We start from the raw sequence: 144179 nt of genomic DNA, 5'->3' as shown, positions 1-144179 counted from the left end.
AAACAGTGTTCTACTCTTTGACTATTTCAGATATTTCGTGTAAATGGAATCGTGTAGTATTTGTCTTCCCGTGATTAATTTATTTCACTTAGCATAATGTCCCCACAATTCACCCATGTTTTCAAGTATTATAGATTTCTCCTTTTTAAAGGCTGAATAATATTTCCTTGTATATATACACTACATTTTAAATCCAAGTACCTGTTGGTAGATTCTGAGGTCACTTCCGTATCTTGACTGTCATGAACAAGGCCGCAGTAAATGTGACAATGCTCCTTTCTTCAAGACCCTGGAGTGGGGTGTCTGGATCACATGTTGGTTCTATTTTTAGCATTTCAAGGAACCTCCACCTTATTTCCCACAGGGGCTGTACCATTTTGCATTCTCAGTAGTTGTGTAAGAGGTCCAATTTCTCCACATCCTCATTAACATTTATTATCTTTTGCTTTCTTTATAATGGCCACACAAACAGGTGCAAGGTTATAGTCACACTGTGGAGGGGTGTTTGTCCAAGTCACCAGGAATAAATTTTCTTAAGGAAAAAATAATTTATGCCTATGAAGCTATGTTATTAACACATTATATACTTGTAAACGTGAGGAAAATACCTGAGAATATCTAAAGAGCCTCTGGAGTCAGATCATCAAAATTCAGACCCTTGCTTTGCTCTTCAACAGCTGTGTGGCCTTGAGGAAGTCATGCGGCCTCCGCTAACTCAGTTTCCCTGTCTGTAACACAGGGCCACAGTTATCATTTTCCTCAGAGAGAGATCTTGATAAGGCACGTATTTATTCTGAAAATCAGTAAGTAGTGGGAAAGAATCAAGCACTTCGGTTGTTTTTTTCCTTTGGAGAATTTCAGAGTAAGCAAAGAGCTGGTGCTGGAAAGTTATTTTTTCTAGTATAGCTAATCAGTGCAGAAGGAATGTCAGAATGAATGAATCGCCATTTGTTACCCCTGGTAAAATCATGGTTCCAGGTAATGACCCTCAGTGGCCATGAATACCATTAGGTAAAATGTTGATGGAAATTTAATAATTAGTAGGTCAGACGACACATCCTAAACCCAGTGGCCAATCCCAAGACTCCCCAAAGTGGGACAAGGACCCATTATGCTCATCATGATGGCCTGCAATACAAAATACAGAGAACCACCCAGCCTGTATGGAGCCCATACCGACCTGGTTAAGTTATTATGGAAGATAGAGGAACGTGTTAAAGGACACCAGGAAGGTACAATTATCTAAAACACAATAAAAAGATATCCTATAGGAAAGATTACCCAGCTTCTTCCCCAAATAAATGGCATTTTTAAAAAATGAGAGAAAAACTTTCTTAGAGGATATGTAAACCACATGTATATATAGATACTTTAGAAGCCCAATTCAAAGAATTCACCCATAAAAAGAAATTTTTTGAAACAACTAGGGAAAAACTGATGACTGGCCAGGAATAAGAAGATGGTAAAGACTTACTACAATCTTGTTAGAGTCAAAAAGTTATTTCATCGATACTGAGATGTAGTTAAAAAATAAAGAGTATTCAGCTACTAGCAAATTTTGAGTTGAAATCACATATTGTCTGGGAATTTCTTTAAAATACTACAGCAAGAGCCAGGCATGGTGGTACACCCCTGTAATCCCAGTACTGGGGAGGCTGAGACAGGAGGAGCACAGGTGTGCAGCCAGCCTTGCCTACTGAGTGAGGCCCTCTGCAACTTAGTGAGATCCTGTTTCAAAGTAAAAAATAAAAAATAGGGCTGAGGGTGTAGCTCAGAGGTAGAATGCCCCTGGGTTCTATCCTCAGTACTGCAAAAAAAAAAAAAAACAAAAAAAAAAACTACAGCAAAACTTAAGTGTGTATGTGTGTCTGGCTCTGTGTCTCTGGCAGTGTTGAAAGAGAATGCTAGAATGTTAATAATTTTGGGAGCTATGTGTTAAATAAAAAAAGGATTCATTACACTATCCTATTTGTGTATGCTATAAATTTTCCACAATTAAAATAAATTCTTATGCCAAAGTAAGTGGATAGCAAAAGCCAAATTTGTATGCAAAATATGTATAAAATTTCAAAATGAAGCTGGGCATGGTGGTGCACGCTTGTAAACCCAGTACTTGGGAGGCTGAGACAGGAGGATCTGGCTTCACAGCCAGCTTCAGCTATTTAGTGAGGCCCTCTGCAACTTAGTGAGACCCTGTTTCAAAAATAAATAATAAAAATCGGGCTGGGAGTGTAGCTCAGACATAAAATGTTCCTGGGTTCAATCTCCAGCACCATAATTTTTTTTTCATAATGAAACAAACATTTGAAACAAATTCTCAGACTTTTAGTAGCAGTGTTTTATGTCTAAGGCACTTGTTGTGGTGGGGGGCCTGGGTTATTGTTTTCTGCCACTAGATTTGCAAAGGGAGGTCACTGTATGCAAATGCCTTGAATACTGTCAGCAATCAATAACTACCTGTAAAATAGAACTGAAAAATATGGGCAAACAGGTCAAATCTAAACGCGGGGCGTGGTGGCGCTCGCTTGTAATCCCCGCACTTGGGAGTCGGAGACAGGAAGATCACGCAGGTTCAAAGCCAGCCTCGCTGGCTTAGGAGACCCTGTTTCCAAATAAAAAAATAGGTCTGGGATGTAGCCCGGAGGTAGAAGGGCTTTCAGGAACCCCAGTACTACACACACACACACACACACACACACACACACACACACACACACAACCAAGTCAGATCTATTTCAGATTTGAATGCAAGAAAGAGAGAAAGATCGAGATCCAAAATTAATGCTCTATTAAAACAGCAAACAAATTTCAAGGGTGACTAATTACTAGCACCTGCGAATGTTTTGAAGGCCTGATGCGGAGTGGGAAGGGACGGCCCTGCATCACCCCATCTCAAGCGTGAGCACAGAGCGGAGGTCTGGCCATGGTCTGGCCTTGGCTGTGAATGGTCTGGGCTTTCTCTTGTCATAAAGTTGCCCCCCCCGAACTTCCCTTCTGTGTAATCTCCCCCTTTAATTTCATGCCTGGTGTCTCTACTAGTACTATATTCATACTAATAATCTAGCATGCTCCTTTAAGCCCACTTCTCTGGGCAAGCATGCCTTTTTATAGACACTTTTAGAAATTGAAAACTAGAGGTATGAAGTTACTTCTTCACTCAGTCTCAACACTGATTACCTTTTATCCTGATACAGATAAAGAATCCCACCAGTCAAAGCATTTCCCAAACCACTTGCTCGGGTGGCGAGGGAGTAATCTCGTCAGTGGAATGTGAATTCTTATTAATTAGAGACAGACCGAGGTATACTGTCTTTATCATGACCTTTCGCCCTAGACTTTGGGCCCGTCTCAGTTCAGAGTTCAGAGTCCAGAGTTCAGCTTCTGCCTTTGCCTCAGCATGGAGTCCCTTCCTTGAAGGCCAGCCTCTCTGAGCCTGCTGCCTTTGAGTGACACCTGCCATTTCCCCGTGAGTCAGAGTCTTCTCACCCTTCCCTCTACTCTCGTTCTCAACTGAGCACCCCCCTTGAAGTGAGGTCAGTGTTTGTCCTGATGGAGGGGCTGGGGGAGAGTTCTCAGAAGACCTAGCAACAGCAGCGAGAGATAAATGGAGTCGCAGTCCGCGCTGTCATTCAGCAGAGCCGCTCCCAGGCACAGCTACCCTGAAGCCATTAGGAGATCCATCCATCTCCAGCTTGCCATCTGCCTGCTGCTTCTGGACTCGGCGTTGGCGTTCGCAGAGAGATGAGTCCCCCTGGCTCTCCCGTGACACCGGGGCAGACTCTTATGGGAAGAAAGCAATTTGTTTTCGCAGAAGGACCGCATGGCTCACTGTACAGGCGATTATACAAAGCAAATGTATCAACTCCTGCCTCAGAGGCAGGAGTTCCCTTTCTGGTCATTAATAATGAACACTCTTCAGTAAGCAGGCAAACACTTACCAAATAAAATGGCCTGTTACAAAGATCCCCAGGCGGCTGAGACACAGCGTGGCCACCGCGGACAGAACACCTGCAGGCCCGCGCTGGCCGGCTCGGGACGCACCAGCCGCGGCCCACCGGCTCTGGGTGCAGACATGTGCCATCCGCCCGCGAGGAACGGGCCCGGAGTCTCGATTGAAATTCCACTGCTTCCTTTCCTGGCAGCTGCATAATTGGGAATGCCGCGAAACGAAAAGGAGGAGGAAGAGAATTAGAGCCGGGAAGTGTCGAGTTGATCTACGGCTGCGTTGGGGGTGCCGGGCACATCAGATTCTGCCGGAGCCCCCTCGCCACGTCACCCCCATTTAAAACCCTCATCCCTGCATCCAGAGGCTCCTGGATCTAGTTATTTATTCATAGTACTAGTTTGCAGCTGTTTTAATGAGCAAAAGCTCCTGAAAAGGGGCTGACATTTTAATGCCTCCTCTTGCTGCTTCTATTTAGAGACAACAGGCCTGGCACTGCGTTTAAAGCCCCCGCAAAACCCCGGGTCTTGGCCACCTTGCTGGCACAGGGGTGTAATCAGCACAGACGCGGCTCATGATCGCTGTGCGTTCTCTTGAAGACCCCTGACCTCCCCAATGAACGCGCGGCCCCGTGGGCTGGGGTGTACGTCCCAAGCTTCTCAGCTGGGTGACTTCAGGCACTGATGAAGCCCAAGGCTCCGAGGCCGAGATGGCGCCTTTGATGAATTCTGCAAAGGGTGGAATGGTGAAATAGGAATGGGAAAGTAAAGCCATTAATTATGGTGTGATGAAACCTGTGGCTTCTCAGCGGGCTCAGGATGGAGCCCCGCTCTGGGGTTTCACCAAACTCCGTCACAGGCTGGGTCTGCTCCAGCATACTCCTGTGGCTGAAACGTGCACGTGCAGCCCCGCAATGAGCCACAGCGAACCCCTCCTACTATACACTGGTTTTGAGCTTTAGAGCACTTTAAAAATATTTGGAATGTTAAAGTTTTTTTTTAAGTAGTTATAAAACAAATATTCACTGGGGGTCAGGGATGTGCAAAGCACTGAGCAGGGTGCTTAGTCCCTTGTCTCCTGTACTTAGTGTCCAGTGGGAACTAAAAAGACACAGGAGACGACCCTGCAGGGCGATCAGCGCGAACAGAGGCAAACTCAGTATGTTCCGGAAGAAGACTCTCGCGGGGTCAGCTAATCCAGTCTTGGGTAGGAAGAAGGCTTCCCAGAGAAATTCTATCAAATAATATCTAGACTGATAACTAGTAGAAATCAGTCAAGGCAAGGAGCTGGATTTGGTAAGGACTTATTGGACACAGGGGCCGCCATTGTAAAACTGCAGTGGAGAAAATGAACAGGGGCATTGCTGAGTGCAAGCGCCTCAGTGGGTTTGAGCCAACTATACCTTCCTGAAATCACCTGTCGTCTGTCTACACCTTTAGAAGTGAGATCTCCTTGCAGAGTTCCCTTGGAAAAAGGAAGAAGAAAGGAAGGAAAGAAGGAAGGAAGGAATGAACAACCCAGTTCAAATGCACTGTGAATAGTCCACTAGGTAAGAGAGTTTGAAGGGAAACTTTCTGAAAGAAACAAATGGAAGTTGACCCAGCATGGAATTCCATGCTTGCTCATCTTCCTCTATTTAAACACTTTTCACTAGACCAGAGTTCACTGAGTGCATTTGGTAGTCATTCAACAAAGGTAAGCATACCTTCTCCTAGTTACAGACGAGCGACGTCAAGCAGACACGACGTGACTGCAACTGCTCCCTCTTCTTGAACTGCCCTAGTCCATTTCTGCTGCTATAATAAGAGACCCGAGCCTGGGTCATCTGTAAGCAGCATGCATTTATTACTCACAGTTCTGGAAGCCAGGAAGCCCAAGATAACGGACGGGCAGGTTCAGTGTCCAATGGGGGCCTGCGCTCTGCTTCCAAGATGGCATGCTGATGCTGTGTCCACTCATGGATGGAGGCAGAGGGGCCGAAGTGACAAGGGCTGGGTCCTCACCACGCAGAGAGACGGAGGACTGAACAGGTCCCTTAAGCCCTCATATAAGAGACGAGTCCATGAAGCCAAAACCCCGTGGCCTAATTACCTCCCAGAGGCCCTTCCTCCTACACTGCTGCAGTGGGGATTTCAAACTGGAATTTGGGAGGAAACACAAATATTCAAAGTACACTTGAATCGGATTAAATGGAATGAATAATAAATACATAAAGATAACAAAGCAACAGTGCTCTAACTATGGGAAATATCTAGAAATAGAACACTCTAGAAACTGATACCCGCCCAGTATTAAATTTCCATGGAGGTAGCGCAGAGGCGCAATCAGAAGAATCTCCTTAATCTTGTGTTTCTCTCCCTCTTGTTTTTCTCGAAATAATTTCTTCATCCTCTCTTCAATGCTGTGTTAATTCCTTCCTTTTCTTGCTGTCTGATCATCACATAACTGGTGTCATTTCTCCTTTCTTAATCTTCTTGGGTGGGAACGTCTCTATACTGACCTCTTACTTCTTCAAAATTATAGAGCTAGATTTCCCCAACTTCACCAGTCCTTTCCTCTGTCAATTCCTTCCTTCCTTCCTTCCTTCCTTCCTTCCTTCCTTCCTTCCTTCTTTCCTTCCTTCCTCCCTTCCTTCCTTCTTTCTTTATTTTCTTCCTTCATTCTTTTTTTGTACTATTGAGGATTAAATCAGGGGCATTCTACCTCTGAGATATATCCCCAGCCCATTTTATATTTTTTGTTTTGAAATAGAATCTCACTAGGTTGCTAAGAGTGTCACAACACTGCTGAGGCTGGCCTCAGACCTGCAATCCTCCAGTCTCAGTCTCCCATGTACTGAGATTACTGTTACTGTGCCTGGCTTAAGGGAGAGTGTAGCCTGTGGGAGTATATCCCGGAGGTAGAAGGGCTTCCAGGAACCCCAGTACCACCAAAAAACAAAACAAAACAAAACATGATACCATTCAGTTTTGGCAAAATTCTAGAGAAGAATAAAGACAGTCATCTTGGTGGAAAGTTGGTGTCTACTGAAAGTAAACATAGCCACAGCTTTCTGAGAGATTCTAGGTGTTCTATCAAAGAATTTTCCAAATGCACAGCAGAGAGACACACGAGGGTGTTCGCTGCACTGTGGCTGACGGCACTGTACTTCCTCATCATGAAAAAAATCAGGAGAGACTAAAAGTACACCCAAAGTGGAGTTATTAAGTAATTCATGTTCTATTAATATAAAATTATGGCAATTAGAAAAATATATAATATAGAATTAGATCCATTTGTTACCGTATAATGAGATTTCAAAACCATGGTGTCTCATGAAAAAAGTGAGTTATAGAATAACACACATGAGATAATACTATTTTAAAGCAAAAGCATTAGACAATGTTATATATTCTCTTTATATAATAGATGATTGTTAGATAGAGTTATCTAAATCAAAGGAATAAATGCATCCCACAAAATCCTAACCATGTTCATATCTGGATTTATCCGGGCCAGGTGCCGTCCAAGCTCACGCTTCTGCTCTAATGGAGCCTAGCAATTTTCATCCTGCGCGGAGCATTTGACAAACTTCACAGCTGGCACACTTCCAAAAGCCAACTGCGGAAATTCCCATGATTCCCAGCCAACGAGATGGACTGACCATGGAGGCCAGCAGGAGCCCGCCTTTCCTCAGAGGCCGAGGAGCGCCTCGGCCAACATCCCCTCCCATGACAAAGCTTGATAGACGGTCTTCTAAGTGGCCCTCCGCACTGCTTTCCTTAGACAGAGCTGAAGGCAGTGGCGGGTACCTCCTGACGAGAGCCAGCGTGCAGGAGAGGATGTGGGCAGCCGCCCGCCGTCCACAGGGCCCTGTCAGGGCTGTTGGTGAATGAATAGTCTCGCGTTACCGCTCAAGTCCTCGGCCCAGCCACCACCACCAGCAGAGCAGCAGCACCAAACCACAACTACTTCCACCGGGTACGTGCCAAGCGGTTATGTAAACTGACTGAATTCTCCACGGTGCCGACTCAGAGATAGTGCTGGGGCCGACAAAGTGAAATGGTAATATCATATGCATGCGGTGCTGTCAGAGGCAAGAATTTGATCTCTAAACTAATTTTAAAAATTGGCCAAGACCTCTTATTAGCATAAGGACTCTGCTCAAAGCGCCACACAGCTGACAGGCATCGCAGCCCCGTGGGCGGGAGAGGTGACGACATCAGGTTTCTGCTGTGTGGCTGCGATGTCACCCTCTGTCGGAGGGGACTGTGCTAAATCCTCATCTGTGCAGGCTGACAAGCAGCGGCAATATTAATATTTATTGCCCCATTTAACCTTTGCAGCCTGGATGGCAATTCTGAATGCTCTTTCACTGGGATACAGATAAATGGCTGATCTGAGGCAGGAGGCGGGAGGCAGGAGGCAGGGCCCAGGCCCCGGGTACGTTGGTTCCTACTAACTGAGCGAGGCTGTAGGTCTTATCTATGCATTTATGATTCAGCTCTACACAGGTGCTGACTATTACCAATGTGCCCCTTGCCCCAAAGAAATAATTATGCAAAAAGAGAGAGGAAGAACATGCATGAACCAGTGCTTCCGCATGGAGCACTGGTTTAGTCTTACCTCTCTTCCTAGAGGAGATAGGAAGGTATTTTCTATCCCCTGGGTGCAGGGGCTGATCCTCTAAGGAACAAAACCTACTTCCTCGTAGTCGACCCATAATCAGTCTCATCTTTGGGGATGTTAAGCGTTATGTGTTTTCTCCACTTAACAAATGAGAGGCTAAGTTAGAGCCTTGGCCTCCCTTATACAATAGGAAGCCGGCTCTACGAGGCCTTTGACCCCAAGGCCAGACCCATGCCGCTAAGTTACATGGAAGCCGGGCAATCATCTAGTTTAATTAGGTAGCACGCAGATAAACAGCCAGCACAGGTCATCGGGACCAGCGTCCCGTGAGAACCACGATTCCAGAGGACTCGCGTTCCTTAGGTGTCTCTCCTCATGCCCCGAGAAGGGCAACTCACATTCCAGAAGGTTCCCTTCTGGGAAGCTAGGCATACCGCTGAAATCTCAGGGAAGGGGGAAAAGTAAGTAAAAAACCGGGCGTGGTGGTGCACGCTTGCAAACGCAGTACTTGAGAGGCTGAGACAGGATTGCAGGTTCGCGGCCAACCTCAGCTACTTAGCGAGGCCCTCCATGACTTAGCGAGATCTGGTTTCAAAATAAAGAGTAAAAAATAGGGCTACAGCTCAGAGGTAAAATGCTGCAGGGTCAACCCCCAGTACTGAAAAAAAAAAAAAAAAGAAGAAGAAAAGAAAGAAAGAAAACATAAGTCAATAGCCTGATGTATTTTTGTATATAAAAAAGGAAAGAAAATGCCCGTTGCTTTTACACATGAATTAATCAAAATAAAAATTTCTTTGAGGATAGTATGACCTTTTTTTTATCAAAAAGGGAGGATGGTTGTTTGAAAACATTGCTCTATAGTTTAAACTTTCAAGTCCAGATTGAACATGTGGCGTGTAGGAAGCTCCGAGACCAGGAGCGCAGGCTCCGGAGCCGGGCTGTCTGGGTTCAGATTCTGGCTCTGTGTGACATTGGCAAGCTGCCTTAAACTTTCTCAATCTCCATTTCCTCCCTTGTAAAGTGAAAACCTAGTAATAAGACCTCATTATAAAGTGTCTTGGGATTAAATGATACAATTTATGTTAAGTACAAAAGTGTTAAGACACTTTTTTCAATGACTATAGCTATTATTATTTTTTTTGTGTGTGGCATTGGGAATTGAACCCAGGGACATTCTACCTCTGAGTTACACCCCTGACTCTCTTTTTCCTTTTTCTTTCAAAACAGGGTCTCACTAGTTTTCTAAGAGTGTCGCTAAGTTGCCGAGGCTGAATTTGAACCTGGGATCCCTTTGTCTCAGCCTCTCAAGTACTGATCTTACAGGCATGAGCTACCATGCCCTGTTTAGATATTATTATTAAACACCATTCTTTGGTTTACTGCTTTTTTTCCTCCTTGTTCAACTTAATCTTTCTAGGAACTTCAGGTTCTTGGACTTTCAAATTCTTGAGAAATGGTCAGTGTAACTAAAAATGTGTTTTCCTGTAGTTCTAATGAATATAAAGATAATAAAGTGCCTCAGACATACTCCCCTCTACTTACAACAAACAAACTTTTTAACAAACAAATAAAAAATATGTTCAGTTCACCCGCCACAAAATACATCCTGGTGGTTTTTCATCTAACATTAGTCCTCCAACCCTGACTCCTTTGATGGACCCTGGCGTCCCCCTGTTGCTGTGCGGTCCAGGGGACACCACGCCTCGTCCTCTGCTGGGGGAGGCGCCTGGGCAGTCTAAACTGACCACGGCAATCTCGTTTCCTGTGCTGACTGCTGATTTGAAAACATGTGCTGAGAAGTTGCTGGGAGCGGCCACTTCTTCCCTCCTGGGGAAGACGCCTGGGAAGGGAGGCCATACCTCCCCTTTGCCGTTGTTTTGCTGCTCCGTGGCATCTTGAGCTGATCTACCACTGGACTTATTCTATGTCGAGAACTAATTTCCCACCGGCCAAGCAATTGGAAATTGGGTTGAGGTTTTCTGTTATTTATAGCCCAAATATACTAACACCTGGAGTATAAAATCCACATTAAAATGTCTTAAAATAAACTAGATGTCAGAAGTCTTTTTTAGGGTCCTAACAACACCCTAGTTTCCCCCAGTTACCCCACCACCACCACATCAACTCTGAAGTGATCCCATCAGCTCTGCTTCCAAAACATCTCAATCAAATTCTTCTCTCCACCGCCGCACTCCAATCAAAGTCACCGCCATTTTGGGCTATACTGCAGAAACAGCCTCATAAATAAATTACCTACCTAACACCACCCTCGCTCCTACTATCTCGTCTTTTTGTTGAGACAAAATTCACATAATATAAAATTATTGTAGGCTGCAAGTCAATGATTTTCAGAATATTGCCAATGTCGTGCAACCATCTCCAGTCACTCTAGAATATACTAAGTACATACTCTAGAATATTATCATCACCCCTAAAGAAACTCCAGACTCACTGAACAGCCAGTCCTCATGTCCCCCTACCCCCAGCCCCTGGCAATTACTAAATGATCTATTTATTCTTAGAACAGCAGCTGAAATGACTTTTTGTTCTTCTCTCTTTTTTTCTCTTTTGGTTCTGAAAATTGAACCCAGGAATATTCTATCTCTGAACTACATGCCCAGCTCTTCTTATTTTCCATTTTGAAAGATTGTCTTGCTAGCTTGCTGAGAGTCTGTCTTGCTCAAGATGCCCCCTGTCCTGCGATCTTCCTGCCTCCCTGGTACTGAGATTACAGGCATCCACCACCATGCCAGGCTTAACATCATCTTCCAAGGAGTCTTCAGGTCATGCTACATCTCTGTTTAAAACCTTCTGATGACTTGAATAACATGTGGATTCCTACTGTACCTGGAAAACTAGTCGTGACTTGGTCCCTGCCAACCCTTCCAGGTTCATCATGGGCCCCTCTTCACTTGCCTGCTAGGTCTGGCCACGCACGGCTTCCATGTGTTTCTTAGCCAGCTTTCTCCTCCGGGCCTTTTTTCTTACTTGCTCTGGATTCTGATACGTTCTTTCTTACAGCTGATCCTCCTCCCTGGAGTTGCGTCCCTGCCGCGGGGAGGCTGGCTCGACTGGGGAGCCCGCCTGCCTCTCCTGCCCCTCAGCATCCTCCTGTTAGCCACTACCTGAGATGATGATGCTCGCATCTACTTTTTGTCAACTAAGTTCCACAGTTTATTCGCCCCTCTCTGGCTTTGCTGAATCTTCTGTTCCCCGGGATCCCACTTGGAGACATCGCATTGAGGTGCCTGCTTCCCCGGGCTCTGCTCCGCCGTGACGGCAGTCTGGATAAGCTTTGCTTTTGATGAACTTGAGAGTTTTGAGGGTACTGGACAGGTGTGTAGTAGGATGGCCTTCTGTTGGATTTCATCTGATACTTTCCTCCTGATAACACTGAAACTATGGGCTTTGGGGAGTCACAGCACAGGCAGAATTCCTTCTCATCAGCTCAGATCCAGGGTCCTACCCATTTTCTATTTGTAGTTGCTCCTCTGTCTCTCCCACTGTTAGAATGTTTAGCTACATAAAAGTAGGAACATTGTTCTCACATCTTTCTTCCTAGAATAGCATCGTGTACCCAGGAAGCCTCGTTATTAGCTGACTGAAATAATGCTTGAGCTAGAAAAAGAAGTGACCAACCACTGCTGACTGTTTTTGCATGTGACATGAAATATAGGTCAAGAAGATTTGTTGAGCATAGTTCAAAGGCACTAAAACCCTTTCAAATAATCTGGCATATCCGTGAGATAAATCTAAACCCTCATGCAAATAAATAATTAACCCAAGGCCAATGGCACATTCAAAATCATTAATGAAAATTGATTTTCCTTCTCTGCCGGGCTGTGTCTTTCTGCGGCACCACAGACAGTACCATCTGCAGAGTCGGCCAAGATTCATGGTGTTTTAATTCATGTACACTCGGGGTCTTCCTTTTCCTGAATGATGCTAGCCTCTGTGCGTGGCTTTCTTCTGTTTAGGTATCTGGCTTGGTTGACTGGACAGGAAGGGTGTGGGATGACTTGGTGTAGGTAAGCGTCAGAAGGCAGCGAGTCCTCTCAGAACAAGATGCCCAGCTCTGATGAGCAGGGGGCCTTCCTAGGAGGGAATCGGGGAGAAGGCTATGGAGCCCCAGAGGCTGAGGGAGGGCTCCGCCATCTGACTTCATGGGCGTAGGGGGGCAAGAGGAGGAGTTTGTTGGCAGCCAGCTAAATGCCTTTCCAGGAACATGGTGGAAACTGATTAAATATATATGCAATCACATGAATTGATAGAGGGAGCCTGGGGGACATCTCCAGCCATTAGAACACCCCACACAGTGGGGGCTCCCTGGCGGTCACGTAGGAAGTTCATTTTCTGGCATAGGCTCTCAGAGAAGGAAGCCTCTGCAAGGAAGAACTATTTGTATTCCATTCAGATTTCATTTAACCTTCTCTTTTGGAAGCCCCAGTAAGCAAGGCACATTTGTCAAGGCTGCAGGATGAAGGGGGAAAGCTTTTGTGCATTAAGCTTGCAGATGCTTAGAAGGGCTTACTGGAAAAGCAGCCGCGCTGGGAGGAGGAGGACGTCCACTCTGGCTGGCCGGGCAGTGGGGGTCCTGGCTATTATCACCTGCAAGGAGCAGTTTCCTGATGGCGTGTAACCTCGCAGTCAATTCATCTGAGCGTGGATTTCCCTAGGTCCTGAGCTGTGTGGCGGACGGCTGCCCCGCACACCTTTCCTAGGGTTCCGCAAGCCAAGCGCCACCCTGCTCCCTCTGCAGATTACCCAGCACCGTGCACCTCTCTAGAGGATACTAGCACAAAGTGTTTCAGTGTTCCCTAGAGCCCAGGATGCCCCTGAGGGTAACACCACCCATTTCATTTGCAGCACTTTTGGGGGAAAGAAAACAATCACAGGACACATTTCTACTGCAGGGAACAAGAGGTGGGAAATTTTACGTGATGGAGCTGAGGAAATCTGAGACATGGAGAGCCCTCAGGTTCTGGAGATGCTGAGGACTCCTCGGCGACCCGCCTGCAGAGCTCGATCATCTCGCCGGTGAAGGCCAGGCCTCGGAGGCACTGGGCTCACGGTCGGAGGTTCCAGCTTTCCCAGAATGCAGCGGGAGACCAGCATGGCTCTGTCTCTGCTCCAGCCCGTCTGCCTGCTCAGGCCAGACTGTGGCAGTGACCTGCGAGCCCCTCTGCTCCAGAACCTTCCTCCACAGGCTCGCTGGAAGGCACGAGTACTTAATCCTGCTGCCGGTGCTGGCGGCCTTCCCCTTTCCACCTGAGCTCCCTAAGATCCCCCTCCAGCTCTCACCTCCTGATCCATGGTTACGGTGCCTCCTACACTCTTCTCCCAATATACTCAAGTGTGTGTGTGTGTGTGTGTGTGTGTGTGTGTGTGTGTGTGTGTAGGGGAGATGGGGTTTGAACCCAGGCATGTCCTACCTTTGAGCTACAAAGCTATACCTCCATCCTTATTTTATTTTATTTTATTTTATTTTATTTTTGAAACAAGCCCTCAACAAGTTGCCGAGGCTGGCCTCAAACCTGTGATTCTTCTGTCTCAGCCTCCCAAGTAATGAGATTACAGGTGTGTGCCACCATGCCCGGCTATACTCGCTATACTCAAGTTTTACCCTAGATTTGGGGCGAAAGAATGAGAGGAAAATCTATTTGTGTGGTGTTGGGGATTGAACCCAGGGACATTCTGAGCTATACCTCCAGCCCTATTTTTAATCCTTTACTTTGAAACAGGGTCTCACTAAGTTGCAGAGGGCCGCACTAAGTAGCTGAGACTGGCCGCCAACCTGTGCTCTTCCTGTCTCAGCCTCCCAAGTACTGGGATTACAAGTGTGCACCTCCATGCCTGGCAAAATATTCTATTTTGAGACAGTGTCTTGCTAGTTTTCCCCAATTGGCCTCAAAGCTGTGATCCTCCTGCCTCGGTTTCCTGGGATTACAGGCCTGTTTCAGCCTGTCTTGTTTTGTGCATTCTTTAGTGTGGTTCTTCCCACAGTGTTTGAAAATGCCTATGGCCTGAGTAATTTTATGTATCCGGGGCAACTGGACTGTTACATGTGGCTTTCTTTTCTTTTATTTATTTATTTGGTGCTGGGGATGGAGCCCAGGACTGTGGGCTGTTAAGCATAGCTTTTAAGCGTGAGCTCTACCCTTAAGCATGTACCCTACTCCTGGGCCACATCCCACACTTACATGGTAACTCTTTTTTTCTTTTTGCGGGTCTAGGGATAGAACCCAGGCGCATTTGACCTCCGAGCTATAGCCCCTGCCCTTTTTAAAAATTATTTATTTTGAAACCGGGCTCACTGAGTTGCAGAGGGCCTCACTAGGTAGCTGAGGCTGTCCGCAAACCGCGATCCTCAGGTCTCAGACTCCCACATGTTGGGATTACAAGCGTGCGCAACCACGCCCGGCACATGGTAACTCTTTATACAATATTTGATGGCCTCCAAAAACTTTGTTTTATTCATTTCAAGACGTTATAGCTTTATAACCACACAAATGCTATTCTTCTTTTCAAGATCTTCAAAAGCTCTCAGTCAGGCCTCTGTTTTCAGGAAGTCCATGATTGTCTCACCTTAGAAAACTCTAACTAGAGCCGGGCGTGGTGGCGCATGCTTATAATCCCGCGCTTGGGAGGCTGAGACAGGAGGATCGCACAGGTTCGAAGCCAGCCTCAGCTACTTAGTGAGACCCTGTTTCCAAATGAAATATAAAATAGGTATGAAAGTATAGCCGGAGGTAAAAAAGCCCCTGGGTTCCACCCTCAGTACCACAAAAAAAAAAGAAAGAAAGAAAGAAAGAAAGAAAGAAAGAAAGAAAGAAAGAAAGGAAGAAAGAAAGGAAGCTCTAACTAGTATTACAAATTGATTGTATACTCTCTGGCCAAATTATGCAACAATGAGAGGGTTTTTTTGTACTAAAGACAGAACCCATGGATATTGTACTTCTGATCCATACCCCCAGCCCTATTTTTTATTCTTTATTTTGAAACAGGGTCTCACTGAGTTGCAAAGAGCCTCACTAAGTAGCTGAGGCTGTCCGCGAACCGCAATCCTCAGTTCTCAGCCTCCCGAATGCTGGGATTACAAGCCTGCGCCACCACGCCCAGTTTACAAAGAGGTTTTCATCCCACTCCTGAGAAACATCTTAGTTGGGAGGAAAGGGATGTCGACGCTGTTTCACTTGGCCTTTTCACAAGCCCCCTGGTACAGTTTACTGATAGAAGCCTAGATAGGTTGGGAAACCCCATTTGAAAGGCTCCAGGATCGTGAATCTCCTGACATGCTCCCACCGAGGCCCTGGATGGAGAACTCTCCCCACATATTTCTGCCTTAAAAGAACTGTGAGGAGCTGCTGGGATGACTCATTGATCTCTGCCTCTGGCCCATGTGGGATGTGCTCCCGGCTTCCAAGTCTTTGGCAAAGGCCGCAGGGCGCCGTGCAGGAAATGAGGGCCTGGTGGCTTTGGCAGTGTGGGCGGCGCCTGTCCCCCGGTTGTGGCTGCAGTTTATCAGTAGGGTTAGCCTTTGCTCTTTGAGAAGCCAACTATTATCTCACCCACAATTTGGAATAATAAAAAAGCCCATGGCAGAAGAAACGTGAAGTAAGTCTGATAAAGACCAGCGGAGGGAGGTTGGAGACAGACCGAGGCCAGTCCAGCTCTGCAGTCCACGGGAAGGCACCTGCAGTTTCTTGTTTTCTTTCTGTTATTAGGTTCAAATCCAGAGATTCTTGGAGTTAGGCTGGAAGTAGAGAGAAAAATGTTACATCTTTAGTTAATGATGCAAGTTTCATGTTTCATTGCCTTCCGCTAGGACCTGTTTTTCATAGTGGGGCTACTTAGGCTTAGGGACACGTTCCTCATTTTAAAGACTCGTGACTCCCCAGGAGCTGTCATTAGAGCAGTTAGAAGATCCTCTGAGAGTCCACAGGTCATTGTTAGAAGTGATGGGAAGAGATCTACAGTTGGCTTCTAAGCCCAAAGACCAGATTTCCCATTTGGTTCTGAGATGCTATCAGCCAATGAGCTATAATTACTTGGGGAAGCAGGATTTTCTTGAAGCACTTTGCCCATGAAGGGCAAAGACTAAAAGTATATAACTGCAAAACCCCAAACCCCAAACAGTGAAAACCTGACTTTGCAAATTGCACTGCAAATATTCAAGCAAGGTGAAAGTAGTCACGTCGCACCACTGAATTGAAGACTGGAAACGCAGCTGAGCGGCTATATGCCCATCAACTGGAAAGAGGAGACGTGGGGGCAGAGATGGGGAATAAGCGCATAACGTGCAATCATCCATCGAGCAAGTGGGAGGCTTTTCATGGAGAGAAAAGTCAGGTTTGACTTGTTCAAGTTTTTTGATATCATGGGACTCAGTATGTTCCACATATGGTTATAAATGGAGCATGCATTTACATACACACACATTTACTGTTTAAGGATCTAAAATTACAATTAAAATAATTAAGTAAAATAGGGCTGAAGAATTAAAAAAAAAAAGAGGTTGATATAAGATGTGGACCTTCTGCCGCCTCCTGTTACTTGATGTTCTGTATACGTGCTCTGAGCGATAGGCTCACGGCCCACTGCGGGATCAGGAGAGCCCACAGGCTCGCCCGTCTCTTGGGTAGGCTCTGTCCTGCTCCAGAATTGGGGCTCGGCCCTGCTGCTACAAGAGCAGCTGTTTGGAGTCGGTCCTTTAACCAAAGCAGAATGAAAGTCATTCATGGTGTCTGTGGACGGAGCATAGCGGTGGCGAATGTGCTAGATTCGGAGTTAGACAAAGCACATTTAAATGAATCTGTTTCTTGTGGGCTGCGTGGCTTTAGCTGGTTAATCTCTTTAATCCCCGGTTACTTTGTGGGATTATTGCAAGGACTGAATGTGTCTATGGAGGGGTAACCCCCTTCCCTTCTCTGGCTTGATTTGTGCCATGTGATTTCGCCAGAACTCTCAAATCTCTTCCTTCTCTCTGTCTCTTGGAAAACCCTGGCGCTAGCATGGACTCATCAAACACTATTCAGCTTCACCCTGATTCTCCCACCTCACCACCTGAGAAACCACGCAGGCAGAACCGCAACCCTCTTGCTTCTGCGTTCTTATTTCCTTGTGCTGGAAATACCATCTGACCTGTTGACCGCTCCCCTTGTCTGGGCTTCTTAACCCCACTCTAAGACCCACCCTCAAGTTCTTTGCTTCACTGTATAGGATTTTGTTTTTCCTGTTTGAATGACTATGATAATATGATAATATTTTTCATAGGATTAAGACACAATGATTTTACTGGAGTAGATCATTCACAAAATAGAAGTGCCTTGAAATTTTGGGCAGGAGCCCCTCTGGCCTGTCCCTAAGCAGAAGACCTATAAAATGTCACTGCAAATCCAAAGCCCAGCCCTGTGATCCCTGAGGAGAGGAACTCAGAGGGCCCAGGCGCTGCTCTTCACTGGGCTCAGGTCAGCGCAGGCAGGTTCCTCTTTATTACTGTCCCAGGGTTGCCGGTAGAGACGCGGAATTCCACTCTCAAGTTACAGGATTTCAAGCAGAGATTGGTAATATCTATTTGGCTTTCTTTGGGTTTCCTCCACGTGTGAGTGGGAGCGGAGGGTCCAGGGGCTGCCCAACCTCCTGATGCGCAGCCGGATTCCTGGGCCTGGCCTCTGGGCTCTGGAGCTGAGGGATGGGCCGCAGCCATCGCGCTGCCAACACAGGCCCCTCCAGCGCACCTTCCGCCTGCCGGGGTCTGCATTCACCTGCAGGGCTTTGTTGTGTTTCAGCCTTTCACAGCGATTGTGACTTCCAGCTCTAGGAGAGGGGATGAGGGCCGTCTCCCAGGCAGGTCCTGGGAGGAAGCGAAGCAGTCCTCAGAGATGAGCCAGTGGATGTGAAGTCACTGCCGGGGAAGGGTGCAGGGTAATGGGAAGCGTTACTCATGTCCCGTCCCCGGCGCGCTGCCATCGCTGTCTGGCCTCCTTTTCATAGCCACATCACTCCCTGCTCTAATGAGGTTAATGGGAATTAATACATATGTATTAGGGAGAGGAGAGGTCCTCGGGGACATGCGCTAAATATCAGGACGCTCGTCCTCTCTAGGTAGACCACAGGGTACGTGCAGAGGCACTGCGTCATGGCTGAAAGATAAATTACATACAGGCCAGTCAATGTCTTGCCAATTAAGCTCAGTCTGTTCCTGAAGAGAACATTTCTGAGAAAATCCGAGCACTTTCCACAGTCGCATCTTATTGTGTCATTCCACGGGGGGCAATTTCTTTCTACGTTGACATTCATACAAATAGACAACGGGAACTTTCTTTTAAAAAATAAACACATACAAGCCGGGCGTGGTGGCGCACGCTTGTAATCCCTGCGCTTGGGAGGCAGAGACAGGAGGATCGCGCAGGTTCGAAGCCAGCCGCGCGGGCTGGCTTAGGAGACCCTGTTTCCAAATAAAAATGTAAAAATAGGTCTGGGAGTGTAGCCCGGAGGTAGAAGGGCTTCCAGGAACCCCAGTACCACCAAAAAACAAAACAAAACAACAACAACAACAACAACAAAATAAACACATACAGCCGGGCATGGTGGCGCACGCTTGTAATCCCCGCGCTTGGGAGGCGGAGACAAGAGGATCGTGCAGGTTCGAAGCCAGCCTTGCTCGCTTAAGATACCCCAGATAAAAATATAAAATAGGTCTGGGAGTGTAGCCCAGAGAAGGGTTTCCAGGAACCCCAGTACCACAAAAATAAATAAATAAATAAATAAATAAATAAATAAATAAACACATGCACACAACATGTCTGCAGGAACACAGTCATCGAGGGGAAACCCCCGCCACGCCGCCAGGCAGAGCTCGGGGGAGAGAATGTCCCAGGTTGAGAGGCGCCCTCGCCCCGAGCTGAATCTATCCCACCTCTCGGGAGCAGAGCCCTTGAGCAGGCGTCCCTGAATCCTCTCTCTTCATTCCTACCGGCGCTCTCTCTAGCCCACGCTCTTAATTATTTATACAGTGCCCGCGTTGTGAAGTATATATCATGCATTATGAGCCCGAGTGTGCGTCCCCGTGGCTTACATCGGGGAACTCTGTCAACCCGCTGTCTAAACAACCTCCCTCATTCGTAGGCCCGCGTGATTGTCCTGATGAATTGATCTTGTTCAGACCCTGCGTACATAATAGAGCAAGGCTCTATCACTGAATGGATATATACACACACTCAATAGTCACTGGTGTTAAAATAAATATTGTGACTTTGTGGAGAGAATGGCCTCACTGAATAGCAGGCGGCATCAGATGGTCCTTATCAGTCATGCAGATAGGAGAGCCTGCTGTAGATGCCTGCCCTGTTTGGGCTGCTTCCCCTTCTCATCCAGCCCAGGAAAGGCTTCTGTTCTTCATCAGATAAAGATCCTGCACAGCGCTCCAAATCTGTGTGTGCAGGCCAAGTCTTGTATTTGATTTTATGGGTGCACTGTGATTATACACCATACTGAGGTTTGCCGTGTTAGGAACAGCCATGCGCACAGCCCTTGGGAATACACACGTGTATTTCCCTCCACACCCAGCCCTGCTCGGCCCTCTTCCCTCCCCACAGGTGTTAGTGAGGTTGGAAATAACACTTTCATGTATTGCCTTAGTATTACGTGTACTGAAATCTTAAAGAATCCTATCAATTTAGTCTTTTAGTCTTGTTTAAAGGTTTTACTTAGCTGATTAGCATTTATTAACCACTTAGCAGTGTATTCCTGAGGACTAAATGAAATAAAAAAAGAGTAATAATACTTTAAAGAATGTAACAAGAAGGGCTCAAGATCAAAATGATTCTCCTTAAAATTCTCTTTATTGGTGCAATGCAGTCATACATCTCGATGGAGTGCAAGATGGTGGAGGCACAAATGCACCCGGCACTCATCAGCCCTTCCCCATTCCCACCCCTTGCCCTCCCCCTCCCTCCTTCCCACGCTTGACTCAGTGACTGACTTCCATATGTTTGTGAAGGTACATCATGTACATTGGGGAATTTCCCTCTTCCCCCCATCAGAAACTATTCTCTTCGACAGTGTTACTGAGTTATAATTCACATATCATACAGTGTATCCATTTAAATAGTGTGATACAATGTTTTTAATGTATTCAGCATTGCATGATCATCGCCACAATTAATTTTAGAATGTATTTTTGCCACCTATAAGAGAAACCTTGAACCAAGTAGCAGCCACCCCCACCTCCTCCTCCTCAAATCTCCCAGCCCCAGGCAGCCACTGCCCCTTTGTCTCTATGGACTTGTTAATCTGGACATTTCACATGAATGAGATTGTACAGTGCGGTCTTTGTGACTGGATTCTTTCACCGGGCATAAAGTTTTCAAGGTCCACCCGTGGTGCGGCACATTTCACTACTTCACTCTTCCATCTCGAGTAATACTCCATTGGAGGGACATACACATTTTACTTACCCATTCATCAGTTGATGGACATTTGGTTTGTGTTCTTTTTTTTTGGTGGTACTGGGGTTCCTGGAAGCCCTTCTACCTCCGGGCTACACTCCCAGACCTATTTTTACATTTTTATTTGGAAACAGGGTCTCCTAAGCCAGCGCGCATGGCTGGCTTCCAACCTGCGCGATCCTCCTGTCTCCGCCTCCCAAGTACAGGGATTACAAGCGTGCGCCACCACGCCCGGCCCATATTTTGACTATTCTGAAAAACGTTTCTATGAGCATTTGTATACAAGTATGTTTTCATTTCTCTTAGGAGTGGAAGTGCTGGGTCATGTAGTAATTCTACATTTAAACTTTTGAGAAACTTCAAGATTGTTTTCCAAAGTGGCTGCACTATTTTTCTTTATCATTATCCTTGTATAAGGATTGTAATTTTTTCACATCCTTGTCGATATTTATTATTATAATCAAATTATTATTATAATTTGCCGGGCGTGGTGGCGCACGCTTGTAATCCCCGTGCTTGGGAGGCAGAGACAGGAGGATCGCTCAGGGTCGAAGCCAGCCGCGCATGCTAGCTTAGGAGACTCTGTTTCCAAAAATAAAAAATAGGTCTGGGAGTGTAGCCCAGAGGTAGAAGGGCTTCCAGGAACCCCAGTACCACAAAAAAATTATTATTATAATTTGCATTTTGTATTATATCATTCTAGTAGATATGAAGTGTTGATTCATCGTGGTTTTGATTTGTGTTTCATTTATAACTAATAATATTAAACATATTTTCATTTGGTACTTATTAACCATTGTATTTTTTTAAAGAAATGTCTACTCAGATCTATTGCTTACCTTTATACTGGGTCATTTTCTTTTTATTGTTAAGTTATAAGTTATCTGTATATTTCATATACAAGGCTTTTTATCAGATCTATTATTTGCAAGTTTTTATTCCATGCTATGGGTTGTTATTTAATTATTTGATGGCCTCCAATGAAACACAAAACTTTTATTTTGATTAAGTATTATTTATTGATTTTTAATTACTATGTTTTAATTTGCTGTTTTTTAATTTCTAAGTTACTGTTTGAATTTGTTTGTTTGATTTTGTCATCTGGGCTTTCAGAGTCGTGCACAAGAAAGCTCTGCTTAGCCTCAGACTGTAAAAATTTATTCACTTTTTTTTTTTTTTTTGGTGGTACTGGGGTTCCTGGAAGCCTTTCTAACTCCAGCCTACACTCCCAGACCTATTTTATACTTTTTTATTTGGAAACAGGGTCTCTTAAGCCAGCGCTGCTGGCTTCGAACCTGCGCGATCCTCCTGTCTACGCCTCCCAAGCCGGGGATTACAAGTGTGCGCCACCACACCCGGCATCATTCACTTTTTAGAGTCTTTTATTCCTTGTTGATTTTCTTTCTAGTTTTCTTTTATTGAAAGACTGGTATATAAGTGTCCAGCAATTACTTTAGGGCTGTCTATTTTCCTTTCAATCTGTCAATTTTTGCTTTGTGAATTTGGGGCTATGTTATTGGGTAGATATGTGTTTGTAATTGTTATTTCTTCTTGAAGAGCTGACCTTTTATAATCATAAAACATTTTTGTCTCTGATAATAATTTTTGTCTTAAGTCTATTTTATATGATATTAGAATAGCCACTACAACTCTCTTATGATTGATATTTGCGTTATATATCTTTCCATCCTAAGTATATAAAGGACCTTACAAAACAATAAAAAATGGCAAACATACTATATTGTTTCCTATAACCAAACAATTCTACTCCTATGATGTAGCAGAGACATGTGCTATATATATAAAAATAACAGTCACTAGAATTTTCATTAGAAGTAGTGTTGGTAATAGTCTCAAATCAAAAAGAACCCAAATGCCCATCAATAATAGAATGGGTGAGTAAGTTGGGGTTAATTTGTACAGTGGTATAGTATATTTCAATGAGAATAAATTATTAATAACTACATATAATAATAAATATCTAAATCTCACAAATATAATACTGAGTTTAAAAAGATGAGCACAAAAGGGTAGATAGGTGCGAGCCCATTTCCATAAAGTCTGAAAACACTCTGTTGAAAGTCAGATAATGATTACCCTCAGGTGGAGAGTATGTGGAAGGGAGAATGAGGGCTATGTTGTGGTATTTCTTTATCTGGATGTTGGTTACTCATATGTACTTTGCAAAAATTCATTGATATGTGTGCTTGTAATATATTTATTAAATGTAGATTTAAAATTTGTATAGGTTATAACCAGATAAAATATGGTCTGCTTTTTCTTTTGAAAAGCTAGTATGTACTGAAACCTGACAAAGACAGAATAAAACCATTTTGACCAAGCTCACTAGGACTATAGATACAAAACACTTAAATAAGACACCAGCAAATCGAATCTAGATTGTATTAAAAGAATGAAGTCCTAGGAAACTATGAATGATTCAATATTAGGAAATACAAAAATATAATTGATTGCATCAATAGGTCAAAAGAAACAAACTTCATGCTCATCTTAATAAATGTCAAAAGACATTTAACAAAATTCAATATCCATTTCTGATAAAAGTTAAACAAATTACATATGGAATACTCCCCCAACATGGTTAAAAAATGATCTCAAACAAGTAGCTTACATCATTCTTAAGAGCCAAACAATAGGGCAATGTTTTCCCGATGTATTTTGTCAAGGAGCATGATTTAAATTATAATGTATTGAAGAATTACCGGTAGGGGCTCATGCATATCACTGTGTTAAGATGGGACTTTTCCGATGTAGGACAGGCTAAGAACTTGTGGAATCCTCGGCCAGGGTTAGTCCATTCCTCTAAACTGTAAAAAGAGAAGGCAAAAAAATCACTGTGATAGAAGTTTGTGCTGGCTGTTGTTTTAGATTAGATTGTCTAGTGGGCCGCGCATCTCCTCTGAGAGGAAGAGGGTCTTCAGAGTATCATTTGAAGAGCTTGACCCTGCTCCTCTGACTGGAAAGAGACAGGTATGTCATTGGCCCTGAGAAACGTAAAGGCTGTGACTGGTTAGGAGCTCCCCGAGGGCAGAAGTCGACTGGAAAAGGCCTGACCTACTGAGCTGGGCAGGGCTAAGAATGTGTGAGTCCCCGGGACACACTGGGGCTTGTGGAAGGAGCTGGACTGCATCGCCTCGAGAGGGGTTCCAGCCAAGGCCACTCCAGGGAGAAGCCGACCTTTGAAGTCATGGTCCCAGCCAGAGAGAGAGTATTGCCTGTGTGCGGGGAGTTGTAGGTGCGAGACCCTGGCAGCTGTCTTGGGGGACTGCAGAGGCGGAAGCCCTGAAGTACTCACAGGAGCACCCCAAGAAAGAAGGCATACCCATAAGGGGTCTACCATATACTCCAGGTTATGGTTATACCCGTCAAGTAAGACTCTTCCGCCCCACAGCTGTCCTCTTCTCCTATCTTGTCCCAAACTCCCAGCCCAAGCCCGACCCTGGAGAAGTTTGGAACAAAGGCTTGTAAGTTGATGATGAGATAGAGCCTGATATGGGAAAAGAAGCCGGCCAAAGACCCTCGCCTCACACTAGCTTTCAGGCCATCCGGGAAAGGGACATGTTCTTAATTAGATGATAAGCCAGAGATACGCTAGTATTATTCTGGATTGAATTTCTATTATGTGCAAATGACCAGATAAACAAGGTGCCTACTTACAGTTTAAGCCGGAGTGGGAGGCAAGTCAGAAAAAAGTCAAAAGAACAGGTCTGAGGGCCTGAGGTGGAGTTAGGAGGCCTATTCTTCAAATATATCCACAGCCTATACGTGTGCCTATGTATGCTTATACAAATGCACAACATTTTCAAGAAATTATCAAAAAGGTAATTTACATGTATGCTGAAAACATTCCAACAGCCAGTCATGGTGGTTCATGCCTTAGGAGGCAGAGACAGAAGGATTGTGGGTTCGAGGCCGGCCTCAGCGACTTGCCAAGTCCCTCAGCATAGTGAGATGCTGTTTCAAAATAATAATGCTCATAATAATAAAATAGGGCTGAGGGTGTAGCTCAGAGGGAGCATGCTCCTAGTTTCAATCCTTAGCACTACACACAACAAAGGTAAAACAAAGCCGGCATCATCATTCAATTAGGGAAACCAAGTTTAATTGCTACTAAGTACAAAATGCATAAAAATAAATTAAGACATCTGTATCTTTCATGTTTCTGCTACCCAGTGCGAAGACCGTGTTTGCTGCATTGCATCCTCACAGCCAATGCAGGGATACCCTTACTCCAAGTTTTGTTTTCAACGCAGTGTATCATGAAAATACCATTTCCCACAGTTATCATTAAGAAAACAAAAAATATTACTCATAGAAAGATTATTTTCAAAAGTCCCGTCGAGTTTAGTGGGGTCTGATGGGGTATTAGAGACGGTCCCTTCACACAGCATGCACCGGCGCAGCCAGTGTGTCTGTCTACAGTGGAAGGAAATCCAAAGGACAAATAACTTCCATTGTATTTTTTTTTTACTACCTAATGTTTATTTGTTCAAGTCAAGTATTATTTCTGCTTAGACAGTTTTCATCTGTGCTTGTAGAAAGTGAAGGGTGAGTAGATAACCTTGTCTTTGAAGTACTGTGCCTGGGTCTGTTTGGCAAAGATGGCTTGAGATCCATAGACTGCTTTTCACTGGTAACTGGCTTTCTTCTTTGATTCCTCTTGAACGCCATTGTACACAAAGAATAATAGATACTATTTATTTCTCATTAAGAGCCAGGCACTGCAATAGATGTTTTATAAACATAATTCAGTTTAATGCAGACAGTTCTTCATGGTGGATGCCATTGTTAATCATGAATGAGGAAGTGAAAAGTAATTTGTCAGCCAAAGCACCGCCTCTGCGTATGGTCTCCAGGGAAAGCAACAGCCAACAACGATAGAAGCATAGCGCTTAATAAATAGTATCAGTTTGATAATAATATACTTAAGTGTATATAAGTACATCAGTGATTGTTAAATAGGCAGCAAGATGATGGTAAATGAGGCTTGTGTGTAAAATGTAAAGATCAAAGCTTGTTTATTTTCATCTACTTATTTTATGCACTCACATGCACCTTTCCAGCATTCTCAGACATCCACAGAATTTACTGAAGGCAGATCATAGTATAACTATATACTGTATTTATATACGATATGGGTTAACATAATTAATAAAATTTTTTTGCGGTACTGGGGATTGAACCCAGAATCATTCTACTTCTGGGCTACACCCCCAGCCCTATTTTGTATTTATTTGAAGACAGGTTCTCACTAAGTTGTGGAGGGCCTCACTAAGTAGCTGAGGCTGCCATCAAACCTGTGATCCTACTATTTCAGCCTCCCAAGTACTGGGATTACAAGCATGTGCCACCACACTTGGCATATACCAATGTATTAATATGTTGATATATTTTTATTTTGGGTCATATTCATGAAAGCTCAAACTGTCTACTTGAAGTTTCCTTTTGGGTAACTCAAAGGTATTCTATTTATTTATTAGTCAATATTAATTTATAGAATTGTGAGTTTCATTGTGGCTTACTCATGTATGCATATAATGTTTTATTTCCATTCCTGTTACCCTCCCCCTCCCCTCGGTCTCCTTCCTTTTCACTAGTTAAGTATCCTCAAAGGTACTTTACATTTAAAATATCCAAGTCAAATTGGGTGACCTCCCCAGAGAGCCGCGCTTTCCGTCCCTCACACCCGAGGCTCAACCCATCATCACACAGCTCTCTCTTTCCTCCCAGCATCACACTGATGCCCAAGGTGCCAGCACCTCTGTCCTGGACCATCAACAGAGCCTCATCAGTATCTCATCACATCTACTAATGCCGCATCTGATTTTCCTCCACTTGCCACCAGAGCAAACTCTTCTTAAAAGCAAATTCTCTTGCTGTAAGCCTTATTTAAAATGCTTTGATGACGTTCTGTCATTCCTAAGTAACTTCACGTACTTAAGTGTACTGCCAGACCCTACATGGTTAGGTCTCCCTTATCAAAAGCCAGGTTGCAGGACACTTCTCATTCTTTTTTTGTGTATGGTACTAGGGATGGAACCCAGGGGCATTCTACCTCCAAGCTACACCTCCAGCCCTATTTTGTATTTTTCATTTTGAAACAGGGTCTTATTAAGTTGCAGAGGGCCTCACTAAGTACCTGAGGCCACCAACCTGCGATCCCCCTATCTTAGTCTCCCAAGTTCTGGGATTACAAACGTAGACCACCACATCCGGCTACACTCTTCATTCTCTCTTCCATTTACAGATTTTTTTATTTTAATTTTTTGTCAGAATGTACTATTTCCAGGCTCACCTTTGCACTAAATTTTCCCTCTTTCCTTTGCAGCCAGACACGCTCCAGTTGTCAACTGTCACTTCCTCCGAGAAACCACTCTTGATTTTTCCATGTCAAATTATCAAATTATTTTGCAGTACTGTGTAACTCTTTTCTGTGGCTTCTGTCACAGTTAAACTGTAGACTTGGTAATATTTGTTAGTGCATGTACTGTCCTTCGCAATCATCCTGACAATAATTGCCATAAAGACAGATACCAAGTCTGTTCTTGTTTCCCATAGCACGGTATCATCAACATCTAGCAGAGGGCCTGCTGCCAACCAAGTATACTATTAATATTTTCAAAGTGAATGTATGACAATCAAGATGTATAATATACCTAAAAATAACCTTAAAGATATATGTTTGTGTGAGGAAAAACTGCAAAACTTTATTGACAAAAATAAAAGAAACACATAGCTATAAATATAATACAATATATACAAGATTTATATGAGAAAAGTGATAAAATTCTGATGAAAGAAACCAAAGCAAACCAGGTGGAAGAGGCTGTAATCTCAGTACTTGAGAAGCTGAGACAGAAGCTCACAGTTCAAGATCAGCCTCAGCAAAATAGTGAGACTTTCAACTACCTAGTGAGACCTTGTTTCAAGACAAAAATAGAAAAAGGGCTGGGAATGTAGCTCAGAGGTAGAATGCCTCCGGGTTCAATCCCCTGTACCAAACAACAACAACAACAACAACAACAACAACAACAACAACAACAGCAACAACAGAGCATAATTAACTAAAGAGATGTTCCATGTTCATAGATAAGAAAACTCAGTATTGTCCATATTGGTTCTTCCCAATTTGACTTACAGATTGAACACAATCTCAATCAAACTCTCAGCAAATTGTTGTTATTATTATTATTGTTGTTGTTTGTTGTTGTTGTTATTTTTTTGTGGAACTGGAAGTTGAACCTAGGGGCATTCTATCTCCAAGCTACACTCCCAACTCTATTTTTTTTCTTAATTTTTTGAAACAAGGTCTCACTAAGTTGTGGAGGGCCTCATTAAGTAGCCAAAGCTCGCTACAAACATGAGCCCTTCCTGGCTCAGCCTCCCAAGTACTGAGATTACAAGCATGAGACCCTCCTGGCATTCTCAGCATATTATTTTGTGGATATCAAAGAACAAATTATAAAGCTATAATAGAAAGGCAAAAAGCTCAGAATAGAAAATATAATGAAGAAGAGCAATGTAAGAAGGACTGACACTACCAGACTTCAAAACTTACTATGGAGCCATGGTAATCAAGGCAGTGAAGAGTATTGGTGAAAGAATAGACACATAGATAAATTAATGTAATAAAGAACCTAGAAATAGATGCACAAAAATATAGTCAAGGGTTCTTTGGCAAAGGCAATACAATGGAGAAAAGATAAGTCTTTTCAACAAATGGCCCTGGAACAAGTTGACAGCCTCATGCGAAAAAGAGGAAGAAGAAGGAGAAGAAGAGGAGAAAGCATGACACAGACCTCACATATTTCACCAAATGTAACTTGAAATGAGTCATTGGCCTAAACGTGAAGTGCAAAACTACAAAACTCCTGGGAGGTAACAAGAGAAAATCTAGATGGCCTTGAGTTTAGAGATGATTTTTAGGTATAATACCAAAGGCATAATCAATGAAATTATTGATTAGCTGAAATTTATTAAAATTAAAACTCCTGCTCTATTAGGGACACCGCAAAGAGGGTACGAAGAAAAGCCATGGACTGGGAGAAAATATTTTCAAGAGACAGGTCTGAGATGGGACTATTAACTAAAATAAACAAAAAAACCTTTTCAAAGTCAACAATAAGAAAAAACACACCTGACTAAAAAATGGGTAATAAATCTGAACAAGCGTCTCAACAAAGGCAGAAAGGTGACAAATATAAATATTAAAGGAGCCTCGACATCATAGGTCGGCGGGAGAATGCAATTAAAACAAGAAGATGCCACAACGAGCCTACGGTGAAAATACAGAACACCGAAAACGTCAAATGTTAGCAAGAGCCGTGATTCATTTCTGGTGGAAAGGCAAAATGGTGCAGCTACGTGGAAGGTATTTTGGCAGTTTCTTACAGAAGCAAACACACTCATAAAATCCATCAATCATGCTCTCTGGTATTTACCCAAATAAGTTCACACAATAACCTGCACACAAATATTTACAGCAGCTTTCTTAACAATTGCCAAAAACCTGGAAGAGACCAACATGTTTTTAAATAAGTGAATGGATAAGCAAACTGTGGCATAGCAATAAAATGGAGTGTTAGTGCTAAAAAGCTGTCAAGCCATGAGGATACAAGATGGGACCTTAAATGCATAGCACGCGTGAAAGAAGCCAGCCTGAGAAGGACGCATACGTGTGATTTCAACTGTATGAGAGTCTGGAAAAACAAAGTGTGGGGGGAGGGGAGGATGAGTGAGTGGACACAGAGGATTTTTCGGGCAGAGGTGATTAATTACTTCCAAAATGTAATAAATAGTCTTGCTAAGAGGAAGCTGATATCAAGTTTTGTACACTGGTCTACTGACTCTAAATCAAGGAGAATATTTCATTAAGAATCTGGCTTCTACTGGCCACAGGGAGGACTGAGAAAAGAAAATATACTTTTAAATTCAGATTGTTTTTAAAAAGTCTCTCTGCTTATTCTTTGAGAGCAACTTCATTGAGCAGGAAGTACAAGTTCCCATATACCTTCTGCCACCATATACACACAGCCCTCCCCGATCAACACCCCCTACCAACGTGCACTCGTTACAACCCAGGACACACCACTACTGCTCAAAGTCCACAGTGCACCTTGGGCTCAGTCTTGATGTTGTACATTCTATAGATTTTAGCATATGTGTAAGAGTGTGTATCTAGCATTATAGTATCATATAGTTTCACTGCCTCCAAAAATACTGGCTGTGTGATCTTAGGCAAGAAGTCATTTCGGCTTCCTGGGAATCATTCAATTCATCTATAAATCAATAATAAAAGTCTTCACTGGCTGACTGGATTGGTCAGCTTTTTACTGCTGTGACCAAAATGCCTGACACAAACAACTGAGGAGAGGTCTGTTCCCTCTCGAGGTCAGGGTTCCATCTTAAGGTCAGGGATCCTTCTCAAGGTCAGGGCTCCATCTTGAGGTCAGGGCTTCTTCTAGAGGTCAGGGCTCCATCTTGAAGTCAGGGCTCCAGACTTTGGCTGCCAGGCTCTGGGGCTTTGGGTCTGACATGGCCGGGGCATCGGAGGAGAGTGTGGTGGAATAAAGCGTCTCAGGCAAGCATGGAAGCCAAGAAGGGGAGTGGGGAAGAGGGGCAGAGAGAGAGGAGGAGAGGAGAGGAGAAGAAAAAGATGAAGACATAGATGAAGACAAAGGAAGAAGAAGAAGAGGAGGAGGAGAAGTAGGAGAGAGGGGAGGAAGAAGATGAAGATGAAGATGAAGAAGAAGAGGAGGAGAAAGGGGAGATGAGGAGAGGAGAAAAAGAGAAGGAAGGCAGAAAAGGGAAGGGAAGGGAAGGCAGGCAAAGTGAGAGAGCCCAGGTGCAAGTCCAGGTCAGGAACACGTCCCCAAGGGCTCCTCCTTAGAGATCCATCTCCTCTACCCATTCTCCCATTCTCCTGCCTCCAGCTTCTACCACCTCCCCGTAGTTTATTCCACCATCATCGGATTACTCCGCTGATGAGGTCAGAGCCCTCAGGACCCAGTCACGTCCCTGAACCCTCACCTCTGAGCGTTGCTGCGCTGGGAACCACGTCTTCAACGCAGGAGCTTGTGAGCCATTCCAGATCCACAGGGAACACTGTGAAGAGTAAATGTGAGATATCGTGCACGAAGAAAGGCCCCAATAGACAGGTAGACAGTTAAATAGACAGATGATAGGTAAAAATAGATGGAGCAATACATACACTAGTACCAATAAACGCAGGCTGAAACTTCATGAAAATCGGGGAGGACTTGAAAAAGTAATTTTAAAGTTAATCTTGAAGAATGAGTATGCAATAATGCTGAACATTAAAAAGAGTTATAAAGTATAATAAAATAATATTACAGAACGGAGTCTAAAATATACACACACTCATGTATATTTAGTGTATAATAAAGTTGGCATCATAAATCACAGAGGAAAGAAGAGTTTATTCAATAAATTTTGTTGGGACATTTGGCTAACTATTTGGCAAGAAAGAACTTTAATCTCCTCCTTAAGTCATAGACCAAAATAAACTCCAGATGAGTTTATGTTTAAACGTAAAGAAGTGAATGATAAGAATTCTAGAAGAAAATATAAATGAGTGAGATGGCCATCAAAAGGCAGATCATACACTTAAAACAACGATAACACAACAGTGAGGAACCCTCCAGAGGACTGCAGCCTTGGGTAGGGACAGGGTCCGTATCTCAAATCCTATACATGTAACGGTACTCTATAAATATTACAGGACGAGTGACATTTGCATATGTAAGTGTGACATTTTGAGTCTCACTATGTTGTATCATTGCAATATACCAATAAAATTATTAAAATATTTTGGCATTAACTTGTGTAAAGGATATGAGCAAACATATCACGGAAGGAAGATTACAAATGAAAACGAAAATGTCTGATTCCACCAGTAGTTATAAAAATGCAAATCCAAGCAACATCAACAGATAAATTCTTCTCAATTGCGGGGAGGAGGAAATGGCTGTCAGCCAGGACCTGGGGAGTAGGAATGTTGGTGGGTTGGAGGTAAGGTGGGAACTGTCTTGCAGGCAGAGGGAACCACACGAGAAAGGCAAACAGACTTGACTTGCTGGGACGTAATGAGTAATACGGAGAGGCTGGATATTTGGCTGGAAAGAGCAATAAGAAAGATGTCTTTGTCCTTTTGCTGCTGCTATAACAAAATACCTGAGGCTGGGAGGTATCCAGAAGAGAGGTTTGTTTAAAGTTCAAGAACAGGTTGCTACCTCTGGTGAGGGTCTCGTGCTGCATCTTAACACGGTGGATGGCTCGTGTGGCAGGAGCAAGTGCAAGAGTGATGGGCACGCGTGTGTGGAAGAGCACGCGTGCAGGAGCGCCCCTGGGGAGGCGCCAGGTTGACATTATTTATTTATTTGTTTATTTAGGCACTGGGATTGAACCCAGGGGCATTCTACTCCCAAGATACACCCCCAGACCTTTTTTTTTTTAATTTTGAAACAGGGCCTTATTAAGCTGCTGAGGTTGTCCTCGAACCTGTGCTCCTCCCGTGTCGGCCTCCCAAGTACTGGGATCACAGGTGTGCGCCACCACGCCCGGCCCAGGTTCACTTTTACAACAACCCACTCTCCAGGTAAGCAATCTAATCCTATGAGAGTAAGAACACCCACAGAAAAGCAGAGATCCCCTTTGAAGGACCCAATATCTCTCAATGCTGCTCCACAGGGGTGGGTCCTGGGCATGAATGCTGGTGAGAACAAGCCACTTCCAGATGCCAGGGCATGGACGGGACATTCGTCGGAGCATTATACTACTTTCTTGAGGTAGATTATTGGTTTTCAGGGCTTGGCCAAGAAAAACAAAAAAACAACACATGATAATAAGGTAGAAAAAAACCCCACAGCAATAAAAAAATACATCAATCAAAATATGCAGTTTTCTAGGAAATCCCCAACATAAGAGAAGCTTTTGGTTTTGCTTTCGTAGCATTGTTATTAAAATATAAAAAAATCTCCTGGCTTGAAGGAATAGTTTTGAGCCCAAAGGCTGTGGGTAAACTAGAAAGCCCCAGAGCTATTTTGGTTCTAACCATGGAGCACTGGATGCCAGGACCATCAACTATTACTTCTCTATAGTGGAGAGCTCTCCGCTTACACTGCTTGATGGATCTTTTTATTTCAAGATAGTGTTTAAAAACTATGAGATAACTCCAAGAATGAAGGCCATTCATGAAAGAAACACACACAGATTCTTTAAAGGTTTATTTCTGTAGACCGTGGTGCTGCATACCTGTAATCCCAGTATTTGGGAGGCTGAGACAGGAGGAGCACAGGTTTGAGGCCAGCCTCAGCAACTTAGCAAGACCCTGTTTCGAAATAAAAAACGAAACAGGGTTAGGGGTATAGCTCAGAGGTAGAATGCTCCTGGTTCAATCGCCAGTACCACAAACACACAAAAAGGCTTCCTTTTAGATGCCGTATTTCAGAGCACAGCTTCATATATGCAGTCCACAATAAGAAAACTGGCAATTTCTAAAATCTTTTCTGAGAATAAGAAGTAGGAGGAAGAAAGAGAGAAACTGAGGATGGAGGAGACAAATGCGACTAGCTCGGGAAGCCCCCTGCCAGACTGCCACCATGGGACCCTGCGGGGCATTTCGGGGTGGAGGCGGCTTTATGCTAGGTCGCCCGGGACCTGACCTGCAGACAGTTCTCTACTGGCGGTTCTGAGTAGGTATGGCTCCGCTGACTTCCTTCCCAGTAGCAAAGTTGTGCTGGTCTTCTCCAAAATGGTTTATAATAACTTAATTAACCTCCTGGGCTTTCCTGTCACTACCAGGAGAATCTCGTCCAGCTCTCCTCACAGGGTCGTTTCAAAGTCCTCAACAGTGGGATTCGCCTCATTCCTCGGTAGCCCCACCTTGGAAATTAAGTCCAACCTTGAAAAGAGGGTCTGTCTTATATGGACATCAACCTGTTTATATATTGATAGCTTAAAGAAACATTGGTCTTAGCCGGGCGTGGTGGCGCACGCTTGTAATCCCCGCTCTTGGGAGGAGGAGACAGGAGGATCGCGCAGGTTCGAAGCCAGCCGCGCTGGCGTAAGAGACCCTGTTTCAAAAATATAAAATAGGTCTGGGAGTGTAGCCCGGAGGAAGAAGGGCTTCCAGGAACCCCAGTACCACCAAAAAAAAAAAAAAAAAAAAGAAACATTGGTCTTACACTTAGAAATTATTCTGGCTCTAACAGTGTATTAAGAATGTGTTAGGCCCGGCGTGATGGTGCATGCTTGTAATCCCAGCGTTTGGGAGGCTGAGACAGGAGGATCGCAGGTTCACTGTCAGCCTCAGTTACTTAGTGAGGCCCTTCGCAACTCCATAAGACCTTGTTTCAAAATGGAGAATAAAAAACAGGGTTGGGGGTGTAGCACAGAGATAGAATGTTCCATCTCCAGTACCACACACACACACAAAAATCATTAAAGTCAGGAAGCTACTCGCTCTGACCTTCATTCTCAAGTTCCGTACTGAAAACCTCACAAGGCTCTGCCTCTCCAGGTCCAGCCTGGTGCCAAGGAGCAGAATTTCAAAAAAGCAGAACCTCACAGCGGCGCTCTCCACGGCCGTTCCTGGCCACGACGCCAGTGTCTCGCTCCCACGGGGCTTCCGTGGCCTGACATACTGGGCGCTCCCGGATCTCCCAAAGTCCAGGGCTGCTCCTTCCCCTGCAGCTCTCAAGCCCTAAAATGCTATCTGATGAATTGGTGGAACATTTTTGCAACTTTTCCCATCTGGTATTGATTTACTCTCTTCATTTCAAACCCTTCCGAATTATTATTTTATTGGTGAGGAAGCAGGGATACCACGGAGTGGCACGGATTCCCGAGAAGGCCCGGCAGGCGGCCCTTTCCAACCAGAGAGCCCGGCGGCTCCCAGTGAACTGGGTCTTGGGGGGTTCCTGCCAGCTATTCTGTGATCGTGAATGAACCGGGGGCTGCAGATCCGGTCCCTGGTGGCCACAGGGCAAGGATGATCACCGGCTCTGAGGAGAAGACCCCAGAGGACAGGGAAGCGGGGAGGGATTTCACTGCAATAGGTTTAATCACATTGAGATTACTGTGGCCCAAATGAACGGTGGCCTTGAAATCCTGGTTAGGAGGAAGAACCGAGAATGGCAATTATGCAAGAAATTCCCCGTCCCAGGCAGAGGAAAACACACTGCAGCAAGTGGGGCAGAGGGGAAGGCGCACTTTTGCTTGGCAAACATCAAAAAGGCTCTGGTCCTGGAAGACTTCAGAAGAAAAGTCTGTGCTAAGAGAGGGACAAAGGAGCAGCTGGGGGGTGGGGGGGTCTGAACTTAGGGCCAAGGGGCCTTGCTGGGGACACCCACTGTGCCTCGGACAGGCCGTGTGCATCGCAGCCCGAGGGAGCTGCTGACCTCAGGTCTCCTTGCAGAGCGGTAGAGCTGCTGTCAGGGCACTAACTGGAAGGTCTTAGGCAAGGGCGTGGCTTCGATGGAGCCTGACCAAGCTGGTTGCTTAGGGCACGCAGAGGTATCATCACCTCCAGCTGTAGGGATACGTTTTCCTGTGCCTATCAAGCCAGCCGTCTCTCAGCATCTAACAGGTGCTGAACCCTTTCCTCACCGCGGGGCCTTTGCTAGTGCCCCCACCCAGTCCCAAAGGCGACTTCCCCAAGTCCGAGCCTAGTGAACTGATCCTGCGGGTTTTTGTTCAAATGTCACTTCCTCGGGTTGGACGTGGACTTGGTGGCCAAGCATTCCCGGACCACCCAGCCCTCTGCTTTGAAGCATTTATCACAATTATAAGTCCACCTTATTAAAATCTTACAACTGCCTCTTTTCTACTAGGCCGGGGATCCATGAGGACAGGAGATATTTTCTGTCTTAATCAATGAAATTTATTTCAATCACCAGCCCTGTGACAAGCATATATGAATCATGCAATAAACCTTTGTTATAGATTGAGCCAGAGGGAGTAATAATCACTTTTCTTGAATACCTGCGTATTTCGGGCCAGTTGAGGTCTTGGGTTTATCCGCTCTCTTCCAAAAGAAACAGCCGCCGTGGTAGGATATTTGGAGTCATAACAGCGCTCGATGTTTTCGTTTGCCTAGCACTTCCACGACAAGGGCTCCTCAGAATGCTTTCCAGAAGGCCACACAAGCTCAGGCGGAGGATTAAGTCTGATGGATGGGGAGCTGCTCCCGAAGTTGGTTAGAACTTCATGGGGCTTCGCTCTTGGCCACGCTGGATTCGTCCTCCACCGGTTTGGAAGCGTGTCCTCCTCTGCGCGGCCGGCCACAGATGGCTCATTAGGCTTGGAGTCATCGGTGGCCTGAGAAGTGAGGATCAAAAAACAACTCAGCTGGCAGAAAACGCTTATTTGATGAACTCTGGGTTTCAGTAGCTTCAAAATGTTGCCTGTATACAGATTTGGCACAGAGTGTGGGGTTTTGTTCCCAATGTAAAAAGCTATGGGAGCAGAGGACATCTCTTCTCATTAATAAAGCAACACAGCTCACAAGTACTGGAGGCTTATGGTGACCAACTGCCCTGTTTGCCCGTGACTGTCAAACAGGAAGAGAGGCGCGTGGGCTCCTGGAAAACCGGGAGGGCTGGTTACGTCAGCACAGAGTGCCAGCTGGGAACCCCATGCTTGGGTCCAATCCCAGCCCTGCCTGGAGGCCAGTCCTGCTCTGGGCACATTTATGGAACCCTCTTTCTTAATCTGTAAGAGGGCATTCGGAGGAAGATGGATGTGCCTGTGGGGTCATACAAATGGCATTTGGTAGCCTGAAATGAAGACGCCGGCCCAGCAACCTTAGCGGTGCAGGCGACGCCCACACCAGCACCTGGGAGCCTCGTGGCACTGGGACCTCGCACTGCGGCACCTGCGGGCCGGCACTGGCTCACAGCTACCAGGGCCGGTGGTGCTCTTGTGACTCCGCCTCATAGCTGAGGGCAGGAAAGAGGAGAGAGTAGGGAAGATCGTGCTCGGGGGAGCCCGCTGTCAGCCCAGGTGCACCCACTTTTGGCAGGCTTCTCGTGATGGCTGAAATGAAAACAAGCACAAAAACTGGGCTTCTGCAGAGAGGGCTCGGAGAGAAGCCCAGTGAGTGTACCACAGGTCCCTTTGTGTCAACCGAAGCTGCTTAGTGGCACACAGTCCTGCACTGGATCTCCAATAAGAAGGGCCCTGACCGCGAGGGGTGAGCATCGCAGGCTGCTCCCTGCGCAGGACCAAACTCAGAAGAAACTTTAAGATGATCAACTCCTTCACACAGAGCTTGAATAGTTTCCATCCGGAGCGTGACTGCCCTACAGCCGTGGCCAGGAACACAGCAGCTTAGCAGGCTGGGCGTCCAGCACGCAGGATCCTCGGGGTGGAAGGCTCCCCCGTGAGAATGCGGGAGGAAAGGCGCAAAGGTTAGTCTCCTGGCAGGGAGGAGATAAGGCTGGGGTGGAGAAGGAGAAAGGTGGAGCCGGCCAAAGGAAATGAACAGGCCTTCCACTGGGCCGCAGAGCAGCACTGGGGAGGAGAAAGAAATGAGTCCGTTGAGGAGCGAGAAGGGAAGGAAATGACTGCCACAGGAAAGTCTGAGGCCCAAAACAATTTTATAAATACCTTCAGCGAACGAACTAGGCCCCGGGGACAGAGCAGGGCATCTGCGCCCACCTGACGGCCCCCAGAGGCAACACTAAGAGAGGACAAGTCACCTGCCTGGCGGGTGAAGGACAGCCGCCTGTCGCCCTTAAGGACCATTCCTGCAGCTTCTTCTCTGCAGGGATCAGGCGGCAAGAGCACAGGCCCTGGCTGGTGGGCTCCATCAGAGCCAAACCCACCTCCCACTAGCTGGGCTGCCATTCAGAGGCTCTCCATGGGAGCGTCCTCACAGTAACACAGGATCAATGGTGTCCTCCTGCGGGCTCCTGCTGGGAGAGCGCAGCACACTCCAGAAACAGCACCTTTGCCTTTATAGGATCACACAATTTCTTCTTCACAAAATCCCAGATTTGAAGAATAGAAAACCAAAATGGGGTCGGAAACTCATTGGACAACCGAGACTGTTCTGATCTAAACTGATGTGATCATCAAAGCTGACCTGAGCTGACGCTGGGCTATTTATATTATACGCGTACCCCACTTCACGTGAATATTCACATAGTGAGATGCAGGAATACGAATGTGGGATTAGCAGAAGACACTCCAGCTCTCCCAGAGAAGGTTATGTAGTACACGGAAGGTATATGCATATTCTTTCTGTGGAATCTAGAAACGTCTGACTCGCAGTTAACAGGGCTTCAGAAAATATGTCATGAACCTGTACCATGCCGAATTGCAGACAACCCCAACCCCGATTAGGAGCAGCCCAGCGTTTGAGCGCTTAGAGCTTAGAGCTCACAGAGACTCAGCCTCAGAAGTTTCCCCCCAATTCTACAAGGCCAGGGCTCCGCCGGCACCCCTCAGGAAAGCGGCAAGGAGGAGACTAATTTATTAGCTGTTAATGTTGTTACGCAACAACCCTGATCTCTGAGTTGCAAAAACCCATTTGGAAGAGAGAGAAATGTAAAGCGGTCATAATGACAAAAGCATCCAGTTCAGAAAATATATGAGTTTTACGAGAAGTTTCCAAAAGTCAGGTCAACAGTAAAGTTCATGGACTTCTAACAAAAAATGATGCTGCTTTTGTTCAGTGATAACATTTTTGCTTCTATTGTGGTTTAATTTCAGTCCCATCTGAAGAAAAGATATTTTCTATGGGTTTGAAGCCAGGATTTTGAGCACAAGGGACTATGTGAACAGCAAGGCCCTGTGTCGGGGGAAATTAAGATCCAGACCCAGCTGGGAATCTGGGTGTAGAGGCGGAATCGGCCCAGCTGGCACTTGGGAGCCAGGGAGGTGAGGCAGGGCCAGGGCGATGGGAGGGCTGGACCAACAGCGGTGGGCTTGGTTAGAAGTAAGAGGCGCACAGGAGGAAAGGCATGAACCCCAACCCTGTACAACCCTGGGCAGGTTACTAAGTATCTCCAAGTTCAGTTTCCCCTTCTGTACAATGGAGTGACAGCCACAGCACCTCATCCTTGGGCTCGTGCAGATCAAGTGAGACGCTTCCTGTGGGGCTGACGGGGACCTGATGTGAGCTCCTGTCTGTGGGCTCAGCGCCCCCCGCTTGCACAGCCCCAGGGCTCCCGGCCACGCTGAGCAGCCCGGAATGTGCAGAAATCCCCAATCTCAGCTCAGGCAATTGTGCCTTGGGTAAAAACATCATTTTGTTTTGTGGTCTCCCTGGCCAACAGCTGTTAATTTGGATATGTCATTCTTTCCTTAGTCTTCTAAGCCCTCAGTCCCCACATCTCTCAGCTAAAAAGCTCTGCTACTTTCTACTGTCCCACTCACTCAGAGTGAGCTCACGGCTCACTCTGTTCTCGATTCTTGGCTGAAACCATGGCAGCCTTGGCTTTGTGGGGATCAGCAGGTAGGGATAGGACCACATTCAAAAGCAACATGGCGGCTCCCTGTCTGCCTGCTGGCCCTTTCTAGCTCTTTCTTTTCTTTTCTTTCTTTTTCCTTTTTTTGGGGGGAGGAGTGTCTGGGGATGGAACCCAGGCACATTCGACCTCCAAACTATACCCCCTGCCCTATTTTTTATTCTTCATTTTGAAACAGGGTCTCACTGAGTTGCAGAGGGCCTCACTAAGGAGCTGAGGCTGTCCGCGAACCGCGATCCTCCAGGTCTCAGCCTCCCGAATGCTGGGATCACAAGCGTGCGCCACCACCCCTGGTGCCTCTTTCAACACTTCTAAGTTTTGTTGACCAAAAGGATTCTAAGAATATTCTTTTTTTTTTTTTTAAACTACAAATAAGAAAGTCTCAGAGAGGCCATTGAAATGATAACTTTTAAATTTTGAAAAATGTTTATTTGCCTTTCCCCTACTTTTTACTTATAGACACCTTCTTGTGAGGTGCTCTTGTCATCGGGACGCTCCTCTTCGTTTTGTGCTTGTAGGGCAATTGCATCATCATAGAGAAGGGAGGGTAGGGGTTAAACCAGTGATGTGTACATGTATGTACACACAAGTTTTTTACCCCAATATGATGTATGAATATAATGCACCAAAAAGAAATTTAAAAAATAAAAAATAAATAAAATAAAAAAAGGAGGGAGGGCAATGATTTAAGAGAACTCGGAGAGTGGCTGGGGACAGCACCATCCGGGTCCTTAAAGCTTCTCTCCAAAGTCTGGTCAACACACAGCGAAAGGCTGACAATACCAACTCTGTTGTCTCTGGGGAATACGGAATGCTGAATCTGAATTCTGAAAAGAGTTCATTTTACTGATATTAAGGGTTCAAAAACAGGAGATAAAGATTGGAAGATGCGAGCGGGATGATCCATGTAGCACACGTCACACAGCTGGCACAAATGAGAAATTTCATTTTAACAATGGCCCAAATGCCATCCAGAGATAACAAGGGCTTAGCAGGAGCGCCTTGTGCCAGGCAAGCAGTGGGCACCACGTGGCGTTATTACAAAGTAGTGAGCTCCATGTGCCATGATTCTGTCGGGAATCACACCAGGTGGGTATTACGGCTTTTAGGACCTTCCCCACACAGAAGAGAAGACAGCGAGGCTCTGGGAGGCTGAAGAGGCCGGTGCAGGGCAGAGCCAGGATTCCCGTCTAGGCCTGTCTCCAGCCAGCAACTTGCTGTGTGCCCTTCTAGGGAATCACACTTTTTTAGGACTGATTATTTTCATCAAAATACAACATTCGTAGTGAGTATCGTAATGTAATCAGGCTTTTCTTCCTTTTAGACTTAGTTATACTAGTCCTATTAGCTGGAGCTTTAATTTGCTCTTGTCTGGTCACTTCTATGATTTGTATCATTTATTCATTTCCTCCTTTCTCACCCCCTCTCTTTCACACAGAGGAGTAATGCCTGTTATCGCTGTTCTGAAGGATTCAAGTGGAATCTGCTTACCATTCGCTGTAGTGACGTTTGTTACCAAGTGTAGATTCATTCATTTTACCAGAAGATAAGAGCAAAAAGAAACAGACAAGGGGGAACGTAAGCATCAAGACAGACGGAGGAGAAGCCATCTCACAAGCATAGAGCAGGCTCAGTACAACACGAGTCCATGGTGGCCAGACGATGGTGCCCATCTCTTTTGTACGGGCACTGTGACTTCCCGGTAGGAACAGGAGAAACATCTCTATGTGAAGCTTACAGACGGATTTACTTTCTATTTCTGATAACAAAGAAGTCCAAGTCTGTTCAGTGTCGCCAAAGATCTTTTGCAACAGCATTAATACGCGTTCTGAGCTTTTTCTGAGACAGGGCAGAATTGGGTTATCGTGCTGTTTGACTAGGGCTATGATAACTGTCTACAAATATTTAAAGGGTGTAAATGAAGACTTGATTGCTTTAAAACATCTTGATACTAACATAGTTTAGTAAAGATGCAATAGAGCCTGGTGAGGTATCTCAAAACTCCAAATCCCCAGAAAGTTTTAAATCATTTTTTTATGAACCCAGCTCATAAACGGGACTTGATTCCTGATGGAGACAGCCTTTGGGGCCTGTCGGTGAGGAGAACACAGGTCTTGGAAGAGGCATGTCTAATTATGGCCTCCACAAAGCCCTCCTGAGGGAGGACGGTCACCTCTGGCAACACTCCAGAGCGGGGAAAGCATTCATTAGCACTCAGGTGAGGAGAGAAACAGAACAGAAGCTCCTCCACTTTTAGGTGTACAGAGGAAGAGGCGGCCCGGGAAGCAGAGGATTAGCCAGCTTTCAGAGGACCCCGGCACCCACCCTCTCTTGACTCGACTGCCCACATTCCCTGCGTGTCCCTGTTCTCGAGGACAGCCCCGCATGAGGGATGAGTGAGGACCGGGGGTACCCCTCAGAGTGGCATTTCTTCTTGGCAACTCTAGTGAAAGGATCTCTAGATTAATTTAGAGTTATTAATTATGATGAAGTTATTAACACTGAAGCTTCTTGGAACACTTATGGAAGTCGCTTATCCAGAGAGCAGGCCCCAGTTAATGTGGATAATTGGATTTTGGAGACACATACACGAATTCGAGGGCCGGATATACTGTTGCAGAAAAAAAAGGAAATACATGGAGAAGAACGGTATCAAGCTTGTCATCCTAGATAAAGGCTGACTCTACAGAGACCTTGTTAATGACCCTGAAATGCCCTCAGAAACACGAGAGTCAAAGCAAAAACAAAGCAATCGAAATCCTCTGAAGCACAGGGTGCAGAGATGAGAACTTCCTCTGCCGCACCTAAAGGGGCCGAAGGAATTCTTTGCACATTCTGAATGGCCAAATCCTAAACCAGAGGCAGAATGTCTTAGTGTCATCCAAATGTCAGAAATGACAAACATGCAGTTATTTAACGTTTCCATAGGACTCTACATTTGCCAAAAGATTTCTAATCACTCACTCCTTAACATTCATAACATCCTTCTAAAGCAGAGTTCCCATACAGGGACTGAGAGGCCTCAGTATGGTGGAGCGATTCCAAGAGGCATAGGAGTTGGAGCCGTAGCATTCCAAGCAGCTGTCTGGTAACCATAGAAAACAGTGGACCCAAGGAGGGAGGAGGAACCGGCTTCCAGCACACAAGGTTCCCTGGGCAGGACTCTACGGAGCCCTGGTCCCCTCCACAGCCTCGTGGTAATGCTCTAGTGTCTGCGGAATGTGGTGTAGTAGAGACTTTGGGGACCTGAGCTTGGACCCGTGCTTCGCTGGGTGCCTCTGGCGAGGTTCTTACCCTCTGAGCCATCAGTGCCCTATCTGCAAACTGTTGTACAATCATTCATGCCGTGCAGAGCTATTAAGAGTGAATAGGATATCACTCACTTAGCACGTTGTAGCACCAACAGTGACTAGGTGAATGTTCCCACTGTCTCTCTAGGAACTTCTTTGATGTGTCAGAAGACAAGTACAGGCAGCTCTTCATCTGAAGAGCTGTTCCCTGGATCTCTCTAATGAAAACAAATAGAAAATGCCTATGTATGTAACTATAAAAATACATCTCTAACATTACAAATGCTTCAACACACAGCCCAGAGGCATCACACAGCTCACTAAGCCTTGCACAGTTCCTTAGTCACACTCTGCTTGCTTCTGACTGCCTTGCTGAGATAGGTCGCTGGAAACTACCCGGTTCGTGTCCCTGTTTTTATTCCCAAGAACTCCAGCTTTAGTAGAAACAGGGGACTTTTATGTTTCAGAATGGTCTATCGTCTTTCCATAATTGAAATATGTTAAGATTATTTTCTTCCTCAGAAAGGAACGTTAGGGGACTCCTTGTCTCAAGTAGAAAATTTAAACCTTCAAGCGAGTGATGGGCACTGCAAGACCGGCCCTTCTCGGAAGTTGTGCGGTCCTGGAGCTTCCTCTGCATTTTATTTTCCAAGTCCTAATGGAAACCTGGATTGGAAGAGGAGGTCGAAGCTACAGACCGCATGGCAGGGGTGGCAGAAGCGACACTTTCTGATCAACCGCGGCCTTGTGTCATGGAGCTCCTCTGAAGGGAAACATGCTTGGCCGTGGTCCTCAAACACTGAGTGAGTTGAGGAGTCCCTCCTCGGTGTGCTGGCCAGCTTTTGGTTTCTCAAAAACAAGAAGCAAAAACAAAAACAAGAAGTCCTATCAAGGGCTTCTTAACATACGTATTGAGAAAAGGTTTACTTTGGCTCCTAGTTTGGGAGATCGCTCTCTGCGGCCATTGGCCCGTGGTGAAGCAGCACAGGGTGGAGGAGAACCATGAACCTCAGGGCCAGGCTGTGAAAGAATAAAAGGAAGAGACCAGGGTCCCGCTGCCCCTTGTGCCTTTGGGAGGGTATAAAGACAGGTGCCCGATGGCCTAAATCCTCTCCGTAGGCTTAAAGATTCTACCACCTCCCAATGCCGCTAAACGGGACACCAAGCCTTCAACATGTAGGCCCTTGAAGAACATTCTGGATCCAAACTAGAGGACAGGAACAGAAAACTCTTCAGGCCTTGTGTTAGTAAGGCAGAGGGAGGGATTCCCTTGTTTGAAGCACTGCAGCTGCCTGTCTTGCGGGAGGAGAAGCAAAACTAAAATTGTTGCTTATTCATACAACCTTATGTTTAAGGAGAACTCCTGCAGCCTTACAATAAAGCCCTGGCTCCACCATCCCTCCTGTTTCTTGCAGATAGCTGACCCAGAAAGACCCTACCGCACTTAAAGGGTAGGGGTGATAAAAAAAAAAAAAGGAACAACAGTATCTGTACATAAAAACGGACGAATGAGCTGGTCACGGTGGCACCGGCTTGTCATCCCAGTACATGAGAGGCTGAGATGGGAAGATCACAGTTTCAAGGGCAGCCTTAGCGCCTAACACGGCCCTGTTTCAAAAAACAAAAACCAGGAAGGATTGGAGTGTATCTGGGAGGTAGAATGCCCTTGTTTCAATCCCCAGTACTATAAGGAAAAAAGAAAATAAAAAGAAAAAAGAAAACAAAAAGAAAGAAAAGGAAACAAATGAGAGTTTAAAAAGATCCACTAGAAAAATATTGCTGCAAAACCAGATAAAATTTTTGAGCCTATAAACGATCATGAATTAAAAAAGAATAAAAAGCACTTTAATACATTGATCACTTAAATTAAAAACAACAACAACAACAACAACAACAACAACAACAACAACAACAGGAGCAAACCTCTCCCTGCCCTCGATATACAATAGTTTAGGAAACACTTAGCGAGACAACAGGAGGTGAGAGAGAAATCGGCAGCACTTAACGAAGATGGCAGTCTGGAAATAAAGACCACAGTGGGGCAGCAGGAAGAGATTCGCCTGAGATCAGGTCAAGAACCCACAAGACTGAAATAAAGAGAAATCTCTGAAATTAAGTGGAAATGAATGAAAGTTCATAAAGATTATCAGAAATAAAGTAAATGTAAAGGGTAGATAGTAGGTAAAATACACCTGAAGAAAACTGGAAATCTGAAATAGGAATACTGGTGTTTGGGTTTTTTTGGTGGTACTGGGGATGGAACCTAGGGGGCTTCTATCTCCGGGCTACACTCCCAGACCTATTTTGTATTTTATTTGAAAACAGCGTCTCTTAAGCCAGCACGGCTGGCTTCGAACCTGCGCGATCCTCCTGTCTCCACCTCCCAAGCACGGGGATTACAAGCCTGCGCCACCACTCCCAGCAGAATACTGGTTTAATAAATAAAAATTTTAAACTTTTCCTTATATTAAAGATTGTATCATTCAGATTAAAAGGAGTTATTCTGTTGCAGAAAAACTTACACAGAAGGATCAACATCGAGAGATAGCCTACAAAAGTTATTGGACTTTAAGATATTTAAAAAATCCTTTTGAGTCTCTGGGGGAAAGATGAAATCACCTTGAGAAAAAAATCAAGTTGGGCTTAGGTTCTGTCATAGTAATATTCACAGGAGGTAGAACAGATTAGAATAATGTATGACTGAAGAATTTGATACCTAGCCAAACAATTGCTAAGTCAAAAAGCAGAAGATAAATATTTTAAATAAACAGAAGCAGAAAATTTCAAGTCTCATGTATAAGACTTTGGTTCTCTTAATTTAAATGTATGTTTTAATGCAAATAGACAAAATATAATTAGTAAAATAAATTTAATTGATAAATTATATACCTTGAAATCAGAGAATATATTTGCCAAATACCCTTGGAATAGTCACAAAAATTGACCACATACAAAGCCACAAAGAAACTTTCACTAAATTCTAAAAATTAGGATGCTTCTCTAGTCACAAAGCAATTCACTTAGAAATTGATAATAAAACTAGAAGAAAAATTTCTGCCAACGCAAAGCTAAAATACATTTTCTTCTGCAATTCTATCATTATAAATAGATTTGAAGCCGGGTGTGGTGGCGCACGCTTGTAATCCTAGCATTTGGGGGGCTGAGACAGGAGGATTGCAGTTCTGGGACAGCCTCAGCTACTTAGGCCCTTTGCAACTCAATGAGACCTTGTTTCAAAATAAAGAATAAAAAATAGGGCTAGAGGTGTAGCTCGGAGGTAGAATGACTCTGAGTTCCATTCCCAGTGCTGCAAAATAAAAAAAGAAAAGAAAGAAGAAAGAAAGAAAGAAAAAAAGAAAGAAAGAAAGAAAGAAAGAAAGAAAGAAAGAAAGAAAGAAAGGAGGAAATGAAGTAAGGAAGGAAGGACGGAAGGAAGAAAAAGAGATTTGAATAATACCTTAAAAATGAAAAGTTAAAAAAAAAACCTAGGCTACTACATATCAGAACCTATGAGATAAAGTTAAAGCAGAACTCTGGGGAAAATTTAGAAGTTTACTATTTATATTAAGATAACAATTTTTACAGCAGAAATTTAACAACAAATATGAATTATATAGAAGACAACTTTAAAATGCTATTCGGAAAAATAATTTGGCAAAATGAAGAGGCATATCTCATCTTCTTAAGCTGAGTTTTTAGAGCAAAAACTTAGCTCTTCCTAAAGCAATCTATGTGAAACTAATAAAAAATATGGCTTTAAAACCCCAGAGGAGATGTTTTTAAAATTTATAAGCAAAACTAGCAAACATTGTTTCATTTCTGGTAATAGTGGGCTCTGTTATTGAGATTAACCCTTCTGATGAAAACAATGAAAATTTAGAAAAAATATTAAATGACACTCTTCTTAATGGGACTGAAAAACTGACAAGGTAGCCAGGAGTTAACAAGACTCGTGTCCGCCCTGCCTGCACTGTTGATCAGGTGGCCTTTGCTACCATTTTTTACAGACTCATGTGATGAGGAAGGGGTCAAAGGCCAGGACTTACACTAGGGGAATGGGGACTCATAGAGCCTCAGCCTCATGTACCTGAATGTTCTCTAAGGACCTCCCCGCCGGACTAAGGTGAACCCGAGGCAAGCCTGTCCCTGCCCTATTCAGGAGACCACGGGAGAGTTACCCTGACACTAATAAAAGCAAGGAAAGAAAAAACACACTTGCCACGGCAGAACATCCCCACAGAACCACTGACCAGCTTCATTTGCACCTATCTGCAGCCCAAATGCACATGGCTGGGATGGCTCAAAACGTCAAGCTATAGATTTAGCAAAAAATGGTACCAAATGCTGTTCCTTGAATCGTAACTGGAGACAAATGCTCTCTTCTTAGGCCTCAGGGATTTCTACAAACCACTGAAGGGCGGTAAGCAGTGCAGGTGAAGTGTTCAGCACTGGAGGTGAGGCACGAGTATTTGGTGCCAACAAGTATAAACAGCAGAGAAAAGTCATGCAGTTGCAGCTATTTGAATGACCAGACACAGAACATAGACAACTATGACAGTCTTAAATACATATATATATTTAAAACATGCATATATATATACATATATACATATATATGCATGTTTTAAAATGTCTGCATGTCTGCAGGAGCCAGATGTGGTGGTACGTGTGTGTAAATCCCAATACTTGGGAGTCTGAGACAGGAGGATCTGGGTTCAAGGCCAGCCTCAGCTATTTAGTGAGGCCCTCTGCAACTTAGTGAGACCCTGTTTCAAAATAAAGAATAAGCCGGGCGTGGTGGCGCACGCTTATAATCCCCGTGCTTGGGAAGCAGAGACAGGAGGATCGCGCTGGTTCGAAGCCAGCCTCGCTGGCTTAAGAGACTCTGTTTCCAAATAAAAATATAAAATAGGTCTGGGAGTGTAGCTCAGAGATAGAAGGGCTTCCAGGAACCCCAGTAACACCAAAATAGAAATAAATAAAAATAATAAAATAAATAAATAAATAATAAAGGATAAAAATAGGGCTGGGGGTGTAGCTTAGAGGTAGAATGCCCCTGGGTTCCATCCCCAGCACCAAAATAAACAAATAGGAAAAAAAAATGTCTGCAGAAAACAGGAAACAATAAGTAGTGACATGGTGGGTTTAAAAAAGATTAAATATAACTTCTAAATATGAAAAGTACAATAATGAACATTAAGAAGTTAATGGATGAATGTGGCAGCAAATTAGACACAGCAGAAGAGAGAATTGGAGAACTGAAGAGAAGAGGAGGAAACTACACAGAACAGTAGTGCAAAGAGTCAAAGACGAGAAATGCAGGTGGGAAGAGTAAAACACAGGTCTATTTTCTACAAAAAAGATTTTCTTCTCTTTCTTTCTCTCTCTCTTCCTTCCTTCCTTCCTTCCTTTCTCTCTCTCTTTCTTTCTTTCTTTTTTCTTTCTTTTTTGTGGGTCTGGGGATGGAACCCAGAACATTCAAGTTCCAAGCTACAGCCCCTGCCCTATTTTTATTCTTTATTTCAAAACCGGGTCTCACTTAGTTGCAGAGGGCCTCACTAAGTAACTGAGGCTGTCTGTGAATCGCAATCCTCTGGTCCCAGCCTCCCGAATGCTGGGATTACAAGTGTGTGCTACCACTCGGCTCTCTTCTCTTTCAAAAGCGTGATAGGTTATTAAGAAGGTGAGAAGAGAAAATAATGGGGTAATAGATTGATGAAATAATAATAAATATTAAAGAGAAATAAAAAAATCACAATAAGACATATCACAAAGAAACTACAGAACACGTAGACAAAGAGAAGATCTTACAAATAGACAGATGGGTTTTAGGGTGAAGTGTGATGATTAATGGATATTATGACTAAACTAACCTTGCCAGATGTCAAAATACATTGTAAGCGTAATCAATTAAGATCTCGTGGTATACTTTATTGGTATATGGGTATTAGAGCTATCACAGAATAAAAAGCTCAGAAATAAATAAAAGATATATGGAAATTTAGCATATGACCAAAGTTGGCATAAAACATCAGCAGGGGAAAGATAGCTTATTAAACAAATGATACTAAAATGTATAGGACTCTAGAAAAAATTATACATTTGAATTTCAACCTCACATGTTATTTCAATTAAGTTCTAGATAAACCCAAAGTTTAGAAAGAAAAAACTCAGAAAAGTACTAGAAGGAAAAATGGAATTTATTTAAAAATAAACTATAAAATATGTATTGATAACCTACTACCAAAAAATTAAAGTGTGCCTTTCATAACAATATCATAAATGAATAAAAATAATGAACTGAGAAAGCATGTGCAGCTTGTTATCACCAATTAGACAAATTTTTGATAGTATGTGAAGTATATAAATCATTGTGCTAATAGTAAAGTTTAAAATTGCAAAATGTTTTAATGCATCCACAAAAGTATATAAAAATAAAATAGCCAAACGTTCAAATGCATTTAACAAAAAAAAGCATAAAACTGCCTTTTGACTCCATTTATAAAAATGGAAACTAAAATTTAAAAGAAACATAATGGTGTTCTTCAGTGCTCACACTGAAAGAAAGGGAACCTCTGATCCACGTTGTGCTGACGGCTGGGAGGAGGCAGCTCCTCTCGTTTGTCACTGGTGGGACCGTCGCTGGGTGCCACCTTCTGGGGTCACGGCTTTAAATGCCCTTGGACACAGCAATTTTACTTCTAGGAATTTGTGTTGCAAATATATTCACAAATAGGTGAAATTGAATACTCAGGAATATTCTTACATGTTTGTAAAGATACAGTCTTAGAAACAGTCCAACTCTGTCCACGGGAGTCTTAGCCTTCTGACAACTGTCTTTATTTTTCTATCTTACTATCTCAAGTCCCTGTTTCAAAGCCTATTTATACTACCCCTGAGGGTCATAAACAGTTTCAAGTTTTCTTTATTCCTTCTTTTATGTTTTGTTCGTGTGTCAATGTTTGGTACTAGGGATGGGTTCCAGAGGCATTCTACCTCTAAGCTATACCCTTATTTTACTTTTTATTTTGAAACAGGGTCTCACTAAGTTGCTGAGGCTGGCCTGAAACCTAAGATCCTCCTGTCTCTGCCTCCCAAGTAGTGTAATTACAGGCATGTGCCACCGGGCCTGGCACAGGTTTTCAAGTTCATAGGACCCGAGGAGAATTGAGAGGAGCCGAGGAGCTGCCGAGGGCAGAAAAGCCACCAGTAGAGAGCTGTCCCCTTGGTTACGAAAAGACAAAGTACCAGGACATCAACACTGCACAACAAAGCAGTCCACAAACTGTAACTCCCTGTCCCCTTCAGTAACTGCCCCTTTCTTCCTGTAAAATCCTCGCCACAGGCTTTCAGCTTCCAGATGAACATAGTCACTTTTGATTCTTCTACACACGTTGTGTCCCTTGATTCTGCCCAAACCGCCCGCCACTAGGCCACCATGAGCTTCCTTCCATCTGCCACATTACTGCTCCCTCCGCAACGCCTCGGGGTCCGTGACCTCCGCGGCCCCACAGCTCAGCCTCTCCGGGCCCCTCTCCCTGGGCTGCACCAGGCTGCCCTCCCTGCCTGCCTCCTGCCTTCTCGCCTGCCACTCTCACCCCTGTGGGTCGCCTGGCACTTTAAAGCTCCCACTCTACAAAGCCGAACTGTCCTCTCCCTGTGAAGTGTGCCTCAATTAGAATTTGTTTAATTTGTTAGCGGGACGTGGTGGCGCACGCTTGTAATCCCAGCATTCTGGAAGCTGAGACCAGAGGATCGTGGTTCACAGACAGCCTGAGCTACTTAGCGAGGCCCTTCGCAACTCAGTGAGACCCTGTTTCAAAACAAAGAATAAAAAATTGGGCAGGTGCCAGGCGTGGTAGCGCACGCTTGTAATGCCAGTACTTGGGAGGCAGAGACAGGAGGATCGCACAGGTTCGAAGCCAGCTGCGCTGGCGTAAGAGACCCTGTTTCAAAAATATAAAATAGGTCTGGGAGTGTAGCCCGGAGGTAGAAGGGCTTCCAGGAACCCCAGTAACACACACACACACAAAAAAAAAAAAAAAAAAAAAAAAAATTGGGCAGGAGTTGTAGCCCCTGGGTTCCATCCCAACCCCCTCCTCAAAAAAAAAAAAAAAAAAAAAGAATTTTGTTTCTCCCTCTATCCTGCTCCTCTGCAGGATGCCTTCCTCCCTGCAGGGGGGACATGTCAGCGGCCTCCCCCTCTATGTCCAGAGCCTGGTCAGTAGGAGAAACAGCATCCCCAGAGGAGAAGGGCGGAGAACAGGTTCTTGGAGAAGGGGACCAGAAGCCCTACTCTTAACTGGAGAGAGTTATGTTAAGCAAAATAAGCCGGACTTTGAACGTCAGGGGTCATGTTTCCTCTTATATGTGCAAGCTGGAAAAAAAGAAAGGCGACACGGTGGGTTTCTCATGAAAATAGAAGACAGGCCAGTGGAGAGCAGGAGGAGGTCAGGGGGGAGGGAAGGTCCTGGAGAATGAAACTGACCAAATTATGGATGTGAGTGTGCAAATACGTAATAATGAAGCCCACTATCAAGTATAATCATCGTGAACCAGTCAAATCTTTTTTTTTTTTTTTTTCAGTACTGGGGATGGAACCCAGGGGCATTATACCTCTGAGCTACACCCCCAGCCCTACTTTTTATTCTTTATTTTGAAACAGGGTTCCACTAAGTTGCAGAGGGCTTCATTAAGTAGCTGAGGCTGGCCGTGAAGCTTAGATCCTCCTGTCTCAGCCTCCCAAGTACTGGGATTACAAGGGTGTGCCACCATGCCCAGCCGTTAAAATCTTTAAAAAAGAAAAAAAATCCTACTCTTTTAACGTACAAAACACAGTTCTACATACAGTATATCCACAGTCAAAATTTAATGGGTGGGGCCGGGTGTGGTGGCGCACGCTTGTAATCTCAGCACTTGGGAGACTGATACAGGAGGATCGCACAGGTTCGAAGTCAGCCTCAGCTACTTAGTGAGGCTCTCAGTGACTTAGTGAGACCCTGTTTCCAAATAAAATACAAAATAGGCCGGGCGTGGTGGCGCACTCTTGTAATCCCAGCATTCGGTAGGCTGATACAGGAAGATTGCAGTTAGCAGACAGCCTCAACTACTTAGTAAAGCCCTCCACAACTCAGTGAGACCCTGTTTCAAAATAAAAAATAAAAATTGGGCAGGGGGTGTAGCTCGGAGGCCAAATGCCTCTGGGTTCCATCCCCAGACCTGGAAAAAAAAAATACAAAATAGGTCTGGGAGTGTAGCCCAAAAGTAGAAAGCCTCTGGGGGCCACAAAAAAAAAAAAAAGGGTGGGGAACCTGGGTGTGGTGGCACACCCTTGTAATCCCAGTACTTGGGAGGCTGAGGAAAGAGGGTCTCAGGTTTGCGACCAGCCTCAGCTACTTAGTGAGATCCTGTTTCAAAATAAAAAAATAATTAAAAAAAATAGGACTGGGGATGTAGCTCAGAGGTAGAATGCCCCAGGGTTCAATCCTCAGTACCCCCCCACACACACACACACTTCATGGAGTAGGGCAACTAGGAACAAGGTACTGAATAAACTCTTTGAATGATGATAATGATTTGAGAACTGCCCTTTTTGACATTTCCGCTGGGATCAGGAGACTCAACAACCAGTCTGATCAAAACAGAAAGAGTCCCCCTCACCAGTCTCGCTCCCAGTTCCCCAGCCCACGCTTCACATATTCTTGTCTCAGCCACTGTCACCGTTTGGTCCCAGCACCCATGCTAACTCCTCAGTGGCATCTGGTGCGCTCTTGATGTCTCTTGCAGAGCCAAGCCCACCAGGCCTGGTGGTACACCCACCACCCGGGGTCTGTCCCCTCTCGCGGGTCCAGCCACCCGGCCCGAGTCGCCTCGTGCCTGGACCACCTCCACACTTCTTGGGAAATTTCACACCCTCCTCTCAGACCTAGCTTTCACTCTGCGGCTAGAGAACTCGCTAAAATGCAGCCTGGCGACTTCATGTTTCAAAGTCCTATTCCTGTTTGCTTAAAATAGACGTTCTCCATCAGAAAATACAAGTTCTTCCCTGGTTTTTCATATTATATTTCTGCATTCCCCTACAGTTGTGCTTTATTCTAACACAATTACTATGCATTAACTATGTGTTTTCCCTGAAGTTCATTCTATACTTTCATACATCTCTGTATTTGGGGTAACAAGCAAGGCTTTTCCCCAAAATTTCTCTTTTTCTTTCTTTTCGCCCAAACTCCTATCCCTACTTCAAGGTGCAGCTCAAATGTTACCCCTTCGTTTTATTTTCTCTGATCTGTTTTCAGGCAGAATCATTGGTCGTTTCTTTGCGTGTCTGCACATAATGTACATATTTGCATAATAGTGAATGTACCAGACTAACCTTTCAGCTGCCGCCTTTCAGCCTGTGAACTGAAGGGCAAGAATACTTACTAAGTCAACACGGGCTTTGAGAAAAACTACTATATGCGAGGTATGATGCTGGTTTGGAAGCAACAGACGTTTACTAAAGGAGTCTTGTCTCCATGAGGTGTAGTGGAGAAGACAGATATTTGGAAAAGAAATTTAATAAATAATCACTTAGAGACTATTGTAATAAGTGAGACAAAGAAGAACGGGGGTGCTGTGCAGAACAGGGAAATCCACCTGTACCCAAAGGGGCGGAGCCAGCTTCCGGGAGCAAACTCAAGACCCAGAGAGTTGGTGGTGAAGGATGGGTGTGTGGTCCAGGTGGAGGGAGCGGCAGGTATTGACGCCCCCTGATGAGGAGGAGCCCAGATAGTTAGAGAGAAGGCAGACAAACCTCAGTGGGACTGGAGGCGGCCGGAGGTGACCACTGGACGGACTGAGGATGGAGGGAACCTACCTCCTCTGAGGGTCTCCTCATTCCTCTCCTCCAGGGACTTCCCTGCCACACAGAAGACCACTGGCCTGAGTTTCTGTGCCTCGGCTTGTGCCCTTTATATTGCCTGAAATATAGACTCAGAGGTGTTATTTTTTTCTAAGATCAAAGAGCCCAAAGCTGTGATAGAAATAGCTAAATCATACCTAATCCCTTCATTCTGAATTCTCTTAAGAGCTCTACATTTTGAACAAATGACTAATGCAAGGTGAGTTTTCCGAATGTGGCTTTGATGCCTGGGGCCAGGCAACATGGCCCCAAGTGGAGGAAAAGCACTTCACTGGGCCAGAGCTTGGGGGTCAAGCAGCCTGATGTGAAACTGGAGCACAGACGTTGAGAAATGGTGAGCTTGATTCTATGCTGGGTAACCCGGGGCTCGTGGCCGCTGTGCCCCAGCTTCCTGGGGGAGCTGAGTGCTGGGGGACGCTGACGGGCCAGCAGCTCCCCACACCACAGCCCTCTGGCTGCTACAGGCAGAGATGGAATGGACAGCAGCTTTGTCAAAACATGCCAGCCCTGTGTTCGAGGAGTCACACGTACACGGTGCTGCTCATAACTGTGAGTCACCAAGGGAGGCACATGGATGGCTGCAAAAAGAGAACTCTAAAAATAGTTGTTCTAGCCGGGCCTGCTGGTGCACGCTTGTAATCCCCGCGCTTGGGAGGTGGAGACAGGGGGATCACGCGGGTTCGAAGCCAGCCTCGCTGGCTTAAGAGACCCTGTTTCCAAATTAAAATATAAAATAGGTCTGGGAGTGTAGCCCGGAGGTAGAAGGGTTCCATCCCCAGTACCACCCCCCCCCAAAAAAAAAATTGTTCTGCTGAAGGGTGGAGCTAGAGGCTCCTGTTGAGTCACACTTGGCCGTGTGTGCAAATCCCTTGGTTAAGCAGCGGGCACAACGGAGCCCACGGACACCTGGCCCCCAGATGAGACACAGCAGGTGTCTACAGAGAGGGTCTTTGGTGTCATGATGGCCTCCTTGACACTTATTACTGAAGCAGATGCCCTCAAATTCCACTTTAGAGCCCTACATCTTTGGTTAAAATCTTTGATCCCCAATACATCAGAGAGACAACATACTAAGATACTGTCGACCATAAGTGTGCAGGTTGGTGGAGCCACGAGGATGCTCAGGTTCCCTTCTGCCGTCTTCTGTCTTCCCTCTGTCTACTCTGTGGGCGAGGACCTCGTCCCGGCTTTAGTTCCATCCTCAGTGTCTAGCACAGAGTAGGAGCTGCATAAATATTTGCTTAAGAAAAAAAATGGAAGGAATGTTTCTAGCTCAGCTCTCTTGTTTTCGGGCAAGGAAACTGAGCGGGGAGCAGCAGTGTGCCCTGGGTCATGTAACCAGGAAGCAGGGATGGGAGGGAGGCAAGTCTGACTCTTCGCCCAGTGCTCTCCCACTCCTGAGAGCCAGTGATATGACTCAGTGTGGCTGGGACTGCTTGGCTGAGGGCCAAGAAGAACAAGCATGAGGTCACTGGCTCTGGGCTGGGGTAGATGGGCCGAGGGAATCCTACTCAAAAGGCGGTGGACGAGGATACGAGGCGGGAGCAACCAAGCGTGCCCCCGAGGGCCGCCCTGCAAAGCCCCGGAGCACAGGGCTGCTCTGCTCCCAGGCTGCCATGTTTGCCTAAACTTGTTTTTAATACAACCCTGAGAAACGCCTGCATCCCGGAGTGACAGAGGCTGAGGGCTCAGAGTCTGCTCGGGACCGCGGGCTTGACCTCATGCAGACGGTCCACGGTCATTAATATTAGATGTGTGTGTGTGCTTTTGTGTGTGTTGGTTTTTCTCTTAATAATCAGACAATTGTTTACATCTGTCCGCTGGCAAGGAGCCCCGGAGAGGAGCATCCGAACAGACAGGACAAAAGCCAGGCTGGCGGGAGGGCCGCTGGGGAAGAAGGCCAGGCGCTCCCCCAGGCCCCCATGAGAGGATTTGAAGCGCACTGTGGGGAAACACGGGGAGGGGCGGGCACTTTGAGGCATCAAAGTGATACAAGAATGGGCACTTTTCAGCCAGTTGCGCTTCGAGTCACATCACTGTGCCTTCGGGATCTCTAGACCGACGGCTTTGGAGAGGACAGACAGACGTAGGAAGGATGAAGGGGCGAGGCTGGGAGGAGCAGGAAGGGCCGCTGTTGGGGGCCTCCTGGCCCCGCACCTGCGAGGAACCAGAGGAGGAAGCGAAGCCCTACCTGGCTTGCAGGCCAAGTCTCAGAAGAGAGAGATTCTATTCCTGTGCAAAGCCGACAGAGTGGCAGGCTTTCATCTGACTCCTTCAAGAACTTTCCAGAAACAGGGCCCAACACACAGGTCTGTGGACAGCTCCGGACTCTGCTTAGGCTGGGTTTATTCACTGGCTACGAGACAGGATTGGATATTCAGTTACAGGTTTGTGTTAATTCAGTCCACCCCATCTATGCATTCAGACAGAAAATTAACAATTATGCGAAAATATCTGCTTCTTTGGTTAAGCTCCTGAATAGAAAAACCCACGTGAACGGCCTGACCTGCACCTGCAGCCAGAGCAGGTTTTGAAAATAGATGAAGCAGATGATGGGATTTTAATCTAAGATACTGAGAAGGACTGTATGGAAATGGTGAAGGCTTGTCAAGAAGATGGAAGCTGCTTAGATTATTTCTGTCTTAAAAATTTTTATCTTAAATAATGAACATCTGTAATCTCAGTACTTAGGAGGCCGAGATAGGAGGATTACAAGTTCAAGGCCACCCTGGGCACCTTAGTGAGCCCCTGTTTTGAAATAAAAAAGGGGTGAGGCGTATCTCAGAGGTAGAATGTGCTTAGGTTCAACCCCCGGTACCAAAAAAAAAGAAGAATTTTCCAATGTTTGGAAACCACACAAGAGATCCTGGGAGGCAGGCTTGCTTTGAATCCAGGTTATAAAGCGTAGACTTCCCAAACAACCCCTACACAAGCTTCAGGGTACAGAGAGATTTTGTTTATTTTGTTTTTGTTTCAAACAGTTTAAGCATAAAAACACATTCAAAACACACAACAAATAAGGATATACTGCATAGTACCAGTGATGGTAATGATGACCACACTAAAACAGAGTAAAAAAATAAATAAGGCAATCCCAGCAGCAGTTCAGATGGCAACTCACATAAATTAGTCAGTTTCCTTATCAGAGATTTACATGTTAAAACCCCTTGATATAACCCAGCAGGAAACTGAACAAGTGATTCTAATGTCCAGACTTGGAAACAAAAATAACCACTCAGGGCCTACACGCATTAGTGTGTTCAAACTTGCGCTGATAAAAGTCTTTTTGGCCAGAGCTGTAGTGCGCAGTTATGGGAGGGCAGGGTTTGGTTGGTTGACACGGAAACAATTGCCAATGCTTGGGACAGGAAAGCTGGCTGCGGCAAATCCTCCAGTACGTGGAAGCCGCCAAGGTGATGGTGTGATGTTACACGTGCCTTGGCCTAGCTCACGGCGGACGAAAGGAAACCACTCTGCGAGCTCCGTAACACACCGTCAGCCTCTTAACTACGTTTCTGGGCATCCTCCACCCAACATGAATACTAGTGCTCACGCTCACGCGTGGACCCTTTACACTCTCTTTCAAATCTATACCTGCCCCGGTGTGTCTTAGTGTCCCCAAGAGTGAGAACAGTTTTGGAATTTCTGACCTGCAACCTTGGGAACCTACAGACACCGAACCCATTAGGCAAGACCCTGAGGTCCCTCCGCAGCCCCCAGACGCCAGTCCAGACAGCCTCTCCCTGGTCTCCCTGCATACCACACGCGTGCTCTATTTATATGTTTCTTTGTCTTGAACAAGATTTGGCACCATTGTGTGGGAGCAACACCAGAAGAGAAAAACAAAATTCAGCCATGGAGAGGATTTACATAGTGCGCTTGTTCCATTTTCTGGTGATGTCAGAGTCAAAGAATATGCATTTGAAAAAAATCACGCACGCACACACATTTTTAAAAACGCAGGGGCTCACCAGCCCGGTCTGTCAAGTGGGTTGTCATTAAAAGGAGAAATGTAAACATGGGCTTGTCTGTCCCGCCTGCCTTCCATTTCCCTCATCAGCCCCTAAAGAACCTAACAAATTAGCCCAGACTCCATTTGGACGGAATTAAGGGCCTGTCTACAAGAGGAAGGGGGTATTAATGGAGATGGGCCGCCGGAGGGGAGGTGGAGGCAGGAAGGTGGTGCTTGAGGCTGGGCGAGCGGCTGTGTTTCACGGAGGCCCGGGGACGGCGGGCTGACACTTTACAGATTGGGTGTAACGTCCAGGGGATTTGGCATTTCTGCCACAGGGCTCTGGCCGCCCTGCGAACCGCTTTCTTTCTCCCTGCTGGTAAGAGTGCAGGAGAAAAGGGTTAAATAAATGTTTGTGATATGATAAGGTGCTTGTTTATTCAAGGAATGACAGATTATTGGCTCCAAAGGCAGCCCTGAAAAATAGTACAAAGGAACTCGCTCTCCCTCGTGGATGATGTGATTTCCTCCCAAGGTTCTGCTCTTCCCTAGGAACAATTTGCTCTGGGAATTTGAAAGGATGATTTCCCTGCAGTCGGAGACAGACAGCCTTGGCACTGAGGGTTGGAGGCTAGGGGCCAGCTGGGAACTGGGGCTTGCTTGTCCTGTGAGGCCCGTCTTCTACTGTACTTGGGTTCCAGCACCCTCGGCAAACCCTGGTGCCAGGTTAACCTCTGGCCAAGGCTTGTCCATGCCGGGGCCACTCTGACACTCCACCAACATGCACCCAGGCTCACACCGGCATAACACTCTCTCTCTCTCTCTCTCTCTCTCTCTCTCTCTCTCTCTCTCCCCTTGTTTTGTTTGTTTTTGTAGTACTGGGGATTGAACCCAGGGGCACTCTACCTCTGAGCTATACCTACAGTCCTATTTTATTTTTCATTTTGAAACAGAGTCTCACTCGGTTGCTCAGAGTCTTGCTAAGTTGCTGAGGCTGGCCTTGAACTTTCTGTCCTCTTGCCCCGGCCTCCCAAGTACTCAGATGACAGGTGCGCACTATCAGCGGCTGCTGCATCTCTGCATTTTTACTCAGGCCCACGCATTCCACACGCTCTCTCCCGATGGGCCCCAGGCTTGGAGGGAAGTTCGGGTTCAGATTCCCAAACAATGAGGCATTTTCTGATGGTCCGTGAGCTTTTAACTGGAGGAGAAAACTGCCCTCCTACCAATGCTGGAAGTCAGGGAGGCGCACCTCGGGCCCTGATCAGCCGCCTCCAGGAGCAACCACCTTGCGGCCCATTCTGCCTCCCACGCTGCGCTGGGCCGCTCTGAGCTGGCTCCCGCCTGCAGGGGAAGGGTCCAGAGCCTGGCTCGCCTCCACACACTCTCCCTCCTTTCTCCTCGCCCTTCTCACAAGCCCCAGGGAGGTCATTCATGGACTTGCTGAGCAGAAGGCTTCACACAAGATGCTTGGCATAGTTCTAATTTGAAAAGAACCCAGGGCCAAAATCAAACACCACCACCACCAACAACAACAACAACAAAAAAGAGTTGTGACTTCACTGCTGTGTTCCCGGGATCCTGGGAGCTACCGTGGGTTTTCACGTTAGCCCGGCTTGCTGCCTTAGCAGCCCACGGGCTGGTTTGCGAGACGTCAGGCACCAGGCTGGGGAAGCCGGTGCCCTTCAGACGGGTGACTAAGGTTCACGCTGACGTTATCAACTATCTACGTTTGGGCTATTTTTATGATTGCATTCAGTACTAATAGGGCTTGTCGAGTGTACACAGCCATGTGCTCATTCTTAACTACACAAGATAAGATCCTCGTCCCCAGGAGCTTACTGCCTGACTTTTGCAAAAACCAGATGGCAGAAAATGGTTTCCCTCTGCCCATCAGCAGTGATTGAGGGGGTGGAGATGACAAGAGTGCAGCCGATTCCTAAGTCTCCCAGGGTGGGACCTCTGCTTTGGCATTTATCCCACGTGACACTTTAATCGTGGGCTGTCTCTCCCCATCACCTGCTACTCCGTCCGCTGCGTGTCCACAGGCTCTGAGAATTCCAGCTAATTTGAATGACAGCTTCATTAAAGCACCATTAGGTCATCAAGATGGCTCCCGCCAGGCACAGACTCACATCACGCACGTCCACATTCACAGACATATTCTAGCTTTAAAGCTAGCCGTCGGTGACTTGGGCTGCCGGGGAGGATGTGAGGAAGTGTTGATCACACCCCTGCTTGGCACTCACACTTGAATCGTACCAGGAGCACCCACCTGCTGGGCGGCAGCAGCCAAGGTCCCTGCGACACATTCTGCTGGTGCCATGTGCCACAGAGCGGAGAGGGCAGCCCCTTCGACCTGCACCCCCCCCCCCAAGCAGCATGCCCAGTGACCCTGGGTTTCAGATAGAACCCAAAGTCTTTAGGCCATGTGTGACTGTGTGAGTTTTTTGAAGAGTAAGCATCTACTTGTAATGGCAGTTATGGGACTGAGCTCATCAAAGGTGAATGTGCTGGTTAAATCCCAGGAATGAGGCAAATGTGTGCTTCTTGGCACTTTCTTTACCTTTATCTGGGTTTTCCAAAAGCAGATCTCGAGACTGGGATTTGCATGGAAATGGTAGGTATGGGGGGGGTGACCCCAGACAGAAGCAGCAGGGATCGGGAGAAACCCGTGCAAGGTGTGCTAAGAACTAAGCCACCAGTGTTGGAAACCGAGGATGTCTGGAAGACAGTGCAGGCCACACCCGGAGCTGTCCCTCCCTAAGAGCAGGGATGCCAAGTCATTGACCCACCCACTCCTCTTTGTCATCTGCTGAAGGTTATTCCAGGTTCTAAGTTCATCTCTAGGGAATTAATGCAAGATGCCATCGAATTATTCCACACTTATCTCTGCCAAAATTTTAAGATCTAGTGCTTACCCAAAGAAGTTCCCAAAGTTGTTGGTTGAGTTTCAGAGTGATTATGTGACAACAGGTGCTAACTTCTTACAGGGATGTCCCAGCAACAACATTCCTTCTATGGAAAGAAAGAAAAAAGAAAGAAAGAAAGAAAGAAAGAAAGAAAGAAAGAAAGAAAGGAAGGAAGGAAGGAAGGAAGGAAGGAAGGAAGGAAGGAAGGAAGGAAACAACAACCACCAACTCTCCCCAGGAGGATTTGGGGCCCTGGGAAGTACAAAGCTCAGCTACTGAGGTTGGAAACCATCTCTACAGGTTAACATGTCTAGCAAAAAGTAACAGCTCGCTAAACACGTTTCATTCTTGCAAAGGGAAAGTGGAGGGCAACTTTCTTATTTCTCATTATTCAAAGCTGAGGTCAAAGTACATGAAAGAGAGAAACGGAGCCACCATTCTGACCAGGCCTTTCCCCGCTGGACTCCACGAGTCAGGCCCACAGCGGGTTTTCCCTGGTGAAAGGTGTCCACCCTGCCGCAGGTGATCTGATTCCACTATGTGACCTTCAACTCCATTCTTCCTTGAGGCATGCCACATTCCTGGCACCAGAGCCCACCTCTTCCTCAGATGGTGCCCAAACAGGGTTTCCCCGTGGCTGGCCCTAAATTGAAGTTGTTTACGACAAGCCCGCCCTGGGCTGAGTCTTGGCCGGGTGGCTCTGATCCCGGTAAGAGACACTAGAATCCTCCCGCCTGAGCAGGGGAGAGGACTCATTCCCCTCCCCAGGGCTTTCCACCTGTGTATTGCTGACATTTTGGATGGGGACATTATTTGCTCTGGCTGACGTGCTATACACTGCTGGCTGTTTAACAGTCTCCCTGGTCTCTACCCACCAGATGACAGTAGCATCCCTTCCAGTCATGATCACAAAGGACTATCTCCAGATATTGCCACATGTCCAAGGAGAAGTAAGCTGGCCTGTAGCCTCAACCTGGCGCTCTAGACCAAGCCTGGTGAAGATTAGTGATATTCTGACTCAAAGGATGTATTTTGAGCATCTTTGGGTACCCCCCTGATCAGGTGGTTGGAACCTATAGGGTTAATATTTTTTTATCTTTTCTATCTTTTGAACACCATTTATTTATTTATTTATTTATTTATTTATTTATTTATTTATTTTTGTAGTACTAGGGATTGAACCCAGGGACATTCTACCTCTGAGCTACACCTCCAGACCTATTTTAATTTTTATTTTGAGACAGGGTCTCACTAAGTTCCTGAGGCTGGCCACAAACTTGGGGTCTCCTGTCTCAGCCTCTCAAGTACCATTATTATAAGTGTACACTTCCAGGCCTGGCTTAAACACTATTTAATGGCAAACATTATTCTAGTCCCTTGAGATAGCACTATTTTTTTTTTTTTTTTTTTTTTGCAGTACCAGGGATGGAACCCAGGGGCATTCTACCTCTGAGCTACACCCCCAGCCCTAGATTTTAGTCATTTTATTTTTTGAAACAGGATCTTATGAGTTGCAAAGGGCCTCACTAAGTAGCCGAGGCTGTCCGCAAACCACAATCCAGACTCTGCCTCCCAAATGCTGGGATTACAAGCATGCGCCACCACGGCCGGCTTGAAATAGCACTATTGAGTGAATTAAGTTATCCTAATATGTGAAAGCTAGATAGAAATGGGCAACAGGAGGAGCTCTATATGAAGAAGGAGATTCTATAGAGGAGCAAATAAGGCGACCTAACTGAGGGGATGGGAGGGGGAGGAGGGACATTCTCTAAAGCACATGATGCACTTAAACATATCAAAGTCAGTCACTAAGCCAAGCATGTGAAGGAGGGAGGGGCAGGGAATGGGGCGGGAATTGGTAAGGGCTAACCGGGTGATGTGTGCATGTATGTCTCCACCATCTTTTAGCCTATTAAGATGAATGACTACAATGCACCGATAAAATATTAAAAAAAAGAAAGTCATCCCCTTTACTCACACGAAGACATGCCTAGCAAATAGTGGGGCTCGCATTCAAACTCAGGCTTTTTTACTCCAAAGCCTGTCTCTTTTCTTGTCCCCCTTCCTCCCTGTGTTAGTCAGCATTCCATCACTGCGAAAAAATGCCAACAAGAAATCAACGTTCGGGGGAAAGTTCATTTGGCTGGTGTTTCAGTCCGTGTCTGACTGCCCAGTGATCTGGGCCTGTGGAGAGCAGAGCCTCATGTGGGAGCACGTGGGGTGCGGAGCTGCTCAGCTCAGGGTACCAGGAAGAGTGAGAGGAAGCTGAAGAGAGCGTCTGATGGCCCCTCCAAGGACACGCCCCCGTGACCTACCCTCTTCCCCCAGGGCTTCCCTCCTCAAGGATCCACCACCTCCCAGTTGTGCCACGGGCTGCTGACCAAGCCTGGAACGAATGGCCTTTATAGGACATTAAGACCCAAGGCACAACACTCGCCAGGGTCCACTCTCCACCATCATCCACTCCGAGGGCTTCGGGAGAGCCTCTATGCTTTCCCTAGCAGCCACTTCTGTCACACTCAAGTTCTGAGGGACTAAAAATAAATTCTAGAACACCAACTTGTGTATTTATTCACTCGCCAAAATTGCTCAAGGGCGTTCTCTCTGCAGGCTTCTGCTACGTTCTTAGAGAAAGAGAGGTAAGCAAGAATTCCTGTGCTTGAGGAGGAGACAGAGCATGGAGAAGACCTGAGCAGCTCCATCTGCAATAGAGTGCAACATGCTCTCTGCAGAAGAGGCGTGGGAAGGTGTGGGCGTATGAGGCTGCTTGCCCTCACAGGACAGGGATCCTGTGCGCCCAATCTGGCCTGCAGCCTATGACCCCAGGCCATGACCCGTGGGCTCAGTCTAGCCTGCATCTGCTTTGTAAGACCTCTTAACAAAGAATGGTTCTTAGGTTAGTAAATAATTGTTAACAAAAACACAATAATCAAACCAAGAGGAGACTGTATGGGTCACAACATGTAAAATACCTTCAAAAAACTTCTGCCAACTCCATACTAAGAATTAGAGAGCATCTCTGCAGCCATGAGTAGGTACACACCTAGTAAAGAACAACACCTTGGTCTCATAGGTTCGTACAACGAAAGTGTCAATGGGGAGGACTCGCCACTCTTTCTCCCATGCGGGGAGCCTGACCATATGTGACGGTCATCTCACAGAGCTCAAGATAGGCACCACACTGTTGCCTGTCCTTCCTAGAGCCCACAAATGTGCAGACTGGAATCAAAGTTAAGATAATTCTAAATGCTGCTAATACATCTAAAATTTCTGACGCTTCACACAAGAGAAATTTATTTCTGGTCCAGGCACCCACTGTCTTCTGAGAGGGCTCTGTTCCACAGAGCCGTGAAGGGACCTGGGCTGAGGAAGGCTCCGAGTCACACAGTCACCCCAAATGTCAGCATCTCACCAGAGCCCAACACAGAGAGAATGGCGAGTCGTCTATGGGAGATAGACCTGAAACTGCCGCTGCTCACTTCCACTCCTGTGCCACTGGCCATAACTCAGGTGGCCACAGCTAACTGCCAGGAAGGCTGGGCAGTGCCGCCTACCTATGACTAAGGAAGAAGAGGAAATTGATAAGTAAAATAAAAAATTAAATGCGAGTAAAATAAAAATAATGTGCGTACGGCGGAGTGTGAAAAACACGAGAGAGGTCCGGTACACGTGGCATGTAAAGTTTTAATGGCACGGCTCTCCCGGGGATCAGGGCGAGGCACCGTGGGGCCCGCGCGCCTGTCCGAAGCTTGAGGACGTGGGCTCTCCTTTTAAAGGCATGCATCTCGCGAGATGGGGGTTTTACTCGTGGGAACGACCAATTCTCGCGGGGGGGGGTTTCAGCCCCTCCCTTGCCCTGCAGAGGTCATGTGACACAAAGTCACATGAGTGCAGGACCCAACTTAACAGAAATGAGTCCTGTCGGATACAAAATAGTCTTCGCCACCTGAGGAAACCTTGGGTAAAATTGAAAACTGGTCCCTTTGTAGTGATAGAGGCTTCATGACAGCAAGGGGAAAGATAATATTTGAATTTCATATTCAGAGAAAATAAACACTTGATCTTTATAATGTCATATAGAATTACCGACTTAGCCTAATATGGTGAGAAATTTTGTGCTAGGGTTGAAGGACACGGTGGCACAGAGTGGCCCAGGGACCCTGGGTAAGGCGCACCTTCTGGATACTAAGTCCCTTATCAGTCAAATGAAAGAGACAGACTGAGTTTACATACAGCATCTCAGAGCATGAGAAGACAGAAGAGTCACGGAGACCCTCGTGTGACTCCCCCATCTCACCACAGAAGATCTCCGTCACTCGCCACGTATTGTCTGCCTTCACAGGCATAGCAAGGGCTGTCTTGGGAAGAACTTGGGAAAATGATTGCCTCTGATCCTCTTGCAATCTACTGTGTGGGGAAAGTTATGGCAAACCTCTGTGGCATTCAACAATAGCCATGCCAGGATATGCGAGGACGAATGACAGACAAGAAACAGAATTTAAATTCAGTGTGATGGGGTGATGGTTTCAAGGTGGGTATGCAAAGAGGAGGGGACCAGGGAGGCCTCCCAGGGGAGGGGACTGAGCCACATGATGGCTGTGTTAGCTGGAGCAGGCACGTGTTCAGAGAAGGAAGTCAGGCAGGAGAGAGCAAGGGGCCTGAACAAAGGCTTGACGTATTGGAGATGCAGGACACTTAAGATGGGAATTGAGGAGCTGGAGAAGAGATGAAGGTCCCGAAGGGCTTCCTGATTCACTAGGGACTTGCATTGTAGTCCACAGACAATAGGGAGTCACTGAATGGATTACTTTTAGGAGCAACATATTAAGTTTGGGGTAGATCATTCTCTCCTATTATGTTAGGACATTTTTAGAACTGTCTTCTGAGAAAAATTGGTATGTTTTAAAAACTATAAAGCTAACACGTGTGCATTGTAGAAACTTTGGGAAGTATACAAATGCATAATCAGTAGGAAAAATTACATATAAACTCATGCAGAGCTAATTACTGACAACCTGCTGGAATATAATCTTTCAGTCCTTTGCATATCCATATTTTAAAATAGCTGATATCATGAAGAATATAGTAGTTTTAAAGATCCTTTTATTAAAAAATTATTAAATATATTTTCTCAAAATAAATACCATACCCATTTCTTATGTCTCTGAAAATGGAGCCAATAAAAAGCTTCCTGCCTGGTCTCCCTCCTTCCCCAACCCCCAGCCCCACTCAGTCTTCTTTCAACACAGAAGGCAAAGTAATTCCATTAAAACATACAGAAAACTATAAATAACAATAAGAAAAATGTTACATGCACATCCACTACCCAGAATCCCATGGTTTGATATATTTTGTTTCTAGTCTTCCCCCTCCCACAAATAGTTTAAATACCTTAGGTTAGATGAAATGGAGTATTTTCTTTCAGCATTAGCTCAATAAGTTAGTCAGCTTTCCACTACTGTAAAAAATACCCGAGACAATCAATTTGTTAAGAGGAAATGTTTACATCGCTCACAGTTTTGGAGGTTTCAGTCCATGGTTGGCTGGCCCCATTGCTTTGGGCCTGTGGAGAAAGAGCATGGCAAAGCAAAGTTCACCTCCTGGCCATGATGCAAAAGAGAGAGGAAGAGAGCCGGGTCCCGTAGTCCACTTCAAGGACTTTCCCCCTCACAAGACCTCCTACTAAACCTCACCTCTTGAGGGGTCCGCCACCTCCTAGCAGTGTCAAGCTCTGTCCTGAGCCTTTAACACAGAGGCCATTGGCGAACATTTAAATCAAAACCATATTGCCCAGCATTGAGTAGGAAGTCAATTATATAAACAGTGCTTATTAAATATTTCCTGAATATTTTATATACACATATAGCATTCGTACAGTCATGAAAAAAAAAAACCAAACAATCAGAGCCCTTCATCCTAGGTCGGGGGAGACCATTGGAGAGCAACAGAGTTGGCCTGAATTGCTTAAATTCTTTTTACAATTAGATTGTGGTGTTATATATTATGCTTGTATTAATGATAGATTTGTTTATTTATTTGTTTTTCTCAGTACTTGGAATCATAGCCAGGGGTATTCTACTATGAAACAATATCCCCAGTTCTATTTAATTTATTTATTTATTTATTTATTTATTTATTTTAAATTTTGAGACAGAGTCTCACTAAATTGCTGAGACTGCCATTGGACCTGTGATCCTCCTGTCTCAGCCTCTCAAGCACTGCGATTACAGGCGTGTGCCACCATGCCTGGAGTGAGATAGCATTTTTAATACAATGTTTGCTGTCATGTTTGTTTTCAGAATGTTTTTGAAATCTCGTTCATTACATTAAGCAATGTCTCCTTTAAGAAGTCTCAAGAGAAACATTCTTCTCATATCTTATTGCTAAAAAATGTTTTGCTTCCCCTTAATAGAGAACACGATTTGAAAAACAATTGGCAACACAAACTCGGTAGCCCGACTTCTTTTCTTCTTCTTGAGCACTAGGAAATTAAAGCTAAAGGGGTGGTTCTCTTTTAGCCCCTCTGTAGAACTTTCGAGCGCACGCACTTGTATCTTAGGTTTTTATTTGGCTTGGTCTTAGTGCATCCTTATTTTTCTCTCCCCCTGACCCTTATACACATCCCTTGTATGCACATGTGCATATGTATACAGTAGACCTGTTTGTTTCAACACTTCCAATGGATGCCTGAACCTACAGACAGGCCCGAATCCTCTGTCTCCTGTGTTCTTCTCCCCAGGCGGGCTGCGCATGCCACACAGTACCAGAGTTGGTCTGTCTGTCCATGTTTTATGCCTGATGCTTCCTTTGCTTCACTGTCCTTGTACTTTAGGGCCTCGAATAAGTAAAAGAGGGTTATTTGAAAACAAGCACTGGGCTATCGCAATAGTAGATATGACAACTGCGAGGGCTGCTGAGTGAGTAATGGGCAGGTAGTGTGCACAGCGTGGCTACGCTGAACGAAGGCAGGAGTCACGCCCCATGGAGTGTGAGTCACTGTGCAGATTTCCCCATCCTGCTAGGACGGCCGTGCACAATTTAAAGCTCTCGTATTATTTGTTTCTGGAATTTCATTTTATCAAAATATAGACTTACTTTAAAAATAAATACGCATTTGTAATAAAAAGCTTAGTTAATATTTTTAGACTGAAGTTGGCTGTGAGTAACTGAAATCGTGGAGAACAATACCATAAATTAGAGGGGACTACCGTATATATGTATATGTGTGTGCTTAAGTACATATGTTAGATTCGTTATATATAATATACACATGGTTTATTCAATTCACATCATAGCTATACACACACACATATATACATATATATATATATATATACATATATAACATAACCATATCCACAGGTATACACATATTAGAAGAACATATATGCATGTATTTCTCCAACACTCTTCTTATATGGCATAGTAATTTTTATATATAACATATTTAAAGTGAAGCAAGATCTAAGGCAGCACATTTGTGTGCAGGTGGTTTGGGCTGGCTGGATCTGGAGCTGGGTGATCGGTAAGGAACCGCAGCAGGCTGTGCCGGCTGGAGCCGGAGCATACATGCTCGCCTGGCCGGAAGGAAATAGAACCAAGAAATATTTCTAAGGCAGATACAGCTCAGCTTAGTGCCAGATTTATTGGGATAAAAAGAGGGTTGACCTCTAGGTTTCTGACTTAGACTGTAGGATTTCTAATTAGGGCAAGGCGTACTTTTGGAGAAAATATGATTTGAAGGAAACTGTCTAGAAAAGCCAGATGGAGACATCCATCCTTTGCCTACCACTCCATCGGCTTGCATTCATACCAATGTACTCCTATGACTTTTCTATGGTGGACACAGCCACCGTAGCGTCTACTACTGAGCAAACCCAAGTCGTCTTTCTAGGTTCCGCTGAATTCCTACATTTCCAAGAGCCTTCATTGCCCGTTTCTTTTGTCTGAGTTCCATAAGCACTTGTTATCAGCATTATCTTCAGAGCAAAACTTGAAGCACCTTATGTTTCTATTCTACTTGTTTTATCTACCAGGTGAAATCTATCTACTTATTCATTCATCAAGTATTCAGTGCAAACCATCCACAGATCCCACAGATCCTGTGACAGGTGATGGACATGTGGTTGACTAACATATACTCCTGGACCTTAAAGAACTGTCCACTGGGATGAAGGCACAGAAGGTCTGCTTTCTTCTCTAATGTTTCTCACGGTGGCTAGCTCAGGCTACACACAGAACCAGATGTATGCATATCAACGGGCAGATTACTGATTCAAACTTGCATAAGGAAAATTCCATAGCCAACCTTGGTAGGTGAAACCCAATCTTTCTTTGAGCCACGAAAATTCTCTTCTTCTATAATTTGAGTTGTGATGCTATATAATACCTGTACCTATAATGTAGCTTTCACCTGCATGGCCATGTTAGACCTCCTTGCTATGTTCACACCCTAAAAAGGCACCAGATCATGAGCAGCTCTGACAGGGTGGCAGTCCTTTGCTCTTGAGGGTGGACTTGCTATTTGATGTTTCATAGTAGTCAAGAGGCATTGCATCCTGGCAGATAGAGACCCTTTTTACTCAGATAGTTGAAACCCAAGAAACAGCTTGGCAACCTTGTAGAAAGCACTGAACTGTGAGTCTGAAATCTGAGTGACCTCCGGAGGTACCCTCTGGATCTGCTTTAGCTAACTGCTTCAACTTGAGTAAGCCATAAACTGCTCCTTGCTCGAGGCCTCAAGTCACAAAAGAATGTGGCCAGAGATGTGAGGGTTCAGAAGATTTGTGTCTTTCCCCTTCTGATTTTATGTGATTTTCTTTTTTTAAAATTTTTTGTGATTTTCTTTCTCGATGTCTTTAGTCAGAGTTTTCTAGCACGACAGCTACTCAGTGGGTTGTCTTGTGTACCAGGTGTTAACGGGAAGACCTAGCAGCAGCTTTACAAGTCAAGCAGTGTTTGGTGTCTTGCCTCGGGGAGATTTTTCTCAAGGCATAAGAATGATTGATTGAGAAGGGTCCAAGCTGAGCCTGGAGTAGGTGGTGTGCTGAAGTCTTCCCATCTCTGGGTCATCACCCTGAAGCAAGACCGTATGGCTGTGTATCCTCAACCTGGCACAGTGGAGAGAGCTCTGACCATAAAATGAAAGATATGAGTTTTGGACCCACCGCGCACTGTGGATGGGTGTTGGGACAAAGATTGAGACATATCTTCATCTCTTTATCTTTACTTACAAAATAAGAGTTTGGACTGGTCTCTTTAACATTCTATAAGCCCTTGTAAGCTAACCGTGAGAGAATAGGTATGTGTGTGATTTGGGGACAATGCTCTCTGGTTAAAGCTGCAGAAAATTTTCACATAAGGACAATGTTTGATAATTTCTAACATTCTGAAAACGAACAGCTTCATGCCTTTAATGCACCCAGAGTTTGAATAGCATCCACACTCTTAAAGCAGAGAGTCCTTGGTCCGCATTCTACCACTGCCCTGTGACCATGTGGTTCTGAGCACGTCGCTTTTAATTTTAAAGCTTCATTGACCTTCCCCATGAATTGGACACTGTGATATCACTGGTGTGTGTTTTTCATTGTGATAAGTGACTTGCACAGGTGTTGGCAGATAGGTATATGTTTAATAAATGATAGCTCCTATGTTGTAATGTCTACAGGCTTAATAAAGACATTTGAATCTATTAATCAAATGACTAATGGGTGAGCAGGCTGTCATTTTTTTTGTTTATTTTACAAAAGAATGAAGTAACAACTTCATGTTGGAGAAATAAAATAGAAACGCACGAGCTCCGGGGGCTCCATTTCTTCATATGCACCAGATGACTTTTAAGGACTTTCTATGCGTCTATAATTTTTTTGTCTGGCTCATAAACTGGATCTGGATGTAATTCCAAAGTTATTCGAAGAGATAAATTCCAAAATGGGGTTTTAAGTAACAGCAGCATCATAGTAATAAATTTAAGGGTAACTACTTTAGAGGACAGTGCTTATTTGAATGTGTAGTTTAAGCCGGGTTATGTGTAAGCTAAGTCATGTGTACTGAGTGCCTACCTTGCTACATTCCAGAGTTTTGGTTAAATGTTGTAGCCACACCTCGGACATGTGGGAAGAATCGGGACAGACCAGGAAGAGATGGAGAATGCGCAAGGTAGAAGGCTGGAGGAGAGCGAGGGGAAAGCAAGGCTGGCACCACCTTCTCCCTGCTGGGAAGTGATTTGCTTGCATACTGTCCTGTACTTAACACGATGAATATATTTCTGAACGTAGCTCAGAAACATTTTTAGATTGAATCATGTTTTCAATGTAACATAGATGTGTTCCGTTGAAAACGCTCCCATGGTAAAACTTCCAGAATATTCTCTTGTTCCTAAATCTCTATTAGATTTGGTTAAAGGAGAGTCCAACTCTAGTTCTTTTCCTGGAGAGGAAAAGTGATGTCAGTCACCCTGATGAGAGCCCGGTGTGGGAACAGCTTGTCTGGCCTCCTGGGTTCTCTGGGGAAAGTGGACGGAGATGAGGAATAGACACATGGTCCAGAGCTAAGCTTTGAATGGGCTTTTGGCCAAACTTGGCCCAATTTCTCAACAGGGAGAAAAAACACTGACCCAAGCTGAATGCTGTCTCAAGGCCAGCTTTACTTTGGACTTGTTGTTTACTGCCAGGCAAGCCAGCACCCTCTCCCTAAGGTACTTCCCGGCCAGGGACAGGAAATGCCGGGAGAGGAAGCTTGGCTTTCCCCCTTCTGCTGCACAGTTCCAGCTTTCCTGAAGCTTTTGTGATGGGGGAGGAGAGACAACGGGGCCACCCATGAAGATGCGGGACCTAGAGAAAGCCAGGAGACACCAGGAGGGAGTCATCACAGAAGAAGAGAACAGTCTGAATAAACTTGGGGGCAAAGGAAAAGAAAAGGAAGGTGCTTGGGGCGATCTCATGAAGAAGATGGGAAAGAAAGAGAAGGAGGAGAGCCCAGGATAGGAAGTGAGCACGGAGGAGGCACGCCGTAGCTTGGACCAAGTTCTGGGCTCCTGCAGGTGGGACCTGGATCCCGAATTCAAACCTGCCTTGATGGAGGAAAATGCCCTGTGATTCCTTCTTCAATGGGAAGCCCAATGAGTAGAAGTTCCCTGTTTCTTCTATTTTCCTGGAATTAGGTATAAGGAACTTGGGTGTGGTTTCTTCTTTTCCAGAAGGATTCCCGGTGGGATTTCTCCCTCTGCAGCGACTGCATTTGCAGGAGCAGCTGTAACAGGCGTGACCTGCTGACATGTTGGTGGGGGCTGGAGGGGAGGGTGGATACTCAAAACCGTTCCAATTTGAAGTCGCTGCTTCCCTTTTGCTATAAGTGCAAGGGGTTGAAGAGCCGAGTTCTCAGATTCCAATATCCAACCTTTCCTTCCCTGGAGAAAGCACAAATACACGGACGTAGGGTGTGAAAGCACACACGGTAGTCAGAGTGGTATGAGACAGAGAGTTTTTAGGAATTTTACTTTTCTCATAGGACCTGTCTTCCAGCAGCTAGAATCTTCAGGCAGAGGAAGCAAACAGGATCAGAATCAGAAGGTTAAAGTAATGTGCGCATTATATAAACATCTTTGGGAGATAACCAGGGCTGAGAGTCAACATATTTCGCTGCTCAGTCACCAGATGGACCAATCAGATTGGGCCTCAGAGGTAAACAGCCTGTGTGGGCCCTAGAGATAACACCCCCATAGTAGCTGATTCTTTTCCATTGAGCTGTTTGCACACTGCCAGTTAGGTGCCTAGTGATTTAGGATTGTTTAATTTCTGTCCTCCCCTCCAGACTGCAAGCCTGTTGAGGGGTTCCCTTTGCAGGTTGAGAATGCTCAATAAATCTCTGCTACCTGGCTGCAAATTCTACACCAGTCAACAATATAAAAAGTACCCCATTTCATTGCGCTTTGGCTAATTTAAAAGAGTTAGGTGGGGCTGTGGCTCGGTGGTAGAACATGTGTTTAGCATGTGCAAGACCCCAGCACCAAAGTGAGATAAAATGGAAATAAAAAATAAGTGGCATGAAGTCGTAGAAAAGCACTCACCATCAGGATGGCAGCTCTGATGCTGCCCAAGTTCTGTTCTTAAATTGCTCTGCAAGCCGGGCGTGGTGGCGCACGCTTGTAATCCCTGCACTTGGGAGGCAGAGACAGGAGGATCGCGCAGGTTCGAAGCCACCCTCACTGGTTTAAGAGACCCTGTTTCCAAATAAAAATATAAAATAGGTCTGGGAGTGTAGCCCAGAGAAGGGTTTCCAGGAACCCCAGTACCAAAAGAAAAAAAATGCTGTGTGACCATGGACAAGTCAGTCCTTCTCTCTACCTCTGACTCCTTGGCTATGAAATGACAAGACTGAATCTGATCAGCTCAGATACTCAGTGATTCATTGTGCCCATAAAGTAGACAGGGGAGTTTCATTTGTAACCAGCACAAAATATTAGGAACTGATTTAAAAAAACAAAAAAAACAAAACAACTTAGAGGAAAAGTGGGAACAGGGTTTTGCATCAAATAAGCTTGGGTTGCACAAGGCAAATATTTCTCTTGTGCAAGAGGAAAGCCATGGGATGCGATTACTTATTCTGCTGCTGAACTTCCTGGGCAGCTCTGGCCAAGCTAAAGCGACCTATTCCTCTTGTTCAAGGTCCATTTCCTACTGAGTTGTCACAGTGTTGAATTATTGTTGCATTGAAGTCCAGAAGTGGAGATCTTTTGCAATCTAGCATTGGACCCTGGAGCTATACAACCATGATTACTGATACAGATTATCCCAGAAGAGCTCAGTGTACCAGGACGGTACCGGGGAGCCCTGGTGTTCCTGTACACACTTGTGAACGTACTCTGCTAGTGCTGCTACATCTCCATAAACACCCCCAAGGGCAAGTGAAAAAATTCCATTTTACCTCTTCCTGACCATATTTTTAAAAGTATACATGAGCAGGGCATGGTGCTTATAATCCCTGCACTTGGGAGGCTGAGACAGGAGGATCACACAGGTTTGAAGCCAGCCTCAGCTACTTAGTGAGGCTCTCAGCAGCTTAGTGAGACCCTGTTTCCAAATAAAGTATAAAATAGGTCTGGGAGTGTAGCCTGGAGGTAGAAAGCCCCTGGGTTTCACCCCCAGTACCACAAAAAAGTATATATGAATTCAACTTCTATTTTTATATTTCTAAAGAAACACAATGCCATTAATTTATCTTTTAAAATCAATCTTGTCATGTATATTTAAGTTATACGTGATATTATGGGATGCACACAGATGTGAAATGATTACTGCAGTGAAGCAAATTAACATATTTGTTATTTCATAACATTAGCAGTGTGTGTGTGTGTGTGTGTGTGTGTGTGTGTGTGTGTGTACGTGTGATAAGAACAGCTAAAACTTCTCATCAGGAATCCCAAATGCAGTACAATTTTATTATAGCCCTTTTGCACATGAGACCTCTATGTTTGTTCGCCCTACATATCTGCTATTTTATAGTCCCTGGCCTACATCTTCCTTTTTCCTCCTTATAAACCTGGTAACCATTGCTTTATTCTCTATCTCCATATATTTGACTTTTTTGTTTAGATATCGCATATAAGTGAGGCTGTGTAATAGTTTTCCTTTCTATGTCTATTTATATGGACATATATGGATATATGGGGATATATATATACCCATAGTTTATTTAACCATTTGTCCATTGATGGATACTTAGGCTATTCCCATAGCTTGGCTATTATGAACATGGTATAAGATGGTGACTTCATTTCCTCTGGGTATATGCCCAGAAGAGGGATCATTGGGTCATATGGAAATTGCAGTTTTAATTTCTTAGGAACCTCTGTACTGTTCTCCATAATGATTACACCAGTATACATTCTTACCAACTGTACAATGCTTCTCTGTTCTCCACACCCTCATCGACATGTGTTATCTCTTGATAATAATCCTAATTGGTATGAGCTGAAATGAACTTTTAAATGAGACTTTGTTAAATGGCTTGAGGAGTTAAGACTCTATTTGTCTTCTCAACAAGCCATCTACACAGTGAGTCACAAGACGAGATGCCCGTAGCTACCTGAATCCTAACACAGATGCTCTTGGGACCACTGTTAACTCACAAAACCCCCACCATCCTCAGAGAATCTGTGATGATGAAAAGAATTATAACATGATGTGTTCCAAGATCTCAAGGTAGGCATTCAAAACGTCTAGCATTTGCACCGTTGGGTTTATGACTGAGCAGATGGCTGCCTCTGTGAGCTTCAGTGCGCTACCTTGTGAATGATCGTCCACGGTGCGGAGAAGACTGGGTTCTGTGGGGACAGGACAGAGAAACAGACGGCACTTGGGCCTCTACTGGTTTTTATATGTGTTCAGAATGTGCACAAAACTTCACTGAAGAAAGGTTTCTGCTGCTTATACAGAGTTTGGAAGCAAAGGTTCAGTTGACTTCTAAAGATATTCTCAGTTCTAAAAAGTAATCCTCTGAATTCCTGTTCCCATAAACTAGTGAGCTTAGGCACACACACACACACATACTCTTCGCAATGAAAAAAAAAAAAAGACCAGCTAAGAGATTGTGGATCATATTTGAAAATGAATTTTAATGTCCTCTCTAAATGTTTGGTTTTTCTTCCAATACAAGATCAGGTCAGCTGGGAGTTATGGAAGTGCTGCATTTGATCAGGTCTTCAGTTGAAAGCTAGAGTCAAAGGGAAACTGAAAACCAGCTCCTGTCCCCTTAATTTTTCACAGGAGGAATCTAAGGTCTGGAAGGGGTAGTGGCTCACTCAAGATACCATAACTAATGGTGGCGGAACCACCATTAGGGTCAGGTCTCCAGATCCCAGTCCTGTGCCCTTACCACCATATCACACTCTTGAAAATTGATGAAACCACAAATGGAGCCACTAAATATCCTGTATCAATGAATCTTCAAATAAAATATTTCTAATCCATATTTGTGACATGAGTCTATTTTAGCTTTATCAAGACCCTCCCAAATCGCATGCATGCCTGTGTATACACACATAGGCGCTTAGCCAAGGGGGTGGGAGTAATGAATAATCCTTACCAAGCAGATATTTCAAACCTTTAGGAAGTTTATCTGAAGAAGACTTTGAATAGGGTGCAATGTTTTATGAGGTCTCTTAATCCTCAGTAAATATGTTTTGCTGAATAAGCAGACACATTTTTAATGACTGCTAGGAAGCCATAGGCACAGGTCTGTGACTCTTACAGCTGGATTTCCTGGGACCTTTAATCTCCGGCACTGCAAGGCACAAGGTAGAATTTGGACCTTTGTCTAAGAGGCTCTTTCTTCTGAAGGTTGGGAGCCAGGTGTTGTTCATGACCGCTACTTCTTTGAAACCTTTGCTTTCAAACTAATTATCACCACTAATTAACTCTACCTCTACCTCCACCACTAACAATGTCCCTTTAGCACATTTTGCCTTCAGTATCCCTGTGAGGTGTGTCAGACATAAGTTCACAACCACTTCTTCCAGTAGGGAGTGTGCTGTGTGCCAGAAATTGAAATAGGTTCCGTATAGTTTATCAGGTTCAAGCCAAGAAAGGGGTCCACATCTGGGCAAGTCTAGGGGAGTCAGGCCACGGTGTTGATGACCGACTCAATGGGCTAGAGAAGGAAAGGGGTCCACATCTGGGCAAGTCTAGGGGAGTCAGGCCACGGTGTTGATGACCGACTCAATGGGCTAGAGAAGGAAAGGCCTAAAGCCCCGTGGTTCAACGGTCAGGGAAAGAGGCTGAGACGCGGCAAGTGCCAGAGAGCTGAGGGGCTCTAGGGGTGGCTAAGCCAAGCAGCCAGCTTAAGTTACCTCAGGGCAAGAGGCTCTCCCAGGAATTCCAAATCAGGCGGGAGCTTCAACAGAATTTTAGTTTTAAGAATTTGTCCAGTGATTTGGAAGATTGTGTCTGAGGGTGGAATGAGCAAACCAAAATATTTACAAGACAGAGTATGACGTCACACCCTGAGCTACGAGAGCCGTGGCTTCCTGGGGTCTCTTCTAGGGCTCACGGTGGGACTCAAGCTCACTGTGTCTTCTGCAGCAGCTCCAACTGGAGGAGTTCATGCTACCCCCTATGCCTCATCTACCTTTTGACAAATTAAACTCTTTGGGGGGATATGGGAGACTGAGTTCTTGCTTGATCACTGGGTAGGTTTATGTGACAAACCACTGCACGTCTAACATGGTTTAGCAAAACTCACCAAAGAACACAGGCTGAGGAAAAGAGCTAAGCACAGACCGAAGTGGAGTGAATCCAAAGTGCCACTGCTCCTGCCTTGTGCCTCAAAGGAAACAAACAGGAATCAGGAAGAGAGTCAAGGTTAGGGTGAGGGTGATCTTGCCCAAGGCTAAATCTGTAGAAGAGTCCGGTGATGGAGTGAAAAATCAGGAAAGAGACAGACTTTGGGAGGGAACGGAGGAGAGGTCAGAGCTGCTGGAGGGAAAGAGAGGGCGAAGAAGTGAAGGGAATACACGTAGAACACTTTGTATCAGGCAAGGATAGTTAATGAGAAGATACCCTTAAAGGAAGTAAAACCCCATGTTTATAATAAGCAAGAAGAGAATGAACTGGACTACATTCAAATTCTACCCCTGGCTACAATTCTCCATCGAGAGCTTCCTTGAAGTTTTCCCTCTGTGTCCCCTTGGAGCAACCACTAACATCGCGCTGAATAGATTACACCTAAGATATTTTAAGTGGCTCTCAGTTGCCCTGGAAAGGCATCTGTTTCTCTGAGAGAGGAATACAGAGGGTTTTGATAGATGTTCTGTAGTAAAGTAAATGTACTGGGAAAACTCAAGATCATCTAATTGTTTCACAGTCATATAGCTTTATGTTGGGTCAGAAGGTAGAAATATTGACATTAGTCAATTTCATTAGGTATCCATTGCAGTGTAGACAATTTAAAAATGTGACCCAACTCGGTGCTATTTACAAGAAACTCACTGCAAATATGACTTGGAAGGGGTGAAAGAATAAAAGAATGAAAAGGAGATAGATCATACAAATACTAACCAAAGGAAAGCAACATCTATATTAATATTAGATCGAGTAGATTTGGGGACAAAGAAGACATCAGGGATAAAGAAAGACATTATGTAGTGATAAAAGGGCCAACCCACCAAGAAGAAGCAAAGAAGAGGAAATATAAGGCATGTGGAGTGGAAACAAATGTTAAAAATCCCCATTTGCAGATACAACAATCAATTGTATTTTGATTTACTACCAATGAACATACACACATGAGTAATAAAATAAAAAATGCAATGCCATTTATGATTGCTCATAAAGCAGAAGTAAAATATTTAGATATATGCTAACAAAATATATATAGGGCTTGTATGCTAAAAACTATACCATGCTGATAAAAAGAAATCAAGCATCTCTGTGGAGAGACAATCCGTGTTCATGAGTTAAATGTTTCAGAATAATAAAGATATCAATTCTTGATTAATATACTTCTTATCAAAATATGAGGAAAACTGAATATACAATATATATACATATATATAATATGTATATATAAATTATATATATATATATATACACACACACACACACACAGAGAAAAAGTTTCTGTGGCATAGGAAAGGAATTGAAGAGCTAAAATAATTTTGAAAAAGAAGAATGAAGTGTGAAGATTCATTCCATTCTCTTTCAAGACTTATTTATTTATATACTTATAGCAACCAAGACCATATAGTACTGATGGAGGGACAAATCCTAAGGTAGCTTGCTACAAATGTGCCAAACTGATTTTGTGTGTGTGTGTGTGTGTGTGTGTGTGTGTGTGTGTGTATGGTACTAGAAATTGGACCCAGGGTTGTTCTATCTCTGAGCTATACCCCTAGTCCCTTTTATATTTTGTTTTGAAACAGGGTCTCATTCAGTTGCTGAGTGTTTTGCTTAGGTTTCTGACACCGTTCTCAAACCTGTGATCCTCCTGTCTCAGCCTTCCAGGTACTAGAATTACAAAGGTACACCACCATGCCTGGATCCAGCTGATTTTTGGCAGAAGTATAAAAATAATGCAATAGAGAAAAATTCCCTTTTAAATAAATAGTGCTGGAGCAACAGGCTATCTATAGGTAATACGTAAATAAATATAAACTCATTTCTTATAAAATTACATTTTTATCAAAAAATAAACTAAAAGAAAATATTAAAGATCTAAATCTAGGCAAAGAATTCTTAAACCTGATACAAAAACATGATCCAAAAAAGGAAAAATTGATAGGTTTGGTCTCATTAAAATTAAACTTTTGGCCTGCAAAGGAATCTGTTTTGAGGATGAAAAGCTATAAACTGGAAGAAAATATTTGCAAGTATCTGAAAAACAGAGTATATTCAAAGGATAAGTATCTAGAAAATAAAAAATATTCTCAAAACAGCAGTTTTAAAAAATCGAGCAATCCAGTTAGAATATGGGTAAAATATATGAAGATATATTACGCCAAATGTTCAGTATCATTAATTATGGCAGAGCTGCAAATGAAAATCAAATGAGGTATCATTATTCATCTATCAGAGTGGCTAAAATTTAAAATAGTGAAAATCCAATGCCGGTGAGAATGTAGAGAATGGGAATCACACATGGGTTGCTGGTGGGATGTCAAATGGTACAGCCACTCTGGAAAAGAGCTTGACAAACCAAACATGCAGCCCATCACGTTCATCCACGAACATTTACCCAACAAAAATAAATAGCATCCACACAAAACGCTACCTGTGAATGTTTACAGCAGCTCTCTAGGCGACAGCCAAAACCTAGAAACTACTCGGATGTTCTTCAGTGGGTAAATGGCCAAACAAACACTGGCACATCCATGCCATGACTGCCTCTCGCTAGTAAAAAGAACAAATTATTTGTACACATATGACCTGGATAAATGGTTAAAAATCTATAATGAGTAGAGAGCCACGCCCCAAATTATATACTTGATTGTCCTCTTCTTTAAAATGTTAAAATTATAGAAATGGAAAACAGAATAGTGTTACCAGGGATTGAGGAGCAGAAGGGAAGAGAAGTTGGTATAGCTATAAAAGGGAAAGGCAAGAAATCTTCATAGGAATATTCTATATCCAGATTGCATCAACATCAGAATCCTGGTGTTGATATTATTATAAATTATTATTATTATTATTATTATTATTATTATTATTATTATTATTATTTGTGGTGCTGGGGATTTAACCCAGGGGCATTATGCCTCTGAACCACACCCCAGTCTTATTTTTTATTCTTTATTTTGAAACAGGTCTCACTAAGTTGTGGGGGGGCCTTACTAAGTAGCTGAGGTTGGCCTTGAACCTGCCATCCTCCTGCATCAGTCTCCAAGTACTGGTATTACAAGCGTGCACCACCATGCCCAGCTCTGGTGTTGATATTATGCTGTGTTTGGGGAGATGTTATCATTAGGAGAAACTTAAAGGGATCATAGGAGCTTTCTGTTTTATTTCTCACAGTTACATGCAAATTTATAATGATCTCAAAATAAAAATATTTTAAAAGTTAATTTCACTAATAATAGTAGCAATAAACATAAAATGCTTAAGAATGAATTTAATGAAAGATAGTAGGGATTTCTATACTGAAAATTATCAAATATTGCCTAGAAAAAATAAGTAAGGCCTAAATAAATATAGAAATATATATATAGTTTATGGTTAGGGAGGCATACTATTCGTAAGATATCCATTTTCTCATTAGTAATGTCAATGCAACCACAATCAAAACACAAGCTGTTCTAAAATGCATAGAAAAATGCAAATAATCAGAATATTCAAATTTTAAAATATACAGTATTTGAGGATTGACATCATAACAAATCCAGAGATAAACCCACACAGATCTGGTCTATTGACATGGAAATGCACATACAAAATTCAGTGAGAAGAGGAAGTATATGTTTAACAAATTGTACTGGAAGAACGAGATATCAAACGATGGGTAGTGGCCGGGCGTGGTGCTGCACACTTGTAATCTCAGTGCTTGGGAGGCTGAGACAGGAGGATCGCACAGGTTCGAAGCCAGCCTCAGCTACTTAGTGAGGCTCTCAGCAACTTAGTGAGACCCTGTTTCCAAATAAAATATGAAATAGGTCTGGGAGTGTAGCCTGGAGGTAGAAAGCCTCTGGGTTCCACCCCCAGTACCACCGAAAACAAACAAACAAAAAATGTTGGGAGGTGTACTCCAATTCTCACCTCTTACAGTATGCAGAAATGACCTCAAAATGGATTGAAAATCTAAACCAAAAGCTAAAATTATAAAACGTCTACAAGAAAACATAGTAAAAAATCTTAGGAACTTTGGATTAGGCAAAGATTTCTTAGGACAAATAAAAAAAGCACAAACTGTAAAAGGAAAAAATATCAATATGCTGAATTACAAAAGCCAAAAACCTTATTTTTAAAAGATGCGATTAAGACAAATGAATTATAAAATTATGGGACACACACACAATGGAATTCTACTCAGCCATAAAGAAGAACAAAATTATGTCATTTGCAGGGAAATAGATGGACCAGGAGAATATGATGTGAGATTAGTCAGTCGCAAGAAGTGAAAGCTTGGATGTTCTCCCTCGTATGACGCCAGGGAGAAAGAGCGACAGGAGAGGGACCTAGGAGGAGGACCAGAGTGGAGTGGGGGAGGGGCCCAGCGGAGGGAGGCCGGAGGGAGGAGGGAGGAGGGAGGAGGGAGAGTCAATGAGGCCAACACTTCAGGGGACAAGATGGACTTACACAAGTGTATCAGAACCGACCCCAGTGTCCTGCATGGGGAGAGGAGGGCGTGGGGTGGGCGCGGGGCGGGGCTCACCAAGTGCTATGTGCACGTATGCCTCTATTGCTCTGAACTCACCATGGTGTAGGATCACAACGCACCAATTGAGTAATATGCTGTTGGGAGGCTAAGACAGAAGGACGACAGGTTTGAGAACAGGCTCTACAACTTAGTGAGACTTTCAGCAACCCAGCAAGACCCTGTTTCTAAATAAACAAACTGGGGGCATAGCTCAGAGGTAGAATGTCCCTGGGTTCAATCCCCAGTACCCCTACACACACACACACACACACACACACACACACACACACACACTACCTGGTTCAAAAGTTCAAAATACACAGGTGGTGTGTGTGTGTGTGTGTGTGTGTGTGTGTGTGTGTGTTACTGGGGATTGAACTCAGGAGCATTCTACCTCTGAGCTACACCTCAGCCCCTTTTATTTCACTATTTGGAGACCACTAAGTTGCTGACAGCCTCACTAAATTGCAAAGGCTGGCTTTGAACCTGGAATCCTCCTATCAACTTCCCAAGTACTGGGATTACAAGAATGCACCATCACATCCAGCCTATACGATATATCAATTACTCAATAAAAAAAACATACCAACAATTTTCAGAATGAGACAGAGTCAAACAGGTACTTCCCAAAAGAAGTTACACAGAAGGCAATAGATTCTCAATGTCATTAATCATCAGAGATATGCAAATTAAAGCACAATAACATACCACTACACACCTACTAGAATTTCTAAAACAAGGGCTGGGGATGTCGCTCAGTGACAGAGCTCCTTTTTTACCATGTGTCAGGTTCTGGTTTTAATTCGTAGCACTGCAAAAACAAAAACAATCAGACGACTCCAAGTGTTGACAAGAAGGACGTGGAGTTCTTGCAAATGCTGGTCAGCATGGAACTGTACACTTTAAGTGGATGCCCATGACTGTACTAAGTCATTGTATGTAACTGATACTGGATCCCTACCTCACACCAAACACAAAACAATTAATTTGTAATAGATCGATCAAAGACCTAAATATAAATTTCAAATTAATAAAACTCTGAAAAATAAAACAGGGTAAAATCTTTGTAAGTTTGGTGCAAGTAGAGGTTTGGGGATGCAAATATCACTAACCATAAAAGGAAAAATTTGATAAATTTGACCCTCACAATCTTTTTCCTCCTACATCAGTAGTTATAGTCTTACAGAAGTACATTTTGCTTATGCCACGCCAATGGAATCATAATATATTTTTGAGAAATACTCACCTAAACATATCTTTATATTGATTTTCAATGTACAATAGTATCTCACACAAAGTTTTTCTACTTTATGTCTTTATCATATGAAATAGTTGTTTTATTTATTATTGTAGAAATGAAGAAACTAGGTTGCATATAGATAATTTATCTAATCTGCCTTCTTTATTATATAGCAGGGGCTATGTTGATAATTGGTTACAAAAGGTCTCAGACACATCTCTGGCCACAATTCTAGGGGAAGTTGGAGCACTAGGTGGAATAAAGTTGTACGAATATATGAAGTGGGGATGCAGAGAGACATTGAGAACTAGGAACAGAGTCAGAAAATGACTCAGAGTGGTAAAGAGGTTTCCATTTGAACCATCTCGGAAGATGAGTAGGTATAATTAAGTTGTTCTGAGACAACTGGAGTATCTCTCTCTCTCTCTCTCTCTCTCTCTCTCTCTCTCTCTCTCTCACACACACACACACATACACACACACACACACACACACACACACACACACACACACACACACCCCTCACAGGCAGCACCTATGTATTTTGAAATCTTAAAATTCCCATACCTGCCTTGCAGTTGATCTTTCAAGATTTTTTCTCTACCTGTTGATCATCATCAACACAGTGATCAAGACATGTCAGGGAGAAAACCTGCCACACTTCCTACTGCTTTTCTTCTTTGGGAGCTCCAGAGGTCAAAGAACCAAAGAACGGTTTCCACTGTTTCTTCATAATGATTCTCTAGTGCCCTTTGCAGGTGATGTACCCCAACAGCCATGATATTCCAAAGCTGTGGAAATCAGGTCAAATTTTGGATGAATCGCCATTTAAGTTCTGTAGTGACTTTCCCATCTTGTATCTCTAGCTGCTATCCTGTAGCAGCTTGTTTCCTAGAAGCTTCTATGAAGCTTACCAATCAGGTGAGTTGGAACATACTAGTCTCATGATTATTTTTTTTTAGGAAATAGAAGTCTCGTATATGACTCTTCCTCTCTAGACATACACAACCCCAAAGGAGGGCCTGCTTACTTTTTGTGCTGCTATCAGTATCTTTAGGAAAACACATCATAGACAAACTGATTCCAGAACATTGGTGCATTTGTTGGGAGGAGACTATACAAAAAATTATTTATTTTTCAGTACTAGGGATGGAACCCAAGGGCATTCTACCTCCGAGCTACACCCCCAGCCTTATTTTTTATTCCTGTTTTTTTTTTTTTAAACAGGGTCTCACTGAGTTGCAAAGAGCCTCACTAAGTAGCTGAGGCTGTCCTCGAACCGCTATCCTCCTGGCTCAACCTCTCAAATCCTGGGATTACAAGCATGCACCACCATGCCTGGCTAAAAAATGAATTTTGTACAAATAGCAAGTTGTAAAGAAAAAAGATGATATCTATGGATACTCATCCATTCCCCAGAGCAAGGTAGGTAGATAGATGGACAGGTAGATAAAGATACGCCAGCATAGCTACAGACAAATCTTGGAAATAGTGCCGATTCGGCTCCAAAATAAAGTGAATACCACAACAAAATGAGTCACATGAATTTTGGGGAGGTTTTCAGTGCATATAAAATTGTGTTTACTCTATGCCATAGTCCTTAAGTATGCAATAGCATTATGATTGAAAAAGATTGTACATACCTTAGTTTAAAAACTACTCTTGCTAAAAAAAAATCTAACAATCATCTGAACCTTCAGCTGATTATAAATAACTTTTTGCTGGAGGGTCTTGCCTCAATATGGCTGGCTGGTGGCAGATCAGGGTAGTGGCTGCTAAAGGTTAGGGTGGCTGTGTCAGTTTCTTAAAATAAGACAAAAATGAAGAATGAATAAAAGAACTATTTTCATGAATAGTTTCTCTGAAGTATGAGATGTATGATAGCATTTTACCCGCAGTAAAACTTCTTTTAAAATTGAAGTCAGTCCTATCAACCCCCATGGCTGACTTGTCAACCAAGTTATGAAATTTTCTAAATCCTTTGTTGTTTTTCAGCAATGCTCACAGCACCCTCACCAGGAGTAGATTCCATCTCAAGAAACCCCCTTCTTTGCTCATCCACAAAAGTGACTCCTCATTCATTAGAGTTTCATTGTGATACAACAGTAATGCGGTCATATCTTCGGGACCCGCTTCTAACCCCAGTTTCCTTGTTATTTCTATCTCCTTTGCAGTGACTTCCTCCACTCAGGTCCTGAGCATATCGAAATCATCTCTAAGGGTTGGAATCAGCTTCTTACAAACTTCAGTTAGTGTTAATATTTTACCTCCTCCTATGAGTCACAAATATTCTTAGTGGTGTCTAGAATGGTATAAGGGTGTGAATTTAGATTGACTCCCCACCCTCCGTGCCATGTTGGAAGCATGGCTTGGTTGCTAAGAAGGGCCCTGAGCCATGGCCTCTCCTCCGCCTGCTCCATCCCTCTTGCTTCTGACTCCCTCTCTCGGTTTCCAGCCGCCATACTCTGACCTCACATGGACTGAACTCTGAGATCTCCAAAACACCGTGAGTAAATAAACCAGTCTTCCCCTAATTTGTGGGATCAGTTGTCTTGCATTATAACAGTGAGAATGTTGAAAGAAGTAGGGTTGCTGCTGTATCTAAGTCTGACCTATGTCTTGTGAGTCTTTGCCTTGTGAAAGGAAATTGGAAGGGCCATAATGTGGCGAGAAAGGCGGACAGTAGAGACAGTTCAGGAGATTGTGGAGGACGAAGAGGACTCCATAGTAGAATGGTGTGGAGGTCACGTGTGTTACCTTCTGCATTCAGTGAAATGTACACCAAAGTTTGAAGGCAGAACGCAAAGCAAAGAGACTTTATGGATTTATAGTTTGGCAAGAAAGGCATGTGCAAATCTGCGCCCCAGAGAGACTGTGCTGTGCATGAAAGTAAGAAGGCTGAAGGGAAGTTGAATACTTTGATTAGAAACAAAGAAAGGAATGCAGTAAGGGCAGTCAAAGAAAAGTGACTGGGGAAGTTCAAGGCCAAGTGAGGAGCCATGGAAACAAGGGTGGCCATTTTGAAGAAAGGCACTCGGACTCCTTTCCTGTGGGATGGATAGAGATGAGGCCAGAGGTGGCCCAGCTGTGGTGTGGCCCAAGTAGAGGTGGGCCCCATGGCTGTAATTGAAAAGGGTCCAACAGCAATGATTAAAGGGGTGTGACCATCTTTCCTGCTGGTGGTTAATTTGGGCATGGCTGTGGTGGAAAAAAGGGGTCATAAAGTCTTCCCCCCAGATTTTAGAAGAAGGCCTGGGAAGTCAGGCAACACATGATAGGGTCAGAATCCCTTTAAGCAGGATCAACTGGGGCACTTTGTGAAGCTGTGAGGGTAAAGCCGAGGTTGCAAGAAAAAACCCCATGATTTAGAAATGCCAGAAATGTGGAACCACCCTGAGGAAAGGCTACACTCTTTGAGCCATGGAGCCAGGCCAGAAAAGCCAGAATGCTGCCATTTGCAACCAACCAGACCACAGGCGCAGGGCTGCCAAGGCCCCTTGGAGAGCACATCTCACCACCCTGAGCCCCAGATGCCAAAAGTGAAGCTGCAGGATCAAGTACCTGCCAGATTTTGATAGTGCTTTGGTCCCATTACTTCTTTCTGTGGCCCTGTTTCTCCCTTTTGGAATGAAAATGTTTATCTGTGACATACGTTGGATGTATGTAACTTGATTATTATTTTCTTTTACAGCAGTTCACAGCCAAGAGTTCACTTTGAGTCTCAGAGGAGGAGACTTTGGACTTTGGGACTTTTGAGTGATGCTGGAACTGTTAAGACCATAGGAACTCTTGGAGATGGACTAAATGCATTTTTGCATTGTGAGGTGACCATGAGACCTAAGGGGCAAGTGGCAGAGTGTAATGGCTTGGATTTAGAATGTATCCCCAACCATCATGGACATAAGGTAGTAATGTTGGAAGTGGGGCTTGGTTTCTAAGGAGCAATCCCTGGAGTTGTGGTCTTGGGGGTATATAAGGTCCTCTCCTCCCCCTGCTTGCTCTCTCTTGCTTCTGGCCTCTAAGATGTGAGGTAAAGAGTCTGCGAGTTCTCCCTCTCTCTGCTTCCCGCTGCCGTGCTCAGAGATCGCCAAAGCACTGTGAGCAAATAAATCTTCCTTCTTCTAAGTTGTAGGGTCAGTTGTCTTGAATTGTAGCAGTGAGGATGCTCCCTGAGACAAATGATGAACCCTCTCAAGACAATTTTCAATTTACTTTGCTCTGAGCCAAGAGAGAAATCACTGTCTACATCAGATATGCTTTATAAGATATATTTCCTAAACAAAAAGTTGAAATTATTCTTTAATCCTTGGTCTACAGAATGGCTGTTGTGTGAGCAAGAATAAAAACGACATTAATCTCATTGCACGTCTCCAGCAGAGCTCTTGGGTGACCAGGTGCATTGTCAATGAGCAGAAATATTTTCAAAGAAATCCTTGTTTTCTGAGCAGTGGGTATCAACAGTGGGTTTAAAATTTTCAGTAAACCATTCCTTAAAGAGGTGTGCTGTCATCCAGGCCTTTAAATTCCATTTATGGAGCACAGGCAAAGTAGATTTAGTGTAATTCTTAAGGGCTGTAGGATTTGGGGAATGGCAAATGAGCACTGACTTTAAATTCAGGTCTTCAGCTGCATTAGTCCCTAACAACAGAGCCAGCCAGTTCTTTGAAGCCAGGCATTGGTTTCTCTCTGCCTGCAAAAGCCCTGGATGGCATCTTCCTCCAGTATGAGGCTGCTCACCTATGGGGGATGCTGTTGTGTAGTGCGGCCATCCTTATGAGTTCCTTTAGCCCTTCTGGATGCCTTGCTGCAGCTCCACATCAGCTCTTGCTGCTTCTCCTCGCACTTTGATGTTGTAGAGACGGCTTCTCTTTTCATAGCACAGTAACCAAACTCTGCCAGTTTCAAAATTTCCTCCACAGCTTCCCCACCTCTCCCAGCCTTCACAGAACTGGAGAATATTTAGGCCTTCCTCTGGATTGGGCTTTGGTTTAAGGAAATATTGTGGCTGGTTCGATCCGCTAGTCACATCCCTAAAACCCTCTCCACATCAGCAGTGAGGCTGTTTCTTTTCTTATCATCCATGTGTTCTCTGGAGTAGCACTTTTAATTTCCTTCAAGAACTTTTTCTTTGCATTCGCATCTTGGTTACCTGGTACAAATGACCCAGCTTTTGGCCGATTTCGGCTTTCAACATGCCTTCCTCACTAAGCTTAATCATTTCTAGATTTTGACTTAAAGTGAGAGATGTGTGAGTCTTCCTTTCACTTGGAACCCTTAGAGGCTGCTGTAGGCTGTTAACTGACCTAATTTCAATGTTGTCGTATCTAAGGAAATCGGGAGTCCAAGGTGAGAAAGAGAGATAGGAAAATGACTGAAGCCTAGCGGAGTCAGAACGTAGATATCTATCAATTAAGTCTGTCATCTTATATGGGGAGTTCATGACAGCCCTAACAATTACAATAGCAACTCAAAGGTGACTGATCATAGATTACCATAAAATATATAATAATAATAATAAATTTGAAATATTGTAAGAATTACCAAAATGTGCCATAGAGACACAAAATGAACACATGGTCTTGAGAAAATACCACCCATAGGCTTGCTCAATACAGGGTGGCCGCAAATCTTCAATGTGCAAAGAACGCAATATCTACAAAGCGCAATAAAGCAAAACACTATAAAACAAACTATGCGTGCCTATCTACATCTCTATCTATTTGTCTACCAATGCAGTCATACAAATAAACATACACGTCTTCCAACTCCTCCTCCCCCCCGCCCCATGCCCGAGGAGAAAGGAGGCCTGTGGTTCGTTTCCGTGAACAGGCGTTCTCTCCTGAGGCGTGGGCTCACATCTTGTTTATGTATCATGGCCTTCCTGCTACTTCTCCCAACGCCTCCAGGCCTTTGCTCAGTAAGCCAGTTGGGCTCCTAAAAAAAAAAAAATCCTTCATTCTTTCCCAACTATGCCTCCCAAAACAGATGTTCTATATCAAGAACACCACGTCCTGCCCTGAGGATGAAGCCAGCAAAAACTCACTATCAGCCCTTGCCTTCAGGAGATGATGTAATGGTGTAGAGCCCTGCGCTTCAATCTCCCCCTGAGGGCAGAAGACAGCGTGACTCACAGGGGCCGGGCTGGGCGCTGGGCGGGCCAGTGTCCTGGTTGTGATGAGAGGCTGTGGCTAGCCAGCCTGGGAGAGTGTCTCAGATCAGGACTCTCTAGGAGTGGATTCCACAGCTCCTTGGCTGAGCAGTTCCCCAGGCCCTGTGCTCAGGTCTTCCTCCTGCGGCCATGCTGCAGGCTGGGGTGGTGCTCTCTGCCATGTCCAGGAGCACTACCAGCGTGGCCCCAGAAAGCCTCATGCTTCCACAAGGTAAGCGGGACGGCAAGCGAGAGCCCAGAAGCCTGCTGGACACTGCTCTGAAAGGGAAGTCACAAAACCTAGCTCTCTCTATGACGGGCAGGCCCCGCGGGCCCCGCTCAGTGATACACACGCTCCCTGTGTGTACAGCACATTTAGCGCTCTGATTTCCGAGCCCACGTCACCGGAAGTAGTCAATTCTCGAGAGAGGCTGGGGCTGGCTTGGGCCAAGCCTGTTGACATTGCCTTGTTGAACAGTAGAATGAACGAATGACATAAAAAAGGCACAGCTAACAGGGAGAGAGGGCCCAGAAAACCATGGGCTCTGTTACATTTGTTGCACTCGGGCCTGGATACTCAGCCTTCAGGCCAAGGAGAAGAAATCAGAACTGCAGATTGCTACCCTGTCCTAGGAACTTCACATTTATAACCTCACTCACTCACGTAGCCACCCTGGGAGGCGTTAGGACACCATTTTATAGACACACTGATGGAAGTCTGGAAAAGTGAGATGGTCCCCCAGGTCCTTCAGCCAGGAAGGGGCAGAGCCTGCCTCTCAACCCTGGTCTGCCTAAGATCTGAACATCGCGGCTTATGTTCCTTTTCTTCGCCTATAGAAAGCACATAACATTGTTAGTCGAATTAGGTAGTCCTAAGAACAACATAATTAAATCATCTGAATTAGGACCTCATTAAATTTGAATATTGGACTGATGTTTACCTCTGGTTTCTTTTCTTTCCTTTTTTTTTGTGGTACTGAGGGTGGAACACAGAGGCTTTCTACCTCTGGGCTATACTCCCAGACCTATTTTATATTTTTATTTGGAAACAGGGTCTCACTAAGTTGCTGAGAGCCTCACTAAATAGCTGAGGCTGGCTTCGAACCTGTGCGCTCCTCCTGTCTCAGCCTCCCAAGCGCTGAGATTACAAGTGTGCGCCACCACGCCTGGTTTCCCTCTGGTTTAAATTGCCAAAAATCATATAAACCATGGGGCATGGTGATGCATGCCTGTATTCCCTTGTACTTGGGAGGCTGAAACAGGAGGATTGCAGGTTTGAGGCCAACCTCAGCAATTTAGTGAGAACCTCACAACTTAATAAGACTGTTTCAAAATTAAAAATTAAAAGGGCTGGGGGTATATCTCAGAAATAGAATGGCCCTGGGTTCAATCCTCAGTAACACACACACACACACACACACATACACGCACGCACGCACGCACACACACACACATTCATATAAACCACATTACTAGGTGGGAGTATATGAAAACACCTAAGCAAATAAACGCTCTTTAAGACACTTCAAACAGGAGACAAGCATTTATTTGCATATGTATATGGATGAATGATATTGTGTCTCTGCCCGGAATTCCTTTTCACTTTCCCATTCTTTCTAAGTTCCTTATTTATCCTTCAAGTCACGCCGTAACCATCACTCTCTGGCGAGTCTCTGCTGACCCGCACCACGTGACTCGCTCCTGTTGCACGCGTTTATACCGCACCGTGTCCTTCATTATTTTAATTACCTGTTTACTATCTGTCTTCCCTGTGAGGCAGAAAATTCCACGGGAGCGGTAGCAACTGTGTCTTTAGCACTTGGACCCCGGCCAAAACATCCTTGTCAAGTACTTGACAAGAGGAATAAAGGACAAGCCCATTCCAGATCACAGGTTCTTCTAAGAAACTTATTTTCTGAACCACTAAGTGGATTGAATAGTCATTCTCTTGACTGTTCACTCTCTCTTTAAACAACTTCCTAAATAACTATTTCACATCAGACTCCACGATAGGTGAGGGGCTAGACAGATGTCTCTGCCCTAAGCAGCCCATGCGCCCCGTGGTCCACACGGCTGGAGAAGCCCTTGAATTGCTGTGCGGTTCTAATCCACTTACCATTTGCCTCTACTATGAGTTAGGGTCTTTTTCATCCTTATTGTCAGAACCTGGTCCCACGAGTGGCACAGCGCGTTATATGTGGAGCAGCAATAAAGCATATAAATGGATACAACCCTTTAGAAATGTCCCCTCTTTTCGTCTGATTTTTAGTGAGCCCGTCTTTCTCCTTCTGTCAGTTTACCTGAATGTGTATCAAGTCTGTTGATATTTTCAGTGAACCCACTTTTGGATTCATTGATTTTTTCTATTCTCTATTCCATTTACTTTCAATCTACTCTTATTTTTATTCTAATCTTTCTTTCTTTCTGTTTGTGTTTTCTAAGAGAGAATATTAAACTATTCATTTGAGATTTTTCTCTGTCTTTAGTTATAAATATTTACAACTACAAATTTCTCCTAAGCAGTGCTTTGGCTGACTCCTATAAGTTTTGATATATTTCATTATCTAAAATTATTTTCGATTTTTCTTTGTAATTTTTTCACTGGCCAATTGGTTATTGAGGAGTGTGTCCTTTAACTTTCACATATTTATGAAGTTATCAAACTGTCTTTTGTTACTAACATAATTATTGTAGTTAAAAACATAATATGACTTCAGTCATTTTAATTCCTTTGTGGTATAAAGTATGATCTATCCTGGAGAATGTTCCATGTATTGCATTCTGATTATATATATATATATATATTTGGTTTATAGTGTTAAATTTTTCTTTTTTTTTTTTTTTTTCAGTGGTACTGGGGGTGGAACCCAGAGGCTTTCTACATCCGGGCTATACTCCCAGACCTTGTTTATATTTTATTTGGAAACAGGCTCTCACTGAGTTGCTGGAAGCCTCACTAAGTAGCTGAGGCTGGCTTCGAACCCATGTGATCCTCTTGTCTCAGCCTCCCAAGTGCGGGGATTACAAGCGTGCGCCACCACGCCTGGCTATAGTGTTAAAGTTTTCTATTTCCTTGTTAATCTTCCATCTATTTACTCCATCAATTATTGAGCATGGGGTATTGAAAGCTCTAACTATTATTTTTATTGAGTTACTTATTTCACCTTCTAACTTTGTCAGTTTTTCCTTTATATAACTTATTATTCTATTGTTAGGTGCATATGTGCTTATAATTGTTATATATTCCTGATGACTTAATTTTTTTTGGTGGTGGTGGTACTGGGGTTCCTGGAAGCCCTTCTACCTCCGGGCTACACTCCCAGACCTATTTTATATATTATTTTTATTTGGAAACAGGGTCTCTTAAGTCAGCGAGGCTGGCTTCGAAACTGCGTGATCCTCCTGTCTCAGCCTCCCAAGCGCGGGGATTACAAGTGTGCGCCACCATGCCCGACCGACCTGATGATTTAATTTTTTATTGTAAAAATGCTCTTCTCTGTCTATAGACATTGTGTGCATGGTACATATTTTTTCTGACTTTTTACTTTCAATCTATTTGTAATCTCCAATCTAAACTGTACCTGTATCATGTAGTGTATAGTTGGAGCATGTTTTTTGTTGGTTTCTGAAAACCATTCTGTAAATCTCTACCCTTATTAGAAAACTTAATACATTTACATTTAATATGGTTACTAGAATGTAGAATTTATATCTGCCATGGTGTTACGTATTTTCTACGTATCATGATTTTTTTGTCCTGTTTTCTTCTGCTACTGCATTTTGTGCTACTTAGCACAAAACATGTGCTGAGAATTCTATACCTACCAAAAGTATTATTCAAAAGTAAGGAAGCTAGATGCTAATTTCATGTGTTTACATGTTATAATGTACTATTTAAAATCCAATATTCTTTTCAAGTTTTTGTGAGCTGTTTTCTTAGCATTATTTAAATCAGATAGGAAAAGTAGAATTTCCTCAAAAGATATTTATACTATCTTTTATATTTATCTATGCAGTTACCTTTACTGAACCCCTTTATTACTTCATGTGGATTGAAATTAGCATCTAGTCCTTTCATTTCTGTCTGAAGGAATTTTTTAGTATTCCTCATAACAAATGTTTTCTAGTAATGAACTCTATTTTTATTTATATGGAATGTCTTAACAGCTTCCTTACTTTTGAATAATACTTTTGGTGTGTGTGGAATTCTCAGTGAACAGCAAGGCTCCACCACCCACTTTCAGCACTTTTAACAAGCCATCGACTTCTTCATCACTTCCATTATTTCTGATGAGAAGCCAGCTGTTGTCTTATCGATAATCTCTTGCAAGTTATGATTCATTTTTTTCTTCATGCTCTCAATATTCTTTTCTTGTCTTTGGTTTTTGGTAATTTTACCATGATATGTACAGGTATGGATGGCTTCGAGTTTATCTTACCTGGAGCCTGTTAAGCGTTGGCTGTGTAAACTAATATATTTAATCAAATTTAATAAGTTTTCACGCATTATTTTTCAAGTATTCTCTCTCTTTCTCTCTCTGAAATTTCTATTATGCATATGTTGGTCCAGTTAATGGTGTAAAGTGTTTGTCTCACAATCCTTGAGATCTCTTCATTTTTCTTTCTCTTCCTCAAACTATATAATCTCAAGTGATCTTACCAATTCTTTCTCTGTCATCTTTAAGCTGTTGTCAAGCTTCTCTAGACATGTTTTCTTTCTCTTTCTTTTTGTTATTGAATTTTCAACTTAAGAACTTTTGTTGCATTTTTATTGACATTTTCTACTTGCTATATAGTGGTTAGGAAAAAAATTTCAGGGAAGCCAAAGATAAAAATTCATGAACTCAAAAGTACCTTGGCACGGCAATTTACTTCTAACAGAAGGGTACACTGGGCGGGCTGTCTGCTCTGACTTGTATTCTCTAACTTGAAGGCCACTATGCTATTCCCCATTGGCTGGAGTATGGCTTTTACAATCAAATCAGGCTGGTTAGTTTTCACTTGGAAGACTTAAAAAAAGGAGAAATGGTAAACCAGTACATATGGGAGTAGAACACTTGGACATGTGTTCAAAAGGTACACAATGGACGCCTAAGCCACAGTTACAAAATGAAAGCCTGCCAGTTTCTGTGCTCTTGTGACTTTGAGAGAAAAGACTGCTTCCTTCCTTACACAGTGTTCTGCTTTCCTTTAATGTTTTCGACGTGCTTTCTTTCATCCATGTGTTAGTCAGCTTTCCATTGCTGTGACAAATGCCTCAGATAATCAACTTAAGAAGGAAAGATTTATTTGGGTCACAGTTTTGGAACTTCCAGTCCGTGGTTGGTTGGCTCTGTTGCTTTGGGGCCTTGGCGAGGCAGTGTGCCGCGGTGGGGACTGCGTGGAATGGATGGTAACCTCATGGTGGCTGGGAACAGAGAAGGGGAAGAGAGAAAGGGGCCAGGGATCTCATAACCTTCAAGGGAACACCCCCCAACACCCCGAGTGAGTTCTACCACCTCTCAGTAGTGCCGTGGGCTGGGAACCCTGTCTCTAGCTGTGCCTCTGGGGGCAACTTCCACACCTTAGCAATTCTTACATGAGCTGCTTTAAACCTTTGTGGAGAAATCCAACCTCTGAGCTTCTTCAAGGACAGTTCCTCTTGACTACTTTCCCCCCTGTGTACAGGCCATACTTCTCTGTTGCTTCATTATTATTACTATTCCTTTGTTTGTTGAGTGGCTTTTCTGGACTTATTTTAGAAAGTCTTAAATTCCTTCTTGTGGGCAGCCAATGAGGACTTTGCTCAGCTATCTTAATGGATGAGTACTGATTTGACATAGATTTCCTTAAATGCCTTGAATTAATAAATCTCCTATCCTTTGTGAAGGGATTCTCTGGGCATATCTTCAATGTTCTGGTAGTTTATACTTGTCTTATTCTCAGTTTCCTGGTTGTACTGGGCCCGAGTCATCCAGAGAGGAGCTATCTGGGCACTCTCGGGTCTTTATTGGACATGCATACGACGTGCATGTGGGTTTGGCCTTGTAGACCTCAGAATATATTGGTGCCTTGAACGTCTCAATCCCCAGACATATCTTTTAACTTTTTCTTTTTTTCTAGTGTCTTTTATTATTTTTCTTTGCCCTAACTGGTGTCATTTCCACAGGCAACTGTGAGTTTAGATAATCGCATTGTTGTTTTCAATGTATGTCTTGGAGTTTCTTAGACTGAGCTCTGTGTCAGGTAAAATATTAACAGGCCCTATAAAGAGAGATTCTGCAGGAAGTTTCCATAAAGGTCAAACACTGTCTGTGGCGTCAGTGTTTCTGTGTTACTCTAAAGCCATCCAATCCCTTCACTGGCTATTGGGTTGCTGGTTTACATAGCTACTAGGTTTCCTTTCTTTCTTTCTTTCTTTCTTTCTTTCTTTCTTTCTTTCTTTCTTCCTTTCTTTCTATTATTTTGAGTATTGAACTCAGGGGCATTCTACTTCTGAGTTAAAATCTCCAGCACCTTTTATTTTTATTTTGAAACAGGATCTCACTAAGTTTCTGAGGGTCTCACTATATTGCTGAGTCTGGCCTAAAACCTGTGATACTTCTGTCTCAGCCTTCCAACGACGGGGATTACAGTCATGTACCACCAAGCCTGGCTGGAGCTATTAGTTTTCAGTACTACTGAGCTGAGGAGAAGGGGGGATCAGAGCGGGTTAGAATGCCACAAGGCTTGCTTTTCTTACCGATTTTCAGCTATTTCTCTTAAATAAAGAGATTGTTATAAAACTTTTCCATAAGATTTGGTTTTTGACAATTTTCCCTGTTGTTTCTTAGGTTTTCAGAGCTCTTTATTCCATAGTTATGGAAATTCTGCCTCTCATGTCACCGTATTGCTAATGCAAAAGACATTAAAAATACATACTCTTTTTGGCCCTTTACTTTTTTTTCAGTTTACCAATATATCCTAGAAGCAATTCTATATTAGTTCATAGAAGTCTTTTTAAATATTTAAACTCCTTTGTGTGGGTGTGTTATTGTTTGTTTCACCGGTCTTATACCTAGGGTTGCTTTACTCTAGGCTGCTTTATTTCTTCAAGGTAATTTACTTTTTAATACTTGTACCTTCTTGGTGCTAAATGCTAGGCTAAGTATTTTCCATGTATTATCTGATTTAATCCTCAGCTAATGACAGTAATAATCTTTGAATACCTCCTTTGAAGTAGGTATAGACATAGACATTATCCCATTTTACAATGAGAACCTGTAGTCTATTAAGATGAAAAAGCTTCCCAAGGTCAGAAATCCAAACGACGAAGAATCCAGACCTAGATCCTCCAACTCTCTCATCCCAAGGCCATTGCTCCCACTGACTATGCCATGCATTGAAGGAAATCCTCCACAACCCAAAGCACCAGTGTCTGAGTTTGCAGTTTGGCAACGGCACATTGCAACTTGAGCAACTTCAGAGGAAGACAGTGCAGTCAGAGATGCATCTTAGAGCATCCCGGGCCTCAGAAGACTCAGCAGTCCACGGCCTCAGGCAGGGAAGTCAGAGCAGGGCAGAGGGAATTGGAGGGTGCTGCCTGGCAGCTAAGGAAAGATGTGCTTGTGTATCACAGGAGCCTCCCATAGGTAGGAAGACTTTCTGAGACATTAGATACTCTACAGTGACAGGTGCTAACAGAACCAGAGGAATACAATTACTCTTTGCCATGCAGGATTACCAGATCTAGTAGATAAAACTACAGGAAGTGAGGCTTGAATTTCAGATAAACAACAAGCAGGTTGTTTGTTTGTTTGTTTGTTTGTTTTGGTGGTACTGGGGTTCCTGGAAGTCCTTCTACCTTCGGGCTACACTCTCAGACCAATTTTTATATTTTTTTTATTTGGAAACAGGGTCTCTTGAGCCAGCGCGGCTGGCTTCGAACCTGCGCGATCCTCCTGTCTCTGCCTCCCAAGCGCGGGGATTACAAGCGTGCGCCACCATGCCCGGCACAAGCAGTTTTTTATTTTTTTTTATTTATTTTATTTATTTTTTTATTTTTATTTTTTGGTGGTACTGGGGTTCCTGGAAGCCCTTCTACCTCCGGGCTACACTCCCATGGGCTACACTCCCAGACCTATTTTTTAACTTTATGTGGAGACAGGGTCTCTTAAGCCAGCGAGGCTGGCTCTGAACCAGCGCGATCCTCCTGTCTCAGCCTCCCAAGCGCGGGGATTACAAGCGTGCGCCACCATGCCCGGCACAAGCAGTTTTTTAAACATAAGTATTTCCCATGTAATCTTTTAGATATACTTGCACTAAAAAAAAAAAAAAAACCTGTTTGTTGTTTACCTGAGATTCAAATCTGACTGTCCCACAATTTATCTGGCAACTCTATCTAAATGTGTCTCCATTTACCTTCCAAGCTACTGAGGGCTGAACAAACAAGTTATGCATCATACAGAGACAACTGGAAATGACACCAGCACTGAAATGCCGTCTAGCATCTCACAGGATGCAACCTGGGCTGTGTGGCCTTACACGTGTTTGTGTCTTGATCCTTGAGTCCTTCCTATTGCAAAACAGAATTCTCACTAGGGACAAGAGAGCTAGCGAGTGTATGTGAGGCTCCCCCCTTTTTTTCTTTTTTCTTTTGGTGGTACTGGGGTTCCTGGAAGCCCTTCTACCTCCGGGCTACACTCCCAGACTTATTTTATATTTTGAAACAGGGTCTCTTAAGCCAGCGCGGCTAGCTTTGAACCTGCATGTTCAGATGTGCTTCTGACATATGCTGTAACTGATAAACTCTGTTCAGGAGGAACATCTCTCCTGTTCTTCAGAGCTGGCACATTTCTTAACAGGTTGACTAGGATTCTTCCTCTCTCAGGCAAGGCCAGAATATCCATCAGGCCCCAAGTAGGTCTTTATCCAGGATCTTCAGCTGTAGCACAGTCTAGTTATCTAAACATAGCCTGTGATCCAAGTCGTAGAGGCTTCCAGAACATCTAGGCAGCCACATTGAAGCAGGCTGTGAAAGTGCCACTGGCATATCAGGTTTTCAGTTAGAATTATAGTGGAGACCTTGACCTCCACAGGTTGAAACCAGAAAGGGCGCTGAGTCTCTTTGTAAAGTTCACTGATTTACTAGGTAGCATCACTGCACATCCATGAATGGTCTGCTACCTTCTCCATTAAACACACATGTTCAGAGATTCATACATTGCTGCATGACTCTCTGTAACCAATCTGTTTGATCCTTTTGGAAGTAAAACTTAAGTGCTACAGGAATGACAAATTTATGATTTTCTTATAGAATCTTTAAATCACAGTCTGAATGTTCTTCTTTTTTGTCCACTTCTCAAATATTTCAGAATCTTGTACAGAAAAGGTCTGAAGATGCATTCTCTTTAAGCACCTGCTAAAATCCTTTCTTCATTGCTGTTACCACTGAAAACATGTCAATGAAAAAGTGACTCCCCAAAGCCGGTTGCTTGATTCTCTCACATAGGGTCGACGTATAACTATGAGATATTCACAGGATTTAGGTCCATTAGAAAAAGTCTGGATAAGAATTACAGCAAAACCTTAGTAAAGTTTAATGAAAGGAGCCAAAGTAAAATAGTATCCTAAAAATTAAGAATTCACAAGGTCAAGATTATTTGAATTTGTATGCATAAATATCTACTTAATTACCTAAAAAATAAGTATACTACTTTATTTGATCACCCCAAAAGACTTATGGGGCTGACTTTAGAGGTTGAGATTCTTCAAAAGAAAAAAGTTTTATTTTTTATGATTATAAACTATAATTTAAAATACGGGCAAGGTACACATTTCTAAATGGTTTAAGTTTTGAAATTATAAATTTAATTGTCACAGGACCTACTAGAGATGCTTCCATTTCTTTTAAAATGTACACAGATGTACAAAATTTGTTTCATACAATGAACACACTCATTATAGAATTAATAAGAGTCAAAATCCTCATAATGCAGGATTATGTTTTAGCATTTTAGAGCACAGTAGGGTGTCTCTAATTAACAGTAATCTATTACATATTTCAAAATAGCTAAGGATTATCCGTGGCGCACGCTTGTAATACCCGCGCTTGGGAGGCTGAGACAGGAGGATTGCACGGGTTCGAAGCCAGCCTCAGCTACTTAGTGAGGCTCTCAGCAACTTAGTGAGACCCTGTTTCCAAATAAAATATAAAAAAAGGTCTGGGAGTATAGCCCGGAGGTAGAAAGCCTCTGGGTTCCACCCCCAGTACCACCAAAAAAAAAAAAAAAAAAAAAGCTAAGGATTTTGAACATTTACAACACAAAATTAATACATGTTTGAGGTGATGGAAATGCTAATTGCCCTGATTTGATTATTAAAAATTATGCACATTTATCAAAATATCACATAATACTCCATAAGTATTCACAATTACTATATGCCAACTTAAACAAAAGCACAAGCCTCACTTAGTTCTTTTCACTCCACAGAGACTCCTCTTAAAACTGATGTGTCATTCCCAAAGAATCACAGCTGATATTTTAATCAAGGTCTTCTTCTTCTAATAGGAGTACACATGCCATTCAGAAGAGACGTTATTTGTAACTGATGTTGATTTAAGGGCAGTATATGGCTTAAAGTAATGTTAGCAAGATTAACAACCTTGGCATTGATAACTCTGATGTGCTTGATAGAAAATGTGTTTAATAATAAAAGATGATGATGTTAATTTTAAAGAAACTCTGAGACCTTGAAAAGAAATTAAAAAAAATTGGCATGAAGGGGGGCCTTTCTCAAGGATACGTCTACAAGATTTACCACAGTCGGTTGACATTCTGACTTGTTCAGGATGACCACATAGTCACCAACTCTTGGCTGAGGTTTCATTTCTCCCAGCAGGGCTGGGCCAGAGCCCAAACACCCCAGACTGTGGTTACCATTGTCCTTGATGTTATGGCCTCTAGGGTCAGGAGTCCAGCGTGGAAAGAGTTCCTCAATTACCCGTTTACAGGAGGCTCTTAGGGTAGCTCCCTTAATAGACCCTGATTTCGTGTTATCTCCCCTTTGATCTACAACAGTCTTTGAGCTTTATCAAAACATCAAGAGTCAGTGGGAACCTCTTCAGATTACTATAAAAAGCCTAGTTAATCAGGTCATTCAACCCTTCATGAAAATCACCCCAGATGCTAATTTGGTCATCATTTAGCTAAATAAAATAAAAAGGAATTCTGTTGTGACTAGGAAATTATAGCCAACATTTATATTAATTACTCATCACCTTTTCCTTTATTTCTACTTTAAAATATGCCTTAGAGGATAGGGAGCTTTCAGGTCAAAGCATGCAAAGCAACACTAACTATTTCTCATGGTTGATTCTGTCCCACCTGGGCTGAAAGTTGCGCAGTAGAATCCAGAGCCCCACTGGCACCTTTGTGTAGGTTTTGCCTGGAGAACTCTGACTGGTTCTCTGGGATTCAGGTCCTAATATTGCCTCCTAGCTGAGCCTCCCAGGATACCTGTAAAATGAAGAACCTGGATGAAATAATAGGACTCTATATCAGATTTCTTTTCCAAATTATATTGCCTCCAGTGGTTATGGGTCACTATCTTCCCACCGTTACTGACTTTCCCCTTCTGTCACTTATACCCGAGTAGAGCCTGAGTATGTTTGGATGTGGGGGAGGGGGACAAGAAGGTAAGAAGGAACTCAAGGTCTATCAAGGCCCAGGTTGTGATTTCCTGTCCATCCTGAAGGTGGGGATTTCCCAAGCTTCAGAGCCAGAGCTGAGTTATCACTGTTACTCTATTAAAACTAGTATTATGGATAACTATCAGCATAATTAACAATGGGTGTACACTACATAATCCAAAAACTGCAATTGTATTTGGCAAGGAAAAGTTTCATAAAGGCACTGTTGGCTCCCTTTTGACTATGATTAGGAAGAGAAGAAAAGTAGAAAAATGTCAGTTAAGATTATCCTAGAAACTGATTACTTTAAGATAAAATGGTGAACATAATCCTCGACTATGTCATGCACTTTAAGGCATAAACTAATTATTATTGGTATTTGCAAGGTGTTTATTGAACTCTGTGAAATGAGATGGTCATTTGCAAAACTTTGTCATTCCCTCAAATTCCGTGACCACCTAAAATGTGCAAAAGATTTTTTTAGAATAATAAAAGAGGAGGCCCTCCAGTGTCTCCCATGAGGTACTGTGTGGGAGGCAGACTCACTCTTAGCCAAGTCACTGTCCCACAGAGAAGTGCCTTATGTGACCTGGGAGAGGATGAGTCAAGTAGTGTTGAATCTGTGAGAACAGCTTGTGTTCGTCACAGAAATCTGAGGCCTGAGAAGACACAGCTGAACAGGCGCCCAGTGTCCTGTGTGCTGATGCTGAGAACTCCTGTGTCCCGGGACCACCCTGGGTCCCAGGGAACAAGTGGGGCAACGAGGCCAATGGAGCTGCTGCCCTGACTGGGGCTTCGGGCTTAGGAAAGGAGGCAGCTTCAGTGGAGTCAGCCTAGAGCCGTCATTTCCTGGCTAGGCTGACATCAGGATTTCCCAAGAATCAGAGACAGTCAGTCTTAAAAGTGCAACAAGTCAACGAGGGAGAAGTAGGAAGGGCAGAGGGAGCTGAGGGTCAATTATCAGTGGCACTGGGCCTCATGCCATCCCTATCCTCACGACTTTAGGAATTGATAGGAGCCCTCAGAATTCACCGTGAGAATAAGTGGTACCATTTTGTGGATCCAGTATACTAGTGGCCAGCACTTCCCAAACTTTATCTCACTTAAAATCGGGATCAGACACATGTCACCCACTTCTGAAAGGATGACAACCCATAAATTAAAGTGTGGCTGAGGGAGCCCTGCTTGGAGTTTGCATGCAAAGCATTCTTTCACTTTCAAGAAAAGAGTGAGGCCCAGGAGAGTTCGCTGACGCCTTATAAAGTTGTCACGATCACCCAATATTTACATGCAAAGGTGTGGAAGCAGAGTGAGCCTTCATACCACATAATTGTGTGATTGTTTTACTACTAGTGAGATGAAGCTTGGGCTCCTACCAGGTCTGCCAGCTAGGGATATGGCAGTACTACAGTGCAGCGTGGAGCAGAGGATCATGGCCTGAGCGTCCCAGCTCCCGGCCTCCCCTCTGAGCAGAGGGGAGTCTAACTAATTTGCCTTGGTATTAAGTGCAAGATATGGCTTCAGTTTCACGGCCAGAGAGTATACTACTAAACCTTGAGTTTGGGACTGCATAATTTTACTAATGTCATAATAGTTATAAGCCACTGTGTAAAGAGTTAAATGTAAGTACAGATGTTCCTTAACTTACAGTGGGGTTACAGTCCAATGAGCGTGGTGGCGCACGCTTGTCATCCCCGCGCTTGGGAGACGGAGACAGGAGGATCGCGCAGGTTCGAAGTCAGCCACGCTGGATAAGAGACCCTGTTTCCAAAAATAAAAAAGTATAAAATAGGTCTGGGAGTGTAGCCCGGAGATAGAAGGGCTTCCAGGAACCCCAGTACCACCCCCCAAAAAAAAAAATATATATATATAGTGAAAAATTAATTTGTTCCCTGCAACTCAGCAAACATCCTAGGTTAATAGCACAGAATCTGCTGTTTCCCCTCATGAACTTGGGGCTGACTGGGAGCTGCTGCTACCCAGCATCTCAACAAGATTGTGTTGCATATCTCTACCAAGGAAAAGAGAAAGATTCAAAATCCTAAGGTTGCTTTTTACTGAATTCATATCACTGTTGTCTCATTGTTAAGTAAAAAAAAAGTTGTAAGCTGAAACATCATAAGCTGGGGACCATCTGAATTCACATTCCCAGTAAATAAGGATTTTCCTGAACAACTAATAAAAGCAGTCTGACAGACTGAGCAAAGTTTTAAAAGGCCTAAAATTAGGATACCATGTGCCATTAGCGTCTATGTCCAGTGTCCCCGATGATTAATAATAAATTAAGAGAAAACATTCATTTGTGGAATATTTATTAGAATCCATGGTAATGTTGTTTACCAGCACAGTTTCCCAGTTCCCCATTTTTATTTTTTCAAAATATTTTAATAACAGGAAAAATATAAAATACAAAAGTATTTCTGGCACACTTACACTTAACATTAAGTTCCAAACTAAATTTGATTAGAACAAAAGAGAATCGTGAAACCATGCAAATATTTCAACCTTATGAATGGGTAAGGTAGATAGTAAGGGGGCAGATAGAAAGAAATTGCAAGAGAGAACAGATAATTCCTGTTGCTGATAAAAATAGTCATCCTTTAAACAAAGTTTTCAACAATGCCTACAAGAAATCATTGTCCAAGGAATGTGAACAAGGTCAAAACCTTTGCTATGCCTTTTAAATTACCAACAGACATTTTGGACTTGTTTTGGAGTGGAATTTTAAAAAATGGTTTAAAGTTGTCATTGAATTTCTTCCCACAGAACACTTAACTTTTTGATATACGGTGAGCTAATGATATATTAGATTTTACTAAATAGTGGGAATGGAGAGGTGAGAGTAGGAAGGAAGGAGAGTAAGTGGGTGGGGTGGGGCCTTGTTGCCTTTGCCTTCTTAAACCTGGGGCGGGTCCCCTGAGGCCCCTTGTGATGCTGACCTGAGAGTCCCACTTTTCTGGCCATCCTGGCCATCTTCCCTTAAAACTTTTATTTTGTTTTAGGGACAGGGGGGAGAGAGAGTCCAATATTTCATGTGTGTGAATAAGGGTAGGATTTTAATAGAGAAAGGTAAGGAGAGGTGGATGTGCCCTTCAGGAGTGAAACAAGATGAACAATCATGGACACCAGGCCGGGGGAGGGAGCAGATCACAGCAGCCAGGTTGCCTGGTTCAAGTATGGAAAGCTGTAAGGAAAAGGAAGGGAGCGTAGGGTGGGCAAGTTGCCAAGATCCCCACCACAATAAGATCATGTGACCTCAGGCACGTCAAGAGGCCTGAGCTGCTTCATCAATCGATTTTGTGAATCTGGTATCTACCTGTAATTTCCCACCTCTCCAATCTGTACGTAGTTCCCTATGGGCTTGGATATTGCGGCCATGAAAAGCCATGGGCATGAGGTACAGATTTAAGAGCCATTCATGGACAGGTTATATTTCAAGCAGTAGTTACCAAAAATAATGTGGTGACGATATGACAAGAAGACAAAAAGTAAAATTTAGAGGAAAGAAGGCAGAGTCACCATGAAGGCTAGAGCATCCCGCCAAGAGGGAGGGAGGCAATAAAGCTGGGCTCCTCCCCACGGGATCCTCTGCCAGCAAATGCCAAGGGAGGTGAAAGCAGACAGAGGAAGTTGGTCTGGTACTTTAGACATGATTGCTGCTCTTCAGAGAACATGGTTAGTAATAAGGACGCTAAGGAGGACCGGAGAGGGATCCGGCTACCCTGACGACATGAGATGCACGCACAGGGCCCTGGTTCCAGGAAATGAGCCCAGTGCTTTGCGTTAGGCAACTTTGGCAAGATTAAGAAGTCCAGGTGCACTGCCACAGAACTGAGGCTCCTTGGAGGAGCTGTCTCGGTCTGTTCACCGTTTAGACTTATTTTGTACCATTAGAACTTGCTGGACCAAGGAGGAGTCAGACCCTGCTCCTCTCACAATCTGTGTCTCACTCTTGATGAACAAGAAGACTGTTCACAGCGATGAAGTCTTCTCTAGAAAAAGCCTGAGTATGTCTTACCAAGTGTCCCCTGTCCTTAGTCCTTTCTTTAGATGCAGGGAAAATAAAAAAGTAATTAGGAGAAAATGGACAGACCAGAGGTGAAGAAAGGGGGACTGGAGAAGAGAGACTGTTGAGCAGACCCTGCAATGATCTTGAATCCATCCCTACCCCTCCTCAAGATGAAGTGGTGGTGATGTTACCTGGTGCAAAGATTCCCTGCAAAGGAACCATGCATTCTTCCCTGAATCATACATATCCAATAATAAAAATAGCGCCAGAAAGCACATACATTCGAGGCTGTAGGAAACAGACCCAGGACCCTGGGGATCCCCTGAACCAAGGCATGAAAACCATTCTCTTCCTTTCCACCTGTAATACTCTCCCAGTATGACTGTTTTTCTTAAAGCCATAGGCATCTGTCTCCCAGTATGACTGTTTTTCTTAAAGCCATAGGCATCTGTTTCTGAGTTTGCTCCTTGGAGACAGAAACGGGATTATAATATATGACGGTTTTGCTCACTTCCTGCTATGTGCTGTTTTAAGTTTCTGTGACAGCTCTTCTATGCCTTGCTTTAAATGGCAAATCTATGTATGGCCCTGTTAATGACTGGGGCACAGACTTACAGTGGGAATGTTTAGAAAATGGAACATTCTATAACCAGTTGCTATTGCTGAGGGAAAGAAACCCCAGTGGGACATGGGAGGAGGGGGCTCTGTGTACCACGCTGCTGGGCACGCCCCAGCTCTTCCCAAGGCAATGCCTTTGGCCACGTGGCTGAGCCTCTAGAAAGAAGAACTTGGAGGCTGATGGAGACAGCACTCGGGGCCGTCATGCTGGTGACCAGGTAATGCTTTGGATACCCGAAGGGACAACCTTAAGACAGAGGTCCAGGAGAAGACGTGCCCAGGAAGGAAGCGTGCTGGCCTCCATCAACACATGGCCCACCACAAAGCTGCGGCTGCACACCACCTTGACGCCGAAGGAGGAGTAAGCTACAGAAGGTGCGACCGTCGTGGATTCTTTTCCTCTCTGTTCACCTCATTTCTTTGCTCACACCAATGCCTGTGTTTGAGTCAAGGGTTTAGAACCCAAACTCAAGATCCCAGGGTTTCTCCATTATTTGATTATAAGTGTGACCATTTTTCCCTCTTTTTTTTTTTGTGGGTCTGGGGATGGAACCCAGGGGCATTCTACCTCCGAGCTACACCCCCTGCCCCATTTTTTATTCTTTATTTTGAAACCGGGTCTCTCTGAGTTGCAGAGGGCCTCGCTAAGTAGCCGAGGCTGTCCGCGAACCGCGATCCTCCTGTCTCAGCCTCCCGAATGCTGGGATTACAAGCGTGCGCCACCACACCCGGCCCACGTTTCCCTCTTGCCCTGACCTTGTCTGCTCTGAGAGGAAGCCGTACATCACAGTAGGTCTGAGCGGTGCCTTGCCAGCAGACTAGAGTGGACCTGACCACTAGCCGTGTACCAACCCACAAGCTCCTAGTTAGCTTTTAGTTAGGAAAGTACCAAGAATGGGATGCCTTCAGGTTGTTGCAAGGACTAGGTACTTCTGGAACTTCATAAGCACCCACTATAAGGTAGCTGTGTTATTAATAAAGAGTATAATGTTTCCATTAAAAACAAGAACAATAACTTGCCTAAGTTATGCCTGACTATAAGAATTGTCACAGAGTCCAGTGCCCTTGTTCTTCTCGCTCTTTCTCTTGACATCAAAGCCTGTAAGATTTCTTATTCGCCCTCAATAGGGCCCTTTGTTAGCTTCTCCCCAAACCCTTTTTCTCCAAATTTGAAATACACATAATTATTCATTATCTTAGCTTTATCTAACATCTGCTAATGTCTCCTAAAAATTTTCCTACCTGTGCGGTATGGGATTTTTTTTTCAAGGAAATTTATATTTTCTTGTTAAAAATTCATGGGCTTTGCCAGACACCTCTGAATGAAACAGTTTCCAATTCGTAGCTTACTTTTCAGGGATGCTGTGAAATCTGCAAGGCACAGCCTGCTCTTGGAGAAATATGATATACCAATATCACACTTAGCAGAACATTATTTTATGGTGAGCAACTGCGGCTATCCACCTGTTTCAAATCAGCTTAACTTCTACCACTGGGAACACTCTTAGGAGCCCCGTCCCTTTCTCTACAGACACACACAATTCTACTGAATAGTAGTCAATGTTTGGAAAAACAATACTGCCAAATGAGTACTATTCTTTCCCTCAAAATAGGAATCTAGCGAGATGCTAAGAAACTTACTAAACTTTCCCTCTCTGACTCCATGTTGACTCTTCCTGTCTTTCTCTTGACTCTTCAAAGCTGGAGATTTCACTTTTCTCTGAGCAGAGACTGGCTCCATGGTGAGATTAAGCATCCTTGAACTTCTTCTAGCTCTTGCAGATTTTTCAAGGCCTGATCATGAATTTCTGCCTTTATGGATATAATTTTTTTTTGTAATGCTGGGGATTTAAACCAGAGCATTCTACCTCCAAGTGATACCAAGAGCCCTTTTTATTGTTTTATTTTTATTGTGTGTGTGTGTGTGTGTGTGTGTGTGTGTGTGTGTGTGTGTGTGTGTGTTTGAAAGAGGGTCTTGCTATGTTGCCGAAGCTGTCCTCAAACCTGTCAGCCTGTTTCCTGTCTCAGCCTCCTAAAGTACTAGGCTCTTAGTGGAATTTTAACCATAGTTCTAAACAAATATCATAAAAATGGAATTAGGCTGCAATAAGAATCTGGAACAGTGAATATCAGTGGCAACTATTCCTACCTGTGGGGGCTAAAAATAAATCCAATATTTGAATAAGACTGTCCCTTTACTATTCTCTATTTGTTCCTAGAAAATGGCATATAATTACATAGTATGTGATTTTTATTATCATAATTGCCTATGTCCCTTATGTGAAATTGTACCTGGAGGTGAAGGCTGAGAGGAAGAACCTTCCAGAATCAGGAAGTGCTCAGAACTGAGGAGACCAGCTCCACAGAGCCAAACTCACCTTCAGAGGGAGAGCTTCCGTTTCCTTCTCACTTCAAAACCAGCATAATTAGTTTAAGCAAGTCTGTGGGCAGGAAAGCAGCTGACTCTAAGGCAGGTTCTGCGAAGCTGCTGCCCTGAGCCCTGCAGCTCAGCGGCCGCACCCCATGCAGGGCGCTGGCGGACACAGCTCCCCTCCAGGACTGGGAGGTGTGGGTAAGGGCCCTGAGTGCCACGCAGTTCATCTCTTATCCTCTTACCCTCTTTCCTGATACAGCAGGTGAAGTCAATATCTTTTTTTTTTATGTCGATTTTGTTCTTTTGATGGTAAGATGAGAGGAACGGGGATGAGGGAGCCGTGGGCAATGTCCCTGTTGTGAGACACTCAGAATTGTTCCTGAGGAGGTTTGCTTTGTTTTTCTTTCCACCACAAACTTTATTTACTTATTTTGCTGTTGGGAAATTTGAACTGTAGGCATTATGAATACGAGGGACACATCTTATTTGTCTGGCTTTGTTTAGTTTGCTTGCTTGCTTTTATTCTGGGCTTGCTACAAAATCTCTTGGCTGCTCCCCATGTTTTCACAAGGAAAACCCAGGTTGTTGTCTAGCAGACCTTCTCTCAATTCCTACAAAAGGGAGAAGGCTCCCACCACCATCAGGAGGCCCTAGCAGTAAGTTGTCAAGTAAGGTGCTTGACAATCATGGCGAGGCTGGGAGGGGAGTGAGTCGCCAAGGGTGACGACTTGGTAAGCTGTCAAGAAGGAATTCCAGGAGGGGCCCGCTATGGCTGGTCCCCAAAAGGTTCATATCCTGGGACTTTAGCGTTGAGGTGGTGGAAGCTTTAAGAGGTGCCTAGGAGAAGGTGAACAGGTCAAGGGGACTCCACCCTGATGAACGGATTAATGCTGTCTCTCAGGAGTGGGTCTGGTCTCACAGGAGTAGGCTAGTTACTGCAAGAGGGAGTTAGCTGTAAAAGAGCCAGTCGGCCTCCTGCTTCCTATATTCTCTCTCTCTCTCTCTCTCTCTCTCTCTCTCTCTCTCTCTCTCTCTCTCTCTCTCTCTCTCTCTCTCTCTGCGTGTGCATGCATGTGTACTCCTGCCCTGATGCCACCCACCATGGCCACACAGTCAGAGGCCCTCACTAGAGGTGGGGAGATGGGGCTGCCTGATATTGCACTTTCCGCCTCTAACACTGTGAGCTCAATAAAGCTCTTTTCTTTACACATTGTCTGGTTTCAGATACTTCGTTAAAGCAGCTATTTTGTTATAACAACACAAAACAAAGATAGAATCTTCATCTCCAAAAGAAGTTAGGGTATTGATTTTTTTTCTTCAAAGCATGACAATTCTGGCCAAGTTTTTCTTAATGAAGGGATATGAGAAGAAATACTACTTTCTTGGTGTAGCTATAGACATGATTCTCAATACTCTGGGGAGGGAGAAAGTTCCTTTTCAAACTACATGTCTCATCCACTCAGAATCACTACCTTTGAGGAAAACTGCCAATGATGGAAATATGTTGCCTACATGATGGTTAAGGAGGTTAAAAAAAATCTTGGGAACAGACAGACAGACACACACACGCAATGTGTGTGTGTGTGTGTGTGTGTGTGTGTGTGTGTGTGTGTGTGTTTGGCCCATGAGAAAAATTATTCCCAGCATCAGACTTCCTAAAGAATAAAAGATGTCAAGAGATCCAACTTTTGATTTGGATTTGAGATTTTAAATTTAATATGACACATTAATGGAAACAATGTGTGGTATTTACTCAACTCATAGTTTCCTTCTGAGAGTGCAAGATTCAGTCATGGGTAAATCAGGAGGGCACCCCATGACTCTGAAAGAAAAGGGGACCAAAAATCAAAATGGGGACGAAACAAAAGGGTGCTACTCCAAAAATTGTTTAAATTTGAGAAAAGTGATGCCACTTAGGGAAAATATTAGAAGCCCTGCAAAGATAGATTCTGCAAAAGTGAAATGGTCACAAATATCCCTTGCCCTCACAGCACTGTGTATAGAAATTTCTGGAGCCCCCCAAGGAGCTTGTGGTGGGGCGGTGCTCTGGGTCTCTGAGTGCCCTGTCTCCTCTGGTATCTGGATGTCAGGACACTTTATTACATAGTAGCATTTTATACATGCTTAGATAAATATAACTAAATTACATGTTGTGTTAATTTAAATGAATTGGGAAACATGAAAGATCAAGCTTTACATTTTAGTGAGGATTAACAAAATTGGTTTTTAGAACACATTCTTTTATTTAAGACTTTTGTATGCGGTCTTTAAACTGTTAAGTGTGCTTTTTATGAAAGTGAAAGCATATTCTTGAGCAAAATGAACAAAAGGGTGTAAGCTTGCCATGGTGGCACATGCTGTATTCCTAGTACTTGGGAGGCCAAGTTAAGAGATCACAGGTTCAAGGCCAGCACGTGATAATTCAGTGAGACTCTGTTTGACCCTGTTTCAAAATGAAAAGCAAAATAGGGCTTGGGGGATATAGCTTTGAGGTAGTATTGGGTTCAGTCCCCCAGTACCACAGACAAACAAAAGGTTAGGACATGAATGGGAAATTCGCCTCGATATTTAGGCACACAGATTAGAAGTCCACAAACTCTCTTTGAAGACTACTATTTATCGAATGCCTGCCATGTGATAGCAAATACGTGCTTTACAAATATTATGGAATGAATGAGTAAACAAATGGACACTCTTCCATAGCACGTACTGCCCTTTCCATTTTACTAGTGAGGAAAGTGAGATGTTGGAGGTGGTAAGAAATAGAAATAGAAATCTTAGAAATAGAATTCAAATCCAAATCTTTCTGCCTCTGATTTATGTAATGTAGGAGAGATTCAAAACAAATTGCTGGGAAGAATCACATGTAATAAAAACCCCTCTGGTGGGGATAGCTGCTCTTCTCCTTGGAGACCCCGACTTCCCCACCGAGTCCAGGGCTCTCTTTCATTTTCTCACGTTACTCATCTTTTTTAGCCACCAAATTCTGTTTGAAATTAGTGGAATTTTCATGCTAAAGAGTTACGAATGACATAAAGAACTGGGAATACGAATCCGATGTTCTGATCCTTTTAAAAAGCCCAGACAGAAAGGAATATTGGCCCCAGTGGTCAAAACCCAGACAACTCCAGTTTTGATGGGACAGCTCCCAAAAAGTTCAGATGCTTCCTTGAACTTATCCAAACCTTGGGCGGTCTCCTTCTTTTCCAGAGGGAACATGCTTGGTGGATGAAGCACCAAGTTTGAAACACATGGAAAATGCCCTCTGTGGGGACTCTGGGTCTTGTGGGAGGTTAACTCCGAATTGCACATCAAGCCACTGTGGTATTTTTCCTCTGCGGGCGGTCTTTGTCCTGCTGAAAATAAAATCCAATAGCACAGAAAACATGGAGGTTATATTAGGTGAGGTAATCAGACTTCCTCTATGGTCTTCATTTGTTACATATCTACCAGGTACTGGACACCACCTTGCACACTTCAGCCGTGTTATTTCCCTCACTCTTTATAACAAACCTGTCAGGCAGGCACCATCTCCACTTAATAGATGTAGAAACGGAGGCCCATGATGACTGAGTAACGTGCCCAGAATCGCACGACTCAGGTGGCAGCTGGGATCTGAACCAAATGTCAACTTCAAGAATATTTCCACCTACTCCACTGTGTCTCCTGGTCATCCCAGAAAAACATGACTAAATATCACACTTGTGAATGGATTTGTACCCCAGAGTTGTTTCCGTTCAACATCAGCCCCTCCTGGTGCACTCCATCAGCAGGGATGGAGGAAGTGGAGCTGGCAGGCACCTCTGGTTCTCACGCATGTATATGGTGATGCAGACAGGCTCCTGTGCAAAAGCTGTTGGCCTGAGCCAAGGGACAAGAGTTCCTGAGCCCCAAGAACAGTAAACCATTGACTGGCTGAAACCTCTGAGAAGCTATTAGGGGAAAGGTTGACAAGATAGACCAGGACTGAAATTCACAGATGAATCTAGAAATCAGAAGTAAGTCAGAAAAAAAAAAAAAAAACAGATATACAAGCCAATTCCATAAATACTAGAACCTAGTAGAATGATTAAAAGTCCCCATAACTTTGGCCTGACTGAAGCTGCAGTCCCCACACTGTAGTAATTTAAACTCAACTATTTATTTTGGCTTCTGCTTTCAGAGTGACTTGTTCTAATCAAAATGCTTTGATGAGATGCACAAAAGGAATAAAAATGTGATTAAATAGCCAGGGAGTAATATCTTGGTTTAAAACAACTGTGAACACAAACTTTAATCTTTGGTTATGCTATAAGGGCTATCTTTGACTAACTAGGGTGAAGAATTTTAAGGTCTTATTTGGAAAGGCTCTTTCGGAATGGGTGTAAATGTATTCTAACTTTAGCCTTATAGAATGTATTTCCACAAAAATGCCTGGTATTTTGTCTTTAACAATGTGCACTGGACATCTAGAACTCCATTTTTTAAAATTTTCTACAACAATCCATGGATTATATGCAGGTAAAGTCAACTTTATATTGAGTTCAAACAGTATTTATGGGACTCGGACTCCCACTTTTTCTGTAAGCAAGCTGATATGTTTCCCTCTCTCTTGGGTAAGGTACCTCTGTGGATCTCAATATATTTAATCATTTTGGTGGAGTGCTTACCTAATCAGATATTATCTTTCTGAAGTCAACAGCAATAAAAAAATAGTGAATGTTTATATTTCCTAAAATATTACCATATTTCAGGTATTTTCTTGGAAGTGGGTTTAAAATTTGTTTTTTGTTATGGTAGTTCTGGTGAATTTGCTTTCCAGGTATACCATAACAAAATACCATAGACTGGGCAGCTAAACAATAATTTTTACTTTTTCGTTTTTCTAGATACGAGAAGTCCAAGGTCAAGTTATTGGCAAGGATGGCTTCTTCGAAGGCCTGTCTTCTTGGCTTGTGATGGCCATCTTCTCTGTTTGTGTTTGCATGTCTGTTCCTAATCTCCTCTTAGGACACCAGGAACAATGGATTGGGACCCACTTGTATGACCTCACTACTGCCACTGACTTCAAGAAGATAACATCTAATTCAGGTAAACACACCACCAAAATGATTAGTATATGCAGGTCCAGGTAGGCACTTCACGTCAGTCAGGAGGGAAGCTCACTGACTCGCTGAATCCCCTCTTTAAAGGCCCTGTCTGCAAATACAATCACATCCTGAGGCAGTGGGGCTCAGGACTTCAACATATGAATTAGGGCGTGACACAATTCACCACCTCTCCCATGTGAAATGCCTAGGACATAGTGTGCTTTTAATAAATGCTGGTTCTCTTTTCCTCTCCATTCTAAAGTGTGATGTTAAAAAGACATTGAACATGTATACTGGTTCTCTGAGAGTTGTTTCAGGTTGATCAAGATCCTTGGAGAATAATCTTATCTAAAGACTAGCCAGGCGGGTGTGGTGGCGAATGCTTGTAATCCCCACACTTGGGAGGCAAAGACAGGAGGATCGTGCTGGTTCAAAGCCAGTCTCACTGGCTTAAGAGACCCTGTTTCCAAATAAAATATTAAAAAAAAAAATAGGTCTGCGAGTGTAGCCCAGAGGTAGAAGGGTTTCCAGAAATCCCAGTACCACAAAAAAGAAAGAAAAAGAAAAGAAAGACAACTACTGTTGCTTAAATGAAGGTCATAAGCTTAATAATGGAGGCAAACTGGTGTTCATTTTACATCCCCAGCAGTATAGGTCTGATTATAAAGAAGAGCTTTTTAACTTCAGACCTATCAGATCTCACTGATTTTACTCATGGTCAAAGACAAGCAATGAACATAAAAAGCATCCTCGACAACAATGGAGACAGCCAGGATGAGGTGGTGAGGGAGACAGCAGCAGCTGACATTACTGAGGACAGACACATGTGAAAGCCCTTTCAGCACATTCTCCCATTTGCTCTAGCATAACAACTCTACAAATAGGTAGCTTCGTATGATCATTAAAATAAGATGAAGATTCCTGTGCATGTCTTTAAAGGAGAACGCATTGGGAATTTATAACAATTAAGAAAGGATACCATTGTATTGATATCATAAGAGAATCTACCATCCCAGATGACTATTGTTATTTTAAATGTAGTTTTGTTGACATTTAAGAACAAATAAGCGATATCTGGGTAGATTAGAGAATGCTGAATCCACTTCTGAAATCGGAGCATGTTTTGGAGCGATAAGATTCCTTGGTAAGTGTCAAGTGGCCTGGAGCACTTATCTGCAAGTCCTTCTCTACCAAGCTCACTGCTGCACACTGAGGATAAATACTCACGTAATAAATTACGAATGCATCTGCCCAACCCTCTCTTCTCTCTTTCTCTTTCTCTTTCTCCCTCCCTCTCTCTCTCTCTCTCTCTCTCTCTCTCTCTCTCTCTCTCTCTCTCTCTTTCTCTCTCTCCAGGGTCAGCGTGACAGGCAGCTCTGCTGATGGATCAAGCAGCTCTGTTTCTCTACCTCTTGTGTCTAGTTGAAAGACTACCAACAACACACTGCTGCGGAAAGAGGGAGACCACCGCTTGGACCGTTTGTAATTTACTTTCAGTGCTGGGGGTTTCAAGCAAGAATCTTAGTTATGCGAACCTATCTGTAAAAAACAATTGCTGGAATAACAGAAAGACCAAATGCTAAAATTCCATAGTTGTTACTTTCTGGCACTTTGACATGTGCTTCCCAGGAGAGATGCATGTAGCTGCCCACTGGTGGGTTGATAGAAACACACATCTTGAGATGTTGCAAGCCATGGAAGGCTGCTGGATGCTGCTCTGCTTGTTCCTGTCTGAAGAGTCCGGCTTCTCTGTCCTCACTCAGTTCAACGCAACCCATCCACAAGGGTCACGTGGACATTGCTTTTGGTAGCTCCTCTGGACTTGAACGAAAGCTTAGGGGAGAAAACCACATGATGGAGTGCACACAGAGAATTGTTCTCTGGCGTCTCGCTATCTGGATCTGCTCGGGCCTGCAGGCAGGGCCTTGAGTTTCTGGCTGCCTGTCAACCTCATTGAGCAGCAGCGCTGGCTGGGTCATGCACAGCATTTTTTTTCCCCCTGTCTGAAGGATGACCTGCTTAGCAAAGGACAAATACTAGAGCTCCCCAAAAAATAATTAAGTATTTGGACCCATTTCCACAAACACAAATCTGTGTGAGGTTTTCTGGAGCAAACTCTGTAGACTATGTTCCAAGGGCCAAAAAGCAAAAGCACATTGGTCAGTCACCCACGCTCTGTCCATAAATAGCACCATGCATTTCTGAAGCAATGAGACAGTGTTAGACAATCTTGGTTATGGCACCAGCTGCTCGGTGGCTCTCACAGTCATGGACATAACGGGGCTAGACAGAAGGGAAAGGCAGTCAAACTATACTATGTTGGATGGGGCACTTACTTACTCCAGGCCCATTTCCTCAGCTCTAGAATGAGGCTCATAACTCTGTGCCACAAGGCCATCCTTTTAGCCAGAGAAATTTATAAAGGCCCTGCCATAAGCAGAATATTGCACTGAAGACCGAGTCTGAGGAGTAAGTAAAAACAAATAGTACCGGGCCCAGCAAAGCAGCTGCCTCATAAATGCTCATTGACTTAGAGACGTTTGGAGCAGGACAAAGCATTAGGCCTGGGTTACTTTAAATGTGGGCACTTATTCAGATTCTTCAAATAGTTCTTGGAATTACTAAAAAAAAAAATTGCATTCTTCAATAGGAATAATGATTAAATACCTGAGACAGACAACCTAGAATCTGGGAATAGAGGATTAGCGCAGAAATAGCCATCTCCATGCCAGGCGTGGTGGCGCACACTTGTAATCCCCGCACTTGGGAGGCTGAGACAGGAGGATCGCACAGGTTCGAAGCCAGCCTCAGCTACTGAGTGAGGCTCTCCGCAACTTAGTGAGACCCTGTTTCCAAATAAAATATAAAATAGGTCTGGGAGTATAGCCCAAAGGTAGAAAGCCCCTGGGTTCTACCCCCAGTACCACCAAAAAAAAAAAAAAAAATTGCAAGCTCCATTCTGGTTTAGGGGGACCTTGACTGATCTTTGACGTATTAAATAGATTCCTGGAAGCATCCACGATTTCCAGCAGGTACAGAGGGTAGAGGTCTTGGGCTAGCGTGCCAGAGGAATGACCATGAAAGGGGCAGATTAAAATATCACATGGAAACTATAGGAGAGCTCCTGGGAACAAACTCGCAGACGTGTTTATCCTGTGAGAAGCTGTAGTGATTTGAGTGGTTGGCTTGAAGGAGGGAAAAAATGAGCTAGCATTAATCATGCTCCCAAGTCCAACTCCAGCTCCTAATGAAATAGGCAACAGCGGGTAACACCGCTCCCGGTCCTCACAACCCCCAGGATCGAGGCTGGAACCACTCAGCTGGAGTCCACACCAGGCTCGGAAACTTGCACACTGAAGCTCATTCTGGAAGGCACACTACAAGAGGACAAGGGGTTTTCTTAGTCTAATTTGAAACAATTTAAACTTAGTAAGAGGGTCTGGATGCTTTAAATAGGCTATTTCTTCCCTCAAGAAGGGTGTTTTATGGCAGAGACAGACCAATAGCATTTGCCACACCTTCTCTGAAGCCCAAGTCGGAGAATAGGTGTTTTTAAAATTTTATTAATAGAAAAATAGTCTTTTAAAGTAGAACACATCCCCCTAAGGTACTCTTTCTCATGTTCTGTCGTTTCTTTCGGCATTACAGTGCTCCTCTGAAGGGTTAACCAAGGTGGCCTTGGGTAATCACTGCTCAGAACACCCCCTGGGTGGAGACTACACACGACAGGTCAAAACCAGCATCACTCTTCAGCTGCCTGGTACGCACTGTAGGGAACCGGGCACACCCACGGGAACACAAGCCATTGGCCCACACTCCGGGAAGGTCACAGGCATGACTTCTTTCAAAGATGCACGTGGCAGAAGTCAAAGGGGCTGGATGTGGGGAGCAGGAGTAAAGGTGGGGACAGGTGGGATTGCAGGCAGGGCAAGTAAGGTAAGGGCAAACCAGGACATTCCATGAGACCAGGGTGAAGCAGACATCTCCACATGCGAACGCTTCTCCCGTGCCAAAGACGGATGTTCAGGATGAGGCAAATTTTAGCACAGAAAAATAAATCAGCCACAGGGCAAAAGGTTTAAAGAGAAAAAAGTGTCATTCCAAGTGTGTGATGCAGTCCACATCCAGAATTTCTAGGTCAAATAGGAGGAGGAACCAACGTGGGAAAAGAACGCAGCAGCCTGGCCCGAGGTGGTGCCAAGGACCCCGCAGTGGGCCCTTGCCCCAACGCCCTGCCCTCCGGGCCAAGGCAGGGGTGCCGAGGCCTTACAATTCCTTAAGCTCAGGGAAAGTGGGGAGCAGCATTTCTGACTTGTATGCCCTTCAATTAGAGGGACTATAACCTTTCCTGTGATGATGATATAAAACATTTCAGAAGACAATGAGGCTCATGCTAGTGCAGGGCCTTGTGTATCACCCACGGTCTGCAGAAGGCAACAGGGCTTGGAATAGTAAGAGCTTGTTTGCTCACATGCCTCTGAGTAATTTAAGGGGAAGAACACTCAGAAAATTATTGATTAGATGCCAATTCACATAGCTCTCTTTGTCTGCTTTTTATTATCAGTGTTTCTTTAAAAGGCTAATAGATCCCGGTCTTGACAAGCATGAAGCCAGCAGGCGGGCTCTCATCCAGTGTTTTCATTTTTCAGCCCTCCAGAGGCAATGATTAGGTCGTAATATTGAACGCATGAACCGCGCTCACTGTGTGAACTCTCAGAGAGGGCTGCCACGTAAGGGCAGAAACGTGAAGGAGCCTTGTTGGGAGGGTTGTAAGAGGAAGGGGGCACCTCCGGTCTCTTTAGGCCAACCGATTAGGGAGCAGATGACTTTCTGATGAACACTCTAAACCTCTTCTCCCCAGGGAAGGGAAACCTGAGAATTCAGTGATTTAATTCCTGTTCTAAGAATAGCCAAATTTGGGGTGGCGAGGAGAGCAAAGCCAACCACTGATGGAACGTTTGCAAACTGAGCAAAGTCCCCTGAATGTTAGGTAATAGCTGGGAGCAGAGTTTCTTGCTTCCACATCTCATAAACTGTAAACGAACTGAGTAAAAGGGGCCAATCGGCGATGCTTTCCACAGACTGCATGATCTGAAACTGAGGACCAGGAGCCAAACGCGATGGAGATGTGTTTCCGGTCAGATGCTCACGGTGATGCAGCTCAGAGGCACGGCCTAATCCAGCAGCCTCTGAGTGCACTTCATTCCTCACAACATGGTCAGTATCATGTTCTCATGACTCCCTCTCCCCATTCATGAACTGCATCTGTGTACACCATGCAATATACCTCACCAGAGTACTGAGTGTATACACTTCTCTCCTTAACAGCAGCGTCTCTTACAGTCTCTGGGGTTAGATAGCCACTTCGTGAAGAGTGGATATCTCTTCAAGAGAGACATATCTCTCTCATCTGATGAAAGCAAGTATCTCTCATCAGCCTGGAGATAACAGAGTGGATATTTCTCATCAGCCCAGTGTTTCAAAAAGGGAAACTATTCTTTCTTAAATGAAAGAGGTGCAAAGTCATGGATGGCTCAGAGCCTGACCCCTGGCTCCCAAGCTGAAGTCCTTTCCAGTGTTTGGCTGGTTAAAAAAAAATATGTCTCAATATATACCTAATAGCATTCAGATCATAGCCTCCAGTGTAATTCATGATTAGAAATGGTAATAGACAAATATTAAAAAGGCAGTACACATTTTTTTTCATAATTCAAAAGTATAGTCAACACTGCATATCAATATCATTTTGTATTTGAGGGAGACCCCATTCTATACTCACTGGGAGACCCAAAGAACGGATAATAACACAAAACATCAGTGAAGCCTACAGGTAAGGGAGTAGAAACATTTTTTTTCTATTTTGTTAGGCATTACATGCAGCATCAGTTAGCTTTCTGTTATTGTAACAAATGTCTAATATAACCAATTTATAAAGAGAAAAGGATTATTTTGGTTCACAGCTTCAGAGGCTCCAGAACTTGATGGATTGGCCCTGTTGCTGTGGACCTTTGGCAAGACATCATGGCAGAAGTGCATGGTGAGGTCAATCTGGTCACCTCGTGGCTAGGATGAGAAAGACAGAAGGAAGAAGTCAGGTTCCAATGTCCCCCTCAGTGAGAAAGACATGCCTTCAATTACTGCAAGACCTCCCACTAGAGCCACCTCTAAAGGGTCTACTACCTCCCAAGACCACTAAGCCCCTAACACATGGGCCTTTGGGGGCCATGAATGGCTAAACCCCCTAAGAGTATCTCACAAACATTTTGCTTAAAGAAAGTTTCAAATGTTCGAGCCTTAGCAGATTTGTCACTATAACTAACATGGTCATATGAAAAAACCAAATATCCTTTGTCCTTTACTATTTTGCTTTGCCTACTGTGTTTTTTTCCCATGGCTCTTAAAGCAGAAATGCTTAGCTAGGTTCTCACTCTTGGTCACTCAATGGAATTCATATTTTCGAAGCCTGATATATAGTTTGGAAAAGTAGCCAATGTACTGTATTTATTTAGATGGGATTTAAATAGTAGGCACCATCATGCCAACTACAAGTACTCTATATTCAAAAAGCAATATTAATTTTCCTAAGTTCCATTTATAGATTTGCTCGCTGCCGGCATGGCATCTGCTGTCTTGTCATAGTCTTGGCTGACTATCTTCACTCCCTAGACATGGAGGTGCACACTCCCAGCTGGATCCAGGAGAAGCCAGATTTGAGGTAAGTTTGTCCTTCACCGAAAAGTGGCACAACCTTCCAACGTGGTTCCTCTGAGAGGGCTAGAACCCCCAGAGTTGTCTCCTGGTAGCTTCTCAAAAACTCCTGGGCAGACATTGAACACCAACAACATTGTTCAGAATGGAATGATTTCTTATATACACTTATTAAGGCCAAAGAAGTAGACCCAGTGAAAGTCTATTATCTTCTTTTTAGACATCTTGATTGGATGGTGCAAGAGAGAAGCCATAGGAGAGAGAGAGAGCTTGTCCTGATCTCTTGGGAAGCTCTTCAAAAGAAGCCACCACAATTCCTAGGAATTCAACAGTCTCTTCCAGTTTTTTATTATTTTCTAGTTACTCTCAGAGTAACTAAGAGTCTCTCACTTAAGTACAGAAATGAGTTATACTGAGAGAAACATTTAATATTTTGACGCCTTTTGTCTGTGATTTCCTTGTGCATTTTACGTCCCCCAGAGCAGATAAGCAGGGGTGTTCACTGCCTAGCCTCAGAAACCTCTCAACCAAAATGCCTGCAAAGCCCTGTATTGTTAGTCCTAATATCCATGCATCAACCATAAGGGGTGTCTAATAGTGCAAGACAATAAAATCCCTTTATGTTTTCTGTCTTAGGGAAATCCTGCATGGTTGTACTGAGGTCATAAAAAATTACTAATGTGTTTTCTCATGGCGCTGGGCCATCGCATAGGCCCTGTGCAGGGGTACTGGAGGCAGCCTGTAATCACAAACAAATGTATCCCACAAGCAGAAGAGCTGTTACGTGAGAAAGTGCGAGAGGTTAGAGCTTGAGCCTCGGAGTAGCTCTGCAGCAGGTCCCTCCACAGTGGAGGAGCCGGAGGCCAAGCACAAGGAAATGACAAGGCCCGCGGGTGGGTGGAGGAGCGACCCAGAGGGCTGGGGTCACCACCGTGAGCGTCCAGCCTCCCTCCACACGGGAAACAGAGGAGGCTTCAACTGAGGCAGTGCCAGGGCACGAAGAAAGGGACTGGAATGGGTCGGGGTGAAGTGTGGGAATCCCCAAGGGAGGAGACAGTGACACCGGGAGGAGACACCGGGAGGAGACAACAACCATGGCGCTTTCAGGGACCACGTATCAGTCTGACATTGATGTGTAGCATGCACGAGGCCCTGGGTTCAACGCCCAGCACAAAACAAAACACAGTTGATGTGTTTTTCCTTAGCTTCTGAAAAGGAATTCTCATCTGTAAACAGTAACATTTCTCCAAGTGAGTTCCTGTGAAAATTAGGAATGCTTTTTAAACTTCTTCAATTCTAAAAAATAGGGAATTAAAAAAGGAAATAAAAAATCGATAGGAAAGTCGGGCGTGGTGGCGCACGCTTGTAATCCCCGCGCTTGGGAGGCGGAGACAGGAGGATTGCGCTGGTTCGAAGCCAGCCTCACTGGCTTAAGAGGCCCTGTTTCCAAATAAAAAAATGTAAAATAGATCTGGGAGTGTAGCTCAGAGGTAGAGGGTTTACAGGAACCCCAGTACCACCAAAAAAAAAAAAAAAAAAAAATGTATAGGAGCAATGGAGCGTTGGAGTCAGATCCAGAGGCAGGATTGTGGAGTAGAAATGCCCGGCTTGAATCTTCTGGCTCCATCACGCCCAGACTGCTCTTTTTTTTTTTTAATTATATAATTTTATTTTATTTTATTTTTTTAATTTATTTTTTATTGGTACAATGTATTCATACATCACAGTGGTATAAAGAAAATACTTTTGTAGACATACATGCACATATCGCCCAGTTAGCCCCTACCCGATCCCCACCCCATTCCAGACTGCTCTTGAGGAAGTGATTTAAATGTTGTGCTTCTTCCTCAGAAAATGGAGAGAGTAATGTCTGCCTGGAAGACTGCAGTGAAAATCAATCTCGCACTCTCTCCCTACCTTTATGACACCACCGCCGGGTCTTTTCTCTCCAGCCCAAACTTCCGGATGCCCAAGGCTCCTCAAAATCAAATGTTCAGAAGGGAAGCCGTATGCACAGGTTTTCTACTCCGTGAAAAGTGCTATCACATGTCATCGTAGAACTTAGATGTCTCCAGAAGGCCTTCCTCTCCATCATCACTTTCACACTGTTAGGTTGAAAATAGGGAGATTAGGAGGGAGGTAAAAACACTAACCGGGTTATCAGAGACTGCTGTTTTATTTGGACCCGGCACCCTCTGGGGAGTCAGCCGGCCAGCGGGGAAGGGACTGATGGGCCACACGTCTGGAGAGTTGTGCATAGTCCTGATTGGCCGACTGAGTCATGTGGGGGATGGAGGCACTGATGTTTTATAGGCATGCCGATTATCTCGCAACATCTGGAGTCTCACGATGTTTGGAGTCTTGAGGCAACTGGAGTCTTGCGACTGCCTCTGGCTTGGGGGGGGGGCTTCTGCTGCGAGATCATGCAGGGAGGGACCCAACTTATCACACATTAAATAAATCTAATATTTTTATCCAGTTATTTCAAAGCTGTATAGCTTGCCAGGCAGGTGGCTGCAGACCTGTAATCCCAAGGCACTGGGAAGGCTGAGACAGGAGGATCACAGGCTGGAGGCCAGCCTCGACAATGTAGCAAGACCTTCTGCAATTTAGCAAGACCTGTTGCAAAATAAAAAATAAAAAAGGGCTAGGGGTGTGACTTGGATGATGCCCCTGGGTTCAATCCTCAGTACTAAAAAAGAAAGAAAAATAAGAAAGAAGACAGATAAAGCTTTATAGCCATCTCCACCCCCAGTTCAGGCACAATTTCATACCTAAATCATTCTAGGAGTCTCTTTGTCTCTAACCATGACTCCTCCTCCCAACACATTCTCTATCCAGAAAGATCTTTGGAAAGAGAGAGTCTGTTTGGTTCGCTCCAGGCCCAAATGACTTCCCACCACCCTGGGGATATTTCTTATCATCTGGTTCTCTTAAATCTGACCTGTCTTCCTTGGTCGCTCCAGTTCCTGAGGTTAGCTGAATTGCATTAACCTTCTCTTATCTGGAATCAGCTTCCCTCTCTCCATCTGACTGGATACTGCCCCACCCTTCAGATCCCAATCTAGATATCACCTGCACACACACCAAGCCTTCCCTGCACCCCTCTGACCTGCTGCCACAGGACCTTATCACATCCTAGCCCAGGCCCAGGGGCCTCGTCACAGTGGGCGCGTCCACAGGCTGCCAGCCCCTCCTGGATAGCACAGCCGCTGAGGATGAGAACTGGGAGCTATCTCATCTTAACTTGACGGCTTGTTCCACCCCACCTTTCTTCTCCTTTTCTTCTTTCTTTCTTTTCTTTCCTAGAGTAACTGAGAAGTACAGGAAGAGTGAGGTTTCAAGCCAGTTTGCAAAGTGCTTTTGCTGCTATATTTTTGGGGTCTCAGAATACTAAAAGGGGCTAATCACAGGACTTGTGGGAAATAGTAAAAACTACACTTCTCATAATAAATTTTGGTTGAGTCATCAAGAGAAACAGTAATAACAGTAATTGAGTTACTATATCTCAAAAGTAAAAAAAAAAAAAAATAGGGAACACTGGAAAATCACACTAGAAAAATAAGAAAAAGTATTAAAAAATTTAGCATGAGCCAAGGCGTGGTGGTGCACACTTGTAATCCCAGTATTTGGGAGGCTGAGACAGGAGGATCATGGTTTGTGGCCAGCCTCAGCTACTACTTAGTAAGGCTCTTTGCAACTCAATGATACCCTGTATCAAAATAAAGAATAAAAAATAGGATTGGGGTGTCACTTGGAGATAGAATGCCCCTGGATTCCATCCCAAGTACCACACACACACACACACACACACACACACACACACACACACACACACACAAGGTTTAGCATGGCATAGAAATGCAAAGTAGATGAGAAAAAAATTGCTATTACCAGACCACAGCATGTAATAGAGTATTTTAGCATGATAAATCAGCATACACCAATTTAAGAGAGAGGAGAAAGAGAGAAAGAGAGAGAAAGGCAGACAGACAGACACTATATTTGGATCTGAATTGTTTCCCAAAGGCTGCTTGATTCTACTGCATGGTGGTGGAAATGGCAGGAGGTGGAGCCTAGCGAGAGGTTTTCAGGTCCTTGGATATCACCTGTCAAGGAGAGACTGGGAGCTCACGCTCTCCTTTCTTCCTTTCTTTCTTTCTTTCTTCCTTTGTTTCTTCCTTCCTTCCTTTGTTTCTTTCTTACTTTCCTATTTCTTTTTTCCCTTTCTTTCTTCCTTCCTTTCTTTCTTTCTTCCTTCCTTCGTTTCTTACTTTCTTGTTTCTTTTTTCCCTTTCTTCCTTCCCTTCTTTCTTTCTTCCTTCCTTCCTTCGTTTCTTTCTTACTTTCTTATTTCTTTTTTCCCTTTCTTCCTTCCTTCCTTTCTTTCTTTCTTTCTTTCTTCCTTCCTTCCTTTGTTTCTTTCTTACTTTCTTGTTTCTTTTTTCCCTTTCTTTCTTCCTTTCTTTCTTTCATTACCTTGTCAAGAGGTGAGCAGACTTACTCTATCACATATTCCCGCCATGATGTGCTATTCCCTGACCAAAGGCCTAAAAGCAACACATAACCTTATCATGGACTAGAACCTCTAAATATGCGCAAATAAATTTTTTCTCTTAATAAGTTGATTATCTCAGATATTTGTTATGGTGACAGAAAGCTGACCTACAGAGAATGTTAATTAGCCAATTTTCAGGTTAAATTGAATCCCCATTCCTGTGTGTGCTAACCAAACAATAGAGATTTCCGCTCCCAGTAGATTTAAATGAGATCCATTCCAAGGGCCTCAACACTAAAATGTTTCAATTCCTTTTTTTTCCACTGTGGGAAGCCATTAAGGTTTTCCCCTAAAAGAATATTTCTGACTTAGCTGACTGTCCTTCACCCAGAGTCAACAAGGTTTGGGGTCAAAGAAGGTTCAGTGTAAAAGGTCTGGGAGAAGATCAGGTGGTGATGGCATGAGGGTATTGATTAGCCTACCTGTAATGTATGTGCTTTGTATTGGTCTCTGTTGTATTCCGGTGGTGATAGTGTGAGGATATTGATTGACCTGTAACTGTATAAATACTCAAGAGAAATAAACCCATTGTCGGCCAGTAGGAAATATTGACCAGGAGCAGGGGTCGGCCAGTAGAAATATCGACTCAGGAGTAGGCTGGCACCCTCAACCCCCACGTTAGAATTAAAAATTCTTGGAATCAAATTCTTAAGAGTTAAATTCTTCTATCCTCACTCCTCTCTTCAGAACCCATACGTTTTGCCGTCTGGCTCCAGCATTCTACCTTACTTTTAAATTGGAATTCAAATTTCTAGCTTTCTTCTCTTTATTGTTCACCTTTGCTAGATAATTTCCTAATGCCACTTTATTTTATACATTTATCTTAGGAAGAAAGTATTCCCTGCACCAATGTACTATACTCTGAGTTAAAATATGTTACCCCATAGAAAACCTAAATGTGGGTTTTAGGCAGATAATGTCTCTGCTAAGAAAGCAAGCTATGAAAATTCAGATGTAACTTAGGGTATATTCTAGAAGGAGAGGAAGTGAAAAGCAACAATAAAAAGTAACAGTGAGACTTTGTGCAAGTTGTGTGTTGCTAATGCACAGGGATTATGAAAAGTTTGTCTTTGCTGTCTCTCCTCTAATGTGCTTCCTTTATTATGTAAATCCAAGTTGCTGATAAGTATTTTTTTCTTCATCTTGAAGAATTCTTTCAACACTTCTTGTAGGACTGATTTGCTGTAGATGAATTCCCTCGATTTTTATTTGTCTGAGGTCTTTATTTTTTCTTGACTTAAAAAGTTATAACTTTATTTTTTAGAGTAGTTGTAGGTTAACAGAAAAACTGAGCAAAACGTACAGCATTCCCATATACCACCCCTACATACACACACAGTTTTCCACTATCATTAACACCTTGCATTGTGCAGTGTATTTGTTGCCACTGATAGTAACAAGTTGTACATTTGTTACAATACTGATACGTTATTATTAAATTAAATCTGTAGTTTATATTAGGATTCATTATGTCATACAGATTTTCCTCCTTCCTTTTTGTCTTATTTATTTATTTGTTTTTATTAGTACATTGTAGTCATATTTATTTATTTATTTATTTTTTTATTTTATTTTATTTTTTTTTTTGGTAGTACTGGGGTTCCTGGAAACCCTTCTACCTCCGGGCTACACAGGGTCTCTTAAGCCAGCAAGGCTGGCTTCGAACCAGCGTGATCCTCCTGTCTCTGCCTCCCAAGTGGGGGATTACAAGCATGCACCACCACGCCCGGCTAGTCATACATCTTAATGGAGTACAAGATGGTGGAAGCATATATGCATGCATATCCATCCCTGACCCATTCTCTCCCCCTCCCTCCTTCTCATGTTTGGCTTAGTGATTTTCTTTGATATGTTTGTTAATGTACATCATGAAAATTAGAGATTTTCTCTCTTCCCCCCTCCCATCCCTTCAGTAGGTTGCCTTATTTGCTCATTTATAGTACCTCCTTCTTTATCAAAATTTCTCCTATGACCTTTTTTTTCCCCTAACTTGGATATTTAGGGAGAGCATCCAATATCTTATTTTTTATAACTCATCTCACTTAACATAATGTCCTCCAGTTCCATTCATTTCCCTGTAAATGATGTAACTGTGTTTTTCTTTATGGCTGAGTAAAATTCCATTGGGTACATACCTCATAATTTTGTAATCCATTCATCTATTGATGGATATCTTGGTGGTTCCATCATTTGGCAATGGTGAATTGTGCAGCTATGAACATAGATATACATGCATTAGTTTGGTAGTTTGGTTTTCCATTCTTTTGGGTAGATACCCAGAGTCTTATTGCTGGATCATATGGTAAGTTTGTTCCCATTCTTCTGAGGATCCTCCATACAATTTTCCAAAGTGGTTGCACTAATTTGCAGTCTCACCAACACAAGTTACCACTTAGAGTTCCCACTTCTCCGCACCCTCGCCAGCATTTGTTGTTGTTTGTGTTTTGAATGATTGCCATTCTAGTTGGAGTTAGGTGAAATCCCAGGGTAGTTTTGATTTGCATTTCTCTGATTGCTAATGATGTTGAGCAAAGCCATAGTAATAAAATCAGCATGGTACTGGCTTGAAAACAGATACATTGACCAATGGAGCAGAATAGAAGACTCAGAAACAAATCTGCACACTTAGAGCCAATTAATTTTTGACAAAGGGGCCAAAAACATACCCTGGAAAAAAGGCTATTCAACAAATGGTGTTGGCAAAACAGGTTAACCATATGCAGAAAAATGGAAATAAATCTAAATTTCTCACCCTGCACAAGAGTCAATTCAAGATAAATCAAAGACTTGAAAATTAAACCAGGGACCTTGAAGCTCCTTGAAGAGGGCATAGGTCCAACACTGCAACACACAGGCACAGATAAACACTTTCTCAACAAGACCCCAAAGGCACAAGATACTAAAAGGCAGATCAATACATGGGATTGCATTAAACTGAAGAGCTTCTGTACAGCAAAGGAAACTATGAAGAACCTCAACTGAGAGCCAACAGAATGGAAGAAGATTTTTTCCAACTACTCCTCTGACAGAAGACTAATATCTAGACCATTCAGAGAACTCAAGAAGCTCAGCACAAAGAAAACAAATAACCCAATTAAAAAAATGGGCAAATGAATTAGACACTTCACAAAGGAAGAAATTCAAATGGCCAATAAGTCTTTTAATTAATTAATTTATTTATTTAATTTTGCAATACCTGGAGTGGAACCCAGGGGCACTGTACCTCCAAGCTATACCCCCAACTATATATATATATATATATATATATATATATATATATATATATATATATATATATATATATATATATATATTGAAACAGGGTCTCACTGAGTTGCAAAGGGCCTCGCTAAGTAGCTGAGGCTGTCTGTGAACTGTGATCCTCTGGTCTCCGCCTCCTAAATGCTGGGATTACAAGCGTGCGCCACCACGCCTGGCCCAGTCTTCTTCACTTTTGAAGGATAATTTTACAGAATATAGAACTCTAGAGGGTGTTCTTTTTTAATTCAGTACTTTAAATATTTCCCTCCACTCTCTTACTGCTTGCATGGTTTCTGACTAGAAATCCAATAAAATTTGTTTGTTCACACCACTATAGGCAGTGTTTTCTTTCTCTGGCTTCTTTCAAGATTTTCTTTTTGTCTTTGGTTTTTTGTTTTGAAATTCGAGTATGATATAATGAGGTGTTTTCTTTTATATATACATATATCTCCTACTTTATATTTTCTGAGCTCTTAAATCATGTGGTTTGGTGTCTGTGCTTGGCCATTAATACTTTAAATATTTGGCCTGCTGTATTACCCCTTTATTTTTTTTCTTTCTGGTATTTCAATTATGCATCTCCCAGGTTTTGAAGTTGTCACCTAGTTTTCGGATGTCCTGTTCTCTTCTTATGATTTCCCTTTGCTTTTCAGTTCAAGGAGTCTCTGTGATCACATCTTTAACTGCTTTTCCTCCTCAGCCGTGCTCAGTGTACGCGGGAGCCCACTGAAAGTGCTTCTCCGTTTGTACCAGAGTGCTTTCCGTTTCCGACATTTCCTTTGGATTCTCAATTAGAGTTTTCATCTTTCTACTTACAATACCATCTGTTCTTTCACGCTGCCTACTATTTCCATTAGAGCCATTAACATACGAATCACAGCTGTTTTTAATTCTCTCTCCTCTATTTCTAATAGCTGTGTCATATCACTCTGGTTCTGATCCTTGCTTTGCTTTATTTCTGCTAGTATTTCTTCAGGATCCGTAACTCTTTATTAAAAGCCTAGTAGCTGGGCGTGGTGGCGCACGCTTGTAAACCCAGAACTTGGGAGGCTGAGACAGGAGGATCGCACAGGTTCAAAGCCAGCATCAGATACTGAGTGAGGCTCTCAGCAACTTAGTGAGACCCTGTTTCCAAATAAAGTATAAAAAAATAGGTCTGGGAGTATAGCCCGGAGGTAGAAAAGCCCCTGGATTCCACCCCCAGTACCACAATAAATAAATAAATAAATAGCCCAGTGTGATGGATCAAGTGTGGAGTGAGCTTTTCTGTCCCTCTGGTTGGGCTGTGTTTAATGCTTGCTGTAGATGTAGATGCCTAGAGGCTTCAGATTTCTGCTGCACCCTTGTTTTTATCCCCATCGAAGATATTTTCAGTGTTTGTCCCTTGCTCTGAGTTTGGTTTGGCTTCCAACATTAAGAAGTTGAGAGGATGAAGAAGAACCAGAAAAGGGAAATAAAAAGGAGCAGCCGGTGAGATAAAAGAAACAGGAGGCTGCCGGGTGTGGTGGCGCACGCTTGTCATTCCAGTACTTGGGAGGCTAGACAGGAGGATCCAGGTTCGCAACCAGCCTCAACTACTTAGTGAGGTCCTCCGCAGCACAGTGAGACCCTGTTTCAAAATAAAGAATAAAATCGGGCTGGGGATGTAGTTCAATCTTCAGTACCAGAAAAAAAAAAAAAAGATAAGATAAGAAAGAGAAAGAAATAAGCTAACAAAGAAAGATGAGACTATAGCGCCCTAGAGGACAAGCAAAGAAAGCACCTTATAAGGGGACAAGGGCTGAACAAGCACGTTAACTGTTCAGATGATTCAGCTAAGATGCGGCCTGGGGACTGACCTATGGAATTATCAAGGGAGGACACTGATGACCCTGACAATCCCAGTGTCCTTGATCGTGCGGGGTAATACTTTAAGCAAGAAAAGAAAAATGTGCTTCACAAAATTCCAGGTCAAGAAATGAGGAAATAGGGTCATTGTCAAAAGTTGTCTGAACAGTCATGGCGTGACATTGGCTGTGTCCCACCTTCAAGATGAACCACTGCTTGCGAACCACAGTTCAAGTGTGTTAGTGAATTCAGGGACGAGGTCCATATGCCTTCATCGTAGAACCTTGAACCAGTGCCCGAATTAACTTAGATTTCGTCACTAAGAAAATAAATATAACAGTCACCACTAAACTAAAATGTCAAACTTGGGAAGTGCTGGTCTAAGGGAACAATGCTGGCACTGGATTTTCTGTAAAGGAAAGCCACATTCCACAAGTACCCTTAAGTCCACAGAAATGGAAAATTTCTAAATAGAGAAACAGCAAAACTACCTGTTCAAATCAAGGAGTGGATTGGTACACTCTCACCTAATTGGTGTTCTCTGTAAAATCAGTGAGGTTCTGATGGAAATGGGCATTTCTCATTAGCATAATCACTTGTCACGTCTAGAATTCAGGAAATGTCTTACAACCAGGGAATAAAGTGAATCAGTGGATAGGATTCCTTAGTTGCCTTGAGGTCGTTTTTTTGACTCAGCAATTACATACAGATCAGTTTCTTCTTTTCCTGGCTCTATCAATCCAGTTTCAAGTTCCTCAAAGACTGTAACATGACATTCGTTTCCTTATATCCCTTACCACACTTAATTCGGTATCATAACTATCGCTTAATATTTACTTACTGAGTGAAAATTTTTAAAGAAATTGACTATCTAAGTCAAGGAAATAAATTTAATTTAAATCTTGAAGACAGAGAGATAGCAAAACCACAAAAATAAGTCTTAGAAAACTCAGATTAAGGTAGTTTGTAGGATTAAATAAAGCAGAGCTAACATTCCTCTGATGTTTTGGTATTCAGTGCTCTCATCAGAAGGCTTCTCATCATTAGTCATAAACCTTTATTTACTATTGCAGATCGCTGGCTTCTGGTGTGTCCCCAGAGATATAACCTTACCCTTCTAAGAATCTTGTGTAACTCTTGTTTCTCATGACTTTTTTTTTTCCTAGATAAGCTAGCTGTTTTCTTGGTTGCACATATTTTGGGGTCTCCCCATGAGATGAGACTGTGGCCTTCCCCACACAATCTGATTCCATATGCTCACCACAGACTGGCTCCTTTTCCCTCCTTCCCTTCCTTCCTTCCTTTCTTTTTTTCTCTTAAAAAAAGGGTAAGTTTATATAATTTCTTATATGAGTAACAAAAACACAAATATAAACTTTGAGAGGTTTAAGGATCATCAGTTCTGGACCAAGATTATTCAGCTCATTTTATTTATTCACATTCAAGATGTGAGTTTATTTTATCTGTGATCTTTAGTAATGGCATTGATAATAAGATTTGAAAAAGCAAAATGTTAAATACCAAGAAATAATTTGTGATCTTCTCTTCTCTTTGAATTAGTAAAACAAACATTGTGAGCTTTAAAACAATAAAGATGTGGCTTTGGAAAGAGTTTGTTGCTTTTCCCGTTTCCCTGCTGCCATGCGGTTAGTAACATGATACTTGAGATTGTAGCAGAACTTTCAAAATAAACTTAATCTTTAGAGTTTTACAGCACCGATGGGTGGATCTCAGAAAGTTTCAAGACTGTCCACATGGAGAATTACTGTTCTTGTACCAGTTTCCTGAATCCCTGAATTACTGAGCTGAAGTTTCATAACAATGATCATTCTTGACTGGTTTCATGCTGGTGACAAAAAATTACACGCACACAAATCGGATCTTCCCAACACTCATCCAGCCAGAGAGCTACAGTTCAGTGTGGTTTCTACTGTTTTGCCAGAGCCCAGATTCAAACATTGAAAACTAGTATGGTGTTCAGATTTGCAAGGCAGGACATAGACACCCACTGCGCATAGATTTACCTCTTACTTTGATACAGCCAGCCCTCTTCTCTCCCCTGTGCTTGAGGAGCCAGTCCCGAGTCCCCTAGTGATCAGCCTACCTGCCAGGCTTGTTCTGTGGGGCTTGTTCTGCCAGCCTGGGCTTATCAGGTAAATTTCTTATTCTTAGCCTTTGCAATGATAGAAAAAGCAAGCAACAAATCAAAACAAGAACACAATATCACTAAAAGATGCTTTTCAGAACAATGGAATCAAGCCCTAAAATAAAATTCAAAAGGTCAAATATAGCCAAGAGAAGAGTTAATGGTCTTCCAGATATTTCAAATATGCTACGAGGACCACAAAGTAATGCTAGTGACTCGCATTAAAGGACAACTAATTATTTCTGATGCATCTGCGTGTCATGTGGGAAGATGACAGAGCAGACACTGAACACCCAATGAACCGCTCTATAGAGAGGTGTACGGACCACACGGGCAGCAACTCCAGAGCTGACGCTGGAATCATGATCTCAGCTCCAAATCCATATCACTGCATTGCCTCTGGGCTGGAATCTTTAGTAATATCGTGTCTTTTTATTATACTAAATACTTTAAAAATTACTGTTGACTTATGAGAACATAATTTGTACCTAGGTTCAATTCCTGATGCCAATATATATCAGTGGCCAAAAATAAAATCTCTTTAAACACCAGACTCCTCAACTGTAAAAAGTGAGCAACAAAACCATTCTTTTAGGATGTGGGAAGAATTAAATAAAATAATGTTTGCAAATCAGAGAGCATAATAAGTGCTAATTGTAGTAATAAAATGATATATATTGATTGCAAAAAATGCATGTATAAAGAAGAAAGTAGCAATCATCCATAAACCAATCCAAATTTATGTTATTAAATACTTTCATTTTTCTGACTAATGCTACATAATGCATTTCTTCTTATAAAAAATTTAAATACACAAAAGTTAAAAGAGAAATACAATAAATATCCATATACTTTCCTCCTAGAGTTAATAATTACAGATGCTTTGTCATATTTGCTTTGTGTGTGTGTGTGTGTGTGTGTGTGTGTGTGTGTGTATGTTTCTATTTATGCTGTTCCATTTCCCTACCTGGTGGTGCATTCTTATAATTCCAGCACTTGGGAGGCTGAAATTGGAGGTTCACAGGTTCAAGGACAGCCTCAGCAAGTAGTGAAACTCTTATCAACCTACTGAGACCCTGTTTCAAAAATAAAAATGAGGCCGGGCGTGGTGGCGCACGCTTGTCATCCCCGCGCTTGGGAGGCAGAGACAGGAGGATCCTGTAGGTTTGAAGCCAGCCATGGTGGCTTAAGAGACCCTGTTTCCAAATTAAAAAAAGTATAAAAATAGGTACTGGGAGTGTAGCCCGGAGGTAGAAAGGTTTCCAGGAACCCCAGTACCAGGAAAGAAAGAAAGAAAGAAAGAAAGAAAGAAAGAAAGAAAGAAAGAAAGAAAGAAAGAAAGAAAGAAAGAAAGAAAGAAAGAAACTGGGCTAGGGTGAAGCTAGAAAGTAGAATGCCCTTGAGTTCAATTCCCAGGACCAAATACTACTCCTCCTCCTACTCATATTCCTCCTCCTCCTACTACTAATAATAAAATGACCAATTTTAGGTAGTAGTTAAGTAAGCATTGCAAATTTACATGATAGTATAGTCTATAGACATTAAAAGTGGTATTATGTATAGAGTTTGGAATAGCATTTGGAAGAACTTGTTAACTCATGGGGGTGAAAGAATTGTTAGATATTCAGAGCATGAAACATAGCACAAGAAAGTGGCAAGGTTTATTAATGCTGTACAGTAGGTAATCAAACTTGCTTTTCTTAAATATTTCCTTTCCTTCTGACCAATATACAATTAAAGATGGAGCTTCCGAAAAAAAACATTATTTATGACCCCTATTTATTAAACTAAAAGGGAGGGAGGAAAATAGTTACAACTTATAAGTTTTAAGCTGATTTTGTAGCATGAATTTAATGCTACTTTAACCTTAAAAATTAACAAATCAACCACCAATGGATACATAAGTCTTTTGTATTTCTCCATCTCCTGGAATTTTCAGGCATATTCTATTACCACAACACTTATAACTATTCCATTTTTTATTTACATGCCCCTTGACAAAGTTTATCAACACCTCTGTTCAATCTGATGACATGTGTATCAGTTGCCAAGTACATAACAAACACCAGGTTATTTCACCGTCTTCCTCTTGATAGCTCGCTAAAGAACATCTACTAGGCACTTCTTGAACCCAGCATTAGACGTGGTCTTAAAGCAGCTCACACTGCTGATGCGAGCCCTGGGATGCAGAACCGTACAGCTAACGACCTGTGATCTATAGACTCATCTTTCCTTGAACCGCATGACAAACCTCCCGGACCCAAAGCCAAAGGAATTTATGGTTTTCCAGGGAAACATGATATTTGCTTTGACAGTTTCACATAGCTTCAACCCGAAAGCAGACAAAGAACTGAAGCTTCATCGCTTTCGCCTTTCCTGGGATCACGCCCTTTGATGGAAGAAATCACTGGGAATCCATCCCCAGGCTTGGAGGTGTCAGAGGCAGAAACCAGACATGCACATCCCGCCCTATGGGTCTCTGGGAAAATGCCTCACCACCACTGCCCTGTCTGCCAGTCTCATGTTGCCTGTCTGTCTCTAATGCTAGCCCGGTGCCGGTGCTGGACGTCAGCACGGCTTGGTGGAGAGCCAGCTGGTAAGGCCTGCTTGGAGCCTGAGCAGGTCCATCAGGCTTGGGCCGGCTTCTGAAGTGTCTCACCACTCCTCCGGCCAGGCACCCAGACCTCTACCATTTTAAGGTTAACTTTTCATATTCCATTCTTTCCTGTGAAGCAGGATCTTTGTTTTTTGATTGTGTGTGTGTGTGTGTGTGTGTGTGTGTGTGTGTGTGTGTGTTATGGCTCCAACATCAACACTCTTTTAGAGAAAAACTTTTCCAATCAGTAGATAGTGCTTGTGCAATGCATCTCAGCCAGTTTCTACAGCCAGAATGAAACAAAGAAAGGAAACGTTATAAAAATTGGTGTTGTGGTCTGGAACCAAACACAATAAGTAATGCCCAGTGTGTACATTTAGTAACCTAAGCGCTTAGCACCTCAAAAGATTTCTGGAGGTGCCCTGCACGAATTTTGAGGGGGAGGTAACATTTTCTAACAGGAGCTCAGAGTTGAGGAATCCACTGAAGCAGACATGTTCAAATACAGCAAACAGATTGACAACGGGCAAAACGGAAAGAAACGTCCATCTCTTCACCCAAAATACCTTCTTAGAAACCGGGTATGGTGGCACACACCTGTAATACCAATACTTGGGAGGCTGAGACAGGAGGATCACAGGTTCAAGGATAAGCCTGAGCAATATTTAAGAACTTGCTCCAGAATAAAAAAAATTGAGGCTGGAGGTGTAGCTCAAAGGTATATTGTCCCTGAGTTCAATCCCCAGTACCATAAAAAAAACCAAAATACCTTCTTGGAAGGGAGAGGTGAGTTTAGGATATCCATGAACACGATGTAGCCAGCCGTGGCCAGCATGGCTGTGTGTTGAAGCTCTTCTACCAGGGAACCCAGGCGTGTCAGAAGAGCCAAAGATGATCAGAGCCCCGGGAATGACAGGGGCAGGTAGATGGCCTAGGTGAGGAGGCAAAGGCTCTGTGAAAGAAAAACAAAGGTGAACATGGAGAGTTCATGAAGGGGGCTTGGGCCATGTTGAGGATTGAAAGCCCTAAGTGTTTAAGCAAGTTTCTTGTGTAGTAAGATTCATGCTTTAGAAAAATGACTCTTGCTGATACGTGGGGACTGGACCATGGGGGCAAAGGAGGAGCAGAAAGCCAGTTATGTCCAAGAGTGGCCTAGCTGAAGGGAGTGACCATGGAGGTTGAGAGACGTCCAGGGATCTGGGAGACAGAAGTGACAGGACTTGGTGATGGACTCAGGAGTTGGGGTGAAGACAACTGTAATAGGTAGAGAAGTACCCAGAACACTTCCAGATCCTGGCTGAGACATCTGAGTGGTGGCAGCAAGCCGAGGAGGGAACCCAGGGGGAGAGGCACAATAGGAATACCAATCACTTCAGGTTTGGGAAGGCTGGGTGTGTTGGGGGTGTTGGGGTGCCACCTAGAATAAATGGCGGGCACATGCATGCTTGAATGCTCTGTTCATTCTTGCCAGCTTGATGTAAATCCTCCCCTAAGAGAAAGCTTGGGAGGAAGGCAGCATATCACACTGGATTTAAGGACACCATGACGTTGGGGAAATGAACAAAGGAGAAAATAATCCTTGCGTAACCTTCAGTACTGAGCACTTACTGTGTGCCAGGCTCTGCGCTGAGATTTATGGACATTACCAGGTGCCACGTCACTCTTAGGACAATCCTACATACGGTCAGTACTGTTACACTCACTTTGTAACCACAAAAGCGAACCCTGGAGGAGTATGCAACTATCTGTTTTCCCCAATATGGTAGCTACTAGTGGGATATGGCTATTGAGAACTTGAAATGTGCAGTGGGGGAGTTGTTTTTTGTTTTTGTTTTTGTTTTGGTACTGGAGATGGAACCCAGGGGCTTTCTACCTCCAGGTTACACTCCCAGACCTATTTTTTAATATTTTATTTGGAAACAAGGTCTCACTAAGTTGCTGAGAGCCTCACTAAGTCGCTGAGGCTGGCTTCGAACCTGTGTGATCCTCCTGTCTCAGCCTCCTAAGTGCTGGGATTACAAACTTGTGCCACCACGCCTGGCTAGGAGTTTAATTTTAAATTTAGTTTTATTTCAATTTAATTTTATTTTAATTAGCATTAATTCGAATTTGAAAAACATTTGAGTATGTTTGAAATAAAGTATGTGAGAATAAACTTCAATTCTAAGTTTTATGAAAACTAAATACAGATCAAGTATTTTGGGGGAAAATATTATCTGAATTGAGATGTATAAAATACATACCGGATCTTGCTGTAGAAGTCTTGCTGTAGAAAAGAGAACATGAAATATCTCAGCATAATAATTTAATTGACATGTGTTAAAATAATATTTTTTATATATCAGGTTAAATAAAATATATTAGTGAAATTAATTTCACCGGTTTTATGTTTTTTACTTTTTCTAATGCGGATTGAAAACTTCTAGTTCTGTGAGTGGCTAGCACAAGTCTCCCCCACCCATGGGGGCCATCCGGGCAGCTGGTTGCCAGGGCCTGCCCTCCAGGGAGCCTCTGAGGCTCCCCAGGGCGCCTTCCAGCAGTGCCCCCTCCCTGGGCAGACCTGGGCTCACCCTGTGCCCACAACCAGCAGGCTTTCCTGTTTGCCTTTTTGAACTGTTTTCTCCTGGCCTTGGAGAGCCAGGGGCCGTGATGTCACTGTGTAAACAGTGAGTGGGGGTGAAGGTGGCTTCGGAGCAAGCAGCAGGCTGGGGAGGATGGGCTGCGCAGGGAGATTTTAAAGGTGGCTCTGCCTGGAGTACTGGGGGTTACCGGCTGGGGGGACTTTACAGTCCCCATAAAGAAACCGCAATGAACTGCCAGTCCCAAAAACTGGGGTCGGGGAGGAGGAGGAGGACGCGGCTGCAAAAGTAGGGGTTTGGAAAAATATGGGACGCTTAGAGCTAATTCCCCTGATTAAAAATGCATTAGTTTGGAGGTGTCAGGGACACGCAGCTGTTTTCAAGGCGAGCCTGGCTCCAGAGGTCCCTCCTGGCTGGCCGCCTGGCGGCTCCATCGCAGGGCTGGATGTCAGGAGCACGGCCTGCCGACGCTTGTCCTCTCCCTGACAGGGCCCTGGCCAATGTCCTGCTGCTGAGGGTCGTGGTAATTTACATCCTCTCTGTGTACATTAACTTATCTGCAGCCGCGCTGGCTGCACTCCTTCAGTCAGCCTGTCTCCTGCGCAGCCTGGGAGACTCCCCGACCCGCGACCCGGCTGGCCAACGAGGGAGTGGGCTGCAGGGAGTGCGGGTGCGGCCCTGGGCCGCAGCAAGCCAGGGCTCCGAGGGGCCTGGGGCCTGGCACCGGCGGCGGGGAGCCCGGCAGGGCAGAGTGGGCGGCGGGCTGAGCGGACACTTAGCGCCTAATTCATGACTCATGACTCATATGCAGACTCCTCTTCAGTGACAGGCGGGACAGTTCCTGGTTATTTGTAGCCCCCCGGCTTGCATTTCGCTGTAATTAAGCAGTCATTTGAGGGTCATTTCATACCAGTTATAGGTTTGCCTGTTTTAATCATGCTTTAAGTTCCAGGGGCCAACGGGGAGTGGAAGGGGAGGTTGGGAAGGAGGCGTGGAGGCCAAGAGGGTAATCGTCTCTGAGAACGCGTGCACTTTTCATAAGTCTTCCCGTGACAGGCCAGGGTGCAGGCCGCAGTCGGCCGCCTGATGTTCTGTTTCAGCGGGCCAGACCCTCTTCGTGACACCAGGGGTCTTCCCCAGAAGAGGTCTGGCCGTTTTGAGTCAGATGTTGGATTTCCTTCTTTCCCCTCTGGCACCACGCTAATCATTCTCTTTAATCACTGTAGCTTTTTAATGAGGCCAAGTAGGTATTTATGGAGCCGTCTACTCTCAGCGCTAATGCTTGATAAGTCATTTATAACTTATCAGTGGGCTTTACATGGGCCAAACTCAGAAGAAAGGAAGTGAGAATCAAATCGAGTCTGGAGTTCTCCAGGAAAAAGCCCGCGTATCTTCAGGTCCTGGACGAGCCGGCCCCTGTGGGAAACCTTCCATCCGCTGGGCACCAGCAGGGACAATGGGGGTCTGTCCCAGCCTGGCGTCTTCTCTCTAGATTGTTTTCCTTCCTTCCAGTTCCTCCTCTGGCTTGAGCATGTGTTCTCTAAACGCCACTGAGCCTTCCATTCTAAGGCCAGTTCTACAAAGTTCTTTAAAGAACTTTGGAGAGGCACAGATGCGAAATGACGGGACCGAAAAGAAAAAAACAACAAGCCATCCTGTCTAGGTGTAAAAGTTAAAGCTGGAGTCTGCGCAGCAGCAGGAGTGTGGCTGCCTTCAAAAGAAAAAAGAGCAGACCTTTCCGAGGACGGGTGGGAGAGAGTGAGGAAGAAAGCCAGAGAGAAGCCGCTTGAGCAGCATGAATATTAAATATGTAATGAGGAAAGCGTGAAAAGGTATTAGCTATAAAAAGGAGTGAAGTTACGATACATGCCACGACTTGGGTAGCACTTGAAAACATTAAGCTAAGAGACAGAGCCAGTTCTCAGACAGAAACATATTATTTGATTCCATTCATATAAAATGGTCACAGAAGGCAAAGCCATAGACAGGTCGCCTTGACCCAGGTGGGGCGAGGGGGAGTGCCTGGAGAATTGGTACGGTAGCTGCATAGCTCGGAACATACTGAAAAGCATTGATTTAAATGAGTGAATTATATGGTATATGAATCATATCTCAATGAAGTTTTTACCAAGAAAAGTTTTCATAAAGTTAAAAAGCAGGCCAAGAAAACAAATCTGTTTTAAAATATTCTCTTGCTAAGACCCTATTTAAAACAGCAAATATTTTAAAAACAGCTGGGAGTATAGCTCAGAGGTAGAAAGCCCCTAGGCTCAATTCCCAGTACCATACATAAAATAAAATAAAATAAAATAAAATATTCCCCTGCTAACACTGCTCCCTCCTCTTTCCATGACAGTGTGGGCCAGCAAGACATGTTCGTAAGAACAGGGACTTTGTCTCACTTTCTGCTTGGAGCCCAGTGCCTAGAACATCACTGCTATGGGAGCTACTCTACAAATACTTGAGAAAATAACTTGCAAATAACTAGACTGCTCTGCTTCAAATGTGTACTACTCTGACCTGACCATCTCCTCCCTGTTTCCTTTAGCTATCCAATATATTTTTATTATTAAGACTACAGCTAGTATTAATAACAATTAATAAGCAGAATTTTACTTATCTATTTTGTGCTAACACTGTGATCTATTTGCCTTACAAGGATTGATTGGCCTTGCAAAACTGTAGCAATGTAAACCCACTGAGCCCGGGTCTGTTTGGCTCCCACAGCTTCAGTCCACTATAAACATCGGGTGCTGCTAATTCTAAACATGCAGGCAGTAGGGGCTTGGTGCACACGCATAGGTAATCGGCCATGCCACCTGGAGAGGCAAACTGACCTATGCTGAAACTGAAAGAGGTGACAGGAAGCCTCATAAACACCTCACTCGAAAAACAAGGGCTTTGTTGCTTAAAATCCTAATGATCGTATATGAGAGTTATAGAGTAGGTAGCTGCAGACTGGAGGACTCAGTACTATGCATGTCTCTCTGAATGAGGCATTGAGGAGAGTTCTAGAAACACTTAAAACAAGCGCTTATACTTGCACCCGCCTTTTCAGAAATGAGTACATTTTAAAAATGAGTACAGCATTTAATATGTGCGTATAAACAACACACAAAAGGTTTAAACATAGATGACCTGCAAAGCCTGAGTTTCCCAAGGTCTCTTCCTAATATCGAAACCTTTTTGTGGAATGTTAAGAAAATAACCAGAGCTCTACCAAGGGCTGCCTGAGGTACTGCCCCCACAAACACAGCTGAGGAGGAACACAAATTAGAATTATATTCAAACTTTCTAAAGCTACTGCAGTGTGTGCTTGGGCTTCAGCCTACTGCCTGCATGCTCCTTTAAAGGGTTAATACGCTAAGGTTTCAGATCCGAGATTTGGACTTATCTCGTGCATTTTAGTTGGTATGTTGTGGTACTACCAGTACTGATTATCCTAGAAAGACACAAAACCTTCTAGTTAATAGTTTTATATTTCTCTAGATAATTTATTATAAGAACTTTTACTACAATACATAGCCCACATTATACCATTGTAATACTGGCGGCCCCTCTGAAACTGTTTATTGAAATTGTCCCAAAGATCTATAGTGGCATTAAGAAAAAAAAATCTCAGCAAAATCTTAACAGACTCTCCCCCCGACACACACACACACACACACACACACACACACACACACACACACACACACCATCTAAACTGGTAAGAGGCATTTCTTGAAAGAGATCAAATAATGTCATGTGCATGTATGAATGTGTCACTGTGATCTCACTATCATGTACAATTATAATACATCATAACAAATTTAAAAAGAGGCCGGGCATGGTGGCATGTGCCTGTAATCCCAGCACTTGGGAAGCTGAGAAAGGAGATGGCAGATTCGAGACCAGCCTCAGCCACTCAGCAAGACTTCCAGAGACCTAGTGAGACAATGTTTCTAAGCAAAAAATCAAACGGGCTAGGATATATCTCAGAGGTAGAATGCCTCTATGTTCAACAGAAAAATAAGATTAAAAGAAGCATTACTTCTGCTTATAAAACACACACACACACACACACACACACACACACACACACACACTTCTTAGCTAAGTCTGAAACAGAGGTACAACCCAACCCCATAAGTATAGAAAAAAATTCATAGCTTCCCCTCTCCCCTCCATATGGGTGACTTCAGAAGTGAAAGTCCAACCACTTAGGCTGATGTGTGACAAGAAGCTTTACTCAGGACTTTGGAATGTGCCTAGGTACCACTGTGTCTGCGAACATCCATCCATCCCATTCCGAAGCCTATGTGGTTGTCACCCCCTAGTGGATGATCTACGATAGCAGTTGGCAGGCTGCTGCGGGCACCAGAGTGAACTGGAGTCATCTAAGACTGGCCTGTCTCACAGAGGTAGATAACAGATAAGACTGCACCAGGACTCGTCAATCTTAGACGTGCTTCCTTGGAAAATGGGTGCTTGTGAGATGTTTACTCAGTCTGCAGTTCCCTGATTCCCTGATCTTGAGTCTGTTTATAATTCCTACTGGTGTATTTTCAAGAACAATACATATTTCCTTGAAGCTGACTTCTCCTACAATTGAGATAGTCACAGGCAATTAATTCTGTGATTGTCTGCACACAGACTGGCTTTGAAAGTGTTTTTTATCTTAAGTATACTGAGCATGCTCAGGGTCCTAGCTGGCTGGTGTTGAACAGTTCGATCTGCTAAAGGAAGTTGTGAACTAATTAATATTGCCTCAATATTTACTGTTGTGTAAGAGCCTAAGTGTAGGTCCTTAGAGACACTGTGATAGCATTTTTAGAGATAGAAATGATAGTCTTTGTGTTCTCTAAAGGCTTTAAGATGCGAGCATTAGATTAGAAAATACACTTTTCAGAAATAACTCTACAAGTGAAGTGTGTTTAAAATTCATCAGTGTTATAAGATCCAAAATAGAATACCATGATGTTCCGTTCTCCATTTGATCAAGCCACTGAAGAACTGTACTTCTAAATCTGGACGAGGACTAACTTTCTACATCACGGCTAGCTATGAGGGAAATATTACGAGTTCAGGAAATACTCCACATTCTCAAAAGCCTGCATTGTTACTGCTTGCATTTGCTCTGTGAGAACTTACTGAAAGAAACCATTTCTCCGGAAGACAAGTATAATTTCCTGAAGATCTGTTTATTCATCAGCAGAAGAGTCGACTGTTTGAAGTCAAGGATGACCTTGCTTCTAAATCTGAGGTTAAATGGAAATCCGAGCTTGGAGAAATGAACTCCCCTCCCCCGAGCTTATCCATTTGATAGATGAATAAACTAAGGTTTGGAAAGGTTAAGCAGAGTTCACAGAGCTAGCTAACCATGGGCTTGGCACCGACAAGAGCCCAGTTCTCCAACGCACAGGGCCCACTCTCACCCGCATCACTGCTCTCTCTCAGGTAGAACTTTCTAAGAAATGATAAGGAAATCAGTTTCATAGTCCTGCTTAGAGTAGCAAAGGTTCTGTTAGATTAAAAGCATTTTACTGTGGTAAAATACATAACATTGAACATTTGACCCATTTTATGCATTCAGTTCTGTGGCATTAAGAATATTCACAACTGTTGTACAACCGTCTCCATCCGATAGGAACTGAGTTTCTACAGCATGAACACTATTAACTGATAGAACTCTTAACTAAACATTTACTCGTTCTCCTCTCCCCTAGCTCTGGCAACCGCCATTCTACTTTTTGCTCCTCTGAATTTTACTACTAGAGTTAGCTCACATAAGTGGAACCACATGATATTTGTCCTTTGGCGTCTGGCTTACTTCATGTAGCAGAAAGTCCTCAAGGTTCATCCGTATTGTAGCATGTGTTAGAATTTAGGCTGCATAATATTTCATTAAAAGTATGTGTATGTGTATATAATACTATCATATGTACATAATTCATATATATAATATCATATCATATTTTGCTGTATCCATTCGAACAAAGATGGACATTTGGGAAAATACTTTCAATGCACAAAATATATTTAAATCTTTAAGAAGTTAAAGTATGTCTACAGGAGGCTCGAAACTGTCTATTTTAAAAGACTACTGGAATTGATAGAGTAAAGAACAATTTGAAATTCTATGCAGAATTATTTCAAATTCAAGCTATGCAATTTGGTTTACTTACCTTCATGGTCTCCACCATCGCCTCTCATCTCCCCCAACATCAGCATAGAGTTATATGTGGTAGGTATGCGAAATGTCCAGGTCAGGCACTGGGAAGATCAAACGCAATCTATTTTGTCATGGTTCCCCTTTCCCCCTTTTTTCTGAAAGTTAACTTTATTTACTACATTTATTTATTTAATAGTAAACTGATTACCACAGTCAAACTAACATATCCATCTTCTCACATAGTTAGCACTTGTATGCATGTGTGTCTACATATGTGAGGAGGGGAACACTTAAAATCTACTCTCTTAGCAAAATTCAAGTGTACATTCTAGTTTTATTAACCATAGTCACCATGCTGTACAATAGATAACTAGAAGTTATTGATCCTAAGTAACTAAAATTTTATGTCCTTCAGCCAACATTTTCCCATTCCTTTATCTCCACCCCTTGTAACTACCTTTCTTCTCTCTGCTTCTGTACACTGAACTTTTTAAATATTGTACAGATAAGTGAGATCATTGCATAGTTTTTAATTCATCTTTCCACTCTTTATTCCAGAGGATGCACAGGTTCCTATAAAGAAATTGTAGAAAACATATTCTTCTGGAAGAACAATATATCAGTCAGGGTTCTTAGTTTCAAGTATTTGAAGCCAACTAACTGACCAAACCCACAAGAATACTGCAAGAGTATTGTGTAGCTCCTGGAATTGCTGGCTTTCTGGAGAACCAGGCTTAGGCCACCAGAAACAATGCCCAAACCATGACCGAAACTGACCTGAGGAAAACATCTCCAAAGGTCACACTGGTGTTAAGCAGCGGTGCTCTGTTTGCACAGCTGCCAGGACTTCACTGCACCCAGCCACCACCTTGCTACCTCTGCCGAGCATCCGAACCTTGCAAGGCTGGATGCCCGTAACCCCACCTCAGCAGCAAAATAGACCCCACGCAGCCTCTTCCTCGCATTGCTCAGCAGATCTCTTGGAAGCAGAGTGATTGGTGAGGCACTGGCCACAGGCTCATGCCCAGCTCCAAGGTGCTGGAGAAGTACATTTTGTTTTCTCTATCCAAGGAAGGCAGGTAGAATAATGAGGAAGACAATTCTACACTCACAGAAGAGTATTCAAAAGATACTGGGTAGTCACTATTGAAGGTGAAGAAACTATATTCTCCCTAGAATAATAAAGCAGAGGAAGAGATAAAATACTAGTTGGAAGAAGTAGAATAAGCAATTATTCAGATAAAAGTAGATTTTCAGATGAAACTGGGTTCTTATTGTACATGTTACATCTATCAAAAAAAAAATTTTTTTTTTTTTTTTTTTTTTTTTTTGCGGGTCTGGGGATGGAACCCAGGGGCGTTCGACCTCTGAGCTACACTCCCTGCCCTATTTTTTATATTTTGAAACAGGGTCTCACTAAGTTATGGAGGGCCACACTAAGTAGCTAAAGCTGTCCGTGAACCACGATCCTCCGGTCTCAGCCTCCCGAATGCTGGGATTACAAGCGTGTGCCACCACGCCCAGCCATCTGTCAAGTTTTAAAACACCACTGACACTTGATATGAAGAAAGTAGAATAAGTTGACACGTGTTTGGCCTGTACTGCTGCTATGAACGTACAGGACATGACTGGAGAATTCTTCCTCTAGAAATAGATTCAGCTTTGATAAAGAAAACCAGAGTCCAATTAACAACAATTGATAGCAGCTGAAATCAGTTCGAGGCAGGATCTGTGTCTTGGACTTAAGTTTGTTTTTATAGTCATGGAGCTTGAGCCCAGAGGAGCTGCACCTATGAGTTACATGCATCCCTAGCCTTATTTTTCTTTTC

Source organism: Muscardinus avellanarius (assembly GCF_963383645.1).
Source record: "Muscardinus avellanarius genome assembly, chromosome: 17".
NCBI classification, from domain to species: Eukaryota; Metazoa; Chordata; class Mammalia; order Rodentia; family Gliridae; genus Muscardinus; species Muscardinus avellanarius.
Note: the sequence above shows the minus strand (reverse complement) of the source record.